This window comes from Onychomys torridus, chromosome 4, assembly GCF_903995425.1.
Source record: "Onychomys torridus chromosome 4, mOncTor1.1, whole genome shotgun sequence".
Classification (NCBI taxonomy): domain Eukaryota; kingdom Metazoa; phylum Chordata; class Mammalia; order Rodentia; family Cricetidae; genus Onychomys; species Onychomys torridus.
The window spans coordinates 99,294,834-99,428,153 of NC_050446.1; the positions used below are offsets into that span (position 1 = coordinate 99,294,834).

Here is a 133,320-nt window from a genome sequence, read left to right on the forward strand (position 1 = left end):
GCTAAAGAGAATTATCTCCCTTCTGGGGTGCCCACATTTACTGACTGACTACAGATAAGGTGAGGGTTGTAGAAGCCAGCCCTGGGTCCCCCTCTGTGCAGCTATCAAGTAAGTATCTTGGGTTCAGTCAGTCACACCCTATCTGGATACTCATCCACAGCGATGGTTCTCAACCTGTGAGTCACAATCTCTTTGGGGGTTGTATATCAGATACTAACACTATGATTTGTAACAGAAGGAAAATTACAGTTGTAAAGTAGAAATGAAATAATTTATGGTTGGAGGTCAGCACAACATGAGGAGCTGTATTAAAGGGTCACACACAGCGTTAGGAAGGTGAGAACCACTGCTCTATGGACAAGGCATCAGACTGAATTCAACCACACAGAAATAAAAATAGAAGGAAAATGGGAAATGGCCAATTCTATAGTTGTGTTTAGAAACTTCTCACTTTTCTTTCAATAATTTACAGGAAGTATTCAAAAACAAACAAGAATATAGACATAAACAAAATCAATTCACTTGGCCTAATCAACACTTATAGAAGACACAATAGCAAGATGGTACATATTGTTTATAAAACACATGAAATACTCACCATGAGAAATCATATCCTAGGCAATAACTTATCAATAAGCTTAAGAAGAAGAAACATAACTATTAAATAAGTCATCTTTAAAGCCTTCAGAATGATCCCCAGGTCTAGGTGGCTTTGCATATGTAATCCTCAGCACTCAGAAGGCTGAGCTAGAAGCCCAGGCTAGGAACCTGGGGTTGAGGCCAGCCTGGACTACAGGGTGAGTTCCAGTTCAGCCTGGAATAGAGTGAGAACCTGCCTCAAACAAAATGAAGCAAAAAAAAAAAAAAAAAATCTGCAGTTAGCACCATAGCAGACTGAGAAAACTCAACGTTTTTCTCCTATTGGCCATGGTTCTCCAGAGGAACATACCAATATGATCGAGAGAGGGAGGGAGGGGGAGGAAGAAAGGGACAGGGAGGGAAGGGGTTGGGAGGGAGAAGAAAAGAAAGAAGGTGAGAGAAAAGAGGATTTTAGGCCAAAGCTAACTAAGAACCAGAAGCAGGAGAGCAGATGGGTGATGTTCTTCTGTTCAAGCAGTCAGGCGAGGGGGGCAGGGTGTCAATTCAATGCTCCTTTGGTTTTGGTTTGGTTTTTTTGGTTCTATTCAGGATCTTGATGGGTTGAATGATAATCCACTCACATTGCTGAGAGCCACCAGACACAGTTAGCCTACCAATTCAAATACTAATCACTTGCAGAAACACTTTTTAGACACACCCAGAACTGATATTTAGCCAGCTATCTGGGTATCCCACGTCCTAGTCAAGTTGATTCATTAAAAACCAACCGTCTCATCTCTGAAGACTCTACTCTCTCCACTCCCACCCAGCACCACGCCAGAACTTCCAGCCCGTTCTAAGTGACAAGAAAGAAAACACAGGGGGAAACACAAATGTATTCCCAGATGTCAGGACAGCTACTGAGAAAGTCGGAAAGAGCTTACTTTGCAAACACAGGGGCCTGAGGTTAATCCCAAGAATCTATGTGGCAAAGCCAGACCCAGGGTTGCACATTTATAATCCTAGAGCTGGGGAGTCAGAGATGAGCAGATCTGCCCACCCAGGCCAGCCTATTAAGTAGAGTCTGACCCAGTGAGAGACACTATATAAAACAATAATGATTAGTAATGTTTTATTACATATTATATATTTATTATATAAATATATATAGTAAATATACTGATGTTGTTATTTTAAGGCACCCAGGGAACAAGCCCCAAAGTTGTCCTCTCCCCACCCCTCCCCTGCACACTCCTGTGCATCCATTCACCCCTCCCCTGCACACTCCTGTGCACCCATCCACCCCTCCCCTGCACACTCTTGTGCACCCATCCACCCCTCCCCTGTACACACCTGTGCACCCACCAACCCCTCCCCTGCACACTTTTGTGCACCTGCCCACCCCTCACCTGCATACACCTGTGTACCAGGCCATCCATTACCCAAACACACCTATGCCCTTGCACACGCCTGTGCATACACACACACAAAGATAAATGACTCAGAAAGGAAACAAGAGCCTCTGGCCCCAGGAGAATTATTCCCAGACTCCCACACTTAGCCAAAGAATGTTTGAGTCTTTCAACTGGAGCTGAGATTGCTGTTTCTGAAGCACCGATGACTTCTTGTCTCCCCTTTTCTCCTTCCTGGGCAGGCATGCCCACGGTGGTCACTCTGTGTTTCCTGCACCATCCACGGGGTGAGGCAGCAGATGGAGAAGTGGATTTTCTCATTTCACAGGTGAGGAGGTGCTCTGCTTGAGTTGTGTTGAATATCTTTGAGAAAGGACACCTGAGGAACCACTTCTCCCCCTTGGTCTGGTTTCATACAAGCTGATATTTTAAAATAGTAAATGCTGGGGCCTCGGGTAAGAATGAAGGCGTGCGGCCTGTGACCCTGTGAGAAAATTAGATATCAGAGGGCTGGCTGTGATGTCCAGCCTCCACTGTGGCAGACTCAGTGTAGCCTTTCCCCCATGGCACTGGTAAGCTGAATGAGCACACTACAGAGGTGCCCTGCTTCTGCACCATGTTATACAATCAGTAGTGGCCATTTTCACGGATCTCTGCTCATGTAGAGGAAGCTAATCGGTTTCTGTGATTAACCTGTGGAGAAGCCACCATGGGAAGAGACTGAGGCCTCCAGCCAGTATCTAATCCGGTGACCTTGATGTATCTTCTACCTCTCAGACGACTGCTTTCCTGGGTGACATCTTACTTGCAGCATTCTGAGATCCTGAGTCCTTCTAACCCGAGGATCCCACTTCCAGTCTCTTGATCCACTGCAACTGAGATAAAAGATGCTTGTTGTTTCCGGCAGCTAAGTTTAGGGTCGTTTATTACACAGAAATTGGTAACCGAAACATTCACCCTCTCTACAATCCAAAGTCAGTCAAAAGCATCTCTGAAATGGAGGTGAACGAAGGGAGGAGGAGGAGGATGCTGAGTCAATAACAAATTAGTTAGCAACAGATCAGGAAGTAAGCAAGGGTAGAAGTCTCCCTGGAAACTGTGGATAAGGATCAATCTTCCTAAAGAATCATAACACATACCTTGTATCAGTCAGGCTGGAGATTTAAAACTGTTTTTTAGGGCAAAACAGTCGGATGAAAGGCACAAGCAAGCAGATGCCTGTCCAGCCCTCAAACTCGAGGCTAACTTAAGGCAGCAATGCATTTTTGAGAATGGGATCTCCATCACTGTCAGAGCAAGAACAGAATTCAATTCAGTGTGACAAGCATGTGGTGGCCATTGCCTGTGAGGCAGAAGGAATGACAGGTGATCTAGGTTAGAAAGCGGGTCAACAGTGGTTTGCTGCAGAATGTTGACTCACCCACTGCTGCTCACACTGATAACAAACTGGTGCCTGGGCACGTATGCTAGGTCATCATAAACAGGATTAATATACCAGAACACAGACAGGATAACAAAAGAATAGTTGACAGGGATTTGGAAAAAAAAAACTCTGAAAAGGACCTCAGGGTGTGGGAAGATACAAGTAAACTATCACAGTCCTTAAATAGTATTTGGGGTTGACTCTAGTATTTCTAAAGGAGAAAAGTCAAGATTATCACCATCTTCCTCGGCATCATCACCATGTTCATCATACCATCACCATGTTCATTATACCATCACCAGCATCACTACCAATACCATGTTCATCATACCATCACCAGTATCAACGCCATCACCATGTTCATCATACCATCACCAGAATCATCACCATCACCATGTTCATCATACCATCACCATGTTCATTATATCATCACCATGTTCATCATACCATCACCAGTATCAACGCCATCATTACTATTGTCATTGCAAGCGTTAAATATCCACCTGTGTGCCAGACATTCTAAATTGCTTTTACAGACTAATTTATTTAATCCTCACAATAACCCTGTGATAAAGCTGCTATTATTTCTTCTCATTTAAAAATCACCAGAGTGTGGAAGTAAGTAAATTTCCGTAAGTCACAAAGCTCTCAATGAGCCCTGGGCTTGATGCGGATGGGGGGAGGAAGAATGCCTTGAAGATGACTGATTAAAAGCCCTACTCTTTAACTCCATCTTATGTAGGATATCTTGACCAAACAGTGCTTTAATAACACACAGGAGACAGTGGGTAATAAAGCAGAACTTGTACTTGTATGTATAAACTAGAATCAAGAATAAGTTGAAATATTGTTGCTACTGCTTATAAAGTAAGTATACTACAGAATGCTCATTTCTTTATCTTGTTCCCTCCTGGATTCTTGTATAGGTGACAGCAAATAAAGAACTATAATTCTCAAGTCTCCTACATTGGTTATATTTTGTTCCAGGGAGCATCAGGAAAGCCTCCCACTCTGCTCCAGAAATACATTTGAGGACATCTTGACCTCCATGTTTTTGTGTAATCTTGTATTTCTTATGTCACCCCTTCTCTTGGCCCAGGGAAATGCAGACACTGAGTTTTCTAGCATGTGTGGCTTATGTAGTCTCTCTCCCCAAGGCAGCCTTACTGCGGTAACCCCAAGGAAGCCATGAACAGTGACACATGAGTGAATAAGCCTAGAGATATTCCCATAATATTTTATTCACAAATACTGAAATTTAAAGTTCGTATATTTTCATGTGTTGGATGTTACTCTTTCAGATTTTTCCTTTCCCACTTAGAAGTATAAAAGCCATTCCTTTTTTGTTTGTTTAGCTTTCTTCTTTTTTAAATTTATTCATTTATTTTATATCCTGATCTCAGTTTCCCCTCCCTCCTCTCCTCCACCCCCTTTTTTCCCACCCCCCAATCTACTCCTCCTCTGTTTCTGTTCAGGAAAGGGCAGGCCTCCCATGAATATCAACAAAACATGGCATATCAAGTTGCAGTAAGACTAAGCACCTCCCCATGTATTAAGGCTGGGCAAGGTGACCAGTATGAGGAGTAGGATCCCAAAAGTCAGTAGAGACAGAGACAGCCCCTGCTCCCACTGTTAGGAGTCCCACAAGAAGACCAAGCTACTAGAACTGTAACATATTTGCAGAGGGCCTAGGTCAGGCCCATGCTAGGGCTCTGGTTGGCACTTCAGCCTCTGTTAGCCCAGGTTAGTTGATTCTGTGAGTTTTCTCATGGTGCCCTTTGACCCCTCTGGCTGCTACAATCCTTTCTCCCTGTCTTCTCCAGGATTCCCTGAGCTCCACCTAATGTTTGGCTGTGGGTCTATATATGTTTCTATCAGTTGCTGGATGGCGTCTCTCAGATGACAATTGGGCCAGGCACCAGCCTATTCTTAGCTCACAGGACATGTGTAAAGAAGTGTTGGATTTGCTTTCCAGGACATACCTTTCTGTCACTTTCAGAAGAAGCTTCTGAAAGGCCAGTACTCCTGGGTCACTAGCGCCAAGCACACTGTTCCAGAGAAGTTCAATATTTGTGTATTGAATGGTAAACCACACGTTAGCTGTAATTCTCCATCCTGAAGATCTGAGTATAGATCGCTTAGTTCTTTGTCAGTTAATTTTATCTTTGCCACAAAACCCCATGTTTCTAATTACTGTACCCAGACTTCAACCTCATTTATTTCTCTGAGCCATATCACATTTGTATTTTGCCTTTGTGGTTGGTAGCTAGTTCATCTTTGCATTTCCTTGTGTAGAATGCTGGCTGTCTTCTCTGCCTTGAACTTCATTGGGCCTACTGGTTGTATTCCCAAGCCCACCAGACCCAAATTCCTCAGGTATAATCTGTTTTCCATCTATAATTGACATCTCCTTGCAAAAGAAAATTTAGTTTTCTCTGGTGAAGTTTCACTGGGTATATTAACCACATTTTGTGGTAGGTTCCATACTCAGTTATAGGTATCCAACACAAAACCAACTCACTGGTATTTTTGATGGCTTCTATGTCAGATTGCTTTGTTTGGGAAGTTTTTATTTATTAGTATTTTACTTAATATTATGTTTTTTGAACTTGTGTTTTTTTGTTTGTGTTTGTGTGTATGAGTACGTGTGTGTGTGTGTGTGTGTGTGTGTGTGTGTGTGTGTGTGTGTTTTGTTTCCTGTGCTTTTTCTTTTTGCTTTTAAATTCTGGTTTGTTTGCTAAGATAGAGAGAAAGAAGGCATGAGGTTGAGTGGGTAGAGAGGTGGGCAGGATCTGAGACGTGTTAGGGGAAGGTAACTATGATTAGACTATATTGTATGAAAAAGAATTTTATTTGCAATTTTAAAAAGTAAAACAAAGATACACACATGTATCAACCTAGTAGGTATAGATCTCAGGGGTCTTCAGTACGTGAAAAGAAGCCACTCTCCCCTCTCTGAACTGATATCCTTAGGTTGTGCAAGATGCCACCAGCATGGCATGTGAAAGTACTTTAGGAAGAGGCCATGGTCACAGGGAGAATAAAATAGCAAACTAGCTGAACACTGTGACCCAGCATGATCACAGCAATGGTATTGCCGGCCCCAGGTCACATAGCCACTCCAAGGACACCAACATCAAACTCAGATTAGAAGTGTTAATTCCTGGACTCCACTAGCTTGAGCCTGTGGTCATGGAGGCATCAGTGGAAATGAGAGCAACATTTCAGCCCGAATCTGTTACTTCTGTGCATTGGGACTTGAGTCCACAGAGCTCAAGCATAGTTAGTTCAGACACAAACAGCCAAGAAGGGTCAAGAGACTCATAGGAGACATCCAAGAAATCCCAGAAATACCCAGGGACAGTGCCAAGAACCATCTGAGTTCCCAAGTGGTTGCAATCACAAATGTTTGTGGCCAAGAAGTGACTGAACATCAACCACAGCCCGTACTTGGTCTGTAGAAGCCACTCGATAAGCACCTGTTGACAAAGTGATTGAATTCCATCTACAGACACTTACTTTATCTATGAGTTCTACATCCCATTGACCACTTTTTTTTGTTGAGTAAGAGTTTTGTGCTTTTTTTATTTTTCATGTTTTCTATAATATGATTTATTAACTAGGGATACCATTTAAGAGGCAAGTAAATCAACAAATAAGGGGAATTTTTTGTTTATTCCTGATTTATGTTTGAGAACATATGATCACTCTTCTTACTGCCATTCCTATGAGCTACCTTCCCTTTGAACCTACAGTTCCTCTGGCTTAGAAGCTTATAAATTAAAGACACTCTCTGGATAACAGCACTGACAATGTTTGAATAGCCACTTTATAGTGACTAGCGCAGACATTTTCTTCATGTGGTTTCTCTTGTAATCCTGACAGCTTTATGAATGCCCCGGTAACTTTCAACTAAGTCATCACAGAGTTTCAATTTGCATCGTCAAGCCCTGCAGACAGATCTGTAACCACACTATGCTAATAACTAACTGCATCTCAGGTGGATGGTGAAAATGTGGTAAACGGTAATAATGCGGGTTCCTCAGCCCAAACCAAACCTCACTTTCTCATTTCCTCTCCAGTGATCAATAGCACACTAGCCAATTAAAAATGAAATTGGTAAATGATGCTGACATGATTTCATTCTTGCCGTTTTACTCTAAAAGAGAGAGAACCTTGCAATTTCACTAGCTCCAACTCCAACAGTGCAGGAGAGTGAGCGGGACATGTGAGTGGCTCTTTTCTCAGATAGTGGAAGAAAACAGGGCTGCTTTGCAGTTATTGTTGAAGGAGCTGATTTTTCATTTATGATCCTAGCCAGTCTAGGATTTAATGTCCCCATCAGGAAAGAAAGAAGGAAAAGGAAAGAATTCTGACCTCCTTGGAACATCTCTAAGAACAAGTACAATATTTATTAGGATGTCTTAGGTTTGTTTTGGAGGACTTGCTTTAAAAGATATCTCTTTATTCCATAACAATTCGGTATTTCAAAGATTCCATGCTTTCAAATGGCCTACTAGACTAGTTCAACGTGTTGTGTATTTCCGAAGAAAACAAGAGTAGCTAGCGAGGGCTGTTTGGAGTGACCAAATGTCTCATGCAGATTACATCCCCTTGGTCAATCTAATTCTCAGTCTTGGAGTCTATTGAGAAAGTTGTTGATAAGATTTCAGAATACACTGTGCTTTGAAAAACAAATTTACAAACTCTCTCCAGTAAATTATATAACCCCCTTTGTTCCAAGGACTCTCAGGGACTCCTACAATTCGTCTACTCACACGGAATCCAGGACACGGCTCTGCTATCTATTGGACAAGTCCATCAACAAACATTGTTGAGTCTCAGAGGCACACCCTGTGCCAGAAGATGTACACCTTTAGTGTTGTATCCCAGTCCTAATCCATGGAGTCTGTGAGTGTGTAGTTACTTAGGAAAGGCTTCCTTTTCCAGTGAAAGGACTCTATGGGTAGGGCCAACAATCTCAGAGACTGACCATGATTCAGAGAAGGTTTCAGACACGGAGCCATGCAGAGAAGATAACCATGTGCTGGAGAGATGGTCGTTAGGGCTATACAACATTGCTGCACCAAAGCTCCTGAAGCCAGCAGGAGCAGGGGAAGGCGAGGGAGGATTATCCCCCAGAGATGATAGCAGGAATGCAGCCTTGGAAACACCTGAATTTGAACTTTGCTTTCCAATATTAGAAAAAGTGAATTTCTGTTATATAAGAAGCTTTCATTTGTGGCAAGTTGCTATATTGTCCCTGAGAGAACTACTGGAGCCAGACATCAAGTTCACTTTCTGCTTGGAGACATGTCTATGATTTGATTCTCCTGGCTTTATTAGAATCCTTTTTGTCCCGACAAGCAGCTTCCCAACTCCAACCACCCTCCCCCCAACCATGCCCTGCCAAAAAGAAAGAAAAGAAAAATCTATTCTCGTATTCACTTTAACCATATCAGTACATAACATTACCATGAGAACATAGTTAAGAATTATTGGCAATTTACTGTTGATGATTAAAATGGCTAATTGTTCCCTTTCCACTCGGGTGGCCCTTCTTGTCCTCTTATTGAAAACGAAAATGATACTATTTTGTCACAATACTTCCAGTTATTCTTTGATGCATCAACGGCTCTGAAAGAGAAAAGAGGTACATAAAGAAGAAGGAAAAGAATACAGAGACTGATTTTGTCCAGGTCCTGGCCTTGAGCATTGAGTTCCCGTAAATGTTTTTATGGAACTGGCTGATTTCCATCTGGCTCCTTACATACCCTGTCACCCACACATTTCAACACCCCTAAAAAGACACCATAAAGACAGTAATGGGATTTCCAACTCTTAGACTGTGCATGACCAGCATACTATCCCAAGGATATATTCTTACCAAAAATCAAAGCCCAGAACACATACTTCCTGGCTGGGATGGAGCAATCACTTAATCAAAGGCCTTGTAACAACTGTTTAACACACCAGGATGTCTTCTAGTCCCAGGAAGAGGCTCAGGACATTACACAACTGAGAACCACTAAAACCACAACTTCCAAAGCTCTTAATTAGATTTCCAACTGTTATTCTAAAATTCATTAACAAGACAAAACAAAGCACTAGCTGTAAACAGGCTGTGCTCAGCCCATATTCTGTTTAAACACAACGGTATAATATCTCCCAAGATGCTCCATGCTTCTGTTTTCCCCTAGGTATGTACTCCCTTCTTCATCGGGAACATGGACTACGGTTTGTTATATTATCCCTAGATGGCTTCCTCTCACATGAAATACACATTAGGACAATAATGGAAATGAACATTGGACTGAGGATCTTCCTAGCAATAGAAATCAGTGTACAGAAGCAGAAACTGCTTCCTTATACCTCACAGATCCTAGATATTCTTCATGCAACCAGAAACGGTCACCACTGAGTAATCCATTCCTGCACTATCTGCTTTCCCCAGGATTTTATGGCCACCAACCATCCCTCCCAAGCTGCAGCATTGAAATCTTCCTGACCTAGAATGTGAGACTCACCTTCCAAAACAGGATTTGGCTCAGTGTGGCACTCAGTCACATCAGAACTTACTGTGCGTGCCTGTGACATGGATCTGCCTGACCTGAGCTTCCCAGGCTTTCTCACTCACTCCTCTTCTCAGAAACCCCATGCTTCGCCCAAAGGAAACACTGTTTACTTTGCAAATATACCAGAACCTTCCCATCTCCTGCAGCTTAGGCTGACTCCACCTAAAGAGCTACCTCACCTATCTGTCTGGTTACAAGTCCACCTGACCTTCACGGCCGGCCACAGGGCTTCTCTGCCATGACGCTTCTCTTAGGTACAACAGCCGAGAAGGATTTTCTGAGCCTTTCTGAGCCGTAAGTTTGATTTGTAGTTCCTCCATTGCCTTTAATTCTAACAGTTCCCTAATTCTACTAAAGATCCATTCCCAGAGGTCTGCACTGTCACAGGCCTTGTGTAAGTCACAGGCTTGTCTCTGTCTTTCCCCTGCCCATCCCTGTCCCAAGGTCTCAAGCAGAATACATTCTGAGTAGGTTTGTCAAATGGAAGAATATGTGGAAGCGTAAGCCATATGTCTGTTCTTTCAGAAACTGTTGGCTTTGATGATTAGAGAAGAATCAAAGTGAAAAAAAAGGATAATAAATTTTCCCTGGGACAACATGTCACTGATGACTTCTCATTGTGCCCTTCCTTAGGAACAAAGCAATGTGGGAAGATAGATGACTTCCCCTAGTGGTAGGTCCATGCCTATGGGCTTCCTATGCCATGACAGGATGTGACCATCACACCCCCACCCCCATCCCTGCCACTCTCTTCCCACCCTGAACCCCTAGCAGCAAAGGACAGAGCGAGGGGAGGTCTGAAAGGGAAAAAGAATCTGGTGAGCGAGGAGAGTCAAATAAGCCTACAAGATGGAAGAGAGGACTACAGAAGCTGGGGAGCACCTGTCATTTGGCCGCCTTTGGTCTCTTTCCATATGTCCAGGAAAGGTTTATCATTGGAGACTCGGCTGTGTCCCCAGCCTTATCTCCGACCTCCTCACCACTGAAGAGTTTCCCAGTTCGGACTAAGAATTCTCTTTTACCCATTGCAAGGACCACAATGTTCACGTGACGGGATGAAGTCAACAGTCCTGGCTAAGCAGCCAGACCACAGATAGCGACCACTTCGGGCTACTTTCAACCATGGGGATAACCACAGGGAGGAGACTCACATCCTGTGTGGGCAGCAAAGTTGGTAGCACCAGCGGCAACAGAGTTGTTGGTGGGAATTCGGCCAGACACAATGCACAGGTCTGGAGCCAGGTGTGGTCTTGAACTGGTCCAGAGGAGAGGAAGTTTGCCCATGAGTGAAAAGTAGAAGAGTCAATGCAGAAGCAGCTGCTGAAGGAATAAGATGGCCTCCTCATCAACATCCCAACCACGGCTGGATAAAGGGGAAGAGGTGGAAAAGACGTCAGAAAACAAGGAAGTGCGTGCTCTGCATACAGTCAGACTGGAGAGAGCCCAGAGTGGACGAGCTGAGGAGGTGGGCATGGCTGAGGACACCAGGGTTCAGGGAAGGCCAGATGTGCTTGGAGGAAACAACTGTTCCCTCTAAAAAAAAAAAAAAAAAAGATGAGGAAATAGGCCTTGACAGCCACAGTGGACGGTGTGGCCAAAGAACAGGGTAGCTGAAGAGGGTAGAGTCGGACCACGGTATGGAACATTAGCTTAAATTGGCTCCAGGGCAGGTTGGAGAATTGGCTCCCTCAACAAGTTTGCATTATTGCCAAGGACATTTAATAAAATGCAAGTTCCCAGCCTCCAACCAGAGGCTATAACTGAGTAGATCTTGTATAGGGTCCAGGATCTATAAACAAAAGATGCTGGATAAAAAGGCAGACTAGAAAGCAAACAGTGAATTCAGCTGTAGTGGGAATTCCAATAATGCTCTCACTGACAGTGGCAAACACTGTTGTAAACAGTTTACTAATACTCTTTTCCCCCCTGACTAGTGACAAGATGAAGGCCCTTATTAATGTAGACCAGCAGCATCAGGTATAATATCTAAATCCACTATCCCCCCAGAAGATATCTCTTGAAAGCCCATACGTGGAGCTAATGTGCTTCTTGAGGCAGGAGTTCTCTGTGCTATGATCCACATATCATTGCCTTCACTCACCTCTGTAGTCACATTGCATTGTACAGCAGTCCATGCCATCCTCTCAATTCACGGTGCTTAACAGTTTATCTTGAATGCATCTGTGGAATGCAAGGGCAGCCTGAACTTAGGAACAAAAGACAATGCCAAACCTTATAAAGTAAAAAAGCTACTTCTCAATGCCACAAGGGTGACATGGGAATGGCATTGTGAAGGCTCAAGAACCAGACGAGTCATCTGCGTTCCTTCCAAGAACCAAAGAGCCATGTAAATATAAACTAGCATCTCCTGTAATTCAACCACCCTCATTGTAACTAAACCACTGCCAGCCCTGGATGCCGTGAACATTACAGCCACTATGCACCCGGTCAGAGCAGGACACTGGAGTCTAAGAGCAGGGGGTTCTCGTGAGGGCTCCTGCTGTCAGAAAGCAGGGCACAAAGTAAGCAGAGCAGCTGCTGGACTGCCTTCTGTTCACCTGTCCCCAGACAGCCAAGGAAGACTGCAATGTGTCACTCTGAACACAAACTAGAAGAGAGATACATTGCTAGAAAGATCTCAACCTTATCCCTTGAGACACAGAGAGAAGAATCAGCTGCCTTTGATCCCAGGGGCATTCAGGATGTCAGCCACAGTAGGAGTTAGAAAAAGGCTTGCCTGGCCACTGAACATCGGCAAGATGGCAAACGAGACAAGTGAGAAGGACCTGGGTGTGGATGAGGTTTTAAATGGTTATTAGGCCAGTCTAGGACTGTTGTTCGTTACCGACAAAGCAAGATGTCTCATGAAGTCCTCCACAATTGCACATGGGCTCAGAATATATTAAGGGATACAATGATACCCTTTCTCTACAACTTGATTTGTAGATTTTGTTTTTCTGCTTATAGGAACATTGATGTTAGCACTAGGTCTTTTCTGCATGTAAAGTACCTCTTTAAAATTTTCATTTGGAGTGAATAGTCCATTAGTGTTTTGTAGTATTTGGCTTTGTTCCTTGGTTGTTTTGCTTCACCACTTGGAGGAAGAAGCAGGGAAAGGGGTAGATGAAAGCCTCATGTAGCTATGGGGAAACAGTGTCTATACCACTGGGCTGCAAGAGAGGGTGGCACGGGGTGCTACAGGTACACATTCTTCTTCTGTTGAAGGCAAGTCCTGAGGGAGACTCTCTGTTCCCACAGTCCCTTATTACCACCATTAACTAATTTGTTGGTCATTTTCTGAGTGTGAACATACCCACAAAAACAGTGAACCTCAATGGGACCACATCTTCCCTGAAAGTGAGAAACCATGCTGAAGGGGACAAGAGTTCTCAGCTCCATAGTGTATAACACAACCCCTGCTTTACCACTGAGCCCTAGGAAAGTACATGGTTAAGCTCTGGTATGTCATAGCACACCACATTCCACAGCTTTGTGGACAGTTTCCTGGCTGCCACATTTGTACCAGAGCATATTTGGGGGTCACAGTAGAAGAACATTATCACTAAGCCTCAACCCAAGTATTTTCAGTTAGCATCAAAATTACTCTGCTCATGTCATAGAGATTTTATTCTGGGAATCAGGATGAGGATGAGCAGTCACAGGCCATGAGGCAGCCATTGCAGAAGAAATTTCCCTACTCTATGTGGCCACCTGAACCAGTAGTAGCATCCTCTGGCTAATAGAAATACCAAGGTTCCAGAAACCCTATAAGCACAATATGAACAAGCCAAGCATCTTGAGGGTGAGTGCTTGACTACTTTACTTCTGGAAAGTGACTTGGACCTTCCAAACATGTTGGGAGGTCCTACTGCAAAGCCTGCCCCGGCATTCACCAGGAAGTTCACCAAGGCACCAGTGAACAATTCCCATAAAAAGAAGGACTTGTCTGTGTTACTACTTGTGGTCAGATTCCCAGTGATAGCAGAATGTTCAGCACCTGGTGAAAGAATAAATGAGGATGAGGCCCAGAAGAAGAAATCTAGAAAACTACTTCTGTAAACCCTGGGTGCAAAGGAAAACTTCAAGCACTGGCTGATAGAAATCAAGAGATCTCTAACTCTCTAGGAACTGAAATAAATACCATGAGATAGCCCAGCCAGACTACCAGAGGATGCTTGAAATGGGGGAGGTAAGAGGAAAACCAGGTGATGTCATTGTGGAAGCACTCATGAGCCCATAGCCCCAGAATCTAGACATCAGAGACAACTGTCAGTTGCCAATGTCATCTCCTCCTGCCACCTCTCAATAACAGGTCTCCCATTCTATAGGATGCCTTACAGTAGAAGTAGACACAATGGAGCCACCTGATACTGTTTTAGGCTCAAAACTGGGTGCTAAGTGACTGCTTCTCCACCAAAATTCTCTCATTTAAGAGTAATCTCGGAGCTGGGCAGTGGTGGCACACACCTTTAATCCCAGCACTCAGGAGGCAGAGGTAGGCAGGTGGATCTTTGTGAGTTTGAGGCCAGCCTGGTCTACAGCATGAGATCCAGGAAATGCACAAAGCTACACAGAGAAACCCTCTCTCAAAAAACCAAAAAAAAAAAAAAAAAAAAAAAAAAAAAAAAAAGAATAATCTTGGAATGGCATTACTTGTATGGTAATAGAGTTCAACAAATCCTTACAGAGTCTAGATAGTCTGAACAGGAGTCTGGCCCAGGGCTGAATTCTAGGTCCAAGACAAGGCATTGCTTGTTTTGGAAAGCTCTTAACAGTTTACAAAGTGCTTTCACTCTGTTTTAGCATCTGGACACATTAGAAATTGCTAACACTCCTGAATGGACTTCTGAGGCAGGGGTAATAGAAAGTTGGCCCCTTCCAGGTTCCTAAAGTCCAACCACTCATTGGGCCTCCTCAAACTTGCCAACCACTGGGCTGTCATCATTAGTTATTAATCATAACCCCAAGCTCCTCTGTGTCATACTTCTCCAGATCAATACAATAATACTGCTCTAATTTAAAAGTCTTAAATTTTCTTATTCATGCTGGTTGCCAGTCAATTTTTAAAGTTTATTTTTAACTCAATGATTTTTTAGAGAGATTTTTCTGGTTCATTAGAGATTTTTAGTTTTATGATAGATTTAAAGAAACAAGAGAATATAATTTGCTTGATTTTCCTCTCTGGTTTACCAGTTGTCTTAGTTATTGTTCTATCGCTATGAAGAGACACCACAACCAAAGCAACGTTCACAAAAGAAAGAATTTAATTGAGGGGTTCTTTACAGTTTCAGAGGGTTAGTCCACCATCATCATGGCAGGGAGCTTGGTGGCACATAGGCAGTTATGGTGTTGGAGAAGTAGTTGAGTGCTTTACCTCCTGATATGTTGGCAGCAGTCAGAGAGATAGTAGACCTGGCATGAACTTTTGAAACCTCAAAGTCCACTCCCAGCGACACACCTCCTCCACCAAGGCCACACCTGTTCCAACACGGCTACACCTCCCAGTACTTCCAAACAGGTCCACTCACCGGAATCCAAACATTCAAACATGTGAGCCCACGGAAGCCGTTCTCATTCATACCACCACACCAGTCTTGATTTGACAGTGTTTTTCAAGGTGACCTTCTGCATTTCCATGAGTGTATAAGAGTTGTGTGAAGTAAGTTGAGAATTTGAGAAAATCTGAGTGATTCCAATAATAAATATGAAGATGGAATTAATTAGAAAGATCAAAGTCGGTGTGTTTGGAAGCCTAGGCACTGTGACCTAAGCAGGACATTTACCTTTTCTAGACTGAATTTCTCTCTTGCTGAATAAGAAATGATGCCTGCCTACTAAGGATGAGCTAGAATTCTTGGGAATACTCATGAATATGTGGTGTTCCACTACCAGTGGCTCTCATATAGGATAAGATGGTGTGTGTGAGCAAGGTGTACTAGCTGTAGGAAGGATGTAACAGGCTCCAGTCTGGGCTGGTAGGGTGCCCCATCTCTGCTTACATTTACATGAATAACTCTCTGGAATTTCGCAAAGACTGGAATGTAGGTATCAAGTCAAGATACCAGAGATTTATCTCAGTCTCAGAAAACTAAAAGAACCTTAAAATGAAAGAACTTATACTAGGTAAGTAATAGCAACAATAATAAAAATAAGAATTTGTATGTACGGACGTTTTGCCTGCATGTCTGTTCCACACACATGTACAATACCCTAGGAGACCAGAAGTGGGCTGGAGGTACATCAGGATGTGTGCTTGTCCCTGATTGGACCTGATGGGAAATGCAATGAATTATGGGTTTTCCTTCTTAAGCTGCTGCAAACCATGACTCGGGGCCATTTCCCAGGAACTTAGGTATGAACCCAGCCAGAGCCCATCCACCTGGCCAGTATTTAATTACAGCTTCCTTCAAATTTGGCTTTAAACTGTGGTAGTGGTCTTATTCCCCATGGATGGGATTTTTAAAAGCACCACACACACAGTGTTTTCCCTGAAGCTGCCATTGACTGCCTCCTATGGCTTCCATAAAGAAAATCAACCCCACTCCCCAGTTACAAAAGGTCTGACTACACTTTGAAGAGAGGTTTTTTATTTCCTTTTTGGTCCTCACTGTATCTTCAAACACCAGGAACACTCTCCTTCTAGAGTAGTAGTTCTCAACCTATGAGTTGCAACCCCTTTTGAGTCACCTAAGGCAATTAGAAAATACAGATGTTTACATTACAATTTACTACAGCAGCAAAATCACAGTTATGAAGCAGCAACGAAATAATTTTATGGTTGGGGGGGTCACCACAACATGAAGGGTCGCAGCATTAGAAAGGTTGAGAACCACTGCTCTAGAGGCTCTTACTGGTCTAGAACTTGATCAGCTCTTCTCTTCCTCATTCCCTGAAGTCTTTTCTAAAGCCATATGCTATGTTCTGTTCTTGTATGCAGTTCATAATCCATCTGACAGGCTAATGAAAACTGAACTAGGGAATTCCAAGTAGAAAGGCTTCCTTCCTCTCTCTTCATTCATTCATTTTTATTTGTTTTTAATACCACAGCAGTGTTCACTTATCCCCTGTTCCCATGATGCATCTTTCTGCCCTATGGCATCTTCACACCTAATGGGAAGTCAGTGCAGCCGACATAGGCAGGCACAAGGAACCACTTTAGCATGGAGAGTAGACACTGTAAGGGACAAACTCCAGACAACATAAAAGCAGACAAATTGCAGCTATTTATTACCTAAAAACAGAGACTTTGAGTCTATTGCATTTTTTTCCTACTTTTATCTCTACCTTCTCCCAGCCTGCCAGCTTCAATCTCCCTGTAGCCTCCCCCTACATGCACGTGCACTCCAGTCGGCACCCAGCATCTGTCAGGGGGTGGTGCAGGCCTCCATCTGCTTTCTTTGAACCTTATCATGGCACCAAGGCTAGGCCAGACAGCAAGTCACCTTGGCATTGGGAGGAGGGATACTCCCCTTGTGCTCTGCAGATCCATTCCTGGCTCCCTCTGCCTTCTCCTCCCCACCTTCTGAACCATTCCATATTGACTCTGGCAGACTCAGGCTTCTTTTGACCTAAGCCAGCCTTGATCTACTGTAACCATATCTGCATTGTTTAGCTTTCAGCTTCCAAGATCTCACCTCTGTTCTATGTGAAGAGAGTGCCTAACTCAAAAAGTCACCCCTTCGGGTAGGTGAAGTCTTGACAAAGAGGACACAGTCTGTATTTGAAGTCCTACATGTCCCAGAGCAGATGTTTAACCAACATATCTATACACAGAAAACCCATACATGACTCTGAGGTCTGAATGAGGACCACAGTAAAAAGTGGACTTGTTTTCCCACAGTCATACTTGAGTAAGGGGTTGTGAGAATTTTGCATTCACAAATCTCAGGGCTCTCTGTACCGTCCTGCAGACACAGGGAATCACTTCCTCCTTACATTGTCACTACATGAGGACTCACTAACCTTGGTCTCTGCTGCAGCCAGACAAATCAACAGGTAGAATTTCTAAAATTCCCAAGAGGAGCTTCCATCCATCACATATGTGGACCAGGCCACCCCGAGCTTGTGGGATAATAATAGGAAGAGTAGTTTTTATACTGAAGAAAGAAAGAAAGAAAGAAAGAAAGAAAGAAAGAAAGAAAGAAAGAAAGAAAGGAAGGAAGGAAGGAAGGAAGGAAGGAAGAAAGGAAGAAAGAAAGTGAGAAGCTTAGGAATAGATTGGATTTAGATTTTATTTCTTTGAGGGGGTCAGTTTTACTGTAAAATGTCTTTTAATTTGTTTTAATCCAGTTAAGTATGCATTTTGCTGTTAGCCTGTCAAATTTCTGAATTGCTATCTTTCATGTTTCTTTCCTAAGACAAAACATCTGCCTTTGTTTGGGAATTTGGGATATTTTTCTCCTTCTTTCACTTTCTCTCTTTCTTTTATCACCCTCAAGACAGCTACACCAACAGCACAGCATCATTAACCCAGCTGCAGCTTTGATCGCTGGCTCTTTACTGTGGACCACAGATGTTGCCTGCCTTTGTCCCACCCTGCAGAGAGGTCAGCGGAAGTCGTAACTCACAGGCTGGAGCATTTGAAGAGATACTAGGGAGTCATCATCCAGGCTTTCAAAACAGCAAGGAATCTACATTCTGAGAACATTACTGTGGCAAGAAATCAGGACAAAGTCTGCCTTTTGTTGACCTTGATGCTCAAGGAATCTTGCCGTCAACCGCCCACGAGACAGGAAGCCTGAAGTAGCTGGACAGCTGGAGAATTATGTTCTCTTCATGCCAACCATGGGGCATCCACTGGACATATGCACTGGTTGCTCTACCCGACTCATCCAGAGCTCTTTCCTGTGATGTTTTCAGATGAGGAAACTAAGCATCGAAATAGCTTGCCCCTTGCAACCAAAACTGTTCAGATGGACACTCTCCAGTGTTGCACCAGTGTATCAATTCCCTGTGCCCTTTTGCTCAGAGAGGAGGCAAACATCCACATGGAGGCTGAAGGTACCCAGCTGAAAGCTTTATTCCAGGTGAACCAGTAGCTGCTGGCCACCCAAAACAGAAACACTAAAGGCAGAATTTCAGCCCACCCAGACCAATGATTCACAGCAACAATATAGTTTCCTGGGTCTCCACTAAGAAACTGCTGAAAACAGCTCTGCTTCAGTAAGTAAACCCTTCGCAGAGAGACTAAGACGAACTTGACCCAAGAGCCTGTGTAACGATGGTATGTTCCCAACAGAGTCCAAGTTTGTCCCAAAAATACAAACAGGAATTAGAAAGGGAAATAAATCCATTTTTTTTTCTTTTTTTAGATTACAACTAAGTACTGCACGGTCAGGAATCAGAAGATTTCCACACAATCCAAGGATTCTGCCAGCACTGACTGACTGTGCTATACCCAGAAATCCATGATAAAAACATCAAAGATACAAATATGATGAATGCAAACGCTGAAGGGAAATTTGAAGAAAAACATTATCCCCATTATTGGTACTTCTCAGGGAGGGGTTTGTGTTTTGTTGTGTAGGCTTTTTACTCTCTTTGGAGAGAGTTTAGAGGAGAGGAGAGAAAGTCATCAGAAATGGCTCTGCCTGTGTTGATGTGTTTGCCAAGCTGTGTGGCTTCTGATGAGCGCTTACTTGCACTAAGTGCCTCCTAGCACTGAGGAACACTCTACCTCCTCACTGTGCTGAGAATTCCAGCTGTCTTCATGGGAGCAGTGCCTTGAAATGTTATGTTGGCTGAGGCTGTTAATGAAGCCAAGCCACATATGGACCAAAAGAATTAAATAGACACGTTTTCTGACTTCAGAAAACTCATGGTCTGCTAGCCTCTTGCCCCATATACAGAAAAGTTGTATGTTAACCTATGGAGGACCTTGATCTGTATCCATGTTAGCTACAAAGTCAAAGCCATTCAGAGTAGCAAAAGCTGACACAGGGCCAGTTTTACATTGCTAGTTTTACATTCGAAGCACTATCTCAACACTGTTTTTTATTGTCCATCTGGTAAAGCTGGGAGTGGAGAGGATGGAGAACAGGATAAAGATGTCTGGTTTGCACGTTCTTTGATATAATCTGAAAATATATGGTTGTAAAAGTAGCACAAGATAACTTACTGTAACTTGCAGATGGGGGAGACTTTTAAGCATCATACCAAACCAGAAATAATGAAGGAAGAGACTGTCTTATTTGGCTATGGTACACACATGCACACACACACTACATGCACCAAATCAGACAACATGTATCATGTACATAGTTGACTGTCAGTCATTCATTAGATATTTTAAGTTGGTTTAACCTTGCTTTGATTTTGTACTTGGATTCTCATTAAGCTCTGTCTTTTATCAACATGATAATAATTTATTTGCATATTTAATTAGGTGATAAATAAAACCTAAGACATTCTCATCAGTCAATGGAGACAACAAGCACAGGATAATGAAAATGCAGCATGGGATCTTTGACTACCTTCCGGAAAGAAAGAGATTACACACCTCAGTTAAAAAATGGCTGAAGGGTACACATAGGTTATTCAAGAGAAATAAGTGAAAATGAAAACAGTCAGGAAAATGCAGAAATATGTTCAACTTCAATCATTATCAAAAGAAGGAATATTTTATATATAATACTATAAATTTATATATTTATACTATATTATATATATATAATATATTGTAGACTGATACATATACCCGTTGACTGGCAAAAGCAAAAACTATCAAATATATTCATTTTTTTAAATCATAAAATCATCTGCTCTCCTGTACTTGCCCGTCTGTAACTCATATTAGTTTAAGCTATTTTCACTTGTCCTGTGGATTCCTGAAATGACCTCCTAACTTATCAACATGTCTTCCATCTTGCTTCTGCTACTCAGTTCTCTCTACTTAACCAAAACTGTCTTTCAAGATATAAAGATGACCTTCAGACCCTATTTAAATCTCTTCTTCCTGTTAAAAATACAGTGGGGGGCTGGAGAGATGGCTCAGTGGTTAAGAGCACTGGTTGCTCCTCCAGAGATCCTGAGTTCAATTCCCAGCAACCACATGCTGGCTCCATAACCATCTGTAGTGGGATCTGATACCCTCTTCTGTCTTAAAGTTGCACATACAGATAGAGCACTCATACACATAAAATAAATAAATAAATCTTTAAAAAAATAAAGTGGGATCCTTGTCATGACCTCTAAGCCCACTTGTGGTCAGTTCTTTTTCCTTACAACCTCGTCAGTCCACCCCTAACCTTTACCCATTTCCAAGCAAGCTTTCTTTACTTCCTGTCCAGGTGTGTTTACATGAGCCAGCTACAGAGCACTCACCTCCCTCTTTAACTGCTGCTTGTCCCTCAGGCCTTACCTGTAATTCCTCTTCCTTCTGGAAGTCCTCCTTGAACTTCCAACTGAGTCAATTCATCTCTACCAACTCAACAATACTATGAAACTTTCTTCAGCAACATACCAGACTCCACAAAGACCCAGCACATGGTTCTTGGCACATGCTGGGGTCTCAGTCAATGTTACTGAATAAATTATGAATCTTTCCAGAGATCAGTTAGATAACACATGCCAACTTTTGACATAAATATATTCTTTGCCTGAGAATTCTACTCAAAGAAATTAATTTTTCTTTTATCTTTTACATGCATAACACACACATCACAAACATGTACACATATGGGAGCCAGGTTTGATGTTTTCCATTTTTTTTAAATATGGGCATATTATTTATGCAATCAAAAAAGAACAAAGAAGATATTTTTGTCTTGGGTATAAAATGTAAGCTAATTTTGTCTAATGTATGTTCTATTGCATCAAAGGAAGAGCCTCAAGATGTCACCATTGTTAAAAAGGCTACCCCAAATTCCTGTGGCAAAAGATGATGTCAAATGTAAGAGCAGGGGCCAGTGAGATGGCTCACCAGGTAAAAGCACTTGCCATCAAGACTGATGACATTGGACCCACAAAGTGGAAGAAGAGAATAGATTCCCACAAGGAAGTTGTCTTCTGACTATTTGTAGCCCCTCCCCTGCCACACAAACACCAAATAAGTAAAAATGTGAAGTTCCTTATTTAAAAGGAAAGAGAGAGGGGGGAGGGAAGGAGGGAGGGAGGCGGGGAGGGAGGGAAGAAAGAAGGAAGGAAGGAAGGAAGGAAGGAAGGAAGGAAGGAAGGAAGGAAGGAAGGTGAGAACAGGTAGATTTGCAGCTGGGATGGGCAGCTGAGGAGGACCCAGTGATACCTTCAGAATGGTGACACATGGAGGCCAGATGAGGACCCAGCAGATGAGGGGCTGTGGGAAGGGGTCTTGTCAGCAATAAGACCAGCACAGAGAGGAACACAAGCTCGAATGGGAATGTGCAGGCAAACAACAAACCCAGAGGGGAAGGAGTATAGAGTGCAGAGGAGACACGAGACAGACAGATGCACACAAGTAGAATGTAGCACACAAGAATGTAGCCTCTGTGCTTTGTTTCTCTTTTTTACTTTACCTTTTCTTTTGTATTTTTAATGATAAAACATACTTCCATGTTCAATGTTACAGGAAATATATTTACATATTTATATATACATTCAGGCACCGGTCTATTTAATTGTGCAAGTCCGTGATGGTAAGAGACATTCCCAGTATGCAGTTGATAGGTAAAGGGCTTCACATAGTATAAATTTTCATAGAGATTCTGAAGCTCACCCTTCAGAGTTCTACTACTTTCCATCCTGGCATATAGTTCCCCACATGTGTGTCAAAGCAAGCTGGTCAAAAAATGCATTTATAAAATCTTGGACTATTCGTTTTAAAATGCTATCTTAATAATACATGCCAGTTGTGAAGGACCCAAGCATGTTTCCCAATACAGTGCTGATCTTTTTTGTATTGATTTCTAGAAGTGTGTTGTATTTTAACAGCTTTAGCCTTTCATCTGATTTGGTTGTTACAAATATTTTTTGCCTCCACATGAATTGTCTTTTGACTTTATTTAGTGTTTCCTACCATGGAGAAATGTTTGATTTTTATGACCAAATGTATTAATCTTTCCTTTTATGGCTCCTGAATTTTATCATGCTTCAAAAGGCCTTCTCAACTGCAAGGCCATTAAATAGCTTTTCAATGTTTTTCTAGACCCTTGATAGTTAAACTTCCGTGTTGATAGTCCATCTGGCACTCATTTTGTCAGGAAGAGTTGGAGAAATACAACTTTATTATTTTCCAGATGGCTACTCAATTGTCCCAGCATTATTTATTGAATTGTAAAACTATTCTGCACTGATGAAGACAGTCAATCTTTGTTAAGCACTAAATCCTCGCCAGTACCAAGGTCAGATTCACTTCTGTTGATCCTATGGTTCTGTGTATCCACACACAGATAGGAATCTATGTTTCTGACCATCACTGAGGGGTGGCTCCTCCCATTTCATTCCCCCTTTTCTGGATTTTCCTGGATACTTTGGTATGCTTGTTTCTCCACTAAAACTCTCATTCCAGTGTATCCAGTTTCAGGAAAATATTTAATAGCTCTGAGTATTTACACTCAGACTCTGTTGGGTTCATAGTTAATTCATGGAGAACGAGCAGCTTTGTAGTAACGTGTACCCTTGGCCTTCTCACTTGTGAAGTTTCATTTTGGAAACCTTTGTTAGCACTTGACAGTGCTCATGCTGGTCTCATGGTACTGTACTGGATGAGGGTTCCTTATTGTTGGAGAAGAGCAAGATGAGAGGTGGAGTGGGGCATGGTAGCTCATGAAGACTGAGGCAGGAGGATTACAAGTTCCAGAGGCCTACCTGGGATGCACAATGAGTTCAAAGCCTAATCGGGCAACTTATGAACACTTTGTCCTGTTGTTTTTTTCTTTTTTAAAGGAAACAATGGAGATGGAGATCAGTGGTGGAACACTGGGTTCCATTCTCTAGTATTGGAGGGAAGGAAGGAGGGAGACACGGAGGGAGGATGAGAGTAAGATGGGGAGGGAAAAGGGTGAAAGGTTATGGCTTTTAAGTGATATGTTTGTGTGTCAAGTTGACAAGGGCTGGAGCTGTGCTTAGATTTAATTGTCAACTTGAAACAACCTAGACGCCCCTGGGGAGAGAGCCTCAGTGAAGGACTGTCTGCATCAGGCTGGCCTGTGAGCGTGTCCATAAGAGATTGTCTCAATTGTTGTGACAAATTCCACACTGACTGCAGGCAGCACCTCGTGGTGACAGCCTGGATAAAAGCCCACAGAAGAAGGAGATCGTTCTGCTTTTTTGCCTGCTTGCCCTTCATTCTTGCTTCCAAGTTCATCTACTCTGTTGCTGCTGCTTCTGATTCATTCACTGATCTTAGAACCAGCACTGATCCTTCCAATGTGGACTGAAGACTCAGCTAATTTCTTTAGGGTAAATGTCAGTGGAGAGAATATGTCCCAGGCAAGCTATCTCTTGGGTTTCAACAGGATGAAATGTCCAACAGATGGGTGGAAATGAGTGTCTGAATATATCGGCACAGGCTTGGAAGGCAAACCCATTGGGTGAGTCAAATCTCTTCTGAGAAGATGAGAGGCAGGAACTAGAGAGAGGAGGTGGGGGCAGGGCCTTGCCTACACTCTTGTTTGAGAAGAAAATAGAGCCAGTAACAATGTGTGCACATGGGCATGGAGAGTGTGATAGAAACAAGCCAAAGCAGAGTTGAGGAGGACAGACAGCAGGAAGGGTGCGAAAGTGTTGCTGTGTGCCCCCCACCACACACACACAAAACATCACTTTAAACTTGCACTGGAGATAAACTATGTGGAGTTCAAATCTTGACACCAACACCTTGGACTCACATAAATTAAGACGCATGACTTCTCTGGGCCTCTACTTCTTCACTTGGAAAATGTAGATTATAGCATCTCTCCCACACAGCCACTCTAATATCTATGCAAAGACAGCAGGCAGGCGGAGAGCCCAGCTCTACCTCCAGCACCCTAAGCAGCAGAATTTTGGACTAGACTGGACTGGAGTTGCTTCATGCTGAAGGAGTGCATGGTCAACAGTAGACAGAGAAATCAAGGAAGCTTGGGGGTTGGGCATTGAGAATATGTCAGAGGTGAGCCAGGAGAGAAAGATTTCTTCAGAACGGAGGGTTTAAAGAGTGGATGCCAAGAGATGAAGAAATCCCCATCTTGTTGCTGCCTCTGTACCTTTCTTGAATCTTCTGAGCCTACTCACTTACACATCCTTCCAGAGAGTCTCTTCCTGAGCATAAGCAAACACTGTCTGGACACGGACACTCTGTTCTGTACCTGGCTTTCACTGGAATATGTCTTGAGGCTCGGTCCTCTGGGTATGGAGTCCATCATTGTTCTCTGCAGCTGCACTCCACTGTGTGGCTGTGCAGTAACTTTGGTCTCCATTGATGAGCACTTGGGTGGTTTCCAGTCTTCTGCCTGTGTAGAAGATGCTGGGATGGTTGGCCACGCACACCTGTCAGTTCACACGGCTGTTCTAGCCACACTGTAAACTCCCCAAAGTAAAGTTGATTCAGGACGAAAAATCTTAATCAGCCCTAAAAGGACAGTCAACTCCTGCAAATACATAAACCAAGGCTACAATTCTTTGTGAGGTGTCCAGGGAAGCACAGAAATAGATAACTCAAGATCCCCAAGGGAAAGATGTTTCTATTTCCTCTCTTCATAAAAACAGAAAACCAGCACAAGCATCCATGATGAATGTGAATTTTATTCCGTAGTTAATGTGCTCTCCCCCAGATGTTGCAGAAATCGTTGCATTTGACACGCTCTGCTGCAGTTTCATTCACGATGTTACTCTAAGACTTTCTAATAACGTTGGGAGACGGCTGAATTTTGTGGGAATTAATGTACAGAAACTTGGGTTGGGGTTGGTTAAGATGTCAATGATAGAGTCATTTTGTAATCACACAACTGCAGCAATGATACACTCCTGACTGAGCTGTTGAGTTGGTGGTTGACAGGTCTTTGGGCTTAAATTCACATGGCTCCCTCTCCTTTCTTGGCTGTTCCCAGCACCAAGCTCAAAAACAAGTGCATAACCCACACTTTAAAACAAGGAGCTTCTTCTCCCTGGAGGCCACAAGAATGAGGCCAGCCAGTCTGTCCGTGGCAGCTGAGGATGGAGTCTTGGCACTTCTGTGCACAGGACTGAAGAGCCAAAAAGAATAAAGAGCCAGAAGATGGCCTGGTCTCTTTATTCCTAACATCCATCATGTCCTCTTAGATGATTCTGACAAGAAAAGAGTGGCACTTTTCCAGGGAGTTCCCTCCCAGGTCACAACCTCATAAATCAGGAAGTGCTGCCCTTGCACATGTCCTGAGCAAGGACGAGCACTTCGGGTTGAATAGGAAGTCGTCCTGGGTACTCAGAAGGGGTGGCAAGAGCCTGGCACTGATGGAGGCATCAGAGACACTGTCCAGCAGGCAGAACACTGATGCCCCATGCCTTGGAGCATTTCCTATCAAATTGAAAAATCGTTGCAATAACAAAAAGTCTGACACTTCAGCCTTCAAGGAAGAAGCAGGAGAGAAACAGGTCGAGCTGGGGGTGGCTCACACATGGGACTGTGGTGATAAAGCTATCTGGGGTGATACAGGGAAACAGTACAAGATTAAAGGAGATTATCCAGGAACTCTGGCGAGCTGAGGAAGTCTGGAGGAGCAGCCTCAAGAATCAAAGCACGGATGCTCTTTTTTTTTTCCTGCTTAAATCATTATATATTAGCTACAAATTTAGTTTGTTGGCCAACACTCAAAAGTGACATATGGCCAATAAAAGGTTCGGAGTTTTCCATCTGCTGCTCAACTTTATCATGGCTTCCACACGTACAGCAGCATGTCAGGGCGGCCACACATCAGAATCCTTTCCCGAGCCTGCACAGCTTGCTCCATGGGCACTATTCTAAGTTAGCATATGCCACCAACGCAGCAGAACCCTTCACAGGTTGGTATGCACGTTCTTCGAAATCTGTTCCACTCTCAGATCCAACTGCCTGCCAGGAGCGACAGAACAAAAGTGGCTGAGTAGAAGCCTCTGCAGTGTCCCAGGCAGTCATGCAGTGGCTGCCACAGCACAGCACCCCGGAGGTATTGTCTAGATGCTCAGCAAAAAGCTTGTGAGACGACACTCTGGGTACTCGTTAAAACCCAAAGCCAAATGTGAAGGAATTGGCAAGCACCATGGCCAGGCTTTGGAAACTATATCCATTGGCATTAAAATGCAAAGAGAAGAAGTCTGTTTTCCTGGGCTCTGGATCTTTCATTTCCCCTACCTTGAGACTACAATCGTCTGCAGCTGAGCACACCAAAGGCTAGGTGGCCCCATTTGTGATGTGTTCACGCATCTGTCAGCCTGTTTGCTCCTTGTAAACGCTGTCCCTCTGCCACACACTTGGGGATGCAAGGCTGGTCCTACATGGTTTGTTTTTGGTTTTGTTTTTGTTTTTGTTTGTTTTTTTTTGTTTTTTGGGTTTTTTGTTTTGTTTTGTTTTGTTTTTAACTGAACTACCACAAGGACAAATTTTTACTGTGAAATCTTGTGATGAGAAGGATTCAGATACCCCAAATCATTCTAATCACTTCCTAACTGGTGTGTTCTTAAAAGCAGGGCACTGGAGAGGGACTGATAACCACAGTGATATCTCTGCTTAAGCAGAGGAGAAGACAATGGGGGAGATGGTGATTTTGCTGAACCCACAGGGACATGGTGGGAAGAAGGGCCCACTCCACAGTGTTCTGTGTGCTCCCATCCTCCATGATGATGTCATCTCACCTGCCTGCTCTGCACCTGTCACAAATAGACTGCTGGAGGCAGAGAGAAAGAGATTGGGGTGAGACTCAAAGCAAGTCCAGGGCTCCTGTTTCAAGTCTGTTGTCAAAGGTGGGGCAGAGGAATGGACAGCAGAGGACAGGAGAGGGAGACAGACTCATTGAAACACTATACGGGAACTGACGTAAAAAATAATAGAGTCCCTGAGACTGTGAGAGGTGGCACAGATCCCAACAGTGAATCTTTGCACAGAAATGGGCCCTCGGTTCTGACAGGCAGCAGGAATTTAGGAAGACAGATTCCTCCCGAGTTCAGCAAGGAGCTGTGGCAAAGAGGCCAACAGGGCTTGCTCGAGGTTTGGCTGAGACTCAGTCTTTCTCCGATGTGCTGACTTGGTGGAAATTGCCCACGGGAGCCAGCCTCTCTGGAAACTATATTTTTTAACTCATGAGTATGTGAGGGAAACTTTAATCTTTCTGCCTCTGATTCATTTATGCTTAAGTCGCTCAAGAGTTGCTTTGTTCTGTGTTACTAGATGAGTAGTTAGAGTTTCACTTAGAAACAGCCCCGGGCCGGAAAAACACCCAAACTGAGAACCATCCTTCAGGCCCGCTTTCCCATTGCCAAAAATTGGAGGCTCTCTCTCCTCTCTCTCTCTGGGAGCCACTTCAGGAAAATGGTCTATGTCATCATATTTCCCCCAACTCCCACACTCCCTACATCCTGTGCACACGCACTGACACACTCACTTAAGGGACTGACTGACAGACATCAGTGGAACGGGTTGCCTGGCTGGCTACGACGAACATGAACATCTACATAGCTGTGACTAAGACACATCAGTTTGAACCTATGGGGGGAGGGTGGGGGATGGGACACAGGTTAGGGTACCACTGCTGTCCTTTCTTTAGTATCACCTTTGACAAGTGATTTGATCTTTTTTAAATTTTATATTTGTTTCTTGTATATGGGTATTGTGTCTGCATGCATGTCTGTATACCATGTGCATGCCAGGCAGCCTGTGGAGGCCAGAAGAGGGTGTCAGATCTCCTGGAATTGGTGTTATAAATGGTTGTGAGCCACCATGTGAGGACTGGGAGTGGAATTCCATACCTATGTAAGGGCAGTTAGAATGCTTAAAAGTTGAATCATTTCTCCACTCCCCCCACGGGACTTAATCTTTGGAGGTTTTAAAGATACCATTTGACAGATGGTGAGACTTAAGGCCTTGGTAACATGTGACATTGTGTTTAGCATGGTCACTACAAAGGTAAATAGCCTGAGCTACTTAAGCTACTGAGCTATATTTTTTCACCCAGTGTGTATCGGATAGCTATTGGCTTTAATCCTCTCAGCCTCCCCTGACTGCTTGCCTCAGGTCTTTAGTGACCAGCTCTAGTGCCCTCAAGCAATTTTACATAGACATAACATTGTAGTACTCACCACGGGTCTGCACTGCCACAGTCTCACCTTCACAGCAGCCTCTCTGTTGTCTCAGGTTGGGCTCTCCCTGGATCGGGTGCTGAGTGTTTAGAGGTGAGTTTAGTAACGCTTTGCTGTTGTTTCCCATCGAGTCTCAATGCCCAGGCAGCCTGGGCTGCCCTCGACTCATTATGGTGCCAAGGATGACTTTGAACTGATCTACTTCTCAAGTGCTAGTACTACAGGTGTGTACCACAATGCCAGGTTACTCTGAATTTTGAATTAAATCTCTCTCTCTCCCTCCCTCACTCCCTCCCTAGCCACCATGAGCATGTGGTGTGCGTGCTTGAATGTGTGTGTGTGTGTGTGTGTGTGTGTGTGTGTGAGAGAGAGAGAGAGAGAGAGAGAGAGAGAGAGAGAGAGAGAGAGAGACATTGAATCCAGGGTCTCACATCTGCTAGGCAGTGCTCTACCACCTCTGCCACTGAGTTGCACCCCCAGGAACCCTACAGGGAAGGAACAGCTATAGGGACCATGGATGAAGGAAAAGCGAGATGAGAGAGGAGCCAGAGACAGCAGATGAAGAATGTATTGGTGCATAAGTTGCTGCAGGAGCCAACTTAGACTCTACTCTACCCAAAGTCTCAGAACTCCACACAGCACATACTTTATAATGGGCTTATCCAGTGAACAAGGTAGCAAAGTATTCGCCCATCACCTCGTGGCTCCCAAGGATATTAGCACCCTAGCCCGTGGACTTATCACACTTCTCTACTCAGAGAGAGCCACAGATAGCTGCCGAGCCAGCACTTATGCAGAATCAGGGAGTTCTGAGAGCCAGAGGCAGACACAGATGAAGCAGCTGTGCCTGCCCCACTCTGCTCTGGGACTTTGCAAGGCTCAGGGCCTGTGCATACAGCTAAGAATCCACAGGCAATGAAGAATGCATGGCAGAACTCTTCCAGAGCTGATGGGGGAAACAGGAAGTGGTAGATAGTACCCCATTGATCTCCTCAGGATAGAGATCATCCTGAAATCAAGTTGACACTTTTTCTTTCAAGTTATTTTATGAAATCCAGCAAAATATCTCACTTGGGGGACACTAGTTCTACAAACATCCTTCTCGCCCCTTCTTCCCATCTCACTCCCTCAGCCTTGCTCCCTAAAATGAAGCTGTACTGACAAGCTTGAGCCTTAACTTTTACTTTCTAGGGAACCCAGGCTAACATGAGCTAACATCTTCTCAGTTGCAAATTTCCATTGTTGTACCAACTTCACAGAGACCAGAGGCACAAAGTAAGTCACAAAGTCACATGAGCACCTATTGAGTGGCTAAGACCACCCAAAGCATCCAGGAGAAAATATGAAATCCTAAGCCCCAGCTAGGGAAATTCTGACCCTGTGGATTATGCTCCACCATTGTAAAGTTCCTGGTTCTGCATATTAATCAGTGGAATGTGGAGAGGAGCTGAGGATTCATCTTTAATGGCTTCCCAGAATGGAGCTCAAAGCTATAATAAACCCTTTTCCTCTTAATTTGCTTTGCCAGGGTATTTTTAATCAAAGCAATAGGAAACAGAACCAAGACAGATATTTAAAATGTAAACTTATACTTTGCACTTCTGAAAGCTGACTCTGGAGCCCTGCTAGGGAGACACTCTGCCAAAGAACTAAATCCACACCCTGAATATAAAACTTTTGATTTTACAGAAAGAATACAGATAGCACAGAGAGTATTGGTCACATACCCCATACCCAGTCTCTCTTGCCATTAACATTTGCCTAACTATGAAAATTCGGGGAGGGGCTTCCTCTCTATTTTCTTTCGCTCAACATTTGACTTCAGATATTTACCTCCTGTTGGTAATGTTCAATGTCTGTCTTCATTGCTGAGTGGTGCTTCATTAAGGGAATGCTCTCTAATTATTTATCCATACTACTATGGATGTGCATTTGGATAGCTCCCAATTGGAGTCTTTACAAATGGTGCTGCTGTGAACGGTCTAGTAGGCATGGTGTGTTTTTTAAAGCTCTTCAGGGATTCTAATGTCCAGTCCTATACCATGCTTTCTTTTTTTTTTTTTCCTTTTGGGCCACTAGCCAGCTCCCAAATCATGACATGGGGTCTTTTTATTAGTTGTGCATGCTTGGCCTTCTCTTATGCTTGTCTCACTAGCTCTTATAACTTAGCCTGTTTCTCTTCATCTACGTTTTCCCTTGGGGCTTATTACCTTTCTTTCCTTCTATAGATCTTACTTTCACTGCTTCTCCTGTTTGGCTGGCTGGCGGCTGCCTGGCTTCCGGCCCTGGGTCGGTCTCTCTCTCTCTCCCTCTCTCTCTCTCTCTCCCTCATTCTCTTCATTCTTTGCTTCTCGTTCTTCTTGAGCCTAGATTTCTCCCCCTATTTATTCTCTCTGCCTGCCAGCCCTGCCTATCCCTCTTTTGCCTAGCAATTGGTCGTTCAGCTTTTTATTAGACCAATCAGGTGCCTTAGACAGACAAGGTGAAACAGCAACACATCTTCTCACAATTAAACAGATGCAGCATAAACAAATGTAGCACATCTTTACACAGCTGAAGTAATACTCTGCAGCTTAAACAAATGTAGCACATGTTTATATAGTTAAATATTCTACAACACAGCCCCAAGTTGAAAGCACTGATATAACCTGAACCAAAGAGTTCACTCCAGCACAAACTATTGCTCTCCAGCCTCCAGTGTTTCCCCCTCCCTGGAATTCTTACATTCTTCTAGAACATGCCACTGTGCTGAGGGTGAAGTGGGCTTCAATAGAGACATGGCTTTTCTTTAGTTGACTGGTTGTTCCCATTTCCGCATAACTCTACTCTAGCTTTGCATCAGCTTCTCCCACTAAGAGAATGAGCCACACAGTGCACACTTTGCTGGCTCTGGCTCAGTGAAGGCCTTCCCTCTAGTCTCTGGTAATGGATCTTAACAGGCATCAGTGGGATGTACTCAAAAAATCAAATCCTGAACGTGATTCTAGGCAGCCAGCATTCCAATGAGCTGGGCCGGCCACATGTTTGTCTACTGGTCATTCATCATTTTTTTTTATATGTATATACTGACTGTTTCCCAATTATGCCTTTCAAAGGACATGTTTTTCTTATTGACTTTGAAACACAGCTTCCTATTTAGGGAAGTTGACCCTGTTTTTCTGGTATATCCGTTGCCATTCTTTTTAGGATGGCTTGCTTTTGAATTGTGTGTGTGGTAGACCCTGAGAACTCCACATCAAAGCTAATCTTTACCCTCCCTGGTTCTTCCCAGCTCCACACTAAGCTCTGTGCCTGGCATTGGGAACTTCCCAGTCCATTCTCAGCAGTGCCCTAGACTGATTCTGACAGGGAAGCAGCCATGCCTCTAATGAGTTTATCTGCATATTGTTTCCCCAGGTTTTACACCAACAAACTGCCAGCAACCTGGTAGCTTACAGCAGAAGTGCATTTATTCACAGTTCTGGATGCCAGCTCTTCAAAATGAAAACATGGAGAGTAGATTTCTTAGAAGTCCTGAGGGAGAAAACATCCTGCCTCTCGGGCCCTTCCTCCTCCTCCGTGGTACCCACCCTTCTAATATCTGCTTCAGTCCTCACACTGTCTTCACCTGTTGGTGTGTCTCTGTGACGATCAACTTTTGTGTCACCTTGACTGAGCCATGTTCCCCAGATGTTTAGTCAAGTGTTATTCTGGATGACTCTATGAGAGTGTTGGGGAGAAGACCAGTACTTGTGCCAGTGGACTTTGAGTAAAGCAGGTTGCCCCTTCTAATGTAGGTGGGCCACATCTAATTAACAGGAAGCTTGAACAGAACAAAAGACTGATTCCTGAAACCTGAAGGAATTATGCTGCCGAAAGCTTTTCAGGATGAACTGTGACACCAGCTCCTCTCCTCTCTGGGTCTGAAGCTTGCTCCTTGACCTGTAGATTTGAGCCTTGCCAGCCTCCATAGCCACATGAGCCTATTCCTTGAAATGAGCCTATCTGTGCTCACACACATCCTGTTGGTTCTGTCTCTCTGAAGCACTCAGGTAAAGGTCACCTTTTCTCAGAAATCTGCCACCATTAGATGCAGAGCCTACCCAAATCCATGAGGACCCTCTCCTAACTGCCACATCTGAGAAGTGCTTGCAACAGCTCTCCTCTGTCCTTCACTTCACTTCCATGGCTTCAGACAGCCTCTGTCCTCATCGCGGAAACTTCTCTTTGCAAGAGAAGGAGACCATTGCAGAAAACCACCAGCAATCACAATGCAGAGCTGTGGAGCCCAGTGCCAATGGAAATCTCTACAAAACAACCCCCACACTCAGGGAGCATTGTGAAGGGGTTCGGAAAGATTGTAAGAGCCGGAGGATCAGGAAACGCACTGTGAGACTGTCTTCTAACAGGGTCAGAAGTTACGCCCATAGAGTCTCCCCAACATGAGAAGAAGGAAAAGAGCAATGGACATGCTAAAGTGGAGAAGAGAAAGGCCACTAGGCCTCAATCCTACTCAAAGAACTTCGGAAATGCTGAAAGTGGGGGAAATCGTCTTCTCCAGGAACAAGTACACCGACTGGTTTATCCATTATCAAATGGGTCAGCCCTGAAAACATACATACAGGTAACGCTGTACAGATGGAGCAGGCTGTTTTTAGGAATATACTTATATATACATATACATATCTGCATGCAATAACAATTAGTGAAAAGAGAATTTGAAAAAGAGCAAAGAGGGTCTATGAAAGGATTTGGAGGAAAGAAAGGAGAGGAGGAGATGATGTAATTATATGATAATCAAAAATAAAAGAAAAATGTTTTTACAAAATAATACTAAAATAAAGAAAAATCCAGAAAAAAAATGAGTTGGCACCGTGCAACTCATGACCCTCCCTATCCTTGCCTGTGCCTGTGCCTGAGCCTAAGATTTCCTCTTTAAGTGGGCAAGGAGCCAAGTCTTAGTAAGGAAGTATCTCAGGGGTGCAGTGGGCGCTGCTGGAAAGTAATTTGATACCCTATCAGGTCAAAGTACTGCAATATCAACTTATCTGAATCCAGATACCAGGTCACACCAGCAAAGACCGCTTGGAGATGAGGTGGGAAAGGCATGGAAGCATTACTTTTCAGGACGTAGGATTAATACCGTTAGAGCTCTGGACTGCCATGCATGTGCTGCTTTTTATCAAAATATAAGTATGTTTTCTTTAAAGCCAAGACTGGAGTCATGGTGTCATAGGAAGCAATTCATTACAGTGCATTTGCTCATAGCTTCTCTGTCAATAGTGTTTCTCCTTCTGGTAGCTACGAACTTATAAATAGCAACTGAACACAGGGTGTGAATTCAGCATTACTCCTCCTATGAGAAGTCAAAGACTTCTCGAAATATGTGCCTGGAAAGCAAAAGCACATTAAGAATGCGAGCTCATGTTTCCTGACTGCTGAATAATAGTCCCGACAACCAACAAGCTTGCACTAGGAGTTTATTGGCTTATTTATTTTCTAATAACCAGGTCAGCAAAGGACCCCATGCTGAAAATTTTTATTTCCTTTGCTCTCTTGAGTCAACTGCAGACAAGGTACAAGGATGTGGTTCTTTTAGAGGCTATCAATAATTTTTTTTCCACCAGAAAGCAATTTTAACTCATTATTGATGCTTTTTTAAAATGTCACCATCTAGTCAACACACTACTGATAACAAAGGACAAAAGAAAGTGTCTCGGGAAATGCAAGGCATGAATCCTTCGAATATAATCATTGCTTCATCCTAATGGCAGTCATTAAATTATCTTCCTTTGCAAGTAAACCAAGCAACTGGGAGAAATTCCCTGTAAACATTCCTACTCTTCTCTCCTAGCATCAGGTTGATTCCAGAATGATGCTTGTGGTTCTGGGATGAGACTTTTAATATTATACTGATTACTAGCTAACAACCTTGGCCAATTTCCTTAACTCTTCTAAGTTTCTCTTTGGAAAATGCAGACTATGGGGTGTTCTTTAGTGGAATGGGTACTTGGAGTAACAAGATAACATGTTGCAGAATTCTGGCAGCAGGAGAGCTGCAGCATCAGCCATGTATTGGAGGTGTTGTGCAACACGATCTTGTAAGAGCCTGGTTAGCTGGCAGGCACCTTAGGCCCCTTCTCGATTTACCAATGGCTTTGTTGCTGATCCATGGACAGCAAGTTCCTGATGATTCCCATGCCTTTCACATTCCATGGCCTCAGTCTGCCTTGTAGCCTAATATTAATTTGCACTTCTTTAAAAAAAAAAAAAAAAACCTGACACTGGGCACTTTTAAGAACAAAAACTTACTCCTTACAGTTGGGAAGGTTAGAAGGGCCAAGATCAAACTGCTGACAAATCCAACATCTGGTAGGACCTGCTCTCCACTTTCAAGATGGAGCTTTGGGCAGAAGGAAAGGACACTGTCCTCATATAGCAAAAAATGGAAAGGCAAAGCCCTTTTATAAGGCTACTAACTTGCTGGTGGCGCCAATGGTGACTGAATGTCCTCACTGAAGTCTCCATCTCTATACACCACCATTACATCGCTGGTATCCAGGATCTTATAGCAGACAGCATGGACCATGGCTCTGTGTGGTGTCCTCCTTTTCCTTTGCCTCACGCTATACTGTTCTTTGTGGCATTGCTCTGTGCTGTGCCCTCCTCTTCCCTGCTGGCATTGCTCTTCTGCACAGGCAGACTAGGAAAACCAGTGTTGTCTGAAGCATGAGCTGACCCCTCATCTCTGAAGAAGGCTCAGACTTACAGCACTGGGTCTGTTAAATCTTCCATTAAAGGGAATGAAAGAGAAAGTATATGAAACTAAGTCTCTGCTCAACAACAATAAAATGAAGACAAGATTTTACCTTGTCCACACTACCTTGAACAAAGGCTTACAGTGTGGTGGAAAAATATCATGGATTGGGCTACATATGAGATATCATAAAGTATCAAATTAACTGCCTTTAATTTCAGTACTAATGGGTTGTGTTTTCCCCCTTCCTCTCTACTCAAACCTCACTCATCATTCTTGGTTATGTTATGAATATTCCTTCAAAGAATGAACACACATAATGATGCCCTCCCTGTACTTCGCACTTGTCCTTGTTAATTGCAGATGAGCTGAAGTTACTCGGACGGGTACTCTGGAAGTTGCTGGTGGTGTTCTAGCTGACCCAGCGTGAAGCCAGAGTCCCTGCTTTCATTACTTATCCACAGTATACAATCCATGTTTCTTTTCACACTGTGTCATCCTTGGGGCTCCAGCACACACTAATAGCCCCATTTGCTATATGAACAGCAACTACTGAGAAAGACCCAGACCTATAGTGACTCATCCAAAATGGCATTATAGTGCCACAGCCATGGTATCAACCAAGGAATAAGCAATGGCATCGTTTTTCAATAATGCAGCTAAGGATAAGGAAAAAGTAATGCTGGAGCTGTTATGGTGGCATGCACACAGGGTGGAGGGGTGTTCTATTAATGTGATATGAGAAATCTCATGATGCCTCAAAATGGATTAGCTATTCTTAGTTCCAACCTGAAAGTGACTTTACTCACACATAAGAATTGCAGACATCATCAATAACTCCAGTCTTTTAAATTTTTTGCTTCTGGCTCCCAAATTACTAATCCTCACAGAGGGAATGCAGCTGCCTAATCAATCTCTCTTTGGAGCCACAAAAGATGGAAATCTATATGCCATAGGCAGCATGTTGGGGCAATATTGATGAGAAACAAAGTCTAAAAAGTTTATTTGAGGGACTCAGAGCTAATGACACAGGAGACAGAAAAATCATTTTGTTTTCATCAACTTAAAACAACTCAACACTCAAGTCATTCGGGGGTAGGTTTATTCCAGACTTTATTCCATCTGCCTCCCTCTCCAGAAGCTATGGGATTTATAAGAAATCTTTAAAGGAGAGCCAGGCCAGATCTCCTCTCTCTCTCTCTCTCTCTCTCTCTCTCTCTCTCTCTCTCTCTCTCTCTCTCTTTTCTCTCTCTGATCTAACACAATTCTCAGAGTCTGACTGTCCGCCAACAGATCATTCAGCCCATCTTTCCCAGCTGCCCTGGCAGCCTTTTCCTTAGAAGCAACACACACACACACACACACACACACACACACACACACACACACACCGCCAAGCATTAGATCTCAGTGCTGTGCTGTCTGGACTGTGGCCTCAGTCTCTTCTTAGAACCTGGAAGTCTGCCACTCTCACCTGACCTCCAACATTCTGCTCCACTCAACACTGCCTTTGATCAGTTCATAATTTTCTAAAACACTAGGAGACTTTGGCCTTCCTGCAGTTTCTCCTATGTGCCTTATAAAACTTTCCAGGAAAGAAATATCTTTCTAAGAAATACAAATAACTTTATATGCCATGAAACTGGAAGACAAAATCTGGGGAAAGGTGCACAACAATTAATATTTCAATATCTTATTCCACAATGGAGATATAAATAGAATGTGGGTGTCCAAGGGCAGATCAAATCTTTTCAGATAAGAGCGACCTGAGACATGCAGAGAAGAAATCAATGTGTACCAGAATTAGTCTAGAAAAAGATGATCTCTAAGTTTTTTTGGGGGGGAGGAGGGGAGAAGAAAAGAGGGCAGAGGGCTGAATACCATCTCTTCTCAGTCTGAGGTCTACACTTTTAGGAGTGTCCTGAAACTCAAGTTACAGAGTGCTTACTACACATTAGACACTAGGTCTGTGTTACCAAGCACTAGACACTGGGTTTGCGTGATGCCCACTTCATCATCAAGTCAAATAGGAGGCAAGTCAGATATAAAGCTCTTGAGAGGACTATCTCATCCAAAACTACTGCCATCTGTATGAACAGAATGGGAAAACCATATCACTTTTAAAGGACATCCAGATGTTGGGTACAACTTTTACATAGCATGGGTGATTTGAAAAGCAGTCCACCCTTTGTCCAACTTATTATGGTCCTCAGTTACTTGAGAGACAACAATTTTGGAAATCAGCCTTCTATATTTAATGCAAAGATTATCACTTGCCAGAGGGAGATAAACCCAGTTTGCCATGCCCATCACACACTCAGTCAGCACAAGGCACAAATCTTCCAACTGTAGTATACGGTCTCAAGACTTTAATATTTTCCCATGCAATTATTTGCAAAATAGCCCTGAGTGGAAGAACAGAAGAATCTTAAATAGGCTTGGTGAGCAGGCAACCAGCCAGACTCCACACACGTGGGAAATGATGCAGCGGAGCTTCTCATTGTACAAGTAACCCATTAGTCCATGTTTATTGTTAAACAAAGAATCCTAGAAATGATGTAGATTAGCTAATAACAGAAGTGAAGGACTGCCTCTTATCCTCTCACCTGGTAATAACTATGATTAATAACTTGGTATGTATTTTTACATGCACACAGAACACATTTTTAATTTTTGCAGGAACAGTACCATTGTGTATATTAACTGTTTTAGCTTACTTTTAAATGCAAGAATATATTTTTATGTAAACAAACAAACTCCTGTCTAACAACTTTTCTGTTTACAGGGCTTTCAGATGTAGCAGGAATCTTAAAGAATCTTGTTAATGAGATCAAACATGAGCCAGGTAGTGGGGTGAACGCTGGAAGATCAGAGAAGCAGAACAAGCCAGCTTCCTCACCTTGCCAGTTCCTCAGTTGATCCTGTTTCCTCAGACTGGATGCTTCTGAGTCCTCATCCAAATGGGTCTCAGCTGAACTGTTGCTCGAAAGCCTGAAAGCTTAACCAGCCAAATGCTGAACCAGCCAAATGCTTCTAGTTTCTGGTCTTCACACCTTATATATCTTTCTACTTTCTGCCATCACTCCCTGGGATTAAAGGCTGGATTTCTGGGATGAAGGCATGTGTCACCATGCCTGGCTGTTTCTAATGTGGCCTTGAACTCAGAGATCCAGAGGTATTTCTGTTTCTGGAATGCTAGGACTAAAGGCATGTGCTACAACTGCCTATCCTCATGTTTAATATTGTGGTCATCCTGTTCTCTGACCCCAGATAAGTTTATTAGCCTGCACAATATTTCAGGGAACACAATACCACCACATTACATCATCTTAGAAAATGCAGAGTCCCCAGTTTTTAATATTGTTAACAACACTACAATGAATGAATACACTATGGATGCACTTGTGATCACTCCTTTGAAACAAATTCTTTCAAAAGGAAGTTATGGTGAAAGCTATTCAGATTTCAAAAGCTGTTTTGATCCAGGCTGCAGAATTGCCCTTCAGAAGAGTCATTCCAATTTACACTCCCATGTTGTCTGGGTGAGGGTCCAAAACATAAATCTTAATGCTGGGTAGCCAACTCACTGACAGACCGAACTTGTGATTTAAGGATCTGAAGCCTTTACAACACACTGTCCATCATGCACATGAGCACACCCATGAATAAACTGATCACGTTAATAAACTATATACACATATATCTATGTATACATATATCAACTAAAACAGAAACCCTTAGCAAAGGAGTTGGCATTTGCCATTAACGCCAACATCATAGTCTGTTTTCTAAAATCTTGTTTCAAGTCACCATCTGAGTCTCAGGTTCTTTATCAACTGGATCTGCTCTGACACCCTTCTGTTACAAAGTCAGGAGGCCATCCTACAAAGGAAGGCAAGGGGCCCAGCTCTCCATCTGTCCCAATCTCCTCTTTAGCTCCACCCTCTCCTTCTCCACAGGGAATCTTGAAGCCACTGTGCTGCTTCCTGAATGAACTTGGTCAGTTCTGAATTCTAAGTCCTGAGTATGTTCCTTCTGTATCTAAGCATTGCTGTCCTTGCTAGCACCCCTGACAGTTCCTCTCCTCTGTGAAAGTCCACTTATTACAACATCATATTCCTGAAGCTTTTTTTTTCATTCTCCAGCAGTCACTCTGTTCCCTGCCACACACATTGCTCTGTTTACGCCTATTTTGCAATATTTATCATGCTGAAAATATTATTCATGCCAGTCTCTTCCTTATTACAATGAATTCTCAATATTTTCTGGATTTAGAATTTTATTATGCTATAAGAGATGTTTAATATGGAGTTGGTAAATGTGCAACAGGCAAAAGAATGAATAGGTTATGCATTTTCTTGCTTCATCTGTGATTTCTTTAAAAACCTCAGAGACTTACTCAAAATCACTAGAAGAGCATCATTTTTTTTTAATCTAAGGGTCAGAGTCTCTTCTGGGGCTCATCAAAATCTAGTCACCCTCAATAGCATGTCCTTCTCTTCGTGTGCCAGGTGCCTGATGACAGTTCTGACAAGGGGAGCGGTTGACAAAAGTCCTAGTACAGTCCCAGACACCTAGTACAGTGGCATCAGCCAGGTTCTAGCCCCCATCCTTGGAGCAAGTGGAGAAAAGGTTACAGGAACTCTGGATGAACAAGGGTGGGCTCATAAGCATACAGGGAATAGGGTCTTTGCATTCCCTTCCAACAGTGACTACACCATGACAAGGAAATAAACAAGATTACGTGGGGACCCTGTTTCCACTGTAGTTACTTTATCCTGTAGAGCTCAGGCTAAGAAATAACACAAAATGTTCTCATGCCATGTGAGCAAGTTTCAGCTTGGGTGGTGCTTTAGATGGGCTGATACTACACAGCACCATATCCCAAGGTGCACCCCATCCACTGTTTTCACAGCAGAACATACTCCCTGCTACTCTACAACTTAGCTCAAATCATAGACGTACGCACCGATTTTCCATGACATTGAAGCCGAGCGCCCTGCAACAGCCATGGCAGTCCTACCACTGAACATCTGCAGACAGCAAGGAGTTTGGAATTCTGAGATCAGGATTCTGCATTCCCAGCTGCATTCTAGGCCAGTGGTAGAATTAGCCCAAGAGGTGGAGGCAGGGATGATTCCAGAGTCCAACATCCATGAGCTTAAATTTCAGCTCTGCCATTTTCTATTGTGTAACCCTGGGCAAATAATATGTCTCTTTTATGAAATGCCAGTTGCTCAGGTGTTTTCCCCTCAGAGAGGCACTTGCAGTCCGCCCTGTGTGAAGTGGTCCTTTTTGTCACGCTCCATCATCGCCATGGCATTTGACATTCCTTCTGGCACTTGGGACTATCAGGATTCTGTAAGATGGCTCAGTTTTTGTCCTCTGCTAATAGGAAAGCACCAAGAGAGATAGCCAGGTCTTGTCTCACTTAACACTTCATAGAAACTTGAAAATTTGTTGGATAAATAAATGGGGATAGTGGCAGCATCAACCATCAGATGGCTATAGGAACGGGAAAGTAAGAACAGGGAAAGCTTGGGAAGTTGCCTAGAGTGCTAGAAGCATGCACTGTGCACTAGTCAACAATCCTAATAATACCAACAAATGTTCCATTACCTATCATTCAAAATCCAATAGTGAAAGACTGGCTTTATATTGTTATATTTTATATTTCCTAATAAATGTCCCAGATTCTTGCAAGAAAGGCCTTTCAGCTTACAAAAATATATAAGATTACCCGCACCCACATAACTTACTAGTCCTAAAGATTTGTATAGTTGTTAATAAAATTTCAATGCATTCTTCTTTGTTCATTAATCTATTTCATGATAAACACAGAGAAGAATCTTGTTCTTTCCATGTGAAGCACTTCGCGCTTCTAGTGAACAAAGTCGGGAGAAAGGAGCACACGGCCATCCCTCACCACACTGCAGGCTGGTCTGGTGACAGGTCGCACGTGTGCTGGTGCCCTGCTGAGCTGCACTTCCATGGCATGGTCTGTCCCTGAAGGAGTCACACCTGTAACCTGAAGCAACACTCATGAATGTAGTAGATGCCTTGCCTAGTGTGCTGGAAGAACACACACACAAACACACACACACACACACACACACACACACACACACACACACACACAGATACACCTTAAAACACTGCTCAGTCAGTGTATTCAGTGACTCCCCAGCACCGGGGACTGTAGAACTCACGCGGTAATGCAGTTCGCCTGTCTTTTCCCTTTGTTTTCCGTGGAGATTTTGTACTTGGTCCTGTAGAATTTTGGTTGCTTCCTCTCATGCTCCGTCTTCACTGCCGTGGCCTCCGCTCACATCCGCTCTTGATTTCTGTGTCCTTTTGCATTTGTACTCCTTTAAGGGCTTTTCAGTCTTTGTTTCTACACACTCGTGAAATGACCTAAGCAAACACATGCTCCAAAATTTATGAATGCCCTGATTAGCTCCGTGGGGTCTCTGACAGGGGCCTCTGACTTAATCAACCAGTATGGAAGTGCTTTTTCTTCTGGTGATCCCCGAAACATGGGTAACACGGCCAATATTCTGAGCTGTAGAAATTTGAAGTTCTCCTTGAGAAAAGTGGCTGGTCAAATCCTCTGAAACGTGAGTTGGTTTAACTGGTTCTACTCTAGATCTGCAGTTATCATTCCTGATCATGGCCCAGGAGTCACATGACCACTAGACAGTTGAGCAGGTGAAGCCAGGCTCGGGAGAATATGCCGCCATCCATCCTAGCAAAATATGCTTCACATTTAACTTTAGAGAAAGACTACAGAACAGGAAAAGAAACACAAGACAAAAACATCAAAGATTAAAAGGTCAAAAAATATAATTAGCTAAGCAAGGGATAAAATTAGGTCTTACAAAAACACAGGCCCCACCCCCAGACAAGAACAGGCAAATAATGGCTACTGGGAATGGGAGAAATAGTGTGTTCAAGGGCTGGGCCCCCGAATTAGCCATTCCAAGTGGTCAACCCTGAAATCATACACACATCAGCAACACTAAACAGACTCAGCAGGTTGTATTTTTATTTTTATGTATTTATATGTAGCTAACAATAATAATAAAAAAGAGGCCATCAATTGAAGGGAGTGGGGGAAAAGTGGGAAGGGTTGGACACAGGGGTCATGGGAGTGACTGGAAGGAAGGAAGGGAAGGGGGAAAGTGATGTAATTAAATTTGATAGAAATATCTAAAAATTAAATTAAATGAATAATCTAAAATAAAATGCAAATTTGTTAATAAACAGTTTTCAAGGAAGCCTCAGTGATACCCAGGTTATCTCATTGGAAAAAAAAAAAATACTTGCTATGTTTTTCCAGATATTGGTTAAAATTTAATCTGGAACATATAGCTGGTTCTAAAGCAAAAAGGGAACTTAATTTAAAAGATTCACGAAGATGTATCTGCTTATATATAGGGTGAAGGGGAGGAGAGATGGCTCAGCAGTTCTGAGCACTTGCTGCTCTTCCAGAGGACCTGAGAGCTATTCCTAGCTCGTGTGTCAGGCAGCTCACAACTACCTGAAATTCCAGCTCCTAGGATCTAAAACTTTTCCCCCATCCTATGTTTATAGAACCCAAATACATGTACACACACACACACACACCTATACACAAAAAATAAATAACTTTTTAAAGGATGTGTCGCTTATATAGGAGAAGCGTGGGTCTTTCTACCGTCCGAACCCTAGAACAGTGCCCAGCCCCCAGCTGAGGCTGACAGCTGATGGCCGCTAGAGGAGGAAAGGTACATTCCTTAGAGTTGTGCTCTCTGGTAGGTGCTCCAGAGAGCGACCACATCTAAGCATAGTTGGGTGCACTAGCCAGACTCAGTATTGCACAAAATAAACACAAAAAAGAGAACATTGCATTGGAACATTACATTGCATTGTGACATTAAAGAAGAGCTGGAAGAGTTGGGGGGTATATGACTGAAATACATTGTTCAGATAGATAAAATTCCCAAATTATACATATGCGTGTATATAACTTTAAAGCAGTTATATATTTCTAAAATAAATAATATTTCTCTTACAAAACTTTTGCCTTGCCCTGTGGAAGGACCAAATGATTTTCTGGGAATTTCTGAAGAAAAAAAAACCCCAAAAACAAAAAACAAACAAACAAAAACAGCACAAGTCTTCAGGGAATAAGACTTCTAAGACCTGCCTAGAAACCCTACATTTTACTCTGGTCTTCCCAAAAGGATAGTGGAGAGCCTCACCCTCCTGGCAGCCCTGAGTGTGACTTCCCACAGCAGAAGCTGAGCTTGCTCGGAGTGACTGGCTGTGTGGATGTTAGATGGGGTGCAGATAAGTCACTCTCCTTCAATGGGAAACCCAAATGATGGTAGTTCAAGGTTCACCTCTAGCCACATATCCAGGGACATGAGTGTGAGTCTGCAGGCAGGCAGGCTGATGGCTGAACTGTCACACTCAAAAGTAAGCACAGAAGGGGCTTAAGGAGAGGCTGTCTTTTAACTTGAACCTCTTGTTCCTTCTGTATCCCATTGGACAATCTGCCAATCTCAGAATTGGAAGGATCCCCAAGAGCCACAAAAACAATTGTGTGGATTGGAGGGAAGACAGGAAACAGCAAGCAAAAGAGAGCTGGAACAAGACTGTAACCACACTACAACCACCATCATGGATGTTGGCACTTCCCATCCATGCATATTAGCCTTCCGTGATACCTAGGACAATATGGACAAAGAAACAATGAGGCCAGCTGGGCTACAACCAGGCCAAAGAGCAGCTCCCATTTGGTTCCAACAACCAGAGCTGGCCTGGTACCCAAGAGTTCGTAAGTTACTAATACAAACACATTGGGAATAATGTTTTTAATCACATTCTGACTTTGTCTTCATTTCCTTTCACCCTATGGCTACCACCCATTGAATCAATAGCATCTCTGGCTTCCAAAATTCATTGCTTATATGCCACAAGAGAAATCTAGAGTTCTGAGTGCTGACTCCACAGAACTCAGGAAGGTCAGTGCTCATCAATTGAAATGTCTCTTCAAAAGTTGTCACTGGGGTACATTGGAGGATGGGGCACTCGTGAAATGAAAGCAAAATAGAAGAAGCCCAAGTCTCAGGAAAGTTTCAGCCTCAGCCAAGCCAGCAGGGAGTTCTCATGTCTCACCCACCATGGTCATCTATTTTAGGCTGAAATGGCCAAACGTTATGTCCCTGCCCTGGCTACAGCTGCTTGTGCTGGTCTGATCTCAGGTGAGGTAGCCTTCTGTAGCTGAGGCCTTACCTGAAAGGCTTGGATGCTGGAGTCCATGTGTTGCCTGTAGATACAGCTGCTGGGATAGCATTCCTTCAAGGGGTCAGGGAAGCTCTTGTTCATGAATATTCTCCAAACCCTTCCCGTTTGAAGAAGAAGACAAGGGATGGGGGTTGGGGGTCACTGAGTGAAGGTATGTGTGTCTTCAAGTTCTAACAAAAAGGAGTTTAGTTCTCATCTGGGTAGCCAGATGGAACACCAGCAGCATGGAATGCAAGGTTTCCTCTCCTATATTTCTTCAGATACTGACTGCATTCAGGAGGTTGGTTTAGTAGCTAGTGTTGGCCTGCAAGGTTTAGTGCACTGGTCATGGAGTGTTTGCAATCAGTTCCCTTCTCCTCCAGCTCCTTGCCCCTACCCCCCAAACAAGAGGCACGAGGCCCACCTCGTGATTGTGAAGGAAGGCCTGGAGGGTGGGGGAGTTTGGGGGGATTAAGAATTTGCAGAGCCTGAGCAGCATGGAGAGAATTACAAAGCCTATATTGGGTTTCTCTTTTCAGAACCAGAATCTCTCCTGTTCAGCCTGGATGAGCTCTGTGACTTTTGATTGCCAAGCCTAGAGGAGAACTTCCAAGCCCAGAAAATCCTGAAGAATCCCTGCCGAACTCCTTCATCCCAAGCAGAGGAGCATCAATCTCCTCTCGTCGGGATGGCAGCCTTCACACAGCAGCCAGAGGAAAAAACGATTATGCTAACTTAGACCCTGAGGGCGTTATTATATTAAAGCAAAGAAAATAAATCTCTACACCCCAGCACGCTCGACTCAGGGTCTTTGGCTTCTTTGTGCCCTCAACCCCTCCTCTGGATTCACAATGAAGTAGAGATGGGGAAGAAAATGATAAAGCCAGGCTGGAGACAGGCCGTTTTCCAGATCACTCATTAAACCACAAAATAGAGAAGCTCTGGGAGGGCATTGTTTGAGCCCCGAGAGCTAAGATTGAGTGAGATGGGCCCAGATGAACTGAGAGTAACAAGTATCAAAAATGTCCAATTTCACTGAATTTAAATACAGCCAACAAAAATCTGTTGAATTTTCCCCAGCTGAAGTTTTCTACCCAGCACATTCAGTTTCCCTGGGAGCCAGGCTACCAGCCAGCTCCCAGGAATCACCGAGTGCAAAATGTACTATCTTCATGCACTGCCTCAGAAGGGATGGAAGAGGGGCATTTAACCCAGGTTCTCCTAATTCTAAAGTTGTTTCAGCCCTAAAATGCTCATTTTTTTTAAAATGTGCGTGTGTGTGTGTGTGTGTGTGTGTGTGTGTGTGTGTGTCTGTGTGTGTGTCTGTGTGTGTGTGTGTGTATTGTCTGCATGTATGTCTGTGCACCATGTGTGTAATGCTGATAGAGGCCAAAAGGGGATATCAGAACCCCAGAACCTGAAGTTACAGGTAACTGTGAGCTGTGACATCAGTGCTGGGAACTGAATCCCAATCCTCAGAAGAACAGTCAGTGCTCTTAACCACTGAACCACCTCTCCAGAACTGAGTTGTATATTTTAAATAATACCTGATACACAAAATTGGAAGAGTTCCCAGTGATTCAGAGGACTGGGATGTACCCTACACTTCCACTGGGGTGTGGAAGAAAAGGGAAAAGTACAAGCTTAACCAGGCACTGGTAACTCACACTTTTAATCTCAGCACTTGGGAGGCAGAGGCAGTTAGAGGCCAGTGTGGTCTACTGAGCAAGTTCCAGGACAGACAGGGCTACACAGGGAAACTATCTTGAGGTTGGGGAGGTGGGAGGGGAAGGTACAAGTTTTGAGAAGGCCTAAAAGCCTAAGAGTTGTTGGTTTTGTTTACCTGCGGGTTTTTGTTTTATCTTTTATTGAATTTTTTGACAATTCCATACCTGTATATAGTACATTCTGATTACTGTACCTCCCAGACCCTGTATCCCTCCTATCCTTATTAATCCTCCCTTTTCCCTACAATTCCCTTCACTTTTTAGTATTTCTACTAATTAATGAGCATTTTATACAATGCACTTTGGTCAACTTCACCCTTCCCACTGCTCCTTCTGACTCCTGCCAGACACACCCTCCTCTGCCCTCCTCCTCTACTTTGGGTCCCCCTTTTTGGTTCTCTCTCCATTGAGTCCAATGTGTGCTGCCTGTCTACTCTTGGGTGTGAGGCCATCCATTGCAGGAAGAAGAAGAAAACGGACTCTTCTCTTCCCCAAGAAACCATCAACTGTCTGCAACTCCTCAGTCATGGGAGTTTGTGAACCTCTTCCAACTCCATTCTAGAAGGTTGACTGATTTGATCCTCTTGCGGGAAACCATGGCTTGTGTGAGTTCAAGAGTGTAATCCTCCTGCTGTGCTGGCATGTCCAGAAGACGCTGTTTGGTTTCAGCGCCCCCTGACCTCCAGCTCTGCAGTCCTTTCTTCTCCCTCCTGTGTGATGGTCCCTATACCTCGGGAGTGGTACAGGTGTCCCATTAATGGCCGAGCAGTCCGCTGACACTGTAGCCAGATGGAGTTTCTGAGTTAACTACTATCACTGCACAAAGACACAACAATGAAACCCTGTGGTGATACTGTGTTCCCCAATATATTGCTCACCCTAAGTAACTTATCTGGGGTCAGAGAACAGAACAGCCACTAGATATAGAGGCCAGAAATGGTGGCACACACACCTTTAATCCTAGCATTCCGAAGGGAATTCATCTGGATCTCTGTGAGTTCAAAGCCACACTGGAAACAGCCAGGCATGGTGACACATGCCTTTAATCCCAGGAAGTGATGACAGGAAGCAAAAAGGTATATAAGGCATGAGGACCAGGAACTAGAGCTGGTTAAGCTTTTAGGCTTTTAGCAGCAGTTCAGCTGACATTCATTCTAGATGAGGACTCAGAGGCTTCCAATTTGAGGAAACAGGATCTGCTGAGAAGTTGGCAAGGTGAGGTTAGCTGTGGCCTCTTCTGTCTCTCTGATCTTTCAGTGTTCACCCCCAGTACCTGGCTCTGGGTTTGTTTTTATTAAGACCTTTTAAGATTCATGTTACAAAACCCATTTTGACTGAGTTGCTAACTGCAGCTGCTCACTCATGCCCAACGTCAGGGCTCAGTCTTGGTTTTGATGCTCTATGTTAATGGGTTTTCTGGGTATCTCACTAAGGATGGGGGTCTGCAGAAGGTAACAGGGATCATGCAAATATATGAAACATTAAGTAGAAATGCTGGCTCACTCCCAGCTTTGGCTGGGGCTTGAGTAAGCAATGCCACAAAAATCAAAGACTGAGGGGTCGGACCTCAAGCTCCTATTCATGCTGAACCCCAAACTGCTTCCTAGTGACGAGTACAAGAAAAAGGAGGTTCAGGAAAGCAGCTGTGGAGATAGTGAGGACTCCAGGGAGTGATGCACTCACACTTGGTATTTACTCCACATCTGTCTCATTCATGACATGGTGACAGTCACTCAACACATTAAATGCTATCTGTGAGACTTGAATCTATGTATTTAAATAGCAAGTGACAATTACAAAAAAAATTACATGTGCCCTTTTACATAAATGCATTATCTGTACTAACCAGGAGTTGGGAAGTAAAAAGGAGTCATTAACAAGCTGAGTCACACATAGGCATAGGCATGGCCTCCCCTTTGCCTTGCTCAGCCCTCGTTGTCATAGGGCAGCCTATGAGAGCCTTCATTTCAGAGACTAGTGTGCAGGTAATAAAAGTAGGGTGACCAACGGACTGACTTTCCTCCGCATGTGTCTGCTCTTCATCACAAAGCCCAGCACCTACTCAATGCATCAGCAGGTGGAGCTGGAGAGCTGTCTGAGCCACTGAGTTGGGGGACACCACAGACAACTGTTTGGAGACTGTGCTGATGGCATTTTATATCAGATAAATGTCAGGAAAGACCTGATGTTTTCTTGCGGGTCCCGGGGATGTTTTCTAGAGAACTCCAGTGAGAAATGAATGCATCACCCACTTCATTCCTTTGTCCTTTCGCTTGCTCACCCACAGTTGCAGGGTGCCATGCTGACCACTGAAGAGCTGGAGGAAGGCAAGGAGAGCCCTGCTCTGGTGAAATGCGTCACTAAGGAGCTCAACAAAGTTTTCTTTCATGTACTCTGGCATCAGACAGGCCTTGTTCAAGTCATATCTTTACTGTCTCATCATCACATATGAAGCAAGAACTGGTAAAGCCACCACAGTAGTTTGCCATCTTCTAGTGTGACCTGAAGATCTTACTTTAAGCTTCCTGCCTGGGCCCCTTACAGATTTTGATTCAGTTGGCCTAGGTAAAGTCCAAGTCACCAGTAATTTTCAAAGTCACGGGTACTTCTACTGAGGAGCCAGTGAGAAAGCCTTCCTTCTTTAGAGTTGGGTGTTGAGCAACACACACCAACACTGCCTGCTTAATGAGCATGCAACCATTGGCTTTGCTGCCCAAGAACAAAGACTGGTTGTCTGCACCAGTAAATGTGAAGTGCCCAGAGCCTTTATCTGAAACTGACAAATGAGCAGAGAACACTGAATTCTGGCAGCTTGCTTTCAAAGAAAAAAATGGCTTCCTCTTTACAACCTGACCAAAATGCACTAACATCCTGCATTATTCATTTCTGTTGCTGTGATAAAATGCCCTAATGGATGCAACTTTAAGAGACAGGGGTTTTGCTGTGGATTATAGTTGCAGGGAAGGGGTGGCAGAAACAGATGTCAGCTGGTCACACAGCATGCACACACAGGAAGCAGAGACGGAAGATGGGAAGAGGATCCAGGCTATAAAACTCAAAGCTCATGCCCAATGATGCTCATCCTCCAGCAAGGCTCTACATCCCTAGAGATTGTATAACCTTTCCAAACAGAACCACCAGTGGAGACCAAGCATCTGGACGCACACCAAGAGTGGTGGCTCCTGCCTGTAATCCTAGCACTTGGGAGGCAGAGGCAGAAGAAGCAAAAGTCCAAAGTCATCCTCTGCTCCACACCAGGACAGCCTGGGCTCCAGGAGACGTCATCTCTAAACAAGATAAACATGCTAAGAAAACAAGGAAAGAGGGAGTTCCATGAATTAAGAAAAGCCAGGATGAGCAAGAACATTCTTCTGTGAGTTCAGAAAAAAAGCTAATTTTCTGTAAAAACCAAAACAGGTGAAATCCCACACAACGTGATGAGAAGAGGAGCTACACAATGTCCCTTCAAAGACGCCTGAGACACGCCCTGGAACAGTCGGAGCTGGGGCGTCTGCACTCCAAGACACACAGGAAATCAGAAGACACAAGTATCAGCCAGAATGAGAGAAGGAAAAACTCAGAAATGAGGTGGTACAAAATGGGGAGAGGCTTCAAAAATGAATCTTAAGCTAGAAGGAACTAAAGAGCAATAGACACAACGGATGATATCACAAGACACCCTAAGAAAAGTGGAAAGGAAAAAGTAAGTAGACAAAATGAGTGTAGTGATAAAACAGGACTGTAACACTGGGGAAACTGAGGCAGAGACAGAAGGGGAGGAACATGGGAGAACTCATCTGAAAGGAAAGTGTGGAAGGGAGTGTAGGAAAGAGAAAAGGGAAAGAGGTCAAAAGCATTGATGAGCAAGCTGGAATGCTGGATATTCAACATCTATGATAGGAATCATAGAAATTGTTCAAGTCTGTGCGAGAAGAAATCCGAAGAAAGGAGAATAGAAAAAGACTTTTAACAAACACTCTTGAGATACTCTCAAACTGATACAGAAAAAGAACACATTGCACACTGAAGAAATGAGCTCAGAACATTCAATGCTTGAAAGGTCAAGAAAATAATCCCTTGAGTATGCAAAAAAGGGGGCACATGGCCCATAAAGGAAAGAAAGATACTATCAACTTCTCAACAACAATGCTTTCTGATGGAAGAAAACAAGGTAACATATTTAAGATAACCTAGGGAGCAGTGTGAGCGAACAGTTTCTATCTAGCAGCTCTTGGGACCCTTCCTCCTATTGGGTTGCCTTGTCCAGCCTTGATGGGCAGTCACCTTGTCTTATTGTATCTTGTTCTGTTCTGTCCTCTCTTGGAGGCCTGCTCTTTTCCGAAGAGAAAACAGAGGAAGAGTGGATCTGGGGGAGAGGGGAGGTGTGGGAGAGCTAGGAGGAGTGAAGGGGGCAAATTGTGGTGGAGATGCATTGTGTGAGAGAAGAATCTTCAATTTAAAAAAAAAAAAAGGAATCCCTTAAAAATTTCTCAGCATGGTAGAACTCAAACATTATCATTCCATTTGTCCTTCCTAGAAATCGAGAAAGTAAGTTTCTGGTACTAGATATTTAAAGGAACGTCAGCCCGAGGACTAGGTGAACATCTAACATGCACACTTGTGAGTTCAAGGCCAATATGGAGCTACCTCAAAAGACAGAGCTAAGGCTGCATGCTCATGCTGGACTATGCAGGTGAAGAGTGGTGCTCAAACGGAACAGAGGGAGAGCAGAGGGTGCCCGCAGAATGCTGGACTCCCTGGAAGTTCCACTGGTGTCCCTTCTGGATGTATTCATCAAGCAGAGACTTTCTCACGGTAGCATGAGGCCAGCCTAATCCCATTATTCCCCATGTTTCATCTGCTCCTTGCAGATGAAAGAAGAGGCATCAGACAAGAGCAGGAAAGGCTTGATTTACAGTCTTAGTTGTGAACTGAAGCGAGGTGTCATGGGGAGTCTCAAGTTACTTTATTAGGAAGTGGAGTTGTCAGAACCATACCTGTGAAGTCAGATAAGGCAGGAGGGTCATCGATGCCAGGCCAGCTGGGTTACATGACGAATGACGGCCAGGCTAGACTACATAGCGAAAGCCTGTGTTCCCAAAACCAACACTTTTGTCCGACATCTCCCCAGCCCCCGGCCCTGAAATGCTTTCAATTTAAAGAGTAAATAAGCAATTTAGAAGATAATGCTAATCTCTAGGGTAAGTTCTAGGTAGGAACATCTTTTTCTACCAGTTGATAAGGAAGCTACTGAACGCAGTTGAGACCATGTCAGGACTCTCACGAGGTGTGATGAAGAGGTTCCCCTTAGCTGAGACAACTCAGCCTTCAAAGGGAGTAACCAATGCAGTCGATCAGAGCCCAGTCAAATCTAAACGGATTAGTTAACTCAAATCATTTTCAGTCTAATTAGCTACTTTTGGAGGAAGATAAAGGCTTGAGAACTAGTGGCTGGTGGGAAAAACTTGAGCATGCTTTATCTTTAAGTGCTCACCTTGGGGTACAAAGAGGAGGTGGTGGGAAGCAGCACCTCAGAAAATGATGCAGCACCTTGACAATCTCTCCTCTCCCACACTCCAAAGAGTCCAAGCGTCTAACAAATGAGCATGAATAGGACACTGCAGAGAAAGCCAGCAGACGGGGTATGGTTCCTGAGAGCATGCCACCTGCACTCGGCCAGGACCATCGGAGTGAGTGTGAGAAAGCCTTGGCACGCAACTGCCTGCCTGCAGCGAAAGGGCAAACCCGGGAGCAGCCTGAAGGATGACACATGGAGAAAGGAGTCAGGACAGTGGCTGAGAAGTAAGGAAGTGGGGGAAGTAAAGGAGACCAGCCAGCATCCCAAACCCCACATAGAGGGCGTCAATGGAGACAGGACTAGACTGTGGCTTCCTGCAGGTGTCCCCAGTGAGGGGCATTATACTGCTGACCAGATACACACAACACACACCAAAGTAACCAGTGCACAGGACAGGAGAGTGGTTTCCTTAGCAAAGCCCATGCTGAGGTGCATGAAGGGTAGGTACTAGGGGTGGCTAGAAAGTTCTATTTCTTAACTTAGGGTGTTTACAAGGATCTTCAAAATATCTGTAATACTATAACAAAAGCTGTACACTTAACTTACGTGGCTTTATCTAATTTTGTTTCACAGATTTTTAAGACTAATGCAAAGAGAGTAAGAAATATTTAAAGCAAATCTAACCTCCAATGCCTTTTTCTTGGTAAATTCATGTTTAATAGGTTACTTTATTTAGACTGGGCACTTGCGTGTTTCTGGGACTTTTTCCAAGAATCATTACTCTTTAGTCAACTAACTAATATTCCCTGTGTGCCTACTATGTGCCATGAATTTCTGCTCTGTGTCATGCCTGAGCTTGGACCTTCTGGCACTCACTTCCTTTCCTAGCTTGGTGACATGTGTTGGAAGGTCTCACTGTGTCTGGGCTTCTGCTGTTGCTGACACTCCAGTTGTGAATGATGCTTTGTTATATGAACTGCTTTGTGTATTGAGAAGGACATCCAGTCAGCAGCGGTGAGCAGCTTGCCTCCCTGTCCCCGCCCCATCATTACCTGGCGCTGCTCCCACTTGCTGAGAACAGACTCTTCTTGTCTGTATTTGGATATCTAGGTGTCCCAGCCTGAGCACCACATGGCACATCCAGAGAGCTGAGAGTCTGGGAGTTTACACCAGGAAGCTTCCCAGTAAAGCCCCAGTGTTCCAGGTTCATGAGCAGCGGGAAGCAGCTTGCTCTTTTCACCACATGAAGCAGTTTGAAAGTTTTTCAGTTAACTTATTATTTGATAATTGCATACATGTACATAATTCACTCTCACCACACCAATGTTATGTACAAAGCAAAGGTACCATAACAGTTGCAAAGCTATAGAATTTGTCTGTGGAAGCTTTTATCTCAACCCAAGAAATAATGATAGATAGACAGACAGACAGTGATAAGATGACAGAGCACTGGACACATGAAAGAGACTGTTCTCAACAGGTTACATGCATCTGTTACGTAGTACTCACCCACCCCAAATGTTGGTAATCCCTATTTTACAGATAGTGAGGAGGAACAGAGAGGTTAAGTTTCTTGCCCTAGGTCACACAGCAAATACACATTGCTAGAACTCAACCTGTACGGTCTCCTTCAGACCCTGTGCCATCAGCCACACCACTGCCACAGGTGTTCCAGGATCTTGGCAAGCTACAGAGTGTATCTGAACGCTGGCTGCCTTGTCCAATTAGCATTTTATACAGCTCCTTCTGGCAAAAAGCACAGCTGATCTATGATCAAACAGCACCCATCCTGCCTCCTTGATAGTTCATGGCGTGTGGGCTTCTCTCCATGCCCATTGCTGTTGCCTTCATTCATGCAGCGCTCATTTCCTAAGTTCCACTGTTACAGTCACCTCCTTATTGGCCTTTCTAACTGGAGATGAAGATGAGTGATCCAAATAAAAATACTAAAGGTGCCCTGGTAGCCAAGCAGTACATACACACCAGCCCAAGCAATTCCTAGAAGCAAGGGCTGGAGAGAAAGCAAGGGCAACATCAAGCAATCCCAGGTCCTCATCAATCTAGAGGAAGTCAGAGGCAGTGTCAGTATGAAGACATTCAATAGATCCTGCATGAGCACAGATGCAGGCTGCCTGGACCTACCCTCAGAGACCCGGTGTGGAAACAGCTGGTGATGCTTATCTGCGCCCCTCCCTAACTCCTCCAACCTCCCTGGAGCTTGGGTCTTCTGATCAGAGGAGCTAGGCTCCTGTGTGTTGGCCTCCTAAGCTGTGCCCCCCGGCAGGCACTGGGCAGGAAGGAGACTCCTCACATGATTCAGCATAAGCCTCGGTTGCTCCCTTCCTGAACTACACACTGCAAAGAGCATGCCTGAAATGCAGACAAAATGGGGCCCAGCTTGGACAAGAAGGGTCGTGCTGTTCGCGATCTTCTGGGTCTCTGCATACCTGCCTGTCCGTGGTGTCTCCCTACCCCAGCGCCTCCCAAGGGCCACAGGTAGGTGGACAGTGGGTCCAGACACCCCAGTCTCACATCTAAACATGGGACAGAGGGGAATGCCACCCCACCCCGCCACACGACTCCTGCTGCGTCTGTTCTGTGTCTCTGCTTCTTGATGAGTCAGTGTGTTCTCAAATGTTCTGCAGTTCACAGAGACTAGGGTGGACTGGAATGCACTTTTGTTGGAGAAATTATCAGAGCATTCTTCCCTCCTAGAAACTCTGCAGCAGGGAATGATTCTCTGAACGTCCGAGGACAGCTTGGGCTCTGACAACAGAAAATGACATTGGACAGTGGCCAGAAACCTTTACTCATTGGGGCTATGGTTTCTTCTTGGGCAGTTTCAGAAATACCATTTAGAAGCAACACACAGAAGTGCTGTAGTAATTCTTTAATTCTCCATCAGCTTATTTCATGAAATAATCTCTTTCAAAGACTATGTAAGGCTTTTTATCATACTCATACTTCACATTTCCACTGATTTTTCCATATTCCATCCAAATAACCCAGTTTTGTCTTTGTGGACTTGAGATGTGTAACTCCAACATTTTGTGATCTCCTTTTCCCTAGCAGGAAATAGCACTCAATGTGTTGCCTCTCCAGCCTCAGAGTTTCCCGAAGGGTTCTTCACGAAGCAGGAGAGCACAGACGGAGGCATAGTAATCTACTTCCTCATTATCCTCTACATGTTCATGGCAGTGTCTATCGTCTGTGACAAGTACTTCTTGCCCTCCCTGGAAATCATCAGTGACTGTAAGTTCCTGGGAAGCTCTCCCTTGACCTTCTAGAAGCGCTGTCACACAGATTGGGTTGAAACAGCTCAGTAACAGCTCTGTTCATCTCAGCTGGTGGCAGAATGCCAATGTCTGTGCTGGGGTCCTGTGTGGTTCATCCTGGGAGCTCAGGCAGGAGCACAGCTGGCAGTTATTATTACACATTGCTTACTTCCAGAAGCTTCTTGTCTGTTCTAGTACCTAGGTGGCTGTTAGAGCCCCTGGTGTGCTCCTGATACACTGGATGCCTGGGACTCGATTTCCAATTTCAAAACCTTATTTATTCATTTGTATTCTGAGTAGGTTATAAGCAGATGTGACTCCTTTGTCTCTACCCCATTATTAGCATCCTGCCATTATGAAAACTGGTATTCAGGGGTTGGAGATTTAGCTCAGTGGTAGAGCACTTGCCTAGCAAGCACAAGGCCCTGGGTTCAGTCCTCAGCTAAAAAAAGAAGAAAACTGATATTCACGAACCAAAAAATAAGTAAATCCTAAACTCCATATAAAGTGACCTCAGCTATCAGATAATGATAAATTTAGATATTAAGCATTAAGTGTTGGTATTTTTTGGAAACAAGATCAGATAGTCGAGGCCTCTTGCACTGTAGAGTTCCCAGAACTCTGATATAGGCCTTTCTGGGTGCACTGATTCCTAAAACAAGGGGAAGGGATGGTTACCCCATCTACACAGAAGGGTCAGTGTCTGTAGTCTGTCTCAAAGTTGGTTAAATAGTTGAGTATCTTCATTTCACAGAAAAGTCAAAGTTAAGGGCTGTGTGTCCTATTGCAAGACCACAGGGAACAGCATCCTCCTTGGCTCCATCCCACACATGTGCTGTCCATTCCAGTATGCACGTGCGCGCACGCGCGCACGCGCACACACACACACACACACACACACACACACACACACACACACACACACACACACAAGAATTGAATGTCAATTCTCTTTTCTCCATCATCCCACCCTCCACCCTTGCTGGAATGCTAGGCAAGTTATCTTTCCCTTTCACCTACAGAAGCAGCAGCATTATTTAAGTGGGCGCAAGTGTAGTTTTTTTTATATCAGTAGTGTATTTTATGTCGATAATACAGTTATTTTAATGTTGGCTTATTTTAGCAATTATTTTTACTTAATGAAATGCAGGAACAAGGCTAAACCCACCTACATTTGCACCTCTTGAAGATCCCTAAACATCCCTAAACCTACCATTTTGCAGAGTACTTTCTGTCAGCCTTGAGTATTGCTATTACATACGTATCCATCCATCCATCCATCCATCCATCCATCCATCCATCCATCTATCCAAGGGTCTTTACTTTTTCCATATATTTTAGTGTATATATTTTCCCATATTGCATATCTTCAGAATCATGATTTTTTTTAATGACAGCATGACAGTCCATGATCCTATGACCAATTTGTGAACCTAACACTAGATTTTACTTATTATAGTGTCCAGTGGAAATTTATCATTTTAAGCTATTAATCTCATAGGATTGCTTTAAGTAATATGGCCATATTGTATACATTCTTTGCACACTTCTCTGATTATTTTCTGATTAAAGGACAAAGCCATGCATATTTAAGCCTTTTGATAAATATTCCACGAAGGGTGTGCCAATTCTAACCTCCATAGCAGACAGCAGTGTCCATTCCTGGAAATGAGTATCACTTTTAATAGCTTTATCAATTATGTTAAACTCAAACTTCATGCTATAGAGTTCATATTTCTCTGATTTGTAAAGTTAGCTGTGTTCATGGAAAATCAAAGCTTTACTTTTGTGCTTTCTTGCCTGCACTTGGTTAAGTAGTGTTTGTCTTATTTTTCTTACTAACTTTTTCAAGACATTAAAAAGTTCACACAGAGCTGGGTGGTGGTGGTGCACGCCTTTAATCCCAGCACTCGGGAGCCAGAGGCAGGCAGATCTCTGTGAGTTCCAGGCCAGCCTGGGCTACAGAACGAGATCCAGGACAAGCACCAAGACTACACAGAGAAACTCTGTCTCAACCATCCCCCAAAAAGAAGTTCACACAGATACTAACATAATTTTTATATTTTTTCATGGTTTGTCACTTCCTTTTATATTGTGCACATTCATAGTGTTGAAGCTGAAATATTTTAAAGTAAGGAAGTCTTTTCAGCTTTCCTTTGGTCTTATATTTGGAAAGATTTCTTTAACTGTAGCCTCCAAAAGCCGCTGTTTCTTCTTGGTTTTCTTCTACATTAGTTCTCCCACCCAAACTCATCTTCGTAGAATATACCATTTTTGCAAACTTGGTCAATTCTCACATACTAAGTACATACATATGTCTGTCTCCATAATCCTAACTGTAGTGATCTTTTCATGCTATGTCAGTACTGCACATTTAGTCAGAAAATGTGAAAAACTGAAAATCTAAGAATTATAAAGTTCAATGACTCAGCTGAGCTGACGGAATAAATCTAGCAAGATTTTTGTTTATAAAAGTTGCTTGTAAAAGGCAAAATAAAAAAAAAAACTTCCATTCCTACAGAGGACATAACTTACTGCATTAAGAATCACACGCCCTCCATATTTTCTTCATTACGTGACTTCCTCCATCTCTCCTAACAGCTCCACCTTAACACTCACACAATCCTGTGAATCATTGGCAAATATGCATTTCTCAAGAAAAATCACTGTTGTCAACATAACACAGTAGCTTTTAGGAATGTGTGACCAATGGATGCCCTCATGACATGACACAAAAGCCAATCCTCCTCAGCTGTAATATTTGACGCAGCTCTTCTTGAGTATCAAAATGAGTGCCAACCACAGGAGCTACCCACTTGTTAAAATCTTATCATTCATCTTTCAAGGTCTGCTTTGAAATGTCAAAGGACAACATCAGCAATAAGAAACAATCCCCACAGTTTGTTTCCATCCACAGGAACTGGCTGCCAGCATCTGCAAGCCTTTCCTCCATGCTCCTTAACAAGCACAGATGTACACTTCTACTCATTCCGTTAGCTAATGAGTAATAACATAATCCTCAGAATATCCCAGGAGTATTATTTATTCCACATTCTACCAGAGCAGTCCCTTACTCAGATACCTATCATGATGCAATCATGGAAACCCAACCACATCATGCATTTGCATATGTGTATGTGCATATACACACATATATACATATATATATGTGTGTGTAGATTTTTATATTCATATATATGACTTCATCTACATAAAAACCTTATAAAATAGGGACTGATACATTGGTTTTACTGAGGAGGAATGTGAAGCTAAGACCACACAGCCAATCCAAAGAGAGGCCTCCTCTCCCTGGTGTTCCACAACCCAAGCATGATGGATGTCACCTGCTATGTGCTGTAATTTTACACATCCTCTTTTGAGATTAGTTACCATCGGGTGGTTGTTTCAGAAGGCCAGTTCTATTTTGACAATCTTAGAAGCAATTTTCTGCCCAAGGGCACAGAAAATTTTGACAAAAACATATATGAGACATTCACTGTAACTATGAAGCATACTGCAAGAGTTGTTTACTGAAATAGGTTAGACTCTCAGAACCTATTGAGGGATATAAATTAATTTTATAAACATTTCCAAAATGTCTGGGTTTTCAGTCTAGCATTTTGCCTAATATACAGATGGGATTACTCTACAGAAGTATAGAACTCAATGGTCACATATAATGCTGTAGCTTCCTGATGGCATATATGCTCTAGCTCAAGTGAGGCTGTGATGGGAGAGCTGACAGGCCCCTGTCCCAGTACAGTGTCATCCACCACCCCCATGCTCCCTCCTCTAATCATCAGTGGCTTATTGGGTCAGCAACAGGGTGAAAGTCTAGGGACCTCAAGACTACAGTCTTTGTGTGGGTTAGGGAAGGGTTAGAAGCAGTGGGAAACAGCGCCTCATACTGACAACATGGCAGGACCCCAGCTAGGTCAACAGGTGTTAACACCCTGCTCATTCTGCCTGTCTCTGGTATGCTGGCAATTTCTCCTAGAGAAAGGAGGGTCATAAAAGTCGCACAGCCTCATCCATAGCCATCAACCCTGGAAAAGCATGCATCTGTCTCTACTGCACAGCCAGAGACAGTCTGCCAGTATCTCAGCTGTGTGAAACCACTGTAAGAAAGTCATGCTGCCCCTACCCCTTTCCTCTGATTCTGCCATCATCGCCCTCCTTCTCTGCCCATTCTGATTCTCGGATTCCAATTCTCTCTCTTCTCCTTTTCATTTAGGTTGAGTATACGGGGAGTTACAGGAGATTCTCTGAACACAGAGGTCTAAATTATTATACAGGGAGAATAGCTGTCCCTAGTGTCTTAACTGGAGAAGATCTGGCTTCTGTGGTGAGAAACAGAATGTAGACTCTGCAAAGGGAGGTGAAAGATCAGTTCAGCTAGAGCCAGGGCGACTAGGATTTGAGGTCATAAACCCAAAGACTTTCCTCATCCCCACAAGTTGTGCTCACTAGACCCTGACTTGGAGGATGCTAAGGAATAGGTGGAGGTGCAAGAGACGGAGATGAGGTGAAGGATTCGAAATGACAAGGAAGAATGGGGCCTTGGTGGTGTGTGGTCATTTCAGTATGACTGGCTCAAGAAGCTATGTCAACGACTGTCATGCTTGGTGTGTGAAGTCGGTCATACTCACCGGTAGCTGTGTCTTACTTGCTTGGGGCATTTTCCCCCTATATCTTTTCCTCCTATATGTTCATGTGCTCAGTGAAAAGTCTATGACATTGCTGAGCTTATAGGAGGGCTGGAGGGGGAGACATGGCAACCACATGCGGTGCTGGCATAATTGCCAGAGTGAAACTATTATAAGTGTCCATCCTAGAGACAGACATGCCTGGGTTCAACTCCCAGCTCTGCAAGCTGCTACCTCTTGGGCAAATGTTTAACATCTGTATGCCTCAGGTATGTCAGCTGTGGAACAGCTTTACTTACAGTTTAGTTCAAAGACCTCTGTCCTACGTACATGAGAAAATAGCAGTAAGGTGTGCAAAGGAGAGAGCCACTGAGCACTATCACAGAATACATTTAGACAGCTACTGACACTCCTTTTCCAAGGAAAAATTGAAGTGTAGAAGGGAAATAAGTCAATAAAAATGTGCTTCGAGCAAATACCAAATCTATGGTGCATCTATGACAGCTTGAAGCCAATCTTAGGGTAAAAAATAGACAGTCTCACAAGGTAAAATGTAAGCTTCCAAGACCTTTCCCTAACAATCTATGTTGCAACTTGACACTATTTAGAGTTCTTTTGGTTGGTTTTTTTTTTTTTTTTGAATCAACATTCTTATCATATTATTGTATTTAGCAATCTTTGTTCAAAAAGCAATCTCTAAATATAAACTAATGTACATCTTTATAGTACACATATGAACACACAGCTTAACTAAGATCCCCTCTCCTGCCCACACAGAGATGGGATATGCATCTCTGTAGAAACAGAATACAGTATAAAAGTGATATCCTCTTGCTGTATTGTGGGTATCTCGGGTACATGGAATCACTCTCGAACAACTTTTTACTTTTTAAAATATCTACATAGAAATACAGTGAAGCTCTTAACAGACACTTGCTTCAGCCCAAATTCCAGTGAGCTAGCTAGCTATAAAATCTTTTATTTAAATGTTATTCCAATATGCTATTCAATTACAGCATCTAATCTTTCCACCATGCTAACACATTTTAAGTGAACATTCTTCCTATGTTTTAGAAAAACACTTCAAATATTTACTTTTTGTTTTTAAAAATGACTTTCACTACCTCTGCCTTGAACCAGTGTTTGCCTATGTTCTACACTGTGTGTCAGAGGTAGATGATTTTTTTAAAAAGGTAAGTTTTAATTCCAGGTAGAGTCAACTCTAACTGGTGAAGTTAGGATTTAGTAATTCTGAGTCTGACATTTGGATGGCCTACAGTTTGCGGGGATTATCTGACTCTTAAGCCTCATGAAATTTACAGAGGCAAAAGCTGTCTCAAAGGACAAAGCTACAGAATAGCGCCCCTTCCTCTTCCCTGCTGTGCGAGCAAGCGCAGCTCCTGAGAACCTGGCAGCAGGCCCTCTGGTGCTTTTTCCCTCTGGCCTGAACTGTGGTATCCTTGCACTGCATCAGCATCTATAATAGAAGCTAAGCACTCTGTGTACTTCCAAGATGCCAGTGCAGGAGCAGGCAAAATGATAGAAGTCGGGCTGTGTACTAATTGGTTCTCAGTGGGTGGTCAAAAGGGCCATTTCTTTGGCAGCAGAAAGATATTGGTCCCATCCCACCTCTGACCTTGGGCAACAGTAACCACGAGGTTCGAAGGACATGTGAATGTGCTGTAATGAAACAGCTGGTGGTTTAGGGCAAATCCCTCTTCAGTAGAATCAAGATTCAGCATTATAAAGATATTTCAGAATTCACTCAGTTTAAAATATGAGGTGGTGAAATAAGGCTTCTCTAAGTGACCTCTCTAAAGTCTCCCCTCAAATTATCTGACAGTGCCAGAATTTGGGTCTCCATTTTAGCTTAGTTCTTTCTACTACATGATATGGAAGGGTATTCCCAAAAACTATTGCAAAATTTCCAACTGGGCATTACAGAAAATAATACACTTAGGAGAAAATCTGGTGGATTTTAAAATCATTATATAAAAATATAATGCTGTACATTATATAAACAATATGTTGACACCTGAACCTATAAAGCAAGCATACCTTGGACATCTACATCTACTATATCTTGAAGTAAATATGGTTGTTTTTTCAGAAAAATAGAGAAAAAGAATAATAGCAATAGGGGGAAACAGAAAAATTTATCTTTAATAATAAACTACAGCAGAGGAAAATGTTACTCAAAGGTCAAGAAAGACAATGCCAATCTACTGTAAAGTTCAGAGGTACAAACCATTTTACAAAACATTCTTACAATACAATAGGATTTGTAAAAAACCCCTTGAAGTTGTATTCAGCCATCTAATGGAATCTTTCCTTTCACAACTATGATTAGAGACCAGCAACAATGCCTTTTGAGAGCCAAAGAATTCCCAGGGGCCACTGCTTTTCCCACCTGCTGCAGCCCCTCCACCCCAGTCTCTCTCTGGAACAGTTTGTGTACTGAAGCAGTCTTCAGGCAGCACTAAGGGAAGATGGGTCACTGAGTGTGCACCATCCCTGGAAGATGAAACAGTCTTCTTTCCAATGTCTTCCCTCACTGACTTTGGAAGGCAAAGCCTAAGAATTTGTAATGCTAACTTTTTTAATAATATTTTTATTTAAAAAATTTTTTCCTTTTACATACCAACCCCTGTTCCCCGTCCCTTCCCTTTTCCCACTCCCCCTCCCCCTAGCCCACCTTCATCCCCTCCTTATAGAAAGTAAGGCTTCCCTTGAGTAGTCAACACAGGCTGGCATACCAAGTTGGGGCCGGACCTAGCCCCTCCCCCTGCATCAAGGCTGAGTAAGGCATGGCACCATAAGAAAGGGGCTCTAAAAAGCTAGTTTGTATACCTGGGTAAGTCCTGGTCCCATTGCCAGGGGACCCACAAACACATCAAGTCACTCAACGTTCACCCAAATTCAGAGGGCCTACTGTGGACCCACGCAGGCTCCCCAGCTGTCAGTCCGGAATCCGTTGAGATCCCACTAGCTCAGGTTAGCAGTCTCTGAGGATTTTCCCATCATGATCCTGAACCCCACCTTGCTCCTATAATCCTCCCTCCCTCTCTTCAACTGAACTCTAGGATCTTGGTCAAGTGCTTGGCTGTGGTTCTCAGCACCTACGTCATCAGTCACTGGATGTAGGTTCTATGAAAATTAGGGTAGACACCAGTGTCAGTTCAGGGAAAGGCTAGTTCAAGCACCTTCTCCACCATTGCTATGAGTCTTAGCTGGGGACATCCTTGTGAGTTCCTGGGGTTTTCCCTAACTGCAGATTTCTCCCCATCCCCTTAATGGTACACTCTGTCAAGATATCTCTTTCGTTGCTTTCCCTCCCTGTCTCTCCCTGAACTGGGCCATCTCAAGTATTCATGTTCCCACCTCTCATCCCCTCCTATTCCCCACTCCCAGTTTAGTCAGGAGATCTTAACCTTTACCCTTTCCTGGGGCGATCCACGTGTGTTCCTCTTAATGTCCTCCTCTTTACCTAACTTCTCTGCGGTTGTGGATTATAGCTTGGTTATCCTTTGTATCTAATATTCACTTATGAGTGAGTATACACCGTGTTTCTCTTTCTGGGTCTCAGTACCTCATTCAGGATGATTCTTTCTAGTTCCATCCATTTGCCTACAAATTTCACTATGTCATTGTTTTTTACTGCTGTATAATACTCCAATGTGTGTATGTACCACATTTTCTTTATCCATTCTTCAGTTGAAGGGCATCTAGGTTATTTCCAGTTTCTAGATAATACAAATAATGCTGCTATGAACAATAGTTGAGCAAAAAATGTCCTCGTGGTGTGGTTGAGCATCTTTTGGATATATGCCCAGGAGTGGTATGGCTGGGTCTTGAGGTAGGTTGATTATCAATTTTCTGAGATACTACCATACTGATTTCCAGAGTGGCTATACAAGATTACATTCCCACCAGCAGTGGAGGAGTGTTCCCCTTGTTCCACATCCTCTCCAGCATAGGCTGTCATCAGTGTTTTTGATCTTAGCCATTCTGACAGGTGTAAGATAGTATCTCAGAGTCATTTTGATTTGCACTTCCCTGATGACTAAGGATGTTGAACAATTCCTTAAATGTCTTAAGGCCATTTGAGATTCTTCTGTTGAGAATTCTGTTTAGCTCTGTAGCCCATTTTTAGTTGGATTATTTGATATTTTGCTGTCTAGTTTCTTGAGTTCTAACTTTTAAGTTCTTGGAAATGTGCTAGAAAACTGTCAAGGATTCTTGGCTCCCAATAACTATTTGTTTTCCTACTTAAGAACAGAATAGGGGACTGAAGATTGGCTCAGTTGGTAGAGTACTTACCTCACCTGCACAAAACCCTGGGTTCAATCCCCAGCACTGCACAATCTGGGGCTGCTGGCACAACTGCAATCCAAGCATTTGGGAGGCAGAGGCAGGGCTATCAGAGGTTAAAGGTCATCTTTGGCAATACAGTGAATTCAACACCAACCTGGGATACACGAGACCATTCCAAAAATGGAAAGAAAAAAAAAAAAGGTCAAAAAAAAAAAGCATCAAATATAGTTATGGTACCAACAGCATGAAGCCATGGCAATGCTATACTCCACATAGATCTGCACCTATAATTCCTATATTTACAAGTTTTACAATCCACAAGACTAGACTTTGTTTCTTCACTCCCAGGTTCTGATTTGTTTGTTTGGATGTGCTAGGTATTAATGTTAAAGCTAGGGACTTGTGCACAGTGGGCAAATGCTGTTTCTTTGTAAAATATAAATTTCAAAACTCACATCTGAGAGTTGACATTATGAATGTGAAAGTAAGTTGAATGGCATATGATAAGATAGTGCCTTCGTTTCTAAAATGAAACAATGAATTATAGAGCAATCTGCTTTGCCTTTTTGTTCAATTTTAAAATTCTACAGCAAGTTAGTAATACATGTACATCTATAAATGTACATACCAGTTACACTGTATACATTAAGACCAACAAACATAATTCAGTACCCCTGGAGGTTTGGTTCTGGGACATCTCCAAGAACATCAAATTCTGAGGACACTCAGGTCTGGCATATAAAATTACCTATTGTGTGCACAGTATTCACCACCCTCTGAAGTACTTGAAATTATTATTATTATTTCTAAGTGGTTTATAACTAATATAACAAGCACTGTGTGCAAATAGCTCTACACTGTATTCAGTATTCAGGGGAAGTCTTGTCCATATTCAGAATGAAGGTAATTTTTTCTTTGAATATTTTTGATGCATGGGTAGTTGGATCTGAGGTATGGAACCTGTGGAGACAGGGTATGTAAGATTTATATCTGTCCCATATGTATGGCAGTCTTAAGTATTAAAAGAAATACTACGAAAGCCCACAAGTCATTTCTTTTTCTCTCCCTTCATTGTTCACTGAAGTCAAATATAATCGACACAAAGGCAAATAGGAATAGACGAAGCCTGGACAGGATTCTCTCATTCCAGCTGTTCTCAACCCTGTTCACAGTTATCAGGGGGCAGAAGACTCAGTAGAGCTGTTCAGAGAAAATTCCAAAGGATAAACATGGTAGCCAGGGCCTTTCCACTAACTTTTTCTGTGTTTCAGAAGAAAAGCCAAAGCTCCTAGTTTGTAGGGTCCCCAAGTCCATACATGATGTACCTTCAATTTCACCAACTATTGTTTTCCCTTGGTGCTCAGGTCCATTTCGAATATACAGGCTTTATAGATGGCTGTAGGCACTTAATCTGCCTATAATACTTGTACCCACATGCATGGGGTAACACCTTCATTTCAAAGCCTCCCCTCTGAAGTTACTTCTTATTCCATGACATTTTAGATCTTTTCTATTTTTACACTTTGCTGCTTCTAAAACCCACATACTTTGCTTGTCTGCCCCTCCCCCACACTATAAAGCCACAGCGTAGGAGCCTTTGTCTCTTTACTGTCATGTCTTGGCACACAAGTAGCTGGAATAGTTGGCATTGGTACTCAGCAATGAAAGGCAGGTGATGACAGCTGCTTAACAAACTGCCTCCCAAACATCGTTTTTATTGTCCCTCATAGTCTGAGGGGCTCTACTGAGCTCAGCTAGCACGTTCTTGCTTAGGGTCCCTACTGCAGTCATAGTGAGGATTGATAAGGAATTATTGAAGGCTTGCTCTACCACATGTCTGGTACCTAAGTCTGGAAGATTCAAAATCTGGAGGCTGAGAAAGCAAGGATGTTGGGGTTTATCTTTCAATATGGGTTCATGAGGTCTCTCCTGTATGGAGATTTCAAGATATCAGGACTTACATGGTGTCTAGGGCACTGAAACAAATGTCCCAAGAGAGGACACTTGAGGAAATTCTATCATTTTTTGGTGTCCTGGTCTTGCAAACATTCTTACTCTGCCATGGCCCTCAATTAGTCAAAGCAGTCACAAAGGCTCATCTGTGTTCACACGTGCTAGCCAGGTGCTCTACTGCTGAACCATATGCTCAGAACCCTTCTTTAATGAGAGACAGAAAAATTATTGGAAAGGATGTGAAATAAAAATATTGTAGTGAATTTTTGGAAATTCAATCTGCTACACCCCAAACAAGGAATTTCTAAGGCCAAAAATCAATGTTCCAGCAGAAACAAAACAAGTACTTAAGAGTAAGCAAGAACAGTCTTCATAGACAAGCCTAAGGAAACACCGCCACCCATGACAGAGACTGACCCAAGTATACCAGAGTCTGAGAACCAAAACACTAGCCACAAGGCAGTAGGAACGGTAAAAGTAGTACTCATCAAGAAAGGACTGCCATTCAGTCTTAAAAACCTGAACTCTAGTGTCTGGGGATGATATATGGTTGGCACATAAGCTTGAGGAGGAGTTCAGATCCCCAGGACCAAATATGAAAAGCCAGGGGAGGCAGAAACAGGGTTCTTGAGGTTGCCTGACCAGTCTCGTCAGGTTCAGTGAGACTGCCCTCAAAGTGATGAAAAGTAAGGAAATGACACTCAACACTGACATTGGCCTCCACATTCATACACACATAAACACGCGCGCACACGCGCGCACACACACACACACACACACACACACACACACACACACACACGAGTTCTAGTTGAGTAATTTACCATCTAGCATACTACCTCCACCTTAAACTTTACCAGTGCCTGGAGATTTCTGAAAGAAAATACCGAGTTGTTTCTTCATTATGGCTTTTTTTTCCTTCCTTAAATAGACCTCTCAGCTTTAACACTGAAAAAGCCACACAAGACTCTTCCACATCAGTTATGTGAATGGATTTGCATGCTAGGCCTGGAAGATACCCACAAACTACTCAAATAGTAACACAGGACTTTCTCATGTTTTAGTGTATAACTTTTATAATGCTAGATTGCTCTTTATTGACTCCCTCTTATTTCCCATTAGATAATGTTGGTATTAATAAGTGTGTAAACTCAATCCAGCCTCACCTACAGATGGAAGCCATCAACTTTGAATTGGCTAGTTTTACATTTATTTATTTGGGAGTGAAGGCATGCTGTGGCACGTGTTGAGGTCAGAGGACAACTTTCTCATTCAGTTATCTCCTGCTATGTGGATTCTAGGAATAGAACTCAGGCCATCAGGCTTAGTGGCAAGCACCCTTACCCCAAGCCATCTCTGGCCTTTAAGTTTTTATTATCTTGTACGTGTACATATGCATGTACATATGTCATGATGCACCTGTTGAGGCCAAATGACAAGTTTGTGGAGTCAGATTTCTCATTCCACCTTTCCATGGGAATTGAACTCGGGTTGCCAGGCTTAAGTGGCAAGCATCTTCACCCACTGAGCCATCTCGCCAGCCCTCCTCTCCTTTCTGTAAAAATGTTAAGTAATGAATTCATAAGACAGCAAGACACAAGATTCCTCTATTTTCTAACCTGAATGTTTCACTTTCTAGCTTCAGGTATAATGTAAAGGCATAATTTCTGAGTATCTTTAATGCAGCTCTATTGTATACACTTGCCATTCTATCTGTCATAGTAATCATTTCCTTTATTTTTAGCCCTTGGATTGTCACAGGATGTTGCAGGTGCAACTTTCATGGCAGCAGGTAGCTCCGCCCCTGAACTAGTTACCGCCTTCTTGGGTAAATATTCCTTCGACTTGCTGATTATTTGGTGTGCTTTTAGTTTCTTCAAGTCAGCTTTAACTTAGCTACTAATACCTTGCTTCTAGGTGTATTTCTCACAAAGGGAGATATTGGTATCAGCACCATTCTAGGATCTGCCATTTACAATCTTCTTGGCATCTGTGCTGCATGTGGCTTGTTATCAAACATGGTAAGAAATCTATTCAATGAGATGTATTTTCTTGACAGATTCTAAAATTAAACAGCCTTGATGAACAATGTAGCACTGGAAATGCATTCAATCAAATTTTATAACCAGTAGAAAAACATTTATTCAATTTATTTAAGCCACAAATACCTTTCATTAATCAAATTTTTAAAAATCAGTACAGGTCTTGAACAATTTTTTGTTAAATCATTTTTCTCTATGTAAAACATAACAATCTTTTCCCCACAAATACACAAGCAATTTCGGTATTATACTAAGCACTGTTCTTGAATGACTTAGGCTGTAATGCAGACAGTAAATCAAACCACCCTTTTCCAGGTTTCAACACTCTCATGCTGGCCCCTGTTCCGAGACTGTGCAGTGTACACAGTTAGTGTAGGAGCGGTTTTTGGCATAATATTTGACAACCAAGTTTACTGGTAAGCTTTAAATAATTGTTGCTCGTATGTAAAACATAATTACAGAGAGAATTTTTGCAGTCTAATGGCTTAGTAGTGTAGTTTTTCTAAAACGTTACTTCAACTCACTTCTCAAGGACCTGTCACTTCAGCAGCTACTCCAGTCTCAGCTGATTTCTTCACACAACTACTGATGGCTTCTTCTTCCTTTCCATCATCAGCCGGCTTCCCTCTTCCTTTTTACCATGGCCTCCTTGTTCAGAACTTTCCCAGTTTGTTGTCACTTAAAGCTCCGACTACTAGTGCTGTCTTCTACGAGGTTGCTGATTGCCTGGCCTTGGTTAGAAGTGGTCACAGTCACAAAAGCTTGGAGAACAAGCAGAAGCCCCTTCATTTCTACAGTTTCTCCCATCTTTCCAGAACAGAAGGAACTGCAGCCTTCTCTAACAACCAATGTTACATGTCAATATTAGAAACCTGTTGCTTTCCCATAATCTCTCCACACCTAGCTGGCCCAAGAAAATGAAGAAGCAAGGGACTCTGTGGGTAGATATAAACTTCCCAAATCAGCCTCAGCATCTCCTAGGCCAATGATCCTCAACCTTCCTAACGCTGTGATCCCTTAATACATTTCATGTTATGGTGATCCCCAAACACAACATTTTCATTGCTACTTCAGAACTGTAACTTTGCTACTGTGATGAATCCTAATGTAAATATCTGATATGCAGATAGTCTGACCCTTGAGATAGAGCTGTTCGACCTCAAAAGGGTTGCAATCCACAAGTTGAGAATCACTGTCCTACGTGTTTAGCATTATGCTGGGCACCACAAAATAAAGAAAAATAAATCATATGGCCACACATGTATGTGTCCAGATGAGGCCCAAATAGGGAGAAAAACAAAATGAAAATGAAAAGCCAGGCTGCTACTGAGCAAAGAACCCTGGGATTCAGCTGTCATCTGTGACAGGAAGCATGACAATATCCAAGCACATATAAATAGATTCCCTCATTAGGGAAATCAGAAACTATTATTATTATTAGCTATAGCAGAAAAGTGATTCAATGGCTATGAAATAAAATAAAAATATTCAAACGTGATGAAATTAGCTAATAATTACATTAAAGTGGTGGGAAACCAAATTCTTGTGCCTTAAGTTGGAAGTTCATTTTTTAAGAATATCTTTGATCTCTTGTGAGTATAAACCAAATTTAGTTACAATAAAATAGTCAAAGGGGGAAATAAAGCAGACCTGAAACCCCAAAACTCAAGTAGAAGAGGTAGGAGAACTGTGAATTTGAATATTTGAGGCCAATCAAGGGTATATAGTGTTCAAGACCAGCCTGGGCTACACAGTGAAACCCTATCTCAAGAGCCAGTAAATTCCTACCTCCAAATTTCTTCAAAATCTCTGTAAAGCAAATCGCAAACTTCTATATAAATCTAACATATTTGGAATATTTCACACAAAGTTCCTATACCAGAAAAATCTAACAGTATGCTCTTTTCTCATTATTAATTTGGGGAATGTAGTAAGTATGTCAATGAAATAAGTTGGAAAGTGTCCATTACTAGTTTTAGTTAGAAAAATCTCTATAACCAAGGCTGGGCAAGAAAAGTGTTTCAGAATAGTTCCTTGACTTTTTGAATGCTGCTTGTTAGAAAACATTGTTTACAAATTATTCTAGATTGGCTCAATTACACACACTTCTCATTTCCAGGTATGAAGGTACACTGCTGCTGCTCATTTACGGGCTGTATGTTTTACTGCTGTGTTTTGACACTAAGATCAGCCAATATGTCATGGAGAAATGCAGCCCCTGCTGCCCCTGCCTTGCCAGAGTTATGGAAAGAGGTGAACAGCAGACACTGCTGGGATGGGAAGATGAGAGCCAGCTCTTCACTCGCCGCCAATCAAGGACAGACAGTGGAATATTTCAGGAAGACTCTGGTCACTCCCAACTTTCTCTAGGTTTACACGGTCTTAGTCATATTTCTGAAGGTAATGACAACACCCGGCCCACTATTCCATCTAACCATGAGAAACAGTCCTCATTTCAAGTCAGTAATTAGCACATGCTTATGAAACACACTATGGAGGCAGAGATGATGAAGTGCAAGTTCTGGCCTTTTAAGAGCTTCCAATAAAACACTTTTAAAATTAAAAGTGTGGGGCGAGGGGGATATACAAAGACATGGAGGACAGAGGTCAGCACCGGGTGCTGTTCCTCCATCCCTCACCATCTCATTGAGACCAGCCTTTCATTGAACTTGTAGCTCACTTATTAGTTTAGACCAGCTGGCCAGTGAGCTCTAAGGATCTGTCTGTCTCTGCCTTCATAGACTTCATAGACTGGGATTACACAGATGGGCTGCCATGCTTTTTCACATGGATTCTGGGGATGTGAACTCACATGCCTATGCACCAAGCATTTTACCCACTGAACCATCTCCTCAGACCCAAAATCAGCTAAAATTTCAAAGTGTAAGTTCCATAAAAATAAATACACTGTTACTACTATGGTTCATACATTAGGCAGACTGAAATCTTAGAGGACACTCAAATGAGAGATGTAAATGGAGAAAAGAACATTTGAACTGGGTCTTGTGGGATAGAAAAGGCTTTAACTCAATAATCTGCTATTGCAGTTAGGAAGCAACAACTGACACATTGATTGTACAGATGATCCAGAGATGTGAGCACACTCTATGGATTGAGGCCAGGGGACTACCAAAGGCTTGCTCACATGGTGGTGCACAGACAGAGTGAAGACCACACATGCACAGTGAGGAAGCGGAGGAACAGGTAGACAGGAAGGAAGTGCAGAAGAGTCTTACAAGGCAGGTTATGAGGGGGAAGCCATAGAGCTGCACACAGCGTTCACAGGAGACTGAACCAAGACAACAGGACATGGACAAAGCAGGGAAGGCAGTGGGGCTAACGGGAGCCCAGGTGAGACCACGGAGAGGAAGCATCACCAAACATTGGCACAGGAGGGCCATGCAGAACCAGAAGCAGAGATAAAGCTGGGGCTGGAGTCTTCACTGGGAAGAAATGAGAACATCTCTGTAACAAGTGGAAGTTGAGGGAAAGGGGGTGGTTTGGGGGAATAGAAAGAAAAGAAGCAGGTGAGACTGAAACGTGTGAAGCAGAAACTAACCATGAGCTTGGGATGTTCAATATGACAATGTCATTTCTGACCAGAAAACTTTATCGAAGCGATTCTAATTTCAGTTAAGCGATTAGGAAGCTTCTAGTTTAATACTTTTTAAAAAAGTGACATGACCTTTTTTATCATTACAAAACATACTTTGTAGTCTTTAAGATAGAAGAGATTTATAACAATAAAAAAACCCTCAAAAGCTTATCAGTCAAAATAGCCATGTTAAAATTATATCTAAATTAATCTTCAAATTCATTGTTTGAGTTTTGGTAAATTTCTATGAATTACAATATTTGTGATTTGATCCAATCTTTGCCTAAGTGTCATAAAATTAGTCCACAGCTTGGCCCACTTTTATCCAATCTACTTGTCATCCCTGTCCCCTGAGCACACACTCCAGAGCTAGACCAGGAGGCCACTAGGCCCAACTTTCTCTAGATGCCTTCTAGCAACTGTGAAGCATTTATTTAGTAAATGATGAGACAATGAGAACTGGATGGAACATTCCCAAGCCTCATCAATTTTGGAAAAGGCAGGGAGTGAAACAGCTTGGGGAGGTGGGTAGCCAAGTTAATCCTAAAAGCACAAAATCCCTAATGATCCATACTGCAGTGAAGCAAGTTTCGCCCCTATTACTCTGTAAACACTGTCACCAGAACATCCAGGAAACAGTTCAAGACATTTGAGTCAAGCCCTCGGTGAGGGGAAGCTGACCATCACCGAGTTTCCATTCAGTTTCTTTTGACCATCAATAGCAGTAATGAAGTATTCAAATATTCTAGGATCAGTGGTTCTTAACCTTCCTGATGCTGTAACCCTCTTCATGTTGTGTTGACCCCACAACCATAAAATTATTTTCCTTGCTACTTCATAGTTGTAACTTTGCTACTTTTGTGAATCTTAATGTAAATAACTATGTTTTCCAATAGTCCCAGGTGAACCCTGTGAAAGGGTAGTTCATCCTCCAAAGTGGATCATGATGCACAGGTTGAGAAGCACTGTTGTAGATAGTCTTTCAAAAATGTATAAAGTAACATATTTCAACACAGCATTCTAAATGGGCCTTTCTAGCATAACTGGTCATTTAAGAAAACTCAAAATTGTTTAATTCTTCCACAACAGATCCACCAAGTATTTTCAGCATGCCTGAAGCAGACTTAAAAAGAATTTTTTGGGTACTCTCTCTTCCTATTATTACATTACTTTTTCTGACAACACCAGATTGCAGAAGAAAGTTTTGGAAAAAATACTTCGTGATAACCTTTTTCATGTCTGCACTATGGATATCTGCATTCACTTACATCCTGGTTTGGATGGTCACAGTAACAGGTATGTAGTTTAAGTATAATAGCACAACAAGAAAATTATTTCATGTAAGAAGAAACTGCAAATATTAAAGTAGTCTCGGGAGCATACATCATTTCAGCAAGACTAAAAACTAATGTTGTTTACAAAAGATGAAAGCTTAATATCATAGCCCAACAAGCTCAGGTTTTGTGAGTTATATGCCAAGGGCATTTCCCACTATTACACAGCCTGGGGTCTATTCATAAGCTATCTTTATAATTACACAGGATTCATGAGAACTCTTCATACTGAATTCTAATCCACAGTGAAAAATAAAGAAAAGAACTGACTAGGGTTTGGGATAAGAAATAGGTGCTTGCTGTTTAACTAGACGGTGTTTTCTTTTGCTTTACAATATGGCAATGAAAACACAATGCAGATGACTAAGTGAGTATAAGAGTTTAGTTTTAGGCTTCTAGTATCTTCTCAAGTAAGTTTTACTGCTTAGCCATAATATGCTCTGCCACCCAAGGAAAAACTGACTATAAATAGAAATGAAAATTAAGATTTTCTCAAACAGCAACCTGAACTTACATTAGAAATGAATAATCAATCACCTTCTGATATGCAGAAGTCATCCAACCTGTTTCATTTGTATCAGTGAAACTCACTGACCACAGTTGGGTCCAGTCATCTCCTTACATGTCTATATTGCTGTTTTCACACTGGTGGGACTAAAGAATTACAACAGAAACCACAAAGACTGCAAAATTGAAATAATCACTACTTGGCCCCTTCTCGAAACTAGCTAACTCCAACTTCTCCCAGATAACTAACTTTATTATAATTGTATGCTAGCAAACAAACAAAAATAATAGTTTTCTTTTTTATGAAGATGGTAAGAATGTCCAGGTAGCTTGCATATTCACTGTATCCAATTTTTCCCAGTCCAAATAGCTGACATTAATAGGAAGAGCAGAATCAAATACAAGATCAAGGATGAGTAACTAAGACGACCAACAGCACTACACTTACTCTAACCATGTTTGCAATGACAACAGTAAAAGAAGTTACCTGTCCCTACCCTTTTGAACAGCCCTCCAGTTCTTTCTCAAAATGAACCCATGTCTGCTATCAATTTGACACAAGTATTAAGAAATTGGTGCTGTATGTTAGACTCAAGCAGGAAAGGAGGTCCCTGTCTACCTCAGAGATCTATGCACTTCCTTAAAACCAAACAAAACAAAGAAACAAAAACAACCCCCAGTAAACAAAGTAGCCTTTCAAAGTCCTCATTTCAATCTAACAATGGAGAAAATATCTCTAGGGTGCCTAACGCTCAACTACTTGAATAAACATCAAGAAAAGAGAAAGTAAGTAAAGGATCAGTTCACCATACAGCAAGCAACAGTGACACCCACAGCTTCCCCAAGATGCCAAATATGAGGAATTCTCATTACAAGAATTTTGGTTGCTCGTTATCTTCAGATATCTGTCATTAAAAATGGGTGCTGTCCTGTTATCCAAACTATCAACCTGTCTTAAATATTTTGCCATCTAGAAACCACATAAGCATATATTGGTTCAAAAATCTCAATCTACTTAAATATTTTTCATGAATAGGGAGGAAGCATTCAAGCTGTCTTAAAACCGATTTTATGTAAGATCTGTGATTTGTAACCTGTAGTCTCTGTCTATGACAGGGGAACTACTAGGGATCCCAGACACGGTAATGGGCCTTACTTTATTGGCAGCAGGTACAAGCATACCAGACACAGTCGCCAGCGTGTTAGTTGCCAGAAAAGGTAAGACTGGAGGTCTCCCAGATGCACTGGCTGACCTTTGAGCTTGAGTATTATAAAGCAAGTGAAATTACAGGTAATAATACTTCCTCAGTAACATACTTTGAAGAAAAAAAGAAGTGACTCACAGGAAGCATTTAGTTTTTAATTAAGGTTAATTCCCTCAACCCAATCCCCCAAAGACTGTTTATCTGAAATGTGCGTTAGATGGTAATTCACTGTCAAATGAAAATGAAAAGCAACAAGTAAGCTGCATACCTTATTAAAAATGGTTTAATAAATAAAGGTAATTATTAAATAAATGTTAAGACTTTAAATACTAACTCAAGGAAATACAAATTCAATAAGACTCTTGCTCTAACAATAACAGTTTTCTAAAACTAACCAACAAAAAGTATCCAGTGTTTTTCTTATGAAGATTATTAATAAAATATAATATCAGTGTGCACATTTTAACAACATGCTGTTCTTTTGCAGGTAAAGGAGACATGGCTATATCTAACATCGTGGGATCCAATGTGTTTGATATGCTATGCCTAGGTCTTCCCTGGTTTATTAAGACTGCATTTACCAATGCATCTGCTCCTGTGGAAGTGAATAGCAAGGGCCTCACTTACATAACCATCTCTCTCAACACTTCGATTATTTTTTTGTTCTTAGCAGTTCATTTTAATGGCTGGAAACTAGACCGAAAGTTGGGGGTGGTCTGCCTAGTGTTATACTTAGGACTTGCTACCTTATCAGTTCTATATGAACTTGGAATTATTGGAAGTAACCGAATAAGGGGCTGTGGAGTTTGATACTTTTAATAGTGTTATGTGGGAAAGGTGGAAATGGTAGAGGGACAAAAAAGGAAAAACAAAACAAACAAAAAAGAAAAACCAGGTCTTCATTTAGGTCAAATAAGAAACATCTTCAACTTTAGAATGTAATACTTAATTACTATTCTTTATAAGCAGAGAAAAGTAATTTAAACCAAACCAAAATCATATCCTAATTTGTCTGAGCCCTTTCTTTTCATTAACAATTAGATACAAAGCAGAGATTTTTTTTGGGGGGGTGGGGGGACGTCAACTTACAGTAAGATTGGGGAAATTAAAACAAACCCTACTACTGGAAACAACAAAATGCCTGCTTATTTCATTAAAAATGGTGTGTCCATCCACTGAAACTCAATGACCAGACTTGCCAACTTTAGAAACGCAAACTTGAGATAACGAAAATCACAGTATATTTTTCAACATTATACTGTTAAAAGCTGGTGGGAATTTTAAAAGTTCATTTTTACAGCATTTGTAAGCATACAACATTACTAAAAAAATGACTTTTACTAGGAGATTTAATAAACAGACGAAGGAATGTTCCAACCATGCTTGAAATTATGCATTACGATCCAAGCGAACATCGATTTCCCTGCCACTGATTTTGATGCCGTTCATTATTCTGCAGGCCTTTTCAGCTGACTCTGGGGATTCAAACCTAACTGTCCCACAGCCTTTTGACTTGCCATTCTCCATCTTTATTTCTGCAAACATAACATGACCTGTAAAAGGAGAGTTACATAATTACTAGTCCATTTAAATGGGTTCCATTTCACTAGATATGTTTTGAACTCCTCAAAGCAATGGAGATCATAGGTAATTTGGTTAAATATATTAATAATATAAAATACATATATATGAGCATTCTCGATTTATAGTCTGAATACAATTCCTATATAATGACTACATATACATACATACTAGCCTACATAAAATTGGAACTGGACATTGAGTTTGGTTTTAAATCCCCAATTTCTGTAGTGGATGTTATAGCAATAAGGCTAGCTGGCACAAATACCACCAACTCATCATGACCCCTAACAAGATAACACCTTTAATCAAAATTATACAGTTGTTCACTGTTCACTTTCCTCAATCTTCTTCCTTCTCTTTTACCTTCATTTCACACTTATCCTTACAAGAACAAAGGTCCATAAATCTAAGGTCTGCCAGGTCACAAAAGGCCCAGCAATTCTACTTTTCAACTACCATGACAAAGCCATCTATCTATTCACATCACGATTTGGACTCAAAATCTTAAGGATGACATCCAATAAGGAAATGGTTATAAAAGACAGCAGATTTAGAACAGTAAAGATAAAAAACAATGATGTTAAACGAAAATCTCAGAGAGGCTTCTGGAAAGGACAACGAAACCTGACAACTGTTTTTATACAATTAATCAGTTACCTCTAGAGTAAATCTATAGTTACTGTTCGATCAGTGACATCAAAACACAAAGCAGCCTTAAAATCCATCAGTAAAACCAGAGTACTTCTGAGAGTTACAGAGGAGTGATAATCATGTGTAAATAAAGACAGACCAGTAAGACTACAGCCCAGGAAACTAGGATGCATGATAACCAATCCAAATAATCCATAACTTAAGGGTACAACTACATATGTAATACTTCCCACACACAGGATGTACCTGTCATCAGATCATGCTAGACTTTGAATACTACAGCAGCTAGATTACTATGTGTTAATTTCAGTCAGTCAGCAAAACCAGACAGTCAGACACATTTAGTTTTACAAAGGGACAAAAAAGGAAGAAAGAGAAAAGTAAAAGGCAAGGGTCTGTCAAGTGAAACCCTTTCCAGGTGAAGGTAATGAATATTACTCTTAATGAATAAGCAAGACTGTTGCCCTGTTAAGAGCATGAGCAGAGCACCTCGTATCTACAACATCCCTGGCTACTTTTGTGCTTCTATCCACTTTCTGCTATTGCATTTCTTTTCAGAGCTCACTGATAACCAACCCTTCACCTTCTCAACACTAATTAAATACTTAAAGACAATGTTAGACTGATTCAGAACCATGTCTTATACAGCAAACCAAGAAATTGAGTGTGTCCCCAAGAGTTATAAAACATACTAATCCCCCCCCCCAAAAATTACATAATTAAAGTAGACTGAAATAGTATTTAGCCCACAACTAGTAAAATAGCAAAGAAAAACAGTAATTGTATTTTCTAGTAGAAAACCTCACAGAATGACATTGAGATATATATATGCTAAAAAATATTAGTGGTTGGTTGTCTTAAGTCAGGGTTACTAGTGCTATGATGAAACACATGACCAAATCAAGTTGCAAAGGAAAGGGTTTATTCAGCTTACACTTCCAAATCACTGTTCATCATCAAAGGAAGTCAGAATAGGAACTCAAGCAGGGCAGGGAACTGGAGTCAGGAGCTGATGTAGAGGACATGGAGGGGTGCTGCTTACTGGTTTGTTCCTCTCAGCTTGCTCAGCCTGCTTTCTTATAGAACCCAGGACCAGCAGCTCAGGGATGATACCATACATAATGGGCTGGGCCCTCCCCTACTAGTCACCAAGAAAATGCCCTACAGGGCTGCCTACAGGCCAGTCTTACAGAGGCACTTTTCAACTGAGGCTCCTTCCTCTCAGATGACTAGCTTGTGTCAAGTTGACAAAAATTAGCCAGTGCAGTGGTAAACAAAACAGTGTGCAATTTCCAAAACCCTCCATCATGTTGGGAACTGGCACTAAAGAAGGAGCAACTCCATTAAGGCAACATGCTTGGGCACAAGGTGGCACTTACAGTGATCTCCAAGGCTGTGAAGAATTTTACAGGCTTTGAAGTTGGAGGGTCTTCCCTTATTCTAGTTTTACCTAAAAACTTAGGTTTTTCTAAGTTCCACAGCCTAGGGTTATAAGCAACAATGGGGTTTACTTGAGCTAGAATCTTGAAAACATGTTATTACTTCTTGCATAAACCATCTTTCAATATTTCAGACGAGATTCTCTTTCCAACTTCCTCTTAAATTGTTCCTATCAGTTTAGGGAGTCATCACTTAGACATCCAAACTCCTAACCTCACAGTGGTCTCTTCTTCCCCTTACGACCTCTCAGCTAAGATACCACAACCTTCTCAGTTGGGATATTTACACTCTAGAGATCAGCCCCCATATACGTTTCCACAGTTAGATTACCCTAAGTAAGAAAAGAATCCTAAGTTGCTAGCTGGCTTGGTTATTTCTAGAACTTGGGGACTGAGCCCAGGACCTTTGCATGCACCAGGCAAGTGTTTTAATGCTGAGCTATATGACACTATCATCTTTGTGGTTTGTTTTAATTTACTTTAAACTTTTTGAGACAGTCTCATGAACTTGCCCAGGGTAGCCTGTAATTTCCCAGCTAGCCCAAGCAGCCTTCCTGCCTCAGCCACTCTGAGTGCTAAGACTACAGGCATTCACCACCACACTGAGGTGAATAATACATTTCCTAACCCTATGAAACCACAAATTAAGGTGTTTTCTTTCTAAAATAATTTAGGAGGAAAAGTTTCAAATAATTCAATCTGCCTAACGTTTTACACGCTGAAAAAGTCTTCAAATGGCCTACTGTCTTATAGGATTTCAAGAAACTAAAAACAAGACTGGCATTTTATCAATTGTACAGGACTAAGCTCTGCCATAAGGAGATTTAGATACATTGCAAGTCACAGAGCAGGTTTAAGAACTACTTAGCACACAATAAAAAAAGCTTTCCACTTTATTTAGTTCAGGCTTTTGGAAATGGTATACATTTGGGGAAATGCTGGCATAGACCATAACTAATAATAAGCCAAATTAATACATTTGTAAATAAATAACAAAATCTGCCTAAATAAAGCAGATTACTATCCGGAGTTCAAAAATGTTGCCTTTGGGGCTTATATTAGCAAGGCACCTGCCAGTGATTAATTTCCTGGCAGACATTGTGTCTAGAGTACCACTAGATTCTTGCTGAGCAAGAAAGAACATTTACTTAGCTAGCTTGGGCTCAGGAAAACAAAACACAGCAAATAAACAATAAAATAAACCCACTTTTGTGGCTAGGGGTCATTATTTGTTTGTCAGGTTAAAAGAACACTTAAAACAGAAAAACCCTGAGATTTATAAATAATGTGGTATGGCAGGAAACAAAGGGTTCAGTCCAAACATGTCAGATAATACTCTGGCAATAATAGAGATTTATTTTCTGTGCCATCAATGTAAACTCCTGGTAAAAAAAAAAGGGGGGGGGATGATATGGAGTTATGTAAGTATGGTATTAAATATAAAATCGAAAAGCAGCTTTCATAGCTAATTTGGAAGTAAAAAAACAAACTCATTAACCTTTTAACTATCAGCTAATTCAAAAGGAGAAGAGAGGAAAATACGAGTCCCATATAATTAAGCCGCTATTTTAAAATGCAGATTTGGATACTTTCTCTTCTCACAAAATGCCTTCCTATCACTATCTGTCAATGCTACCCCAGCCCTAGCTTTGGCAGTTAAGTGTTATTCCTATCTGACCTCAAAAGAGCACCTGCTTACACAGTGTATATACTTACACTACACAGGCTACCAATACCCTTACAAATAATGCACTAAGTGTTGTCTGAGTGGTGAACAATTGCTAACTCACTTGCATTTGACAAGGTTTTTCTAAGAACTGCCTCTTCTTCGAATTTCAAATTAATGTAAAATAAGAGGCCCATCAACAGAACACCTTGACAGATTCATAGTGTAGGTTCTTTAAAAACTTCAATATCCGATTTTGTTCATCTCCAAAGGTCTACCAGAGTACCAAAATGCCAGTGATCATGATTTACTGAGTAAATGAGTAAGTGAATGAAGATTTACTCAGAGTACTTAAGAACATTTTATAACCTGTGTTACAAAAATAATAAAAGGTACTAGCTTAAACAGGTAAGAATTACCCTAAAGTGCCCCATCTGGGGTGAAAGAAAATTAGTAAGTCATTACAATAAAAGCTAAGAGGAAATGGAGTATGAAGAGCTATGGAGCCCAGCAGATAATAACATTACTCCTGACAGTAGTCCACAAAGGCCCTTTCTTTTGCCTCCTGTACTAGGAACTGCCTTGAGCCTCTTGCATGATAGGCAAGCACCCTACCACTTACCAACATCCAGTCTCTCTTGGTTTATTTTATTTTTTATTCTGAATAACTTTTTGTTTTATCTTTATTGAAAATAGATTCTTCTTTCATATAACACATCCCAACCACAGACCCTCAACTCCTCCCAGCCCTCCCTCCACCTACCCTCTCCTCCAGATCCACCCCCTCACCCCCCCCCCCCCCACCTTGCTTCATCTTCAGAACAACATGCCTCCAAGAGACAAAAGCCAAACAGGATAAAACAAACTACAATACAGGAAGGCAAAAGCCCTCATAAAGCTGGGTAAGGCAACCCAACAGCAGGCAAAAGGGTCAGGGATACAACCACTCCCACTATTATAGTCCCACAAAAACACCAACCTAACAGCCATAAGACACATACAGAGGACCTGGTGCAGAGCCATATAGGCCTCATGACTACCCTTTCAGTCTCTGTGAGCCCACGCAAGCCCTGTTTAGTTGATTCCGTGGGCCATGTTCTCCTGGTGTCTTCTATTCTCTCTTGGGTTTTTATTTTTATAATGAGACAGTCTCGATAAACTGTCCAAGCTGACTTTGAATTGACTCTGTAGCCCAGGCAGGCCTTGTGGCATCCTGCCTCAGCCTCCTAAGTAGCTAGAATTGCAGGCTGTAGCACCAGGATCAACTAGGAAGGTTATTTTTGTGGAAGAACACTAAACTTACTTGTTTTCTTCATGCCTTAAAATACTAAAGATGTTGGGCGTAGTGGCACACATCTTTGATCCCAGCACTCTGAAGAAGAGGCAGGCGGATGGATCTTAGTTTCTGTTAACTGTAAGAGGCCACTGTACTACTTTCAGCTCCCTTTCAGCATAATGTGCTACATGAATATCTTAGTATTGTGATTTTAGGCTAGAATTCTATATAATAAAAGGAAAACTGGGCCGGGCGGTGGTGGCACACGCCTTTAATCCCAGCATTCCGGAGGCAGAGCCAGGCGGATCTCTGTGAGTTCCAGGCCAGCCTGGTCTACAGAGTGAGATCCAGGAAAGGCGCAAAGCTACTCAGAGAAAGCCTGTTTCGGGAAAAAAAAAAAAAGGAAAACTGTTGCTCTGTGCCAGTCACTCAAAATTCCCTCATTATCATACACACAAACACACAACACACATGGGGCGAGGTGGGGGGTTAATCAATTAAGATACTTTAAAACAAAAGTGAGTATGGCACAGGAAAAGCTTTATTTGAAAGTAATAAACCAGACAATAACAGACAGACCTAAGTTATATAACTAACGTCTGTAACTAGTCTCCTGATAGCCAAGAAGAGTTTCCAAAGGACTAGAAGAGCCACCAAAATGTATCTGTGTGTAGCAGGGTTCTATGCTACCAGCTTAAGGTTCCTATAGTATGCAGGCAATACAGTGCATAGAATAGACCTTCCCATCAACTATGCATCAGCAAGCAAGTAGACATGCCTTTTACTAATGTTTCTCATGAGAAAAAGAAAGAAACTTTCTAATGGAAAAACATATCAACCTCTTTAAAATCTGGTAATAAACAAAACATTTTTTACAAGTAATGGTGAGCTATCCTGTCAAGTCTGCACTAAGTCTTGTTGTTTCTCCTAAGTCAACAGACAACAAAACTATTACTTATCTGAAGTTAAGCCAGACAAGAATATGACTGGGATAAGCCAAGATCTAAACATGGTGTTTCAAAGTTTAAAAACCAAATTTCCTCCCAAAGAAAAGTCAGCATAATCTGAAGCTACTGGTATACTTACCACATTGGCTGAATTTCTCTTTTAGTTTCTGCCAAGTCAAGTCAAAAGGTAGCTAGAATGAAAAGAGAAATTAGTAACATATTATATTATATATGTAATATTTATATTTTTGATATATATGGAAATAGTAAAATTAACTATTAACAATAAATATTCTACGCACACACACACACACACACACAAACGATATAAAAAGAATTTTAACTTTCCAATACATTTATTTGCTTACATTTCTAACAAATATCTGGTTGCCTTTGGAGCCTAATCTGTCTCTCATTCCGCTTCCCATGGGACCCGATAAGAAACCTCGGTCTACATCAATGCTCCTTTCCAGTATGGCTCCAATCCCCGGCCCCATCCTGTCGAAGCTGGAGCTCATGCGGTCCAGTCCCATCCCCATGCCTCCAGTCACACTGCTCATGCCACCCATGCTGCCACCTGCAATGTGAAGAAGGGCAGGAGGATTTGGGAGTTTCAAGTTTAAAAAACAGCAAAAGGAAAGATAAGACAGAAGAAGGAAAAAGAACAATCAGTTTTGAAAAAACAAGAAAAATTCATTTCTATAACAAAATTATTTTCATATAGAAAACAAAACAAGTAATAGAGTTTGGAATACATTTGGCTAGTTGAGAAAACTTAACTTTAGTCAGAATACAATTATATATGCCTCTATAAAATTATAATCATATAACATCACATATTTAAATCCTCCAATAACTTTCATATTACAGTATTTTTAATTCTTGTATTTACTTTTGCAATAATAGCAAATATAACAACTTGAGAACAAAATTATAGAGATAAATATAAATTGTTGCAACTTTAGCATACATGTTGCTCTCATATCACACTCCTTTACACCTCATTCCTTCCCTTGCTCACCTTTTACCTCAGTATGTACACCTCTGTTTCCCACACAACTTCTACTCTGATATCAACTCAACTTTCAGTAACCATAAGCAATAGTAACTCATTATATAGAACTTGCAAAGGGAAAAACAAAAACTGTTATTACTCTACTTTAAACAAAGCTTGAGAATTGAGTTCCTTGTTCATATCTCCTCTTATGCACTGGTTTTACTTCCAGTCTCCCTTAATTATCCTGATCTCATTCTGAAAATGTAACTCTCCTTTCTCATACCTAGTATCTCGACACGAAAATCCTCAAAACGTACGTACTATGACTTCCCAGCTGCCTTTCTGTTAATAACAAGTGTAACTGGGGAAACAGAAATGCAAACACAGAGATAAAAGAGGAAGGTAAGGACATTCCTGAGTGGAAATGAATGTTGAAGGGTGGCAGGGAATACAATGAGAAGCACATGGTAAGCAAATGTATCCAGCGGACGGGATTTCAGAAGTCATGCTTAGTAATTTTACTTCCTGTTTCCTGAAATTTCACCACCCAAAGGAAGTCAGCAAGGTATGGAGATTTCCCAGGCACAGCCAAGTTGGCAATACCTGTCAGAAACTCAGTCGTGTGTGCAGGCTTTCTGTGAGGTTTACTACGTAGGGCTGATGAGAGGTATTTGGCATTCTCTAGTGCTGTAACACGCTCGTGGTTTTGAAAGGTCTAAGAAGAGAGGAAAATAACCATCTCTTCGTGCTTATCCCTCAACTTCAGCAAGTCCCTAAAATTTGGTGTTTTGTCTCCATCTGCCAGAGGCATAAGGCTTACAGATGAAACAAGCTAGTAGCTGGTACAAAGTCAAACAGAAGTGAGGCTGGTATTCGAGCAACAGCTGTTTGTGACATGGGATGTGCAAAGACAGTTCTTGGACTGGCTACTGAATACTCATTCTGGTGTTAGTTGAGAAATACCAAAAACAAAGTTAATTTTCAAATATCAACCAAACAGAAATGTAACTCATTAAAGTTTCTCAAAATATGATAAGACACATTAACACATAAGAGCAAAGTATTACTGTACTACAATAACTACTCTTGCAAACTCCTTGCAAGCACTCACATACTACTCAGTAAATTCTATTAAAATTTAAACCTACTTATTCCAGTTCCTACTGGACCCATGTTAGAAGCTCCTATTCTTCCTGCAAACCCTCCAATCATTGCACTGCCTAAACAAGGATGGAAAGATAATATACTAATTAATTTAAATAATGACACTTCAAAATGCCCAAGGTTCTATACTCACAAATAACTAAACATTCATAAAATTTTCTGGAAACAGAGTTAAAATATTTAAGATACTATAAAAGAGAGCCATGAAATTAAAATCCTAAAGTGTTTTCTTCTAGTAACAAATATGTAAATTATAACGTAAAAAATTTTCACCAAAAAGAACAGCTTTTAAGAATATGACCTGCAAAACAAAAAAAGTATGCAACCAGCCCTACCAAGTCTACCAAAGGAATCGCCAAAGCCTCGATTTATTCCAATATCACCACGTCCGAAATCTCGCTCCATGCTACTAGTCACTGCACCACGGTATAGCTCTGAAAAGATGTGCAACAAATTAACCCTTCTTCAAGTACATCAGTGCATGGAAAACCACTCAGGAATATGTCTAAGCTAAACTGAAGAAAAAAAAAGCAGAAGTTATCAATACAAAACAGTCTGTGGCATACCATACCAACTTACCTCCTACCCTCACTACACAACCCACTCCTCCCTGCCATGTTTACAAGTGTCCTCTAGTGCCCAAGTGCCTTCTGAAGACCCCCACAGCATCTATTCCTACATGTATGTCAAAATGAGCACCCCAGTACTAGGGAAAGCAATTACAGAAACCCCCAGAGTTCATTCACCTACCTCCCATTCGGCCAACTCCACCAAATCCTGCCATGCTATTCATTGCTTCCAGACCACCAAACCCAACTCCTAGGAAATAGAGAATCATTGTGAGACTGGACTGTAGCTCTGTAGAAGAACGGTACATTCTGGAACTGTGAAGTCACCAGTGAGTGCTTCCTCCATTCCACCTTTTGCAGGTACTTAACACATCACCTTCCTTTAAGGGTGTATTAGGCTCAAGGTTTGCCAACAGTATTCAAAACATGAGCCAACAATAAACCATGACTTTTTTCTAAAATTCTCAGTTTCTAGTTTCTTTAAAATGGCGATGAGTACATGCAAAAACAAATACTTATACATACCTCCTCCAATTCTATTCATTCCTCCAAAACCCGGACCATCCATTCCCATACCTCAAATAAAATACACAGTATGTACTTTCAGTAAATCTTATTTTGTGACTAACGAATGACATTATAGCAAAATAAATACCATTGGTTTAGTCACAATGGAACACTAGAGAAGCAGGTGCAGGGTATACAGAAGGATGGTTTACAGAGCTATGTCATAGTGGCTGACTAGTCACCAGTCTTCAAAACAGGCCTCTGAACATGGACAAGAAAAAGAGTTTACTGGTCACAAACAACAGCCAGTTGGAGAGCATCTAGAACCAGTGTGCACTCCTTCAGATATAGTGATGTCACTATAGCAGATTTAGCGATGAGACTACAAAGCAAAGACTCCTCCAAACACAGCAGTTAACAGGTTGGTCAAATTAGTAACAAATTATATCCTAAAATAAACAAGAATTTGAACACTTTTTGTCTCAGAATGAGAATGATTTCCATCACTACCTTATAATTTATGAAGTTTACATCAACTCAACAAAAAGGAAACTGACAAATTTATCAGCCCATAAAATGAAATGCAATTCTCAAAGGATGGTCTGGGGTCCTCTGAAGGGCCAAAAGATCAAAATAATCTCCATCACTAAATACTTGTGGGTTCCAGGGTTGTTTCCTTTCAGCCTCTCATGACCACAACATGGAACTCCCATAAACTACATGGTGCATGCTATCACAGCACACAGATGCAGAAACAGCAGTACAGCTATCTAAATTAACTCAAACACTATAGAGAGATGCCAAAACAGAATCACTCTCCTCATTTTTATTAGAAATCCTTTATTTTTTTAAAAATAGTACTTATGTTAATTACATGTTTCATATTATATGCATTAAATATAATTTTTAGGGTTAAGATTGGCATCAGGGTTAATTATGACTTCTAAATAAATAAGTCAATTGTTACAATTTTAACCTTTTTATAATACAGTAAATATTAAAAAACATAACATTAGCAAAATCATGTTACAGTTTTCAAACCCAAAAGAGTAAAGTTTGCTGAACTTAAAAGTTGAAAACCAATCTCTAAAGATAATTGAATCCAATTAGCAGGCAAATAGCTACTTCAAAGCTACCTTCCAAATTAAATAAATTTAAGTTGCCTATGCTATGGCATGTTGCTACCCATTCCACGAACCCTGTATTCCACAATGTGCAGCAGGGCACTATGTTAAGAATTCCTCTATCTTAAAGCCACTTCAATACACATGGCACTCAAGGGCAAGCTTCCCCATGTCTGGCCCCAGAAACAGTCCCGATCTGCAATCTGCCCCCTTTCATGTCAGCTGCTCTCTCAAGGTTTTGTCATTTCCTTTTCAAATTGAACTGACACCCCAAACATCTCTAAAACAGAGTTCTCTCTAGATAATGAAACTAATAATAAATATACGCTTTATTAAATAGCAAATAGATCACTTAGAAACGTTTCAAGAAGAAACTTACCACTTGGACCCAAATTTCCCATTACACCACTTATGTTCAACTGGCTGGCACTGATAGGTTGTCCACCTGGACCAAGTCCCATTCCAATGCCTCCAAGACCACCTAAATCACAAATAACAGCATTACCAAAACCCATATAAAACCAACTGGTACTAACCTTCCAAACTAGCTATATGCTTATAATAGTATCCTACAAGGTTACAAACAGCGAGGGTTCTTGTTTTCATTGAGAAAGCACCATATTATGAATGAACAGAATTTCACGAAGTAGGTTCGAGCTTACATTCCACTTGAAGGTACTGAGAGAGGCCTAACCAACTGGAAAGAAAGGGGCTGATGAAATGGCTCTGTGAGTAAAGGACTTGCCTTGCAAACATGAAGATTTAACTTCAATACACAGAATACACACATTTAAAGTCAGGAATGGTGTTGAATAAATGTAATCTTAGTGCTGTGAGGTAACAGATCCCCAGGGCTCATTAGCCAGCCAGCCTCGCTTACTTGGCAAGTTCCATGCAGTGAGAAACTCTGTTTTCTGGCCTCACTTCCACACCTACCCACTCCCAACCCCTGAAACACACACACACACACACACACACACACACACCGAGAAAGTGTGGAATACATTACTTCATGTTACACTGTTGTGAACTCTCTTCTCTAGAATGGTATGGCCACTACCATCTTAAGATCAGAGCAGTTGTGATTACCCACTAGACACACCCCAAAAATTACTAATATTCTTTTATGTAAGGAAGAGAGCTCAACAAGACAGCACTTATACCCCAAAGGATTTAACTATTGGCTTGGGAAGTGGGGTAGGGATGACACGCATGACTATTTCTTGCTGGTATAGCTACCTGTATGCTGCCCATGCTTCTGTAAATAACCACAATTCACCAATTCAGCAAATGAGACTTGGGTGAAGTCTTTCTTTAGTCTATGGCTATTACCCCTTTTGGGGTGAAGAGACATGTTTGTCAGGCATCCTCAGATAGTCACACAGTACATATACACACCTGAAAATGAGCATCTTGCCCAGATTGAAGAACCACTAAAAACATTGTTACTTTCAAAATAGTACAAATAAAACTGAAAAGTCAACAATTACTAAAGACACTTTGAGCAGTGGACACAGCCTTTAGTCAGCATGCTCAGCACTCAAAGGCAAGAGAGAATTGAGTTCAAGACCAGCCAGAGCTACATAACAAGACCCGTCTCAAACAACCAACACCAAATCCATTTGTTAAATTCATAATAATAAGGGTCTAGAGAGATGGCTCAGTGATTAAGAGCACTTGTTACTCTTGCAAAGGACCTGACTGAGTTCAGTTCTCGGCACCACATAGCAGATCACATGCATATATAACTCTAGTTCTAGGATCCAACGCCCTCTTCTGGCCTCCATAGACACTGCACTCAGCTAATGCAGAAAAACACCCATATATATAAAACATCTTTTAAAAATCCACATTTTAAAAATCAGTATTAACTGCCTGGCTTTATGATGACCATTTATTTACCTTTACAAAATAAATGTCCTCATATCTATTAAGCAAATATAAGAAATTTTTGAGACCTTAAATTGCTTGAACACTGCCATCTATGTATTTAAATTTAGATTTTATGTCTTATCTTTAAATTCGGGGGTTTTGTTTTATATAGATACTGATGCTCTTTAAGTAAATAAATAAATAACTACCAGGTGATGGTGGCGCACGCCTTTAATCCCAACACTCAGGACGCAGAGCCAGGGAGATCTCTTGTGAGTTCGAGGCCAGCCTGGTCTAGAGCAAGATCCAGGGCGGGCACCAAAACTAGAGAAACCCTGTCTCGGAAGGGGAAAAAAAAAAAAAAGACAGAAAGAAAGAAAATTGGAACTATAACCACTCCTAGGCATGTATCCAAGGGAAAAAACAAAAAATAAAAAAAGGAAACAGCTTAAATATCCACCAAAAGATGGAGAGATAACGAAAACATGCTAATATACACAATGGAGATTTATTCAGCTATAAAGAAAAATGAAATCTGGAGGGAAAAAAAATGGGGAACTGTAAAATATAATATTAACTGTGATGAGCCAACTCGAAAAGGCCCTGCATGTTTCTCCCTCACTTGCAGACCCCAGCCCATAATGTGTACATGACTAAAGTAACAGGTGTAGGCTGGATCAAGTGCAAAGCTGCAGAAAGGAGACCAAGAGGGGTCATCTTAGGCAATGAAGGGGCAGAGTGCAGGCAAAAGGACACAGTAGGTATGAAAGAGGTCATAAAGCTATTTCCTAGTTTTCAAGGTGTGTATCTGGATCCAACTTTCTATGCACTGAAGTGGCAGTAACCATTTTTGCATTCCCAGGGTCCACCATCCCTTGAGGCAATTATTAAGGAAGTTGGGCTTTCTTGTAATGCCACCAGCCATTAACATGAAAGGAAGCAGACATGAATAATCACTAAGCCTATCTGTTACATTGCACTGGCCTAGTTAGAATAAAAGTAAGGTTTAAAACAAAACAAAACAAAATTTAGGAGGTGGAGATCTGTTACTGGAATGAAAATTTCCTTTTCCTTCTGTTTAAAACTCTATTAAAGTGCTATTTAATGGCACTGCTATAGACAAAGTACGGAGATTTTTGTTGAACTGGAAAAGTATGGTACATATACACAATTAAGTTTTACTCATCCACAGAGAAGAAGAACAGAACCGGAGATTACCAATGTTATGTAAAATAAACTAGACTCAAACACCGTATTTTCTTTCATGAAGACTTTAAACATAAACACATGACATGAAGTAGAAGAGGACTATAAAGGAGGAGGAAAAGAACTAAAAGAAGTAACGGGGTGAAAAAAGACAAAATACTGCATGTCGTCTCTCATATGTAGAATACAGATTTCATTCTCCATACATACAACATATACATGTGTGGCATGAAAGAAGGCAGACTATCTGGGAAGAAGGCCAGCAAGGGGAGGAGGAGGAATGAGAGAAGACCTAGATACTGTGGGATCTATGAAAATGACTTAATGGAATCCACTTTGTACACGACGAGCTAATGCAGGGAGGGAGTAGTAAGTTGACTGATGGCAGGTTAAAGATGGCAAATGGCAAAACTAAAATCTGGATGGCTATTTACTAAACCTGACTATCTTTTGCAAATTCTCACTAATGTAGCAATTAGGGCTTGAGGTTGAAAAAGAATATTTTGTAAATTGTTGAAATCAGAGTACAGATGTATGTTATTTTAAACGGCACAGACCAATATGAAGTAAATGTGTTCCTTCGCCTAACTGACCCACGTGAAGCAATCGCACAGCCATGCCCATGTGTACAAGCACCTTGTTGGTTCTGATGTCACAATAATTACATTAATCCCAAAGAGTTATAAAAAAGGAAAAAATCTTAATATTAGAGTCATAGACAATGAGAAATTTCCCACTTGCCAATTTGTAATAAAATTTGAGTGAATCAGATGAAGGAAGGAAAAAAATAGAGGAAAGAGTTTAAAATCATCTTAAGAAATGTATCAAAGCCCATGACCTTATTTCTCAAGAAAATAAAAATATGAAAACACAAACTACTTATAAATGTAAAGTACATGTAATGGGACATATTTTTTAATTTATTGTTTGAGAATTTCATACATGCATATAAATGTGCACTGATCAAGTCACTGCCCCACTCCTTCCCCCAACTCTCCATATAATCCTCTCCCATCACTTTTCCCTTCCAACTTCATTTTTCTTTGTTGTTGTTTTAACCTACCGAGTTCATTGAGTATTATATGTGCACGGGTGTAGGGATATCCACTAGAGATTGGAAATTCTCTCAGGGGCTGCACTCCTGATGAAACCCAGTTCTCTCTTCCCCAGCAACCATTAGTTACTCAGCTAGGGGTGGGATCTCATGTGCTCCTTCACCAATCGCCCAGGATGAGATTTTGGCCAGCTTAATCTTGCGCAGGTCTTAAGCACTAAGTACTCTTAATAGAGGTAAATGCAGTGGGCTCTTGAACAATGGTGACCCTGACCAGGTAACTGGAAAGGGAAGAAGGCTGCCTTACAAAGGGAGAAAGGGCAGTGTTCAAAGTTACGTAGTTGATAATTTTCCAGAATTTATCTTTTAAATTTTCAACCACTGTAAAATCTCAATAAACAGTAATACACACTCATACTACAGTAAAACTGTCCACCAAAGAGATCAAGACTTTAAAATTAGCTCCATGAATAACAGACTACCAATAAAAAAAGGGCGGGGAGAGATAATTAAACAAAGCTTATCTGAATTATGAATTGGCAAGAATGGAAACCAGAAGACTAAATTATTTTTAAAGTGCTAAGATACAATAACTTCATCTTAAATTCTCTAACAAATCAAACTATCTTAAAAGACATTTACAGAGAAGCCAAAATTGAGAGACTTTACTAACAATAACTCCTCAATGAAAAAAATAAAAAGCTTAATAGATGCTCCAAAAGAAAATGAGCAATACCAGGTCTAAGTTTAGAGTAATGATAATAGAAAAGAAAAAAAAAATATATAAAAAATGTTTACTTTGTAATATTTGAAAAAAATAATAGAATTAAAACCCTGAGTATCAGAATTAAAGTAAGAGGATACAAACACTAACATCAAGATTTATACATACATAATATGCAGGGTTACCACTAAAAACAGAAAGATGAGTATTTATCAAGTGCCAAAAGTGAAACACAAAACAAGAAAATGTAAATCTATCAAAATGTGTTTTTGATTATTTTTAATGACTTAAATATTAGAGTCTTCCATTAACTTCAACTACTAACCTAAAATGTTTTTTTTTTTTCTTCTGCATATATTGACAATCTACCGGATATAGAGTTGTGGGTAAGAATTTTTTTTAAGTATCTTAAGTCAAATTAATCTTGTGGTTAGGAATAAGAAATCATTGTAATAAGCATTTCTTATATATTTTTTCCCTATTAAGTGTGGTTGAATTCAAAGATGAAGAATTTGTAAAGAAAGCACTAGAAACTGAACAAATATGACCTTAGTGGAAGACCTCTGAATATTAAAGAGGTAAATATTTTTTTAATTTGGAATTTAAATATTGAATGGACATGCTTCCTTTTACTTTTCATTTTTTCTCATTTAGTTGTCTGACAACTTGTTTTTTAAGGATACATGCTTGTTAAAGAATTATAGCTAATGAATAATTTTTGTTGTTGTTGTTTTTCAAGACAGGGTTTCTCTGTGTAGCTTTGCACCTTTCCTGGATCTTGTTCTGTAGACCAGGCTGGCCTTGAACTCATAAAGATCCGCCTGCCTCTGCCTCCCAAGTGCTGGGATTAAAGGTACGCGCACATGCACACATACACCCACTCTAAATCAATTTTTAAAACATTTTAATGTTCAAGATAGACAAAATTGGGGGCGGGGGGGTCCTTAGAGAAAACTAACTCAAGCAGCAATAGAAATAAGACCAGTAAATAACTCTGCCCCAAACATAAGTTAAGGCCAGTTTTACACAATTTCTATCAAATATTAAAAAAATAGGTAATTCTTAAAGAAAAAAGAATATTCCAATTTAGTATTACTTTTAATAATTTAAAATGTAAGTTTATCTAAAAAGCAGGAAAATGTATGAATGCAGTATCATGAGTTAAAATAAAGATATCAGCTTTATTAATAAAATGGAATCAAGAACAAAACACAACAGTGACCTATGAAATAACATGTCACATTGAATCTCAAATTCAGGAAAGCTATTTTTTATGTTTATTAATGTATAAATGTGCACACACATTACTAAAATCTATATATTAAACATAATTCTTGAGTTGTCCCTCATGCATGAGGGACATTGAGAGGTGGATATGGAGTTGAGGCATTTCAAGTCTATTTATAAAATTTTATTTAGGTAAAAAAAATCTAATAAATGTATGGCATATAAGAGCTACAAAATAACTTTACGTTTGTCTGCATATTTAAACTATTTTGTTAAAAAACTTTAATAATAATGAAAAACATGAAGAGAAACAGCAATGTACAGTAATGCTGCAATAGCAACAGTGAACTCAGAGTGCTTACGCTGCTGTTTTATAATGCTCTGGAATATAGTAATTAGTGGGCATATCTTGAGAATCTGTAGATCTAAATCTACTCCAGATCTGTTTTCAGTACTGGTATTGAACCCATGCATGCATGCTAATCAAGTGCTCTACCACTACAGACACCTTGTTTGTGGTGCCAAAGCTAGAATCCCAGGACTTATACACTCAGTCCACCTCCAGGTCTCACTAAGCTGTCCAGGCTGCCTTGTGACTCACTCTACAGCTGAGGCAGACCTTGAACTTGAACTTTACATTCTCCTGCCTTAGCTTTTTGAGGATCACAGGCCTGTGCCACCGGGCATGGCTTAAAACATCTTAAGAAAATAATGAAAAACAGCCACTATTTTTATACAAAAGTATAATTTACTGTTATGCTGGTTAACAGATTTAAGATAATCAGAGGCACCAAATTATCAAAGTCACATTAAGGAATGAAAACACAGACTTCTTAAATTAATATGATGAAGAGTAAGCCTAAATCTGAATTCTCTACTTGTCTCTGTATCTTCCATCTGTCTGTAGTTTGTAGTTACGGGACTTCCTACAGTCTGTTTTACGTCTGAATACTGTTCTGATGTCTAACTGTCCCTATGTCTTCCTATCTCTAACACAGAGCTTTACCCTGTATTCATCAACCAACACAAAAGCATGGCATGGGATGGGATAAAAGGTTCTTCAGAAATCTTTAACAGAATTTTGACAAGGGAAGAGACTTAACTGACCCAGAATAGTAAACAACACTGCAAACAGATTATCTAGCAATATTCTATGTTGCTTCCAACATTTATGGTGGATATTTGTTTTAAGGTTGCTTTCAACCTGTTGGCTGTTTTCAGCAAATGATTACCACAACATATACAGACACATTACTCTGGATCAAGGGCATGGAAGAGTACAAAAATAAGATTAAAGGTAGGTTAAGTTTTAAAAGCTGACTGCATGGGAGATCCAACACACAGTGAGGTTGGTTATTATACTGTTCTCTTAGAAAAAGGTTAAACTTAAACAGCCTGAGTACACAGTAGGACAGCAGGTTAAATACATAGTCTTAAATGTTCTCAAGGGGTATTATTAACTTGGTTGTGGGGTCCAGTAAAAGTTCACTCTCTTTGAATGCAAGGTATTTTCCTAAGACTACATCATACTCTGTTGGTTATTAAAGAAATAAAGGTTAAAACATGTAAAATACAGAACAGCAAAATGATTATGGGAACACCAATAAAAATATTTGGAATGAATTTTCAACATGGAAAATTGTGTACTTTATTGTTAAGCCCAACCTCTAAATAACTGATATAGTAGTTTGAAGTTATTTAAATGCATATACATATATACACATACACACAAGGAAAGATAGCAAGAATATAGGTAAGAATGTTAAAAATGGTGGATAACTATGGTAAAATTATAGGATTTTTTCCTCTTCTTGTATATGAACTCACCAAATACATTAGTACTCATTAACTAGGTGGTCAAAAACAAAAAAATAAATTTTTAAAAAGTCCCAATGTATCTTTTCAGTCTTTATCAAATCAAAAGCAGCACACTGTCCAAAATACCAAACGAGTCTCAAGAGAGTGAGAAGAGTGAGAGAGACTTCAATGTAGGCCTAAAAACAGACTTCTGCTTTGTACATAATGCAAAACAAACACACAAACAAAAACCTCCAGCTGTTTTCTAACAACAACTGCTACTTACGTGGTAATTGTGATGTCTTACTATCATGTGAGCGGTAGTCTTCATGAGGGACAGATTTGTCATCCTAATTGAAAAAAAAGTTTATTACAGTTAAAAACAGCAAACAAGAACTGTGGTGCTAGGACAGGGCTGAAGAAGTGAAGGTTGAGATGAGAAGTAGGAACTCACCATTTTCACATGCATAGGTCTATCAAATAAAAACTGCCCATTGAACATGGCTGTTGAGTCAGTCAAGGAAAGCCAGTTATGATGACTATAAAATTATACTTGCAGAAAAATTATCATATTTAAAGAGTCTGAAACTCTCTCTATTATTTTATCATTAGACTTTATTTATCCTAGCCTCTTCCTTTGATTTATAACTTAACCAAAATTAATTAGGTTGCATTTAAAGCAACTGCACTGACACACAGTGGAGTAAGGGTCAAAATGTGCGTGTACACACACACACACACACACACCACACACACACACACACACACACACACACACATACACCTTGCTGCAGCAAGAAGGAAGAGCAGAACACAAGTTCCTACCAGGCCTGGGTAGCACAGCTAACTCAAGTTTGAAGAGTGACTCTTGTAGTTCACAAGGAACAAGTCTTAGTGCTGCAGACAGGAGCCTAATTTCTAAGCAAGTCAACATTATAGAACATGAACAAGAAACACACGAAGGTATTAAGCCTCACCAAGTTTATTTAATGCTAAAATACAAATCAGGATACAAATTGCTTGAACTGCTTCAATGGCTTGCTCAAAAGTGACAGTGCCCATGCCTCTGCTCTTGCCATCCTTGTCTTCTTTAATATCTGCCCGCTTTACAGTTCCAGCTATGCTGAACACTTCCTTTAGCTTCTTCCAACCAACTTTGAAGTCAAGCTTAATATAAAATAGTATAAAGTTACATTCCTAACTAATGTTCCTCCCTGCTTGTGAATATAAAATAATCTTTCTCAAACTCATACAACTATGAACTGTAATTCACGTTCAACCATATACCAATGATGTTCGAATTAAAAAGGTCTTGCTTGAAATTATTCAGCTACATCTACCTTCATTTAAATTTCCCCAATCATTTTTCAGTTCCTCAATTTTGTTGCATACATGTGAAACAAGTCATCTATTTTGACTAAGGAAAATTTGGTTTTGGAAACCACTGTCCATTTCACTAACTTTCAAGAGCATAAAACAAATGGCAAACCAACAACAGGCACTTAAGCACCAAGACTACAAGAATGAAATTCAACTACCAAGATGAACAAAAATACACACAACTGACTTAAAAACCAGTTCAACATCCAAGAATTCCACAGTTCTGTCTTAAAATGCTAACTAGTTGTATTTAAAATTTAACTTCAGACTATGTACATAAATTCAGTTTGAGTTTAGAATAATTATGTCTTTACTTAAGTTAAAAATAAAAAGAATGATCTACAAACCTATCAGCATATATCTAACAAAATAATGTTTGTTAAATATCAGAATAACGAAAGATTAAACGACAGTTTAAACTTACATTAGCAACAAAAATTGTGGAACCAAGTCTACCAGCCTGCAAATTGCTGATAACCTCAGGAGGAATGTTTGGATTATTGAGAATGGAAGGTGGCAAATTCACCAACCCAGATCCCACATCAGAGGCATGTGATCCTTGAAATGATGTTCCTGTTCGCTGTAGTGCCCGGCGAGCATTTTCTCCATCAGGATCCTACAAAGCACACTGCATATTAATTGCCAGCAAATACAACAGTGAATATATACAATTCAAGTAGTTTAAACTCCACAGCAGCTAACCCATCTAGACCAAAGTACTGACATCTGTGAGGAAAAAGGTTTTACTTATTTATTCTTTTGTCTTTATTCAACTAGGAGATGAGTCCCACAAAAAACCCATGGCTAGACAAAAAGATTTCAGACTCCAAAGCTGAGTTAAGTACCTTTCTCCAGTCACTGACGCCACATAGAAACTTAAAACTAGTTTTGTTTTGCTCTTATACTGATGTAGAAGTGTGTGGCGTACAAATATAAATGCCCTTAACTCAAAGATTAGCAAAACACTTACTGTACCTCTTCTTTCCACAGAACAGTAAAGGTGAATTCTCATCACCAGATAGCCAAGGAATGTCAGATTCTGACTAATTCACATCCTCTTACTAGCAGAACACACTACTATAAACTCAGAAATACTGATATAGAGGAAGGTTTATTACCACTGGTTAACTTCACTCCTGAACAAAATACAATAATCCATTTTATAATCTCTTAGCTTCCACAACAATGAAAGGACCTGTGTTGGGAAAAGGGAAGGGATAACAGAAGGCCAAGTATCCCAGTATAGAATGAGAGCAAGTACTTTTAGGTTCATTAACATTTAAAAAAAAATCCTTTATTAAAAGAAAAGGCAAGTTGTTTCATCCATTCATTCCACTCTGTAGAAGGCCAACGACAAAACACATATAAGACTACTTAAAATGAGAGGACCATCATCTGCATGCAAATCGTTATGCCAACAATTCTACTTTCTCAGTCATGAACTCATAGCACTTGTGCTTGCCTGCACAACATCAGTCCGGCCAACATCCTAACATGGAACGAAAAGGGACTCAAGGGCTCTTACCCATGACGGTCTAGTGGCAGTTGATAGCTTCTGGGGAAGAGTCAGTTTGCTTTAAGGGTGGGATCCCCAGCAGGTCAGTCATAAAACAGTGGATCACCATCATCACCACCACCACCCCACCCCCTTCCTTCCTCCCTCCCTACCATGCACGAGCGTGCACGTGCACGCACGCACACACACGCACACGCACACACACACACACACACACACACACACACACACACACAGGAGAATATGGGTAGCTCAAACTGGACTCAGGTTTGAAAAGCTATTTGGAAGGGACACAAAGAGAGCTGGGCAAGCAGGGAGGTAGGAGTGGATATATATATATATGAAATTCTCTAAGAATAAAAATGTTATATCAAAAACTCTGCTGTTCTCAGTTTGTAAATACTGATAAAAAATAAAATAAAATAAGAAAGGATGACTTTAATAAATTCTCTCTCAGAACTAGAAGGACAAAAGGAAGGGAAAAAAGAATGAATGGAAGAATGAGTATGCTGGGCTCCAATGTGTTTGTTTCTTCGTGATAAAGAAATGAAAGGATGACAAAAGAGAAGAAATAATTGTTACCAAAGAATGCTGTAAGATGTTTAAGTTAATAAAGTTAGGATGGTTAGTGCTCACTCTGTCACTGGACGGAATCTAGAATCACCTGGGAAATGATTTGTGGGGCATGCTTGTGGGGAATGGCCTTGATTACATTCACTCTAACTACTCTGAACTGTGAGCAGGACCATGGCCTGTACTGGATCCTGGAATGTATAAACTGAAGGAAGTGAGCAGAGCACGCATTCCTATCTCTCTGCTTCCTGATCATGGACTCAGCTGGATCACACTGCAAACAGAGAGCTAAAATAAACTCTCCTGTAAGTTGATTTTATTCTAGTATTTTATTACAGTGACAAGAAAAGAAATTAAGACAGCCATAAAGGTTTCAGGTTTGAGAATTGAAAAACTTACATTAAAAAAGATAATTTGAGAATAGTGGTTACCTACACAGGAGTATTAAAAAAAGGGGGGAGCTCCTTCAACTATTAAAATACATAGGTTGTTTGTATTAACAGTAGTATATTTGTTTCATCACACACAAGCACTACAGACATTATATACACATAAATCACATATGATATTAGTTTTTATTCCTCTTTTCCCCTTGCTGTCCAGCCTGCCAATCACTAACTGTTAATGTTATTAGTGGACCTACTAATACATGTACAACTCCTACTGATCTTCAAGCAATTGGATAGAATTCTAAAGGTCTACTAAGTAATACTGCCAGCACACCTTCATTAGATAACCATGCAAGCAATCCTGAGCAGTTTTATCAGTCACTGATTTGTAAATCAGAAAAATGACTGCTTTTACTGAACATAAGCCAAAGAGTTAAATAGATCCTTCATTATTTAGTAAAGTGAAATTTGACGCTATTCTTCCTTCTAAAATAGTTAAAAATAGAGGCATCCTATATCTTCATTCTAGGGTCTCCACAACAGACCTAGGCTCTACAATATGCTGTAACTTAAAGGAACACAATCACATGGCCTAAGCCTTTAACACCCAGTCAATTTTGTCAATTAAAAACAGAAAGATACTATAAACACAGTATGCTTAATGTCTATAGTGTCCCTATGGAGCTTTTATACTTGTTTCCTTTAAAGAGAAACAGGATCATAAAATAACAAATTATGAACATTAAATTATTAAAGAATTATAAACTGGGACAAATTATTTAGAATGCCAACATATTTCTAAAGCCTTAGCCCTGGCTTATTCATAAAAGCACCAAATAACTAGTCAAAGCACAAAGCTTAAACATTCCCTACCAAATCTCCAGGTCCATGTCAATCTTTTTTAGATAATTATAATCCCCGAATCAAACAGGATTCAAGGAATTTAGAAATAATTCCAATAAAGAATGTAGGACACATGACTATTTTGGTACCAATATCATAATAAAGAACAGAATATCAACCATCACGAACAGGAATAGATTTTGCAGCTTACATTTACAATACAGTTAGACTATTGTTAAGTACTGTGTTAACAGCTTTACATAATTATATAACAAGGATAGTAACTAGAAAACACTGGTTAACATTTTGAGTCTTTACAACACTACCTGAGATTCTAGTATTTCTCCTATCTCAGTGACAAGGAAACGTAACAAAGCCCAAGTGATTTGCTCTGCCTGGGTCATTCAGCTATTCTAGTGACAGAGAATCAGTTATAATCTATTTATCACACTTGATCTTCATAAAAGTCACATTAGGTATTACCAGTGGTATTATAATAAGTACTAAAGACTAGAGAAGAGAGGCCACATGCCTTGTCACCGGGCTAGAAAAGGAAAGCTGGAACTAAAAGTCAGTGTTCTGTTGAATGCCAGCCAATGAATAGCATCAGTATTAGCACATTTCAAAGACTCAAAATAACATTACCCATTTCTTTCTTTTTCTTTCTTTCTTTCCTTTTTTCAGTTCTTTGAGACAGGTTTTCACTCTGGTGTAGCCCTGGCTGTCCTGAAACTCACTCTATAGACCAGGCTGGCCTCCAACTTACAGATATCTGCCCGCCTCTGCCTACCAAGTGCTGGGATTAAAGGTGTGCACCACCACTACCCAACTGCCTATTTCTTTCAATACAGATTTAGCAAGAATATGTGTACAAATGGGTCTATGTTCAAACTATTATGGTAAAATTAACAACATAAAATAAGCTCCTTATTACCAAGATCAATTACTCCTATAAGTAGTATTTTGTAAAGTACCTTCTGATCATTTGCCAATCTATTTATACTACCACAACTCTATACAAACAGAAAATTCCCATTATAGATTATTCTAAATTCTAGTTATACACCTAAGTTATAATACTTCTTAAATTCTAATCTTATAGAATCTAAATTAATTTTATTAAAGATGAATACAAATCTTACTCAAATCCACAAGCTAAGTGTAGTATCAAGCAACTAGAAATCAACTATAACACCTATTGAATTTTCAAATTAAATAATAGTCTAAAGACTGAAATAGTTTATAGCAAAGTCTTCACCTTAAGTTTAGCATCTTTAAATTTATGGGTCCTGATCTTTTTTTTTTTTTTTTTTAAATTGGGGACCTCCACCTAGCTGTGACACAAAATCAATTAAATATAAAAAAATAACAAGGATTAATAGCAAATCACCTACAAGCAAAATTATCACTAGCTGCCAGGTGGTGGTGGCACACACCTTTAATCCCAGCACTCAGGAGGCAGAGGCAGGCGGATCTTTATGAGTTCGAGGCCAGCCTGGTCTACAGAACAAGATCCAGGAAAGGCGCAAAGCTACACAGAGAAACCCTGTCTTGAAAAATAACAACAACAAAAATTAATCATTAGGAACAATTCTTTAATAAGCATCTATCCTTAAAAAAACAAGTTGTTAGACAACTAAATGAGAAAAAATGAAAAGTAAAAAGAAGCATGTCCATATAATATTTAAATTCCAAATACATAAAAAATATTTACCTCTTTAATATTCAGAGGTCTTCCACTAAGGTCATATTTGTTCATAGTTTCTAGTGCTTTCTTTACAAATTCTTCATCTTTGAATTCAACCACACTTAATAAGGAAAAAAATAAATAAGAAATGCTTATTACAATGATTTCTTATTCCTAATCACAAGATTAATTTGACTTAAGATACTTAAAAAAAATTCTTACCCACAACCCTATATCCGGTAGATTGTCAATATATGCAGAAGAAAAAAAAAAACATTTTAGGTTAGTAGTTGAAGTTAATGGAAGACTCTAATATTTAAGTCATTAAAAAAAAATCAAGAACACATTTTCTTTTTTCTTTTACACCTCCAGAATGTAACAAGCAAGTGACCATGCATTTTCTACAAATTTTTAAATCCATCTAATATGTTATAAGCTTGGAGTACATTCTTACTTTCAAGTGACAGTGACTTTCCTTAAAATTAAAACTAGTACCACTGTACAAATTCAGTCAACAGTAAATGAAGAAACTTAAGGCTCCAATATACATGTTCTTACACAGTAATAAGTATTTCAAAAGATGTAATGCATACAATATACTTTTTAAATCTAACTAAAATAGCAAATAAACATGACTTTTTTTAAAATTATTATTTTATATGTATGGATGTTTTGCCTGCATATATGGTTATACACAATGTGGGTCTAGTGCCAATAGAGGCCGGAAGAGGATACCAAATCCCCTGGAAGTTTCAGATGGTTATGAGCTGCCATGTGGTGTTAGAAATTGAGCCCAGGTCCTCTGGAAGAGCAGCCAGTATTCTTAACTGATGAGCCATCTCTCCAGCCCCCATGAATTTTATGTTTACTAAAGTTATCTATTAGATTAAAACTTGCTGCACACAATTTAGGAGCATCTAGTTGGAAGCATGTAAAACAAATTATTCATAGTAAGGAAACTTACAGAATCATTTTTTAAAGATAATTCCTGTGATTACTATTCAAAGTGCCACTTGAATATGATGACAAAGTTTGTATTTCTCATGTACCCAACCATTTTATGAATATGATGAGACACTATTAAGAGCTTTCCATTATATTCTTCGGTATACACATGCTGCTAAATCAAAATCTATCATCAGCCTTCTAGGTCAACTTAGTCATAGACATCATTCATACCAATTGGTCAGAGCACTGCCCCTTACATGGTCCTGAAGGCTACCAAATTAAGCTTTTCAATAAAAGTTTCAAAATTATATTCTAAATTAACACCTTTAAGCCACAGGCCTCTCATGAAACTCTTGGTAATATTATCAATTCAGTGACTTTTAAAATATCCCTGAAGACATCAAAATACAACAAAAAAAAACTATATTAAAATTTTATTAGCTAAGAAAAAGCATACCTTAAAGCATTAGAAAAATGAATGCCCTTTATGAATTTTGCAAAACCCATCATCCCTTTCAGGAAGCTGGTTTGGTTGGCATATCAGACTTGCTAGTATAAAAACCTCAAATCTTAAAGTAAAACAAAATGAAACTTAAGTTTCCAAAAGTCTGATAGAGTATGATACAAAAGTAAACTGCTGAGGAACTTTTAAACCTCGAGCAGATTATGGCCCACAGCACTTACCCTTGATTTTCCTTCCGCATCCTTAAAGAGCTCCACGTATGTAACCTCACCAACTACATAAGACATACAAAAGGAAGATACCAAGAAACAATACATTTAAACACCAGTATCTTGCTTTACTGCACACCTGTGCACAACTCTACAGAAAAGCACCTATTATTCACCAGCAATCAGGACCAGATCAACATACCTCCTATCAATAGCTATAGAAATTTAACTAATTTTCAGAAATTACATCATCCAAATTCTCTAAAAAAGCTAACAACCATATTAACCCAATTCATACTGCAGATCATATTTTGCCAGCATGATGTGGTTGGTGAACAAATGCACATATACATACAAATGATCCCTCAGCCTGTCATATTAACAACATTAGCACTTTTCAAATAACTTTGGTCAGCCTACACACAACAGCTGTTTTAAGGTGACTTCCTACCTGAATGTCTTCAATCATGTTTGCCATCAGTAAACTAAGTTTACAAGTCATGCTTCCCAGCAAGCCACACACTTCTAAATAAAGTCAGTGAATAAAACCAGTCAAATAGTTGTCACCTTACAACAGATACACCAATGCAATTAAAAAATATATATTAGATCACCCTCAAAGCCAAGTACATAGTTTGCAGGACTGTTGAACCGCAATTTTTCAAGAGATAACAGAACTAACTTTTACAAGATCAAGTATTGAAATTATTTTCCCCCAAAACCAAGCATGTACATAAGATGAAGATTTTCAGGTTATTCTGAAAACCGAACTGCAGCAGCAGTGACACAAATTTAGTACAGAACTGCAAAGACAGCATCATGGCAGTCGTGACAATGCAAGCAAAAGGAATTCCACAGCCAGATTCCAGACTCCACCAAAAACATCTTTGGGGGGAAAAAAAAAATCGACCTTATTATACATACATTAACAAGCTAGATGCATTGCTTAACTAATGCAACAGTCCTTTAAAATCTATAAAAACTTCAACTAGACAAAGCAATCACTTTAACAAAATTCTTGGTGGCATGCAGATGCTGGCTTCACTATCCCACTAAAATGGCAAAAAGAAAAATACTTCATTTATCCATACTTCCTTGTAATGAAATTGCCAAGTGGAAGAAAAAGAAAAGATTAATTCACATGTCAAGAAAGTAAGTCTTGTTTTTTGAGTCTGTGTGGCTAAGAGGAATAAAAGTTTGCTTATTTCCTCCCCCTCCTATGACAATTACAACAGTAAGTCACTGTAGAAATCGTTACCTTTTTCTCTCATCAAGTCTTTAATGGCCTGCCATTTCATGTCATAGGGGATGTTGCTAATGAACACTCGATTCCGATTTGGACCTTTCTTTTCTCCAGTACCCGAATTCTTATCTTTTGAATAAGGATGAAATCGATTGGCCTTCTTATTTCCTGTAGACTTTTCTTTTAAATCAGATTTTTCTTCTTTCACTGATTCATCATTCTCCCTGTGAATTTCAAGACAAATAAAAGCATCTTCAGATGAGCTCTAAGAATGGAACTCTTGTGTGTCAATCATTCACATCTGTCATTTCACAAAATTCTTAATAAGCCAGAACTCAGTAAAGAAGCTGGAGGTCAGCCCAAGAGCTCCATACTGTTCAAGCTTATCAATTTCTCAGTTAACAGTTGGCATTTTTCTTCTGTTAATAGTTGTAAGCATCCCAAAACCCAGCTTTCCCCAGCATACTACTTAATAAATATTATTAGACCTTATGGCAGAAACATGTAAGTTATCTCAATATCACATTTATGGAAGAATTAACTTTTTGGGCTTCCTTCAACTCTAAAACCCAATTGGGGGCAGCAAGAGAGCACTTGCTGCAGGAGCCTGATGACCTGAGTTCAAAATCAGAACCCATGTTAAAGATTTTTGAAAGGAGAGAACCGACTATACAAATTTGTCCTCTGATATCAATATGCACTTCATGGTTAACACGCTCATACATATACACCATACAAACAACACACACACACACAAATGTGCAAAATAAAAAAATGTAATGTTTTAACTAAATTAAAATTTAAAACCTAACTCCTACTTGATACATGGTGGCAGATACTTATAATTCAAGCACTCAGGAGACAGAAGCAGAAAGATTACCACAAGTTTCAAGACAGCCTGGTCTATACAGTAAGTTCTAAGCTAGCCAGCTAGACAGAGCTACATAGTCAAGACTCTGTGCCCCCCAAAAGTAAATAAATGAATAAACAAACTAATATGATTATCTGAAAAATTTTATTACTTATAGATTAACAAATTTTCCCTAAAATTTTCTCCTTCCCTTATACTTATAGATTAACAAATTTTCTCTAGAATTTTCTCCTTCCCTTAAAATCATAATCAAAATATACAGTCACATCTATCTACTTATTTTAACACATGTATACACTCACATTCACTAGACGTCAAGTTTTATCTATTACCTACTTTGATAAACACAGGAAATTTAAAAGGCATCCTACTATCTTCATGCTGAACATAGGCTAGGACACTTCACAGAATTGTCTTTTACTAGTAATGCTATCTATAATGAAAGGATAGAGTTGATGAAGGGGAAGATAATTAAACACATCATGAGGTAGAGTCTATCAGTCTTTTTTAATGGAGCTAATTGGAAAAAAATAATTTGTAAGACTTTAATCACAATGCAAATATTATGTCATATACCAACATAGGAATAAATAAGATATATACTTAAAGTGTATAAATGGTTATATACTTAAAGTGATCCCTGCAGATTAAAATGTGGATTAATATTTATTTATATATATATTTGTGGAGCTGAGGATCGAACCCAGGGCCTTCAAGCGCTCTACTACTGAGCTAAATCCCCAACCCCTACAATTTATATTTTTAAAGCAGTATACAAGTGCATGTATGTGTGCAGGTACACATTCATGTCTGTGAGCATATGTATGGAGACCAGGGGACAGCCTCAAGAATGTCATTCCTGTCTTTGAAATAGTGTCTGTCTTTCAACTGACGCTCCCCAAATTGGCTAGACTGGCTAGTCAGGGGAACCCAGGCAATCTTCCTATCTCCTTCTCCCCAGTACTGGAATTACAAGGATACACTTCAATGCCCAGCATTTTCACATGACTCTGGAGATCAAACTCAGGTCCTCATTACACATAAGGCAAGCACTTCTTCAAATGTGCTAGCTCCCCAGACCTTGAAAGCAATCTTGTTACAGAAACAACAAGAGATTTAACTCAAGGATTGCTTTAGTCAGCCTAAAGTAATTTCATTAACAAAATATCGTTAAGGCAATTTTTATAAACTTTAATGAATCAAAATCTCTAAGAATAATGAGCAAGAAAATAATTTTTTTGAAACTTCATAGATTATTCTAACAACAAACCAAATGTTCTAATCCAGGCTATAAATTCTAATGTGAGTAATTTTAGAAAGCTATCAACAAACTTCTTACTGCATTAACATGAGAATTTTACTTCTTAGACACCTCTCTCCTGAAGGGCAACAATACTGCCATAAACACAGTACATAAGGTCTTTGAGAAGAAACCCTATCTCCTTTGGTGTCCACACTGTCTCTAGCACAGTGACTGACTGTAACATGTGGTGGATAAATTGTAATTTTTCTATTATCAGTTAAGGACCCACACTCTGGAGGTTGGGAAGATGACTCAATTGGTAAAGTGCTTGCTATGCAAAACTGAGTGCCAAGGTTTGGATCCATAAGAAGCTGGGTGTGGAAATACACATCTGTAACTCTACAGCTGGGGGTGGAGACAGGTGGATTCCTGAACCTCACTGGCCAGCCAGGCTAGCCTCATCAGTGAGCTTTAGGTTCAATGAGAAACCTCTTAGAAAGTACACACATGTGCACACGCCTGCACATACGTGTACATACACAAACAAACACAACTCACTGAAAATGGTGATGCATGCCTGTAATACCAGCACTCAAGAGTTAGAAGCAAAAGGATGGCCAAGAGCTAAGGGCCAGTCTGGACTATGTGGCACCACGCTAGCCAGGACCCTATCTCAAAAACAAACAGAATCTATACTCTGAACAGATGGTGACACCATCTTTGAGAAATGCTCTTAAAAAAAAATCAAGAAAGAAACATTAGTACCACACTTGCTTCACCACCTATTCAGATTTTGACAGGAACATCTTCATCATCCTTACTCTTTCATAAAAACGGCATGACCTAAAATGGGTCTTCTCAACTGCTCAACTCTAGAATGTGTCTCTGTGTGAACAGAGTGAATTTCTGAGAATAGAAACAAGCAACCAAAATGTACAAGGCCTCTTCTCTGGTTCCTAGCTACAGAAGACATAACAAACCTTTCTTTTTAATCCCCCCCCCCCCCCGAAGAACTGTCTGCATAATAATGTGCTCCCACTGAATTCACCGAATGTTTCCAGTCTGGGGTCAGGTAAGAAGATATCTAGTCTTTTGATAAGTATCCTCGATGAAATCCACTGTGAAAAATGCACAGAATTCTGAAGTACTAAGTTCCTCTATTCTTCACCTGCTGAAGGTTATGTGACTGTGATAGACATTTGCTTACAATATTCTTGACCATTCATTAAAAAATACATTATTTGGATATTTTCTTTTTGTTTACTTAAAGGATAACAAGAAAGCAACTGAAAGTTTCTTGAAAAATCAGAAGCCAAACTATGAAATGACCTAGCAATTCCACTTTTCATATATAACCAAAGGATAAAAAAATCATCTCAATATCTGAATTCATATTTGTTATATCGTTCACAATAACAAGATATGAGAAGTCTGCTAATCAATGAAAGGTTAAAGAAAAGGTGGGTGTGGGCATGTATATATTCTGGATGTATACATACACATGCAAACACACACACAGACACAGAGACAGAGAGAGAGAGAGAGAGAGAGAGAGAGAGAGAGAGAGAGATTGATTCAGTCTTCAGAAGGAAAGCCTGCCATCAGCAGAACCTAAAAACCCTGGAGGACAATGTGCTAAGTGAAATAAGCCAGACACAGAAAACTGAATACTGCAGGGCATAAAACCAAACTCATAGGATCAGAGTACAACCATCATTACCAGAAGTACAATGAGATGTCTGCCTAAGAATATAAATTTCCAGTTGCCAAGTAAGTTCTGGAGACCATATGTAATACAACTATAGTTAATAATGACACACTGTACACTAGAAAATCACTAAGAATGCATCATAAATATTTGCAATACTACAAAAGATGCTAGCTACATGAAGTCACAGGTATATTAATTAGCTCAATTATAATAACCATCATATAATATTTAGAGCAAGTCAAAACATCATGTTGTTTATCTTCATATACACAATTTTTATTTTTCAATTATAACTCAGCAGAGCTTGGAACAAACATCACAGTTGTGATCTTCACTCATGATAAAACTGATGCGTTATTAGTAAAGACTTCACCCTGTCCCAATGCTGGATATTTTATAAATAGCACAATATAAATACATTTATAATTATACAAGACTGATGAAGAATCACAAGACAATTGCTTCTTTCCTTCCAATTTACTCAAGCATAGAAAGAGGGAACAGTAGCTTTAATTCCTGTCTAAAGAACAAGCCAACTAAATCTTTTGCATGAGTTCCACGATCACAAAAGTTCTTCCTGTATTTCTTTAACAGATACTCACTAGACCTTTAAACTTTAAGGCCTCAAGGATGATAGACCATGAATTAATTTAAACACAGTCCCTTCTGCTGACAGCAGCACTTAGTTCACTTCTAAGCAGTATATGTTGTAAAGCAGCATCTGGTCATCACAATTATTTTAATGAATTCTTATCACTAACAGCATCAGTCCAAGGTTTGTGAACCCCTATAGGTTCAGAGTAGATGCACATAAGACTTAAGGCCCTATTTGTTCATTGTGAATACCTCATGCTGCCCCATCTGGTAACAATAAATCCCTTAGGAGTATAGTGGTCTCTATTCAACATTGGGAAAACTGGGAGAGAATGAATTGCAATATGGAAACATTCTATATTTACTGTTGACACCCTGCCCCCATATTTCCTCTCCTTAAATTAGAAAATGGTTCTTTACCACCTCTTTTCTCATCCTGCAATGCAACTGTTGGCACTATATTTTCAGATCTAATAGAGGTTTAGAGCCTAGCTTCACAAGTACCAACATCACAGGATTCAATGATTATTTTCTTCCAGAGTAAATGGGTGGCATACTCATGCTTAGATAGAAATTAATGATACATACCTGCCATCCCTCAGCCCCATTCTGCCCCACAGATTAAAAAAAAGTCCACACAAGCTCTAGTCCCTTACTCAAAATGGCAGTGTTAGCATGTGACTTTAACAGGGTCTCACACATACATCTCTTCGTTACTTATATCTAAAACAATGCATATACTATGCTTACTTTCCATACAAATACAATATGGGGGTATTTTCAAATCATAATAAATCTATGAACACAGAACCCAAAGACATGCAGTGTTACAATCATTCCACTGTTTTTTTATTTCTATTTTAAATGGCAAATTCCTGAAAGCCCAGATTCAGCAGATAAGCTTCACTTGCTTTCTGCTTTCTCAATAGTACACGCACATGCTCCATCCAGGAACAAACTGCACTGAGTTCCAATCTCAGACACCTACTAAACTCGGTTCTGCTCTGAAAATGCTGCCTGTCCAAATGTCACCAGGTGGATAGGGAAGCTAAAGTCCCTATTTAAGGTACTTCTAGCCAACTCAAAGGTAACACAATGGGTTCTGCCTAATGGCACATTATTAAGGTGCCTCTCCACATAGATCCTTTCAAAATGAATATATCCTTCAGAAAACAACAACCACTGGACTTCCAAAGCTCAGAATGGGTCCTCCCAGGGAAATGGAGTAATTCCTGTTAAATACACTGTCAGTGGTTAAGAGAATACATCCAATGATATCATCCTAAGAGCAAGACTGTCATAATGATGCTGAGGAGAACTGCCCTGTCTAATTTGCAATCAATTCAACACAGTTCATTCCAAGAGAATGGTCCATCATTACCTCAAGCATTTCCACACAAAAAGGCCAGAAAGACGTTCCTAATGTGAGCATGTGTTCACTGCTTTCTCCTGAAGCAGAACTGAGCAGTGAAGTATGTTTTCACTAAATTATTGACATATTTTCAACTTCAGTTTTTACAGAATGGGAGGTAGGAAAATAAATGTTTGCCTTCACATCGCCCCACGTGACAAGGCGAGGCAAACGCAGAGATATACCCCCTATCCTACTGCCTTGTAACTGAAGATCAATGGATTAACGCCATTTCTTCTCTACAGACCCAGATGACAGATCCAACCTTGAAGTCGTGGGTTCTCTTCTAAAAACACTGTATTTTGTGGGCTGGGTTGGGGGGGGGAGGTAGGAGGGGGTGTCATTTTGTGGCCTAGCGCCTGCCTGGCATACACGAGGCCCTGGGTTCCATTCCCAGGCCTGCCAAATACAGAATTATCGTCTGGTAACTGAATTATATCATCTTATGTTGCATTATACTACAATGAAGGCCACCACACAACTGAGTTTGTGTATTATAAAAAAAAAAAAAGCCCGCACCGACGACAAACATCACCGCGTGGGTGGCGGAGGCCAAGTGGCCTTTTCAGAAAGCCAACCAAGGGGGACACAATGGGTTCGGCCAGCTCTCACACTTCAGGAACCACCGCGGCGCACGCGGGCCTCACCGGGGCTCGGAACCGGGCCCGGAGGGGAAAGGTCCGATGATGTCATCCCTGGGTCCTCCCCCCCGAGCTGAGGCGAACCTCGGGCCTTTAAAAGGGACCGTTTTCCGCGCGCCAGCGGCCGGGGCCGCCCGCGCCGCACCTGCTCCCGCACCGGGGCCGCCCGCGCCTCCCGCCCGCGCCTCCCGCCCTGCCCGCCCGCCCGGGGGAGACAATACATTTTAACGCCGTTGGCGCTGCTGCGCGGCGGCTTCTCGGGCTCGGCAGGGTGCGGGTCTCGCCGCGACTCGGCCGGCTGCTGCTGCTGCGGACCGTCGTCGCCCGCGGCCGCCTCGGGCTTGTCGGCATCGGCCATCCCGCCGCGGGCTCCGCCTCGGCCGCGCTGAGGGCTCCGAGCGCTACAATGGCGGCGGCCGGCGGAGCGGTAACGGATCGCGATTTGAAAAGGCCCCGAGCGCTCGGCGGCCCGGATCTCGCGAGAGCCGACGAGGCCCCGCGACTTGAGGAGCGAGCGGGGGCGGGGCTCCTGCGCGGCCACCTGCGGAGAGAGCGCCGGCTGCCTAGGGGCGCGGGGGTGGGGGTCCTCCGGGGGCGGGGCCTTTGGAGAGGGGTGCTCCGCGTGTCGGCCGTGCCCAAGTGTCCCCCCCACGTGTCCCCCGGGGGACCTTCGGTACAAGTGCATCCGTGGCTGCTGGCGGCCACCAAGTTGTCTACTTTCTTGGAGGGCTGAAGATTTCTGGAGACCTTAGCAATCAGCTAGGAAGTTGAAGTTTTTGGATTCTCCAGGCAGCAACCGATGTGGGCAACCCATAATTTTCTTAAGAGTCACTGTTCAAGGAGCCGGGAGGAATAGCTCAGCAGTTAGGCTAACGCATTGCTGTTCTTGCAGAGCACCCAGGTTCTGTTCCCAGCACCCACTTGGAGAGAAGCCAACACCCTCTTCTGATCCCCACAGGCGCTAGGCGTGTACTTGGTGCATATAAATACATGCAAGCAAAACACATACCCGTGGAATAAAAACAAATATTTAAAAAGTAAAGCCGGGCGGTGGCGGGGCACGCCTTTTATTCCAGCACTGGTGAGGCAGAGGCAGGAGGATCTCTTGAGTTCTAGGCCAGTGGGCTGGTCTACGGAACCAGTTCCAGGACAGCCAACCCCGTCTCAAAAAAATCAAAGGATAAATTAAAAATATATTTTGTATAAGATTAGATACAAATACACATTTTGAATTTGGTTATACATTTTTTTCCTTAAATATGAGAACTCATAAATTTAACTTGAGTGCTATAATTACACTTCACACTAAGATGATCTTTTTCAGTTGAAAAAATGCAGACCTTCTCAGACGTTTCCTTCCATTAAAAAGTGAGAGGCGCCGGGCGGTGGTGGGGCACGCCTTTAATCCCAGCACTCGGGAGGCAAAGCCAGGCGGATCTCTGTGAGTTCGAGGCCAGCCTGGGCTACCAAGTGAGTTCCAGGAAAGGCGCAAAGCTACACAGGGAATCCCTGTCTCGAAAAGCAAAAAAAAAAAAAAAAAAAAAAAAAAAAAAAAAAAAAGAAGTGAGAGGCCTACTGCAAGCATATTGTATAAGTGAGGGAGTGATCTGTAACATTGCCCATAGGGTACTGCCCACATACATAGTGTCCTAACACAGCAGAAGCTACTGCACTCCATTGCTTCTCTTCATTCAACCCTGAGGCCTAATGTTTGCAGTTACTAGACAGGTACTGGAACCTGGCAGAGACAAACGGGGTTAGAGCACACCTCTGCCACTTTCTGCTTCTAACTCCTTGGGTAAGTCCCTTTGCTTCTCAACCTCCCTTCACGGTAAGGATAGCAATACCTCCCAGGGTAAGGATTTAAAGAAAGCAGTTCATATAGGGCCACATGTTACAGTATTGCAGTCTCTCTTAAGGCTCCCATGGGGTTTCAGTTAAGGAGAAGGCAAATTATTTTTCCACGAAGTAGTAAATTGCAATAACTTTCTAAGTATCCATCATTCCATTTTTCTTTTGCTATCATTGAATTTCACCAAGAAACTCAGTCTGACAATCCCTGGTCTAGTAGGTTCCTGCAAATCCTTTTCCTCATTTCAACACTTTTCAAGAGTTCTTCATGGCCAAAGCATAATAGAAGGTACAGGAGGAACACTAGAGCCCTGCTAAAGGAAGACTTTGATGAACACCACTATTTGAGAGCTGTAATCGAGATAAGAGCATAATTTAACTAAACATCCATGCATGAGACTTTACCCGTGCTGCATAGTATGCTGATTTGAATATTCCATTAAAAGATCTGTCTTAATGACTGAGCTTTGGAGGGCAGGGGTTTAAATTTTGTACCTAAGACACATGGCTCCCTGCCTACACGCTAGTCCTGATCTTGGTAAATGCATAAAGAGCAGAGGGCAATTTCAACTGAGGATCTGTGAGGGGCTCCTAAAGGAGCTAGGTCCTGAAAGACCAAGTTAAGTGGAGCAGCTCCCATGCAGAGTAGAAACTGTGCTGACCTTGACCTTTCTTTTCACCCACACTGTTGCTATCATACTTAATTGTCTCGAAATCTACAAAGGATAGAGTAAAACTCAATTCCTCCCCTCTTTGGGATTTTTGCTTTTCAGTGTATGTATGTACATTGGAAAACACTTAGGTAACAAATGCTCAAGTTTCTTCTCACAGTTCCTACTGAAAATTTGTTATCCTTCACAATTGCTCAAAGTATATTTGTAGTGGTATGACTGAGAATAAGCCCTATTGAACACTCAGCCCCCAGTCAGTGGTGCTATTTGTGGACACTTAGGAGATGTAGTCTTGTTGGAGGAAGTACGTCACTAGGGGTGGGCTTTGAGAGTCTAAAGACTCATGCCATTCCCCATTCACTCTCTCTGCTTCCTGCAAAATACAAGTTTTCAGCTTGCTGCTCCAAATACCTGCCTACTGTGTGCCTGCCTGCCTTTCTGCCTGCTGCCATGCCTCCCTGACATGATGATGCTTACCCTTCTGGAACTGTAAACCCAAATGAACTCTTCCTTCAGCAAGTTGCCTTGGCCATGATGTTTTATCACAACAATAGAAAAGAACTAATATATTTCCGGAACAAAGTCTCAGGACCACTTAGTTTTCTTTCTCAAAAATTGGAATGTGTATTTACATATGTATATGAGAGAGGGAAGTCTTCTTGCATATTAGAAATGTAACTACTGGGAAGTGGTGATGCATGCCTTTAATCCCAACACTCGGGAGGCAGAGACAGGCAGATCTCTGTGAGTTCAAGGCCAGCTTGGTCTACAGAAAAGGTTCCAGGACAGCCAGAGCTACACAGAGAAACTCTGTCTTGAAAGACCAAACAGAAGAAGTACACTGATATATCTTAGAGATGGTACTCTAGCCTCATAGTCATGAGCCCAGGCTCCACTTCCCTAATTTGTGACCATCCTAGTGTGAGGCTTTGATCCTTAAGAAGACTCCATGACCCTAGGCTATTTGGGCATCTTCTCTGCATTGCAGGTCAGAAGTTGCCCACAAAAGAAGGAAGCATCCTGTTGAGAAATCTCATATACTTTCAGTGATGGGCCAAAACTTTGTCAGGAATCACTGAGCTGTGGAGGGGGCATTAAATAGGTAAGTGCCCCACTGACAAGGGAATTCTGTCACCAAAGCTGGGAAAATGAAATGGAGGGGCAGCTAGGATACCATCAGCCTTTTTCTTTGTAAAAATTAAAATGCAAATGCAAGGCCAGACATAGAGGGACACACCTGTAATCCCAACACTCAGGAGGTAGAGACAGGAGTATCTAGGGTTCTGAGTCACCCTCAGCCATGTAGTAAGTTTAAGGCCAGCCTAGGCTATTTGAGTGTGCTGGTATATTTTTGTCAACCTCACACAAACTAGAGTCACCCAGGAAGAGGGAACCTCAGTTGAGGCATTGCCTCCATCAGATTGGCCTGTAGGAATGTCTGTGAAACATTTTATTCTTTGATTTGAGGGGGCCAGCCCACTGTGGGTGGTGCCAATTCTAGGCAGGGCGTACTGTGCTGTACAAGAAAACAGGCTGAGCAAGCCATAGGGAACAAGTCAATAAGCAGTGTTCCTCCATGGCCTCTGCATCACTCCCTGCCTCCAGGTTCCTGCCTTGAGTTCCTGCCCTGACTTCTCTCCATGAGGAACTATAAGCTGTACCAAACTGCTTTGGATCAGTGTTTTATCAGACAGACAGTGAAGCAAACTAGGGAACTGAAACCTTGTCTTGGGGGGAAGCAAAAAGAAGAAAGATCAGACCATGGCCACCAAAAAGAAAAAGAAAAAGAAAAAAAAAAGAGCAAGACAGAACATATGACAAGTTAAATGCCTGAATTTGTAAGGATTAAGATTCTAAACCTTTTAAGTGTTTGTAGATTGAAGACTATATATCAATGGAAGAGCACTCATCTAACAGGGTTCAATCCACAGTACTGTACCCTGTTCTGTTTTGCAATTCATCTGATGATGGAAATATAGATGTTTATTACTAAATAACAGAAAGAAACATTTCAACCACTTTCTAATTCCTTAGTTTAAGTCAGCCTACCATTACCTCAGTGCCACCCAGGAAGTCCATCCAAAGGCAGATTAGAGTGAGTTCTGGAGATGCCTGCCCACACTCCTTTGCACAGGAAGAGATTCTCCAGCTCCTTCATGTGTGGGAGAATTTGCTTCCTCCATCCCAAACCGTGGACATTCTTATTTTCACCCTCTTCTTTGGCACCCTCACTGGAAGGGGGTTCCCTCTCCTTGTTCCCTTTAATTTAAATATTTATATTTTTGCAGCATTGTTCTCAATTTTAAGTTCTAACATTTGGAAGAGAAAATCGATTTCTTAGAATGAGGAATTGAGAGGTTCACTTCCTATGCTGCTCTGACTATTGGAGATAATAGAAGCTGAGAGAGAAGAAAACCAAAAGAACCAACCTGCCTCCTTTCATCTGCTGATGGGAAACACATTGACAATGATAATTACCAGATGCCCACGCTCCCTCCTCTGCTTACAGCTACATGGTTCTGTGAGAGTATATCTCTGGTCAGTAAAATCTAAGAGAAATGTTGAATGGACCATGTAGGGGAGCCTTAGAGGAAAGTCATTTAGCAAGGACCATGGTCCTTCCATCCTCTTTTGTCTCCTCCTGTCATTGGCTTAGAATAGAGAAATTATGTTTACTTCGACAACAATCATGTAGAACTCAGAAGTGACTTCATAACTGGAAGCTAAATATGAAGAGCAGGAAAAAAGAATGAGGATGAGGCCATGAAGGCACAATAATTACCCTTGCATTCTACCCCCTGCCTCACTTTCTACAACAACTAACAAATGCTCACCCTGATTAAGTTGCTACTTCTTGGCATCTTCCTATTATGCACAACTGAGCTTGATCATATTGAGAGTAACTTTCAGTGGAAAAGACTGATTTGCTTAATACTTTCTTCTACATGATGCCCGTACAAACACTACTTTAAAATGGTTTTCTGATGACACCATTAACATTTGTTTTTGACCGATTCTTTGCTTTATGCTATAGAACACTACAAGTTCCCTGTCTCATGTCCATTCTCTACTCCCCTTACAGAATAGAGGCAGTTTTGCTTAGAGTGGTGATGTGCCTAGGTAAGTGATGCTCATTGTGCACATGACAGATCTATCTACTAAGTTGTGAGGAACAGTAGTCAAGGGATTCTGGATGTGCTTAATTTCCTGATGAGTTAGTTGCTTTTCTTCCTCCCTGTGGGTCTTGAAAGTTGAGCATGCATATGGAAACCATGATTCAACAAGTCTAAGGGCAGATCTCCATGGAAACAGCTACAGAGGAAGACGATAAGACCTGAAACTCTGCTGACTTGGAGAACCACTGTATAAGCCTTTGACTGTCCATAACCAAACTTCATGTTTGGAGACTAAAATAACTTCTCTGTCAGTATGCCAATTGGATTTCTGTAGAAGTTTATCTCTATCGCAGTTCTTTCAACAAGAGGCATTCATTACTGACAGATGCTATCAATATAGTTGGTTGGAAGCAATGGTCGTGCAGTAGTTTACAAATGTGATTTATCTTGTCATGATACATTACAAAAGAGTAGACTGAATTTATTTCATGTCAGTGTATTTCAATTCACAATTTAAATATGTTCAAATACATGAAACTGTGTAATGTGATAGAAATAAACTTGATCACATGGATTCCCATTGTTTTCATTTCTGTCTCAGGTGTCAGAGAGAAAAAAGCCAAGCATTTGATTCAGTCATTTAGATATTTCATAGGAGGAAGGACCTCATTCTGGGCCCTATATGCTTCCATAACAACTCATTGGGATGGGAGGGTGTATGTTGAGGAGTTATTGCTAGAGTTTAAAAACTCAGGAAGAGCAGGAATGGAGAGAAACCACCAGCATTAGTCCCTGTGGACTGTAAAGATTTGAAGACTCCTGGTGCCCAGAAACACCCTATCTGCCCTTTGCTGAGACCCACCAAGTTACCTGCAGCAGCTGCTAAGTCAATTTGCTTCTCCTCTGCCTCCTCAAAACTTTGCAACGCTGTCCTTCATTGGTATAATTTAGGTTGGAATACAACTGAAAAGAGATTTTTGAAGAAGGTGAGGTCAGAAGGGTGAGAGGGCAATGCTGAGTAGTTAAGAGTCCTATGTAGTGCAATTCCCAAGCCACTTAGCACAAGTTCTGATACAGAAGGACCACTACAAAAGCATTTACAAACCTAAGGCCAGTTGTAGTATAATTAAAGCATGAAAGCTAAAATGTAGTTTAGGATGTATTTAGAGTTCATAAATTTGACTAAGAACAAAAGGAGTGGTGAGAAGATAAGGGATGGCTGAGTTATAAAAAACTCATACAAAGATAAGAAAAAAAATCATAAAATGAGACTTGTTAAGATAGCCCAGGTAGTCCAGCTGAGCCAAGGGGAAGGGGAATGCATGACTGTACCCTAGACGTCAGACTGATCTCCTCAGAGCTTTCCTTGTTCAGCTGTGTAAGTGGACTTAGAGTTCAGCTAATTTTTTAACTTGGTAGTCAAAACATAACATACTGGAGAAAAACAAGTATCAAACAATGATTATCCTCAATCTGTTGACATCCCCATTGTCAGTTATGTATTAACTGATATTATAGAATCAGATCATAGAGAAAAAGAAGACAGATTTTGAAATAACTTGAGTCAGTTCCTACTATTCCTGGCTCAAAACTTTGTGGAGACTGTACTGAAAGGAATACATTGTTCTATTTAACAATGAGTAGCATGGAGGGCTTGAATTATGGTTTAAACGGAACTCTTTAGAAGCATGTGGACAGTAAAATTAAAACCAATGAAATGAAACTTCATTTTAATCATCACTTGAAGCTGAAACATTGGGCACATCTATCTTTGCAGAAAAAGTTTCTAGCAAAATGTACTGTTGTGAATGAGACTCATCACATAGGGCAGCATTCGGTCATTATCCACACTGGAGTGCCGTCAGCTCAATTCACTTATGAGTCCACTCACATAACTTCTTCTCTGTTGACAAAATCTGACACAGACATTTTCTAATCCAATCATCCCATTACCAAACTCTCCCATTTCAGCACATTCAGCACTGGATACTCTTGAGATCTCGGGTGATAAAATGACCTGGGGGTGGGAGGGCTGGGGTTAAGGAGAAAAGAAAGGAAGGAGGCTAATAGTGTAATTAAAACAAAAAAAGCACAGAACTTTAAAGCACTCAATCCTGAGCTGCAAAACTGGGGATGAGATGCTGCTCCATTTATTTATCACGGAAGCTTTTAACTGGTCTGCTTGAATGATGCTCAGATGCTAGGAATGAGCCCCTAGGGAGTACAGGGTGTGCCCACATTGGGAGCAAAATGTCTGCAATTGTGCTTCTTTTGGAGAAGTAGCAGATATCTCTTACTAAAATTTCAAAAGCATCCTTAACCCTTCCTCCAAAAATATTAAAGTAACTGGCAGAGTTCAAAGGTAAAAATGATATTCAAGATTGATAGGTGAAGGGCTGGAGAGATGGCTTAGAGGTTGAGAAAACTGGCTGTTCTTCCAGAGGTCCTGAGTTCAATTCCCAGCACCCACATGGTGGCTCACAACCACCTGTAATGAGATCTGGTGCCCTCTTCTGATCTGCAGGGTTACATGCAAACAGAACACTGTATACATAATAAATAAATAAATCTTTAAAAAAAAAAAGATTGATAGGTAAGTGTTTCTAAAAGCAATCAACTTCAAAATACAAATAATTGTCTAAACATTTTCTAAAGATCACTAGATTATTAAAATTTTAAACATAAAAAATAAATTGAATAAAGAAATTATACCAAAATTAGTCTATATGTCTCTTCAGCATATTAATTTTGTTACCCAATGTTTGAATTTCCTGTGCTATGAATAAAAGGAACAATTGCATTAGAGGACTCTACTTCAGCCAACCACCAACCAGACAATGTAGATTACACAGAAAATAAGAAAGTAACAATTGTAACTGCAGAAAATTATCCCAATATAAAAATCTTGGGAGCAAAAATCACCAGTGAAGAGGCTCCAGGCAAGCAAACCCTCCCCCGGGAAAGAGTCCTAGGCTGATTTAGTAGAGGAGGCCATGCTGTCTGTTTCATTGCAATACAGTCTGGCTAGAATACATTCTGAGTGAGGCTGTCTTCTGTGCTTCCTAAGTTCCTATAAGTTACCACATTTTCTTACAAGATATGTAGAAAAGAACACCTCCTGGGTCTGGAGAGATGGGTCAGTTGCAAAGTTGAATTATGATTGAATGGAAGGAACTGAGTTTGAATCCTCTGCATACATGTAAAAGCAGGAGGTGATGGTACATGTCTGTAGCCCCACTGCTGAGAAGGTGGGATCAGGAGGATCCCTGAAGCACATTGGCCAGTCAGCTTAGCTGAATCTGAGCTCCAGGTTCAGTAAGAAATTCTCTCAATGTCTTAAATAATAATAATAATAATAATAATAATAATAATAATAATAATAAGTGATGATTTAAAGATTAAAGAGATTTAAATTTAAAGAGATTTAAGAGAAAATTTAAAGATATTTTCTATCTTCAATAAATAAATACATAAACCTGTCATATGGATTCAGCTAACAGTCATCATTTTGGCTGTGAGTGAAAGCCATTAATTTATTTACTTCACTTCTGATTTTATGAGATTATTTTTACAGGTGACTATAATCTTAATTTTTTAATGAATTTTAAAAGTAAAAAAAAAAACCAAATAACTAAATAGAGAAAACAAACAAATTTAAAAGAATGTATGAGTTGATAATTTTTAGTTATTAATTTGACTATGGTATCCCTGGGAAGTAAAAGAAGCAATAAATATGATCAGTCATACAGTCTTGACAATAAATGAGAAAAAAGCACAACACTTGCTCCGGTTTGATTTAAATAAGGAGTGGGTATTAGTGTTCCATTTGCATCTCAAGCAGTACTTGCTTTCTAAATTTCTCAGCATCTTAAAGAAAAAGTAGTAGGTGATGTGTTGACTAGCTACATATATTTTATCTATAATATATGTCAATTAATATCTAATAACTCTATAAAGAAATTAAGCAGTTTGTATAAACCAGGAGTCCTTCCAATAGAGTATTTGCAGATCAAGTCCAGAGTAGTGCCAAAGCATGTTAAAGGTGATTTTGTCAGGGGTTGGACAAACAATGTCAATCACAACTTGGCTTTTTATTCTGAAAGTAGATCATAGTCTCTAAAAGCATAGGTGAACTTTAGAAGGCCATTAGTGAGTTTCATTAGTGAGTTTCGTTTCTTTCAATAGTTTCTATGGAAGTTGTGCAAGAATTTGAAGGGTATGTGTTCATTGCAAGTTGGATTAATTCGCCGGTGCTTTTGCAATGGTAAATAAAACAGTAATAGTATATTGATTTCTATAGAAATATAACTTTGTAGACATTTTTACACTGCTTTACAATAACAAATCTCCTCAAGGGCAGATAACAAATCTAATTTATCTTTGGATCCCAGCACCTAGCAACAGACATGGAACATAATGGATTTTTAATCACACACTCCTGAATGGGTCACTTTTCAGACTTTTGAGAGCATCATCATCTTCCATATAGCTTGAAAAGATCAAGGTCATGTGCCAACTAACACCAAAGAACCTAATTTGCAGTTAAAGCTTTCCTTTGGCACCAATTCGAAAGCATTAACTGGAAGCACTGTATTAAATGATGTATGATTTTTTAATAGGAAGCCAAGAGGCTGGAGAGATGGCTTAGCAGTCAAGAGTACTTTTTCCCTTGCCTAGGACCTGGGCTCGACTTCAGCACCCACATGGTAGTTTACAACCATCCACAATCCCAAATTCCAGGGGATCCCATGCCTTCTTTCAACCTCTGTGGGCCCCAGGCATGCATGGTGCATATTCACACATTTTGGCAAAACACTCATACACATAAAATAAATCTTAAAAAAAAAATAGAAAACCACCCAGAACAATCTTCAAAACCTGTGTATGGACTTGCAATATCAATAGTCAAATGATTACACGGTCCAATTTTTCTAGACTGAATGAGAATTGGATGTGTAACACCCAAGTGTTTTCAAAGATTTATTTTGTGTGTGTGTGTGTGTGTGTGTGTGTGTATGTGTGTGTAAAAGTGTATGCCACCTGCATGTGGGTGACCACAGAGACCAGAGTAAGTTATCAGATTCCCTAGAGCTGGAGCTACAAGTGGTTATTAGTTGTAGTACACACTTTAACTAGTGAACCATCTCCTTAACCCTAGTACACCGGTGTTTAAGATTAGACTCCATGGGCATTTACCATAGAACCATATTTAAAGTCATAAAGTGACAATTAAAAATCTCTAGCTGTGTTAATGATTCCTGAAATGAGGTTCATCTCTACATCAGATTCATGTCACTTGGTTCTGACCCTTAAGCCAGGCTTTTAAAAATGCGTGTGTTTAAGAGCCCTTGAAAACACTGCGGAAATACAGAGTGGCCTGGAAGGATGGGTCAGCACTTAAAGGTACCTGCTCCCAAGTCTGACTATCAAAGTTCAATCTCCAGGGCTCATATGATAGAAGAAGAGGACTGACTCCTGCTAGTTGTCCACTGACCTCTAAATATGTGCCATGGGATACTTGCCCCCACTACACACACACACACACACACACACACACACACACACACACACACACACATGTATGAGGGGGGATGTCAAACATAGCCTGGTTCCATTTACCACAAAAATTGGAATAAAATTAATCAGATTCACAAATATTTTATTAATGGTGTACAAACAAAATGTTATGAGAATAATTTCTGGGCTTATTTAAATTAGATTAGTTTTTACAATAGCCTCCTTTTTAGACTTTGTTTTTATTTTTTATTTATGTGGAATATAGTCAGCATTCATGTGTGCCATGTGTGTACTGGTGTCCTAAGAAGCAGAGAAGGGACTCTGATCCCCTGAGACTGGAGTTAGAGTTGGCTGTGAGCTGTCATGTGGGTTCTGGGAACCAAAATGGTGTCCTCCTCTGGAAGACCAGTGTCTTAGTAACTGTTCTATTGTTGTGATAAAACACCATTACCAAGGCAGCTTATAAAGGAGAGCATTCATGTGGAGCTTACAGTTCCAGAGAGTTAGAGTCCGTGTCCATCATGGCAGGGACGGTGGCAACAGACAGGCAGGCGTGGCAGCACTGAAGCAGTAACTTAGAACTCGCTTCTTTAAAAAAAAAAAAATTATTTATTATGTACACAGTGTTCTGCCTACAGGCCAGAAGAGGACACCAGATAGAATTATAGATGGTTGTGAGCCACCATGCAGTTGCTGGGAAATGAACTCAGGACTTCTGGAAGAGCAGCCAATGCTCTTAACCACTGAGCTATCTCTCTAGCCCCGCGTCTTTTGTTTGAACTTTCCTTTTATTTATTCTTTGTGTCTTTCACATCATGCATCTCCACCACATTCATTCCCCCGTCCCTTCATATCTGCCCTCTGCCATTGCAACCCCCTACAAAATAAAATAAAATGAAATTTAAGAGACAAAAAAAGAAGAAAAGAAAAAAGGAAAAGGAAAAAAATCATGGAAGCTGCAGTGTGACACAGTGAGTCACACAGTAAACCCTTTTGTCCATATATTGTTACTTGCACGTGTTCATTGCAAAGAGTCATCAGTCTGGCTCAAGGCCTCTGGTTTCTGTTACACTATCAATGCTGAGCCCTCCCTGGAACTCCTCTTGGATATCCTGTTGTTGTCCTATGTCGTGGAAATCCTGCAGCTTTGGGTCTGCAGGACCAGTCCCTTCACATGCTCCAGCAGATCACAGATGGAGTGGATGTTGGGGTGCACCAACTCATAACCCTGGTTCTGGGCTTGGGTTGTTGAAGGGTTGGTCAGCCCACCAGACAGCTCACGTCTTGATCCACAGGTATGAGGCAGAGAAACAGAGGCACCAGGAATGGAAAAGAGTATTTTGAAATCTCAAATCCGATCATCAGAGACACACCTCCTCCAACAAGGCCATCCCATTATCCTTCCCCAAAACAAGGCAACTGGGGACAATTTATTCAAATGTCTGAGCCTATGAGGAACATTCTCGTTCAAATCATCACAAGCATCAAGGGCTCTGAAACACTGAGTCATCTCTCCAGCCAGTGCAGCAATCTTAAAATATAAATCAGAGAAAAATCACCTCATTGTTTGGACTCTCTAAGGAACTGCATTGCTAGAACACAATACTCCGAGTACCTGACTACTTAAAGTGTGATTGTAAGACTAGAAGCCTCTACCATCCGCTCAGACACATGGTAGGAATGGATAATCTGAGACATAATCTCACACCTACTGAATTAGCATCTTCTAATTCTCACAAATGTGCAATTCATAACTACATTAAAATTCAAGCAACTGTTTTAGTTCAGAGTATTAAGAAAGGATATAGCCCTTAACACATTTGAAAAGGTCAGTAAAGAGTGAGCATGCCCCTGGAAGAAGATATATCCCCCATTCTTTCACAGCAAGCAATTAGGTCAGCTACCCCTTAAGATGTTTTAATAGTTTTCCACTTGAAGGGGAACAACTTTGTAAAAGATGGTCTTCTATGAACTCCCAATATACTTTGTGCAACTTTTTAAAAATATATACTATTTTATTATTTTTGAGAATTTTATGTAATATATGTTCATATTCATTTCCCTCTCCAACTCCTCCCAGGCCCACCACCCACAATATCCTCACTTCTTCTCAACTCCTTTAAAAAGAAGTAATCCAGAATCCAATTTCTGCTGACCATATATACTCCTACACCTAGGTATGAAGCTAACTACAGAAATTTGATCAACCTACCAGGGCCACACCCTTAAAAATATCCCCACCCCCAATTCCAAAGCTATCAAATTTCAATAACTCATCAATTAGGGGTGGATGCTTGTGATCCACTCCCCACACTATGTTAGAATGTTGACTGGCTTAATCTTGTGCGGGTCTTGTGTGGCTACTGTGAGTTCATGAATGAACAGAGTTGTCTTTTCCAGAAAACACCATTCCACTCTCATCCACCCCCTGGCCCTTATAATTTTCCTCTTCCTCTTACTCAATGGTCTATGAGCTTTGAAGAGGGGGTGATGTAGGTTTCATTTGTGGCGGGCACTTCGCTGACACTTAATTCTCCATGCAACTTTTTTGTAAGAGCATTAAATTTCGTTGGGGATTTAGCTCAGTGGTAGAGCGCTTGCCTAGCAAGCGCAAGGCCCTGGGTTCGAGCCTCAGCTCAAAAAATAAAAAAGAAGAAGTAAAGAGCATTAGATTTCCTAAGTAATAATACTTAAGGTGGCCATAAAATTTGTCTTCATTATTAAATCTAGTCACATTCACACTATGTGGTCTCAGCTAAATAACAACAGAAATAATAATGTCCAAACTATGTATCTACATTCTCCACAAATATTAACAATTTGATAGTTCATAAGAGGAGCAATTAAGTTTGTAGGGAATCTACAGGTGCTTGCCAAGGGTAGGTTCTGGGAATAGAGTCAAAACATGGTCACAGTCAAGAAATATTAAAACTGAATGTGGAGAAACCTCGAGGAGGGGTGAGACAAGAAGTGTCTGTTGCTTTGATGTGTTCTGCTTTGCTTCCAGGGCTGTGTGTTTGCAGTGTGTTTATTCAACGCTCTAGAAAACCAGCATCGCTCTACCTAATGCTCTTGTCACAGCTAGTTAGGAGTCTTCTTGCAGGAGCAAGGTTCGCCTCAGCGTTTCAGCACTGCGGACAGCTCCAGGCGTCTGCGGGAAGGGGTGGGGTGGGGCTTATGAGGAAAGGGGCGTGGGTAGTGGAAAGGAACACTAAATGACTAAGTGACGCATCAGTTTTCGGTTAAACCAGTACACCTTTCACTCCGTGTTTTTCCTTTGTCTGACCAAAGGAAATATAAAAACGTAGCGCCTTCTAACAACTCGAGCCTGCTGTTTACACGCACAGCGAAATGCTTTCGGCACAGCTGGGGACAATAGCAGAGGCAAGGATTTTCGCAATGAATTAATTAAACCCTCACTACCCTAGGAAGCACAAACAATGACGAACCCTGATTGCTAAGCTTCAGGGTGCGATGTGAGTGAAAATGAGCCCTTGCCTCTGCTCTTTCTAATGGACCTGAAGAACAGACCCTGTTGCTGCTGTTAGAATCCCTTCCCCATCTCACGTCCCACCTCCTTTGCTCGCACATCCACCTGCGCGCAAATATTTACACATTGCCATATCAGAGAAATACACACATGCACACACATTTTCCTGCAAACACTCGCGCGCACGTCCTTCCGCAGCTGCCCGTGTCCTATCTCTTACCCAGACACAGACATTTATACACGTAGGCCAGAAAAAGCGCAACCCACGGTCCTGTGACTCCACGCAGGTCCTCAGAACACGCCGTTTACATTGAACCGATCCGCGAGCACAGACAAACCTACCAACAAGTCTACTGGCTGGAATTCATCTCCATGGCAACAAACATGGAAGGTGAGCCCATCCATCCCTGCTGCCTGCGAAGTAACTTTCTCCCCCTTCCTCAGCAATCACCATCAGGGTTCCAGCGCCAGTCCCTGGGAGAAGGTGTCCTTATTCTCTTGGATTTCAGAAGCAAGAGAGCTGGGTGGGGGGCAGGGAGAGTCTGTAGGTTTTGGTGTGCTCAAATTCTGAAAAGAAAAGAATGCCTCTGCAGCTGCTGGTGCTGTCAAAAAAGGAAAAAGAAAAAAAAAAAAAAGGGAAAGAAAATGTGTTGTGTGTATACAGATTGCTGATGTTTCTCCCATGATGTCTTGTAGGAAGTTTCCATGCTTCCTGCAGCTTAATATGTAGAAGACACCTGGAGCCAACACAAGGTAGAATCATAACGCTGGTCTAGGCTTCTTTGGTGAGACATGTTGAGAATTTCCAGATCGAGCTTACCAGTGCTTTGGAAGGAATGGGTGTCTGAGGAGCCACCCAAATATTCTCTTACGGAAAATCTCTCAAGGTTGACATCTCCGGGTCTCTGGGGGTAGATTCCTGAAGATCCTGAGGTTCTGGAACTCTAGGAAACCAAAATGCTTGTACTTCAGCGTGATGAAGACATCTGGGTTTGTAATTTAAGGATTTCCTTTGATTCCAACACATCCATTCCTAAACGATAGCTCAGTGCAGATATGGCCTCAATAATGCTTCCTGCTGTTCCTTCTTTGAATAGAATTTAACAACCTTTGCATTTGATATGGAGTCTGTTGTTTATGTACAGAAGGGCTCATTATTTTTTAAGTTTGAGTTTGCATGTCTCATTTCATGAAATTACAAATATCCTCTCACTAGAGACTTTTGTCTGGGTACTAGTCATAAAATCCTCTTTACCTGGAATATCAAATTGCACTCCAATTGTTTAACTATTTCAGATTTAGTGTTTGTGATGTTTTTACTAGATAAATAAGCAGGAGGGGAAAAAAACCTGTTGATTAAAGTAAAGACATAGGAGGTTTGTGCGTATTTTTAGGAGATGCCTACGTTTTTACCATTGGCTTCTGCAAGTGCATGTTATGGTGTGCAAATTTAATAACTGTTTTTGAAAAAACAAACTCAATAGCTCCTAATCAGTAAACAGTTCACAGAAGAGAAAAGCATTGCCTACCACATTCACTCATGGACATGAAAGGCTACATGCAGAGGCAGCTGTAAAGATGTTCTCCATGGTGGGTTGCTGGCAGTGACATTTAAAACATTTAAATATAGCTGAGCACGGGGGTGGGGGGAGGTGTGGGGGTGGTGGGGGGCTGGGGGGGTGTTGTGGTCGCCATCATTGGTTATTCATTGTTTAACCACAAAGCTACTCCACGACCTTGGGCCTTTTGATATCCACAGGTCCTGCCATAGCCCAGTGCTATGACTCATCAGGACTTACAGAGCAAACATGACGTTTGCCAGGAAAGAAAAGACACACTTTGAATCTGGTTGTTCACTACCAAAGTATCTAACCATTCATTCAAGTGCATGGAGTTCCAAGCAGCGTTTTATCAGAAGTAGTATAAAAATACACTTTAGTACTTCCTTCTTTGTATGGAGAGATTCTGATATTTCAGCTGAGCAGTGTTGAGGATGTTATCCATTTTTGTGGTTTATCACATTTAAAGTAAATTTTACCTGCATTCAGCTTTACATTCAACTCTTTTTTAAATTCACTTATTCTTTTCACAACTACTTTTTTCATATGGGCTTTTTAAAAATCAATTCATGGTTTTATTCCTTTGTAATCTATTTTTCTCATATTTCATTCATTTTCTATTTCTCAGGTATTAAAATATTATTTTCCTCCTGAGGTAAGCTTTACAAGATCTGTTCTATAGGAACTAATGGACCTTTACTTCCTATCTCTCCTAGTAATGGTAAATGAAAGTTTGTCTTTACTCCCCTATATGAAAGTGGTTTTCAGATCTTATTCATCAGGAAGTGGTCAGTATTGTAACTGAGGATTTCTATTTGTTTATGATATTGTTATTAGTAATATTTTATAAAATGTAGTCCACATCAATAGAAAGGCACAAAGCTCAGAAAACTTAATGATATATTCTCAAAAACTTAAGTCTTAGTTGGTATTGAAATGAGACAAGGTATCCATTTTATATGTGAAATAATATAGAAAAGTTTGGGGAATTATTTGAAAAAGCTAGGCCTCAAATACCAGTGTTTTTGAGTGCTTGGTACATCATGTTTTGGATATGAAGGATAATGTGCTTCCGTTTTTGTGTTTATCTACCTATTTATATAGAGCTGGCATCAATAAGCAGGCTTCTTTTGGACCTTTGTCCATCTCCTTTCCAACTATTCTCCTTTTCAACTATTCCAACATTAAAATATAAGTTTTTCCTTTTAAGATATTAACAAAATCATCTTTTCTCAGCTCAATTTTTGTTTAAAACTGTAAGCTACAATTCTTTAAACATTAGATGGATTGACTTAGATTTACTTTGAAAAAATCAAATATCTGGTTAAGTCCTTCTTATTGAGAATGATGCAAATTTGAATACATTATCCTTATGAGCCTTTAACTTTTATGGAAGTAAAACTTGTTTTGTCAAATTGTATTACCATCCAATTCCTTCTCCTCTTTAGCCATTATACCAAAATTTCCTTCAATTTATTAACCTTTTAGAAATTTCGATGATGGTGAAATAATTCTGCTATCAGGCCTTGCTTTTCCATGCTTAGTTTCCATTCCCACAGAGTTAGACAGTTTTTCAACGTTCCATCTGGAAACCTTGGCTTTCTTAGTTTTGTTTGAATTCCTACTGTGGATTTATTCGTGATCCTGAGTCCTTCTTATAAGTCCACTGGGAGATTTTATTTTCCTTCTGCAAGAGGAGCATGTATTGTAGTTTATTGATAGTGAGGTTTTTTTTCTGTGTTCAAATCCTATCTGGTAATAGCAAACAGCATCTTGCTGAACTTATAAGAAAATTGTCCTGGATCAGTCTAGAACAAGTCTATAGTAGAAAACACTATAGATGTCTAGATGTATCTATTGTCTTCTTCAGTGTTCCCTTTCAATATGTCTCCTTCTCTTAAGTTGAAGGTTTTAAAGACTTCCATGTACTGAGATCTCTCTATTCTGCATTTATTCATCTATATCAGTTTTACTTCATAATCATACCTAAACGTATTTTCCCCACGAGGAACTGTGTGTTGCACAAAATTATCTGGATTCCTTACATGAGAACCACAAGTCGGCAATGCCCAAATCTACATTTACTATGTAAATATGTACTGTTTCTTATTTTCTCCATTCTGCTTAGTGAAAGTTCTGTTTTTGCATTTGTTCAAGCTTAATAGAGTGGAGCTATCTTGATGGGTCTCTTCATGGCTCATTGCATTCCATTAGGTGCCAAATCCTAACTTTATAAATGGCTTTCAAACCTACACTCTCTTACTTATACTTATTCCTACAGACCTTCATTGCTGCTCACATGAACCATTGTTTTCCACTTCTTCTAAATATGTAGAAGATAATAAAATTTACCAATATGACTGCTGAGGAGATAAAATATGTATAAAGCACTGCATAGGAGAAAGGCAGTAAATGTTGAACATAGTTTGCTTTCTTTGTCATTACTCATGTAGAAGACTGAATTGTTCTCTTCTTCTTTGAACATGGCTCCTCTCTCTTGCTAGTTAGAAGCTAGAGAGGCCATATCTGCTACTATGTGACAACAGCACAATAAATATTTTGAATACAAGTATGACGACTGTCATCAATTAAATCATTTGTGTTTGACTGGGGCTTAATAATGGTATTTCCTTTCTGGAGCCTTTGTTCCTATCAGGTTAAGATTGCCTCTGCCTTTTAAGCAACCACTTCCTATCTTCAGTTTATATGAGTCATTGACGAATTTCAATTTTAATATTTATTTCATGCAAATTATCAAGCAATATCTCCCCCATTTTTGGTTAACATATTTCTCTCCTTCATTCTCAAACACAAGAGTTTTGTAAATGTTTCTGTTAGAAACAACAGGTTCCATCTCAGAATTTGAGTCATTAGAATTCTTTTGAATCTCAACTCTGAGAACTACATATAATTTCAGCCCAGTTTTCTGCCAAATTTAATAGTCATCACTTAAATGTCTTCAACCTAGTCACTGTTATGAAGCATGTAAGAGTGTGTAGGTAAAGCTAGACCTTTGTGATACTACACTGAAGACTGTCTTCATGATTATAGAACCCTGTATTTATTAGGATAGCTCAGTAATTGTGACTCTACATAAAACACCATAAGCCAGGCATATCTCTCATCTCCCTCATGAAGAGAGTACAAGGGAAGGTCCATGAATTGCCAAAGTCGCTTAACCATGCTGTCCCGTTTCCCTAGTTCATCAAGTTAACAGCAAACAAGCAAAAGAAGGTGAATTTAGCTATTGATATCTGAAGTTTTCCTCAAAGGCCTGTCTATGAAGTCCTGGCTCCTACTTACAGCTACAGGGCGGATGGGAGAGAGTAAAACCTTTAGGAGGAGGTGCATCTTATCAAAAGAAGTTAGGTCACTGCAGAGATGACCTTGAAAGGGACAATGAGACCCTGATCCCTCCTCCCTCCAGCCATAAGTGAGCAGCCCTCCTGTGCCACACTCTAGAACCAAAATCAGGCTCACATGACCATGGCTCAAACTGCCAAAGCACAGAGCCAGAATGCACTTTTTCTCTTTGAAACTGATAATTTGACATTTGCCTACAATGGAAAACTGAGCAGTACAGCCTTGCTTCTCACCCACGTTATCATCAGAACCTTCAGCGCCAACCATTACCTAGTAAATGTCTATTAGTCACACATTACCAGCGTATAATTTCCACAATTTCCTCTTCCATCTTTTGAAAAGTAAAATGTTTGCCTGTACTCATAACTCTGGAAGCTCTCTCATAGTTAGTCATTTCTGAAAGCGTATCTCCAAGTTATAAAAACCAGAGTAGGTTAAAAAGGGGTCATGTCTTCGCCATTTATGACTTTAAAATAATTATGTCTGCCTCTTCCAAATAGGCATACTGCTCAGTATGGCACACTGTTACCAAGTTCATCAAGGAAAGTGCTGGCTTATGTCAGTCTCTATTTTTTTTTTTCAGTGAAAATGTTAAGCAAATATTCTATGTTGCCTTAAACTCATTCAACCCTCTAGACTTCCTGACACTGCCCTGAAAGTTTTGGGTCACTTTTTAACATGTGTTCAAATAGCACTGCATTTCTTCTCATATTTGTACTAGTAATTGAGAGATAGAGTGCTACAAATTAGGTTTGTTGCCATGGTAACCTTTTTCATTGAATAAGCCATTCTTTATCCACACACCATTCACATCCCTACTCCACTCAGAAGATTTTGAAGTATCTCATTAATATCCTTCCTGGCTACAGCTAACAGCCAAGAATTGGGTGAAGAAGGAGTACTACACCAGAAATTTGAAGCTAAAAAAATCACAGAGATCAAATATAAAATTGGCATCTGTACTTTCTGGTATTGATTAATGTCTATGTAAGATGATTATGATATAATTTCCTGAGAAAACAAAGGGAAATTCACAGTTAGTAGGAAAAATCCACATTCTCCATCTCTGGACATGAAAAATCATATCTTTTTGAGAATGCTGCACTACATCAACTTAACCAGACAGAACAGGAACACTTAGAGAACTGTTGAATCCCAGTGTTACCTTCAAGGCTAGTTTTTGAAACCAAATGGAAGTTCTCTTGTCTATGTCAACTACTAATAAATGAAATTTCAAGCTCTCTGAATATTGAAAAAATAAATTTAAAAAACTTTACTCTTCAAAGATTGTATCTGCCAACATATTTAATTTATTCCAGTTCAAATACTTATTGAATAGAGATGATATGTCAGCTTAGAAAGTGGTTATTTTTTCATTAATTCATTAACTTACTGTCTAGAAATCTAAGAACAAAGTGTTATATGGCATGTGTTAGACAAATTGTTTACGAAGGGGGCTTTTGTATCTCTAGCTGGGAAGTTCTATTTAGTAGAACTATGTGAGCTTCATGCTTGATTACTGCTTCTGAAAAATGCCTTTTTGTTGGTTTGCTTGTTTAGTTGATTGGTAGGTTTTTACTAAGAATAGCAAAGTCTTGTAGGATAATCCAAGGGCAATTAGGTTGTCTTCTTCTGTGACCAATTATGACACCGTGCATATGTTTACTCTATGATGTCTTTAAAATATGTAACTACAGCAGCTGAGCATGGTGGTGCAGGCCTTTAATCCCAACACTTGGGAGGCAGAGGTAGGCAAGTCTCTGTGAGTTCAAGGCCAGCCTGGTCTACAGAACAAGTTCCAGGACCGGCTCCAAAGCTACACAGAGAAACCCTGTCTCAAAAACAAAAACAAAACAAAACAAACAAAAAACCAGCCAGGTGGTGGTGGTGCGTGCCTTTAATCCCAGCACTCGGGAGGCAGAGGCAGAGGCAGGTGGATTTCTGTGAGTTTGAGGCCAGCCTGGGCTACAAAGTGAGTTCCAGAAAGGCACAAAGCTACACAGAGAAACCCTGTCTCAAAAAACAAAAAAACAAACAAACAAAAAACAAGAGCAACAACAAAAGCATAAATATATAATCACATTTAGCTAAATTTATGACATTAATCTGCTTGGACCATGTCTACATGATGGTAAAATGAACAAATCATTAAACTGCTCAGGTGTTTTTAGCATTTGTGAGCTAATTGTTGCAGGAAACAGACTCGGCAGAGGCAGAGTTCAGTGGTCTAAATGCCTTGGGCTCCTAACCTGGAGACGGATGGAGGATGAAGCTGGTATAGACAGAGTTGAGCTGGGATATGTCCCCAAGACAACCTCAGCTGACACCCTGTGAAACTCCAGAGCTAGGCTACTTCTTTAGCGTTTCCCCCTTGGAGTCAAGACAGAGTCACATCTTTCCCTCCCTCACTGAATAGCATCCCTCCCAGGAGGAAACATACCCTTGGTAGGGCAGTTCTCTGTAGCTGAGGCAACCCGTAAAAGGATTTACTGCTGGGGATGCTGTCAGTGGCCAGGCAGTCAAGTCCTGCTCTGTGGGCACACCACAGTGTCCGCTAGTAAACCAATGTTATCGGTGCCTCTGTTTTTAGAGGTTTACTTTTAGTATCTTAAATTACATTCCCACATACATGTGGGTTCATGCACATGGGTGCTGCCACCCTCAGAGGCAGAGGCATGGGGTGTCTTGGAGCTGGAGTTACCCATGTTTATGTGTTGCTGCTTGACATGGAAGGTGAGAACTTAACTTTGACACTCGGCAAGAGTAGGACCCCTTCTTAACTGCTGAGTATTGTTGGCTCCTCTTACCTAGACACCCCTGAAAATGTTAAATATAGCTTACAAGGACCATGAACTTGACAAAATTTTAAAAATTCAGAAGCAGAAAGTATTGTTTAATCCTGCATCCTATGCC

At 40.9% G+C, this 133,320-nt stretch overlaps 3 protein-coding genes across 8 annotated transcripts in view; 2 read left to right on the forward strand and 1 right to left on the reverse strand.

Moving 5' to 3' along the window:
* Positions 1-54,809: 54,809 nt before the first annotated feature.
* On the forward strand, positions 54,810-76,580 carry Slc24a5 (solute carrier family 24 member 5). The gene is made up of 9 exons (XM_036184288.1): positions 54,810-54,939; positions 55,513-55,695; positions 68,376-68,459; positions 68,549-68,652; positions 68,989-69,089; positions 70,793-71,073; positions 73,358-73,564; positions 75,226-75,327; positions 75,802-76,580. Exons 1-9 carry the CDS (start codon positions 54,810-54,812, stop codon positions 76,122-76,124), a joined length of 1,515 nt encoding a protein of 504 aa, XP_036040181.1. The 3' UTR covers positions 76,125-76,580.
* Myef2 (myelin expression factor 2) lies at positions 68,767-111,330 on the reverse strand. 4 transcript variants are annotated; one of them, XM_036186034.1, is made up of 17 exons: positions 111,062-111,330; positions 104,385-104,593; positions 103,139-103,191; positions 101,729-101,736; positions 101,534-101,627; positions 96,923-97,114; positions 96,132-96,285; positions 95,573-95,622; positions 95,405-95,468; positions 87,618-87,719; positions 86,133-86,183; positions 85,789-85,857; positions 85,374-85,472; positions 85,023-85,094; positions 83,246-83,454; positions 83,017-83,068; positions 68,767-76,867 (listed from the first exon to the last, which is right to left on the reverse strand). In XM_036186034.1, exons 1-17 carry the CDS (start codon positions 111,196-111,198, stop codon positions 76,704-76,706), a joined length of 1,779 nt encoding a protein of 592 aa, XP_036041927.1. In that variant the 5' UTR covers positions 111,199-111,330; the 3' UTR covers positions 68,767-76,703. The 4 variants fall into 4 exon arrangements, with proteins under 4 accessions (XP_036041927.1, XP_036041928.1, XP_036041929.1 ...); XM_036186035.1 differs by lacking the exon at positions 86,133-86,183; XM_036186036.1 differs by lacking the exon at positions 85,023-85,094.
* Positions 111,331-125,287: 13,957 nt separating this feature from the next.
* The window catches only part of Ctxn2 (cortexin 2), a 9,935-nt gene continuing 1,902 nt past the window's right edge, over positions 125,288-133,320 (forward strand). The window contains exons 1-2 of one of the 3 annotated variants that reach the window (XM_036186642.1): positions 125,288-125,876; positions 126,182-126,475. The gene's annotated coding sequence lies outside the window, so the exon portion shown is untranslated. The remainder of the gene's footprint in view (positions 125,877-126,181; positions 126,476-133,320) is intronic. The other 2 variants (XM_036186643.1, XM_036186641.1) reach the window with 2 other exon arrangements.

What these genes read in the sequence shown, in the direction of transcription:
- Slc24a5 (XM_036184288.1), top strand. Translation starts at nt 54,810, where the DNA reads ATGCCTGAAATGCAGACAAAATGGGGCCCAGCTTGGACAAGAAGGGTC. An exon ending in TTGGATGGTCACAGTAACAG is followed by an intron (nt 73,565 to 75,225) that starts GTATGTAGTTTA and finishes TGTCTATGACAG; the next exon opens with GGGAACTACTAGGGATCCCA. An exon ending in CGTGTTAGTTGCCAGAAAAG is followed by an intron (nt 75,328 to 75,801) that starts GTAAGACTGGAG and finishes GTTCTTTTGCAG; the next exon opens with GTAAAGGAGACATGGCTATA.
- Myef2 (XM_036186034.1), bottom strand. Translation starts at nt 111,198, where the DNA reads ATGGCCGATGCCGACAAGCCCGAGGCGGCCGCGGGCGACGACGGTCCG. An exon ending in AGACTTGATGAGAGAAAAAG is followed by an intron (nt 103,192 to 104,384) that starts GTAACGATTTCT and finishes TGTCTTATGTAG; the next exon opens with TTGGTGAGGTTACATACGTG. An exon ending in TAAGACATCACAATTACCAC is followed by an intron (nt 87,720 to 95,404) that starts GTAAGTAGCAGT and finishes TTTGTGATTTAG; the next exon opens with GTGGTCTTGGAGGCATTGGA.